Below are 141,708 nucleotides of genomic sequence, written 5' to 3' on the forward strand. Positions count from 1 at the left end.
TAATAATATTGTGTCGGTATCGGGAGCCAGTGGCGGGAGCGGAGCAGTGGAGTAGTGTGTGCGAGGGAAAGAGATTACCAGGCGAGCCGCAGAGTTCTGGATGAGCTGGAGCGGCGGGTAGTAATTGCAGGCAGGCCGGCCAGGAGGGAGTTGCAGTAGTCCAGGCGGGAGAGGACCAGTGACTGGACGAGCAGCTGAGTCAAGAAGTTGGTGCGGAAGGGACGGATTCGGCGTATGTTGCTCAGGAAGAATCTGCAGGTGCCTGTCAGTGTGGTGATGTGCTGGGTGTAGGAGAGCGCAGGATCAAGAATGACTCCTAGATTTTTAGCAGAAGAAGCAGGAGAAAGTGTGGTGGATTCCAAGGGGATTGAGATGGGGAGATCAGCAGAAGGTGAGGAAGAGTGGGGGAAAAAGAGGAGATCCGATTTAGAGAGGTTGAGCTTGAGGTGGTGTGACTGCATCCAGGCGGAGATAGCAGACAAACAGGAAGAGATGCGAGAAGGGATGAGAGGGTCAGAAGAGGGAAAAGACAGGAAGATCTGGGCATCATCTGCATAGAAGTGGTAGGAGAAACCATGGGATGCGATGAGGGGGCCCAGGGAGCGAGTGTAGAGAGAGAACAGGAGCGGGCCCAGGATGGAGCCTTGGGGTACGTCTATGAGGAGAGGTTGGGGGGTGGATGAGGAACCTTGCCATGTCACTTGGTAGGTCCAGTCGTTGAGGTAGGAGGAGATCCAGGTGAGAGCAGTTCCAGAGATACCGAGGTCAGCGAGGTAGGAGAGGAGGATGGAGTGATCGACAGTGTCAAATGCTGCAGAGAGATCAAGGAGGATGAGGACTGAGGAGAGGGAGGCCGCCCGAGCACACCGGGGGGAGTCAGTGACTGCCAGGAGAGCCGTCTCGGTGGTGATTCTGAGTCTGAGATGTCCAGGGGTGTCACGAAGAGTTGCGAAGGGGAACAGCCTCTAGACAAGATGAGGTCTAACTGGCAGCCTGCACTGTGAGTGGGTGGAGACGGAGAGAGAGAAGTTAAAGGAGTAAAAGAGAGGAAGAAATCCGGCAGAGTGGGAGGGTTTGGAGAGGATGGTAGGTGAGGACAGCGAGGGGAGGGAGGAGAGAAGAAAGTCGAGTTCATCCAGGAAGGTGGTGAGTGGACCAGGAGGACAGTAGAGAACTAGAAGAAAGAGGTGAGAGGGAATTCAAAGCTGTTGGAGGCGATAGAGGAGAGAGAGGGGGGTGGCACAGAGAATAGCAGAGAAGGGGAGAGCAGGAGCCCTATTCCCCCCCCACCCAGTAAGACAGGGGGAGTGGGACAGGACAAACACAGAGGATAAGGCAGCAGGGGTGGATGAGTTCTCCGGGGAGATCCATGTCTCAGTGAGAGCGAGGAAATCCAGAGAGTGGTGGGAGGCGAAGGCGGAGATGAAGTCGGCCTTGTTGGAAGCATACTTTACACATTTGGATGCCTGTGTGTATGTGTGTTTACTACATGTATGAATAAACTTTATTGCAAACTGCTATGCCCTGTACATGAAAAAGCAAAAGCCACAAGTGTTTTTCATTTATACTATCATTCATGCTTAGTTGGCGCTTTGTGTGCCTATTCAAATAATGGTTTGTGTGTACTGTATTGCATACGCAACCTATCGTTATCTTTCAAGTCGGAAGCACTGCCCAAGGGGGAGGGGTTGCTGTATAACAAAGCCGTCGCAGGGGCGGAGGCAGCGAGCTGATAAGGGAGCCTGCCACGAGGTGCACCGCAAGGGTGCCTAGGCAACACAACTCCAGACAGTTACCTCAGGGATCCCGTAGGGCCGCACCTGAGCCGTCCAGGAGCGAGGACCATAGTCACGCTCTACCGGGAGCTGTCTGCTATCAGCATATACAAAGCGGGGCTACAGAGGTTAACTCTTATGCCCTCCACTTACAAGAACAAGGCCGGCTGCTCTACTAGTGCAGCTAGGAGCGAGGCCGTAATCTACTTGCACAATGTCTGGTGTAGGCAATCAAGCACTTGTGCGGCCTCCGCGCAATATCATGGCAGTGGACCCCTGATCCAATAGGAGCGGGTCACAGACCCAATGAGAAAAATACAATATAATACATAGCTGGCTAATCAGAAAGAGTAGCCGAGCTGAACAATATACAATATAAACATATCGCATGACAGGAAGACAGGACAGGAAAACTTCAGAGGTTTCAGGAGAAGCATGCAATCTGCCTTAATGTTTCAAAATAGCCCTATTGTAAATATAAACCAAAGATATTAAATGTTGTAATTTCCAAAACAGGGCAGTTGCCATAATATCAGGTACTGTCAAATGTTCTCTAGCCGAAAACTGTTTTTTTCAGTTTGTTACGCCATGGCGTCCAACTCGTAACACCTTTTTTCACTATGTCACCATAGAGACATTTCAAGCCAGGCAGTTTATTAGGTTTACAAATAATAATAAATAATCTAACTGCTGTTTGACGTCTCCCATGTCAGCTTCTCCTTGTACTGCTTCGAGACAGGACAGAAGATTGCTTTAGTTTCTATGTCGCCACAGTTTCAATGAAGGCACTGTTCCTCGGAAGATGTCACAGAAAATATACAGTATCCTCTTGGACTGGGGCTGGTATTGCGAGACCATGACCGTGCAGGCCCCACACCCCCATCTCCACAGCCATACTTCGTCCCAGTCAGCCTCACTGCGGAGACAAAGGAGTCAAGGAAAAACATCCTTGGCAAGAATTCATGAGCTCGGCAGGATGACACAAAGAAGGAAATACTACAGAGTAACGAAACAATCACCAATCTAGATGTACACGTAATGTCACTTAAGGAAATATTGAAAGTTTAAAGTTCTTAAATACTGATTATCCCCCAGTCCATTATACTGTGGGTGCAAATATTATATTTCCTCATAGTTTACATTTGCTTACTATAGTATGTTTTTCCAAGGTTTTGCATGTAAACAATACATTAGCTGGTCTTCTCTTATAATATTATTATTGTTATACTGTTTAAAGTTATTGGATCCTATAGGGTATAAAGTTAAAAGTCACACATAAAAGAAAACAACAACATGCCAAAAAATGCAACGAAGTATCCCATAACCACAATATGTAATCTTTACATGCAAAAGTTAATAGAAACAAGAATATCGAAGTTGCCATGGTAAGAATACATAATGTCTCCGTATAGAATAGTATTTAAAGTTATACAGTATATCTAACCTTTAATTAGTTATTTTAAATCAAACTTATGTGTAATGATTGTAGGCTATTCATATTGCAGATATTAAACAACTAAAAACATGATCCTAAGTCAAACTCACTAACAAGCCATTCAGCGGTGGTTCTAGCCCCTTTCATCTCGGGGGGCATGGCTGGGGCCAGTTGTAATCGTAGCGGGGCCATCATCGGGGGGGTGTATTGTCCATGATGTTAGTGGTGGGGAGGGGTGCTGACAGTGTTTTGTCCACGGTGCCAGTTAGGGGGGCCACAGGGGGTATGTGCCAAATTTGAGGTATGTGCCTATCCTGCGTTTTCTTTTCTTTCTTATTTCTTTTTTTTTACATACCAAAGTAAAGCTGTGACCTTATTTGGCAAAGTAGGGTTCAGGATTTAAATTCACAGTGGCTACCTGAACTAACAGTAATGGGGCACACAACAAGTAAACAGAGAAAATAACTACACTATTCCTACCCTCCCAAATCTTACAGGACAGGTGAGATGCCCCTACTCCAAGATACTTATACAATAGAAAAACTATGGTAATAATAATATAGCCCAAGACAAAAAATATTAATCTTTCTAGACTGTATTAAAGTTCAGCACTTCGGAAAAATAGAATTATTTTGTATTTCAATAAAACAAAAATAATTACTGGTATCCACACACCCAACCAATGTAAATGTCACGGACGGTGTTAATTAGCTCCTTAATCACCATTACTTATTATATTTATATTTCACTTCACTTTATGCAATATGGCTTGTGTATTTTGTTTGGTTCTATATTGCCATTATTTTGTGTGTTGATTATCTTTCACTTTATTGTTTAATTTGTTATTCACTTAGTATTATTTTGATTGTTTGCACGCGTGCCTTATTATTTGTGTTTCTTTGAGCCAATCACCACCGCACAACTCACCTGGGTCCACCTGCACTCTTCACACGCGTCCCCACTTAATCACCCTGCCCTGGGAGAGGAGAGGAGGGAGCGTCTGATACGAGCCGCAGAGACCTCCCACATTGGAAAGTGGACTTCAGCAGACAGGAGGGGAGGTGGCAGACCTGGGAGCAGGACCCAGATCAACACGGCGCACAGGGACAGAATAGTGATGTCGTTCGCGAATGTGCCGGGTCCCGTCTGAGAAAGGATGTCTGTTCTTATGTTTTTATTTCTTATAAATGAATACAAGACAGAATAAAAGTATGAATGTTGTGTTGATGTGCTGCGTATGATGACATTGTCCCGGTGCTCCCGTTTGGTGCAGCACACACACCTCAACACAACATTCAGTCAGTGCGAGTGGTGCGGCCGAGCAGTGTGGCGAAAAGTTCATCTTTAATTACGGGTCAGAAAACAAGATGAGTGACAGGCACAAACGAAGTAGCATTTGGATGCATTTTGATAATATAAACAACAAAGGCAGAATGTAAAAATTGTAAAGTATCATATCAAGCAGGGTCTACTAACAACCTTCACAGACACATTAGAATTATAAATCCATCAATGCAGTTGGAAGAAAACAGGCAAGCTAGCATGCCTGCTACTGAAAATGAAAATACCTGTGCGATTACTGGAACCATTGCTGCTGCAGTGCTCACAGCCACCCCTCAGGCATCAGGTACTGCGACCTATTGCAACCCATAGTTCTATAAGCCAATTTATGCCGAAGGCCATGACCCCAGCAAGACCAAACACAATTGATGAGGTATTGGCTAAAATTATTGCAAGGGAATTCCAACCATTCTCAGTCGTGGAGGACAAGGGATTTAGAAGCTACACCCATGCTCTCAATCCAATGTATGTTCTTCCAAGCAGGAAAACACTCTCCCAAACAACTATTCCAAGACTGTATGACAGACAATGTGCTTCACTGCAAGAAAGGGTTAAAAAGGCTACAGCAGTTTGCCTGACAACTGACTGCTGGACATCCAGAGCCACCACTTCCTTCATGTCTGCTACATGTCACTTCATTGAAAATTATAAAAAATGGTGTCCAATCTTCTGGACTGTTTTGAGTTTAGTGGCAGACACACTTCAGATAACTTGGCAGAGGGACTGCTAAGAGTGCAAAAAAAGGGTGGCAAGTAGAAAACAAAGTGGATTGCTGTGTTACTGACAACGCAGCTAACATCACCAAAGCTTTTTAACATCTTGAAATGGACCCACCACCCATGTCTCGTGCACACAATCAACCTGGTTGTAAGAGATGCCCTGAAGGTGATGAAGCCCACTGTGAACAAAGTGAAGGCGATGCGGGAATTCTTCCATAAGAGCACACGAGCCACAGAGAAGCTGAAGTCTTCTCAACGCCAGATGGGTATGCCTGAGCTGAGGTCCAAACAAGAAGGTGGAATTCAACATTTCATATGCTGAAACGGGTTCTGGAGTCCAAGGATGCAATCATCTCTACCTTGGCCATTATCAATGCACCTGTTGATGCTCTGAGCCAAGAAGAGTGGGAGGAAGTGCAAGAGACATGCACTGTTCAGGAACCCTTTGAGCAGTCACTGTGGAGATCAGTGCAGACAGGTACAATGGACAACTGTTTTTACATTAGTATTACATAATTGCATATTTGAGGTGCATATTAGAGGGGAATGGCAGTAATAATAGACAAGAATAAACTGAACAAAGTCCATATACCACATAATAAAACAAAGCATAATTCTGAGTTTTCTCTTTTTTTTTCAGCTACGTGACAGCCTCCAAAATGCTACTCCTGTGCAAGGGTCTGCAGAGAATAACAGCCCACCACCAGACAGGAGGAACAGTAACCAAAGGGAAAGAGAGAGAGTTGGTGACTGCTCTCTGTGCATCTATGGAAAGAAAGTTCCACAGAATGGAATACAATACTGTTCTCTCAGAAACCACCATACTGGACCCAAGGTTCAAACAGCTGTCCTTCAATGACAACAGAGCTGTTGATGAGGCACCTCAAAGAGTAACAGCAGCAGCAAGATGCAGCCCCAGCAGCCAGCAGGCTACACCACTAGGAGGCCAAGAGGGAGAAGAGGGAGCAGGGGCACTAGAAGTGGAGCCACAAACGTCTGCTGTTTGGAGGTTCTTTGATGAAAGAGCAACAGGAGACACTGCAAGAAGGAATCCCACAGCAGATGCTATACTGGAAGTAAGATCCTATCTTGAAGAGCCCCTTATCCAAAGAGCCACAGACCCGCTGAGCTGGTGGGAGACCGAGGCTTCAGTCTACCCACGACTGGTCAAGGTGATGGCAGGGAGACTCTGCATCGTAGCAACATCAGTCCCTTCAGAAAGAATCTTCTCCAAAACAGGGCAGATAATAACAGAAACCGGATCAGCCCCTGTAAGATGAGGCACTTAGACTTTCTTAATGCCAGTCTGCACTAAAGACAAGGTCACTGGTAATATATACATCTAGAACTGTTGGATGCTGCCGTTATGCGCATTGTAATTCATTTTTTATTTGTTATATGGTTCCATTTTGAGTGTGGTTTGCTTGGAATGGTTTGTGTTTTGGATAGTTCAATATAAATAAAACGTTCAACACACATGTGTAATAGTGTTTGATGTTTTCACATGATTTACGTTTTTTTTTTTAATACAAAACATGTAAATTATGGTATTCTGGAAATTATAAGATTAAGTATAATTACATTGAATAAGTGATGTATGTGCACACATACCAATCATAGGTCCAAACATTGCTAAATTTGCCTGAATTATAAAAGCCAGAAGTGGTACTAAATGAAGAGCCATTTGGGAGCCGAAAGAGCCGGCTCTTATTGCTGAATTGAGCCAAATGGTCTGGCTCACTGAAACCAGCCGGAATTCCCATCACTAGGACAGAAGCAGAGAGAGATGGATTCCTCTGGAGGCTACAGTGAGTGCACCTTTGGTTTCGCTGATTTCCATGGAGTGTGGAAACGTAGAGAAGTTTAAGACGCCAAGCTGCGAGTGATTTCCTGCTGTGCCCACCCCTCTCCCCTCCTTGGATTATAAGCGATCGAGGAAAGACATTGAACATTACAGTGTCTGATTACATACTGGACCTACTAACCTGGGCGCTGTGTTGCTTGGGTATTCCTCCATGCAGTGGGCAGGGCAGCTGGAAACCGGCAAACAGGGAAACCGGCAAACAGAGAAAGCGAGAAGAGGGTTAACATTAACGTTAACGAGGCTGACCCGGCAGTCCACTGTCCACATTCCGCCCTGCAGTGAGATGGTGCTGTGGGCACAGGTGCCAGAGTTCCCCCACATAGCGGAATACTGTGTCCTGATCGAGGCTTGGGATGAGGAGCGAGAGCGGCAGGTGGCACGGACCATCACGTGGGTATGCCAGGGTAGGGTCCCGTTGCCAGTGTTAAATCTTTTCCCCTACCCTGTAGATGTGCCCCAGCGCTGCCCACTGGCTAGACTCTCCCGTATAGACCAGCAGGACATTATCACTGAGGATGAGGCGACATTCCAGTTCCGATATCCAGACATGGTAGAAGTGGGGGTCCGTCCGGTCCAGACACAGGGGGTGACAGGGACCGTGGACTGGACAGGGGGAGCCACCGACTTGTCCAGGGAGCAGTGAGGATGGTTAGGCCCTGTTGCAAAAGTGGTGTTGCGTCTAGTAATGTAACCATTCCTTATATCCCAGGACATTAGTTTATAGACACTGTTGCACCGTTTGTAGTAGAACACTTGCATTTACTCATAAGGCAGTTCCCTAATCTCAATCCCTTACACTGGTTTATTTATGGACTTCCTTCCTAATTGATAGGGTATTACTGTTTGTGAAAGAACTATTTCCATACAGTCAAAGTTTCATGACATTAGACTTTAAACTAACTCATATCTCATTCAATTATTTATTCATTTATTCTACATCAAGTTATATCTTCAGTAACGTCCGTATTTTCCCACGTTTCATTCAATCACCATCAGAAGCTCTCTGTGCTAAAAGTGGCAGCACATTTGTCTCACACACATCAAACTCGCCTTTTCCTGCTTCCCAAGCCTTATCAACTTACTCAGACCCTCGTCAACTTACTCAAACCCTCTTCAACTTTGGTCAACATTGCTCTGCATTCTAACAGCTATTCTTTCTCCTATTCTTAATTTCTTACAAGAAATGTATTCAGGTTTTTTTATCAATATGTTTTATTTATATTTATACAGATGTCACTCCATTATTCGTTTATTGAAGTCATATATGTACCTAACAAAATATTAGCCAATAGGCCATTGATCTCAATAATGATTCCCATAATCCTAGGACACCTTCTCTTTTACTCTTCCTTTCCATTCTTCCTTTTCTCCTGTAAAGCATTTTATATTACTTGAGCTTACTTATTCTATAGTTGTAATCTTATACTTCTGCGGTATCTTACCCTTTTCCTACATCACTCATCTTAAAACCATGGTCTACTTTGACTTTCATTTCAGGTATTATATGCTAGGCACCAATAACCAAACATTTTCTGAAAGACTGTAACATGTCACCAGACTGTTTACATTCTCCTGCTTTCACAGGCTGTCAGGGCTGCACCAGGCTCTCTTCTAGCCTTTCGTTTCCTTGAATTTGACTTTTGACAGAGCTTGTCCATAACATGATGTTTAACAAACAAATTCTGGTTCTTCTTGTGGAGACACCATGACTATTTATGTATTACTATTATTATCCATCTGTTTATTCAATGTATATTTTGGATTACTTTTCTTATAATAGTCTTTCTTTCTGATTTCTGATGCTTGAGGCACTCTGTATAGAGCCAAAGATCCTCATGAATATGATAAATCTGTTGTTACATTTTTAAATATAATTCTAAAATGATTGCCAAAACATAGACATTTACCTTATATCACCTTCAAACTATACATATACATAAACACACAAAGCACATACACATTGATATCTAAAGATAATTCAGATATCCGATCTGTGGCATGTTTTATTGACCCTGCAGTGTCTCAAACAGCCCTTATAACTTATTATTTAAGCTTATGATTATTTAGCATAAAATGTCAAATAATCCCACTCGATTATTTCATTATTTCACTATCTCAGTTTTCTTGATCCATTGTGAAAAAGTTCTGTTATTTCCTCCTCATCTGTAGAGGCTACATTAGCCCACTCCCCGGTCTGATATTCTCGTAGTAACTGTATCCAAATGTTGGGCGGACATTTAGCCTTCACGATGATGTGTACATCGTGCGGGTGAAGGAGGTGAATAACCATCTTTTCATCTAGAATATCCCAAAAAGTTGTGTTACCCTGGTTTGGTTTTAATTTTGGGAGGGACGCCCATATCATTTCTTTTTCTCCTGGGGAGAAGGGGACATGGGTTTTAGTCGTATAGACTATTGATTGACCTTCCTCTTTACTCTGTCTAGTTTTGACTTGCATGGGTGCAGCTGGGACCGTTTTCAGAGCGGTCAGATCTGGATACAATGTATTATTATAACCAAAATCAGTGATTGATTTATATTCCGGATTATATGGGGGAGGAGCGCTAGCAAAACCTCCTTTTTCATATTCCCATGCTTTGCGATCTAAATCATCCCAATCGGGCCTGTCGTCCTCGGAGTGATCTGTGTCGCGACGCGCTCCTAACACGGCAGCACATCGCGCACCTACACCTTCACCTTTTCTGACCACTTTTCTTGCCCTTCTAATTTGCCTTGTAGTTCTATTAATTCTATCGTATTTTTCACAACTTCTGCTCTCAATTCACATTACTGTTTATGATGATCTTCCATTTCTGTTATTTTCTTTTCTTGATTCTCACCAACCTGACACAATATCACAATTCCTTTCTCTGTCTTATCTGGTTGTTGTTGCTTCCACCAGTCCCGGTGCTCCTTCGAAGACCAGTCTTTCTCCCAACTTCCTTCCAACATTTTCTTCTCTACATTCTGTTTTTTTATTTCTCAAAAAACCAATAATGCTGGTGTCACTCACTGTGACGATTTATCTGAAATATTACATTATTATATATTATATATATATATATTATAATAAAAACAAACACTCTAGTAAGGTACGGACACCCGTACATGACACTGGCTAAGGTAAGGGAACCCATAAACAACCATAAGCACCCCCGGACCTAGGACAGCCTGTAACTTGCTAACTTGCTGTTTTGTTTGCTTCTCATCGTTTGCTGCTAGTTGCATGCCAAACGAGTTCGTTCTGTCCAAAATATAAGCTTTTTTTCTTCTAATAAACTCAATACAAATACAGTGCACTAGCAACTATTTCCCTTTCAAAAGTTGTAGTCCCGTTTCAGTTAAAACAAAATGTGTGCTTCAAAGAAAGAAAATACTATTGCTGCTGACTTGTGTTTCTTTTCCCTCTTTACCTGCTCTTATCACAAAGCTTCTCAACACAATCTCAGGTGCAGGTGCACTCTGCGCTATCCTTTGCCCGAGCTTTGTCCAGGAAAACTCACTGTAGCCATCTTAGTTCAACACGGGCTCTCCTTACCTGCGAGTCACACGGGTCCAGTTCACTTTGCAAGTGAACAGTCTCTTCTCAGAAACAATAAGGAAACTTGGAAAGAAACACAATCCCAGGTCGGTGTTAAAAAAAAGTTCTTTGTTTTCATATTAAAAGAAAACATTTGTATTTTCTCTGCACACTTCACAGCTCCAATTAGCACACTCAACTAATCCCTGCCCCCCTCAGAACCGTCACTAAAGAAAGGTACTCACAGTCATTTTAAATATGACATCCTGTAGTGTTTCATTTCAAAATATGATTTTATTATCACTTGAACCAAATAAATCCTTTGACCCACTAATACCAAATTACAGTTAGGGGGGCCACAGGTGTGATTTGAAAATACGATCTTCCATGTCTTTCTGTTGTGTTTTGACCTGGGGATCTGTAATTGTCCAAGTGGCTACTGCACATGTACTTATTTAATATTAAATGTTTAATTAGGCTTGGTTCTGGTGAGCATGTACAAGACGTCAGCTTTTTAAATAACTGTGTGTATTGGATTATACACATTTTAGAAATACTCTCTCAAACTTCCCGCATTGGTACCTCACCAGGGAGGTAGAAAACAGCAATAGCATTGAAAAAGTGTGATTGTAGTTCTGCTCTTCTGCAATATATTTCTACAAGATCTTTAACATCTTCTTTAACATTGTTTTAAAGGCTGGGACCAATATGGTGGAATATCTCCAACACACGGACATTGAGAGACTCGACCCCTTTGTGCTGCTGCTCAGAGACCAACTCTCAGTTGTCTCTGAGTAGGCTATGGATCAACTTCCTTTCCTAATATGAAGGAGACCATGGATACAAAACCTATGAAAAACAGGTGATTATTGTTATTCTTCTCATTATAAACTACTTAATACATCTCTCCCATAAAGTACAACAGGATAGTGGTGACGTCATTCAGGATTGGATTGCCATTGGTCAAAAGCCCTCTGAGAGAAATTGTGTGGCGACACTCCACACTCTTAGAAGAAATTGTTCTGCACAGAACCATAAAGGGTTCCTCGAGTAATCGCTCTGGTGGATCCCTTTATGGTTCTATGTAGAACCCCTTCAAAGGGGTTACATGAAGAACCCCCAAACATAGCGTTCTACACAGAACCATTCGTTTTAAAATGTTATATATAGAACCCATTCAAAAGGGGGACACGTGCTATACCTGAATTTGTTTTCCAAATACAATCTTTAAAAAATGTATGAGTTCATATATACAAACACACATACACAACGTAGAAATCGCACTACTAGTGAAGTAACTTCATTTACATTATATGCCACAACTCCTCAATTTGGAACGCAAAAACAAGACATCTGATGTAAAAGTGTAAACTAATTACGAACAGCACTTTTGATTTTTATCTTCAATTCAGGGGCTACTTATTCGCACAGTAAACTGTATTCTCTCTTCAGAGTGACTGGAATGTTTTTGCCTACATTCAACTTAAATATGAAAGTTTCCAAAAACGGCATAGTTTTCTTTAAGGCTATTCAATGCCAAACACAAAATTCTCTCTGCTTTCAGTGCTTGTCCTTCAGCACAATTACACAGGTTCATGATGTTCTCATTTCAATACATTGTTTTCTTATTTAAACTATTTGACTTTGAGCTTACATTGAGAATAAAATCACGTTTGCAAGTAAAACCTGGCCAAGAAAGGAAGCAGCACTACAATAAAACAATACACAGAATACAAAGCAGTTCCTTCAAAAGTGAAAGTGATAAAGAGTGATGTCTGTCAGTAAATTACGTTGAGATACATATTGGTTATTTTGAATTAGGAGTCCAACTTCAATATCTTCTATTAACAAGCCAAAATACAGATCAGAATTACGGGTAATTGAAAAGAATATGTAGCGCCTAGGTAAGCTTGGATGTGTTCAGAGAAACACTAAAAACGGATTGGCTTTATTTGTGGAATGCAATCCTGAAGAGTATTTGATATTTTGGGTAATAAGCTGACCGAAAATATTAGGAGAGCCATATGCACAAAATAGTATAGTCTCCTAGTGCACGTCACCGCCCTCTATTGCATAATCTACAACACCTTATACATCAAACCCAATTTACTAATATTATTGTTATGCATTCATTTGTCACATCTGCCTTTGCTGGTAAGGATAACAGTACAGGATCATCAAAATGTACTGTAACGAAACCTGTCCTAGTAAGGTCGTGTCCTAACTGGATTTGACAGAGGAGCGTGTAGCTGCCACCACCTTTGGTTTACCGGACGGTCTGGTCGAATAACCCTGGAAGCTAAAATTAGTGATGTTAAAGGGAGAGTGAAAAGCCAAGAGGAAGTATATAACCAAGTCTTTTTAATAACCAATTTAATACGCTGGGTACACAATGTGCAATTTAGGCAAATAGAATAACAATCACAGTATCACTAAACAATCCATAAAAAGTCAATATCCATTAAACAGTTAAGTTAATTTCTCCCTCAAATACATACGACCAATTAATATAATAAAACCGCAATTGACCTTCATTAAAGAAATACTAAAATAAACCATACAATAAACACCAATGTAAGTGAAAAGAAACCACAATATAAACATCAGATAAACCATACAATAAACACACCAATATACGTTACCACAATTACAACAGCAATTTCAACTATAAAAGCAAAATACAAACTCTTCAATGTAAAGCCAAAAAAAAACAAAAAACGGGTTAATTGTTGTTTTAGATCAATTGATTGGAATATAGCTAATAGGATCAGCACAATCCAATCAATCAATCACTCACTTGGCCCTGTTACACAGACTGATTAATAGCAGTATGTTTAAGTCTAACCATAAATTCATAAATTAGAGCAAAGAAACTGTTACTATGTTTAAACTTGGTTTTATACAAGTCCTTGCCCAATGAAAACATGTAATCAAATACACATAATCCCACAAACAAACACATATAGATTTAAAATAGAGTCAGAGAGCTCCCGTCAACTGAACAGCTCCCCAGCATTTGGCGCACACTGCACACTGCACACTGCACACTGCACACTGCACACTGCACACTGCACATGTAAAAACAAGCAGCCCCCTATTATCTGCACACAAACCAACACAAGCAATGCTAGCCGTAGAAAGAGTCTCTCTTGTGTCTTCTGAGCACTGCTTATATCCCCATCTGCTCCCGGTATGACATCCCGTGATTGGTCGCAATGCTCAGTCCAATTAGGGTTAATAAGAGCCAATTCAATCAGTGACAGAGCCGACTGGCTCATCACAGTACTACTATATTTACAGCATGACATAACAGCGCGGCGCTGGAGCGGGAAAGTGCGCTTCTTTTTGCACATCGTCTACATGCGCGAAAAGCCTGGACACTTGGGCTAAAAAAAAGACAAAAATAGAAAGTGTGAAATATGAACGTTAACATTGTAGCGCAAACATTGGGCTTCGAGCCACGTGTAACAGACAGTGCGATTCAGAACAAAGTCAAAAATAGCTTCTGCACAACAATACAACTCTTAGCTAGTAAATTCATGTGGAAAATGGACGCCCCGTCTACAGGGCTGCGGCAAGTCGTGGCCTATTTGTTGGGGAAGGATGTTGAGCTCGGTTTTCCAAACGAGCCGCTGCATATTGACCTATGTCTATTGTCTAAATGTCTATTTATTTATTGATGTATTCATTTATTTATTTCAACATGTATTGATTCATTGATGATTTTCTCTGTGTATTCATTTTTAATTCTGGCATGGATTATCCTGCATACAAAAGCAAAGGCCCGGGACAGTGCGAGCATGACTTATACAGCGCAGTGCAATCATGGTCGCTGCTTGACATCGTCCTGCAAATAAAAAAACATTGGCTGGATGTCAAGTCACACATTGCCGGGCCAGACCTCGAAGCCGGATCCTCCGGATCGTCACCCTGCTGCTCTCCAGCTGAGCTACTCCGGCAACGGAACATCGGCGCGGAAGGGCGCTATTAACTGTGCGCTGTTTCTGCCGTCACTCATCTCCTGCAATGCCGTGTTTATGTGAGAGCTGTGACGCGCTGTAGCAGCAACTACATGTTTACTACATCTCATCTCCTCTGGGGTTTCAGTGTTTGTGAGACGGTGACACTAAACGCTGAAGTATAATGTCGGCCAATAAGCGCACTGGACACCGCCCACTGGCTGTGATTGACACAGCGGGCTTGTATGACGTCATTCACTGCTACAATGATCGAGCGCAGAAATACACCGTGGTCGTGCAAAAATGCTTTTTCTACTCTTGCGGTTTTTATTTTACACTACAGGAATAAATAACTAAACCAATATTAAATACATAGATACATGTCCCTGCCGATTCCAATGTTGGCGATTCATTGAACATGTAGCACTATTTGCACATGCATGTATTTATTGTCTCACATTAGAGATGAGATGTAGAAAACATGTAGTTGCTGCTACAGCGCGTCACAGCTCTCACATAAACACGGCATTGCACATGCCTGTAGCCAAAGTCCGTTTTTTTGTCTTCATTAAAATGATCCTTTACAGGAGTACTACATGCGAAGCCAAGGCCGGCCCTATCGGAACAGGCAAATGCTAGGGGCGCCCGAAAGAGTGAACATTTGTACGGAGGTTTGTTGCACTCAGTGCTTGTTATTGTGTGGAACCAAGTCACAGCAATTCCTGGTTATTAGCCAATAGGATGTGAGTGTTAATATGGGATGTCCTGTATAGAGCTGCTGTTAGGGAGTCAGTCAGTGAGTTGACTGCGCGCAGATTCCCTGCTCTCTCTGCACTGGGCAACAGCGGCACTTTGTACTGTCAAAAACAACACAAACACAGCTATTGGGTTTTGCTGATTTCTATACATAAGCAGCTAAAATTGGACATTGTCAACCTCGCCTCTAAAATATAAAAGTGCGCACACGACCGGGGGTCACGGTGCCATAGCTTGTGTTCACCTAGAAACTCGTCCGGCAGCGGCGGACGCAGCGGATTTCAGTGCAGACGCGTTTCAGCAGCGACACGTTTCCATCACACCCACCGGCACCGCGTCCAGTTTGCATATATAATGTTGCTTGATATGGGATTTTCCGCTGCTGATGTGTGGTTGTGAAGCAAAGATATGTTTGAGTCCAAATCTGCCTGATTTCATGGAGATTTTGAGCTGTTTTTTGACTTGTCTCCAGTTGTTAACATCTTCCCCAGAACCCGCACCCTGAATTACTCAATCGTCTTCGCCCTCATTTTTCAACACTAATTTTGTGCAGTGCACAGTGGGACAAAGGGAAATGGTACAGACTTTAATCTAATAAGACACAAAATGCTTGAAAGTTTCTATTATGTTTATCTATATGACTACAATAATCTTTAACAAATTAAAATGTAAGTGGTCTGAAACCGTTTTAATACAAATATATACATTTATTTAACCAGTTGATTTTTGTACTTTGTGAAATGAATGTACTAAATATAAGCAACGGGGTAAATGACTAATTCACAGATTTAGTCCATGTCTGGACCTTGACTATACCTTGACCAAGAAATGTGGACCCTGACACAACATAATTGACTACCCCTGCTGTAGAACATTGCTACATTATGCATATTGCACTAAGGTGTCTGTAATATCGTTTTTTCGTGCAATACTTTTATAATACTGTATTTATAATTCATTTTATGTCACTTGTTTCTTTAATACTGTTTTTATACTGTTTGTGTGGGGGTTTTGTTTCTAAAATAAAGAAGATCTCAAAGACATAAAGCTATGCAGTCTGTGAGTGTATGAACACAATGACCCTGCGATGCAGGGGGCACCACTTAAAATCTTGCCTAGGGCACCAAATTGGCCCTGTGCGCAGCAACTGACGTTATGCAAACGACATCAAGCTGGATAGTGAGTATGGGGTGAAAAGAGCAGGAGAGACGGGAGAGAAAGCAGGCAGCAGCGTCATTGTCGCAGAATATTGAACATATGTTCAAAAACACTGCCAAACAGGGTAAGGTTGTTATATTTACTACCTAATCTAACAGTTGAGATAGATAACGCTAACTACGTGCTAGCAAACAGTCGTCAACTCCACGCAGAAGGTAGCTAATGTTTTTACTCGTGTGTGTCTGTGTCTGTCAGATTACACAAAAACTACAAGACCGATTTTCACGAAACTCAGTGGAGGGGTGTAGCATGGGTCAAGGAAGAACACAGTAAATTCTGACCATTATCCATCCAGTGGGACTAGCTAGCTACAGTGACCGATTCAGAAGATTTTTACCCTGAATATGTGTGATGTGTCGGCGCTCCATTCACGTGTGTGTGTGTGTGTGTGTGTGTGTGCGTGTGTCTGTGTGTCTGCGTGCGTGCATGCGTGTGTTTGGACTGAAAAAGGTGGTACATGATCTTGGTAAGCAATTTGACAACATTGTAGTAAATATTTTCGGTGCATCAAAAAGCGTCCTCGTTAAGATACCAGCAGACAAGCTAATCCAGCACAAATTAGTGCATAAAAAGTAACCAAAATGAAGTATTTAAACCTCATAATTGAATACAAAATGAGGGGAAAAACTGCAAAAAGGTCCACTTTTTGAAAAAAAGAACCCCCCTTCCACTAGGCTGGCTACGGGCCTGTTGCAGGAGATGAGTGACAGCAGAAACAGCGCACAGTTAATAGCGCTCTTCCGGGTCTTTCCGGAGTTGCCCGAGTAGCTCAGTCGGGAGCGCGTCAGACTGAAGGTATGAAGCCCCAGGTCCGATCCCTGGCTCTGGCAATGAGCTACACTGTTTCCACTTCCACACTTTTACTCTGCACAACAATCTGACGCAGAGCAACCATGATTTTACAGCGAAGTGAAATCATGGTCACTCTGCTTCAGATTGTTCTGCAAAGTAAAAGCTTTCATTTCATGTTGTGTAAAAAAAGTGCAAAAGTCCAAAAGTGTCTTGACAAGTGTTGAAATTAAAGCTAGACCCACGCTAACGCGATTCTTTAAATCCCAGACGATATTTAAAATGGTGGGCTGCTCACATTTAACGACAGGCAGGATTTCACGGAATTTAGGTCTTTTGCATCATGATGCCCCAAAACAACTATTGTTATTTGAGGTATTTGAATCAATACTTATGAAAGTCAAAATCAAAAACTCAAAATAATGTAACTTGTTTTCGTGGATGTGCTCGACTCTCATTGGCTGCTGTCGGTCTCGGACCCGAGTCGCATCTTTAATATGAATTGTGTTGGATCTACTCGCCTGCCTGGCGAGCTGCAGGTTTGAGCAGAGGGCAGCGGCTCATCGGTTAGGCCCCGACCTGCTGCTTTCTGTTCAACCGGACACTCAATGACTCCATTGAATGAACAACCGGCTTAGATTGTACTTTTCAAATTGTGTAAAAAATAGTTGGTTCTTTAATATGTTATTCATACAATTCTATGCTTAACTTAAACCCTCTACAGTTAAAAATAATGAAAATGCTCTGATTAAGGTTCAATTAAGCAATCGAGAGCTCTGTTGGAACAGATACCACAGGCAGTGCCCATCTTGCCCATCTTGCCAAAGACTATCAACATCAATATTATTAGCATTAGTAATGTAACTATTCTCAATTTCCCAGCTGAGCTCACAGACACTTTCACTGACCCCCCCTCCTTCCTGGGGGGTGAATCCCTTCCTAATTGATAGGGTATTTCTGTTAGTGAAAGGACTATTTCCATACAATATCATGCCTTTAGACTTTAAACTATATCTCATTCAATGATTTATTTATTTTACATTAAGTTATACCTTCAGTAACTTCCTTATTTTCCCTCATATTCCATTCAACCACCTTCACAACTCTCATGCTGAAAGTGGCAGCACATGTCTTTCACACATATCAAACTCCCTTTTTCCAGCTTCCCAAGCCTTATCAACTCTTAAACCCCTCGTCAACTTCCTCAAACCTTCCTCAACATCGCTCAGACCCACTAAATTGCTCTGTATCCTAAAAGCTGTTCTTTCTCCTTTTCCTAATTTCTTACAAGAAAATTCAAGTTATATTTATTGACATGTATTATTACTATTTATACACACATTTCACTCCATTATTTTAACTAAAATATTTACTTAACAAAATATCTTTTAGAAAATAAGCCTTTTAATTGATTTCAATAATGATTCCCAGGTACCTCAGGAAAACAAAGTTTCAAAAAATGTGTCCAGTCAATGATTTCCCCAATGAAGAGTTTGCGTGGGCACTAAGACTGTCCACCTGCGCGGCTCATATGTCCTTATTGTGTCAACTTCCTCCTATTGAAGTCCAATCTACACCGGTACATGTTCAGAAGAACTGTTCCCGAAACTAGGTTGAACTGATCAATAGTTAATTTCTTACCTACACATTGTATTTAGGGATCTTATATCTGGGAATTTCAAAAACTCTTCATTGTGGAACTCACAGCTACCAAACGACCATTTAATTTCCTGGAGTATCTGGTTATCTATTGAAGACTCTGTATAGGAAGTTGAAGAAAGTGTTTTGTGATAATTATATAATGTTTTATATTAATACTAGCATTAGAAGTAGTTTGTATACAGACTGAGCAGATTAGATTTAGCAGCACAAGTAAAGGGTCAACAAGGTTGGTTTGTTAGAAACTCCTGTCAGTAATGAAAGATCACACAGTGCCGAAATAGCCTACAGATGTCTGCTGAGAATTTGTTTATGACTTAATCGTTTCTCCAGATAGGCAGGAATTGTTTCTGTTAACGAGCGATTGACACTGTCACTGTCACTGTCACTGTCTGACTGATTGACCGTGGGATCGCATCTTCCTAGTGCACATCAAAGACGGACATCTGCTTTGGATCCATCACCTCTTCACGGGAGGACAGATCATAAAACGGACCCGGACCTGTATCTTCTGATTGGATGAACGGCCATAAGATGTTACGTCATTTTCCTATAAAGCTGCACTCATGTTGGTAAACATTAAGTTCTCACTGAAGGAATTATTCCTGACGTGGGGCTTCCGAGCGGCTTGATTAAAGTTCTATTTGCTTTATCTCCACGATTTCTCCACTTATTTGCGAGACGGTTCTACATCTATGTATTCATATCTTCACCATATTTTACTGTTTCCTCAGATTCCCATTTCAGAAATTAGCTCAAATTCAATTTTCAACATTTTATTTTGTATTTCTGGGTTGTAAAATAGTATTTTATTTTTATTTTCTCCTTTAAATGGTTCAATGTTAATTTAGCTCACTTCTTCAATGCTTGTCATTTTATATTTCTATAGTATCCTTCAAATTCGTACCCTTTGACTACTTCACTCATCTTAAATCCAAGGTCTAATTTATTTCAGGTATTTTATGCTGGCCCCAAACATTTTCTGAAAATAAGACTATAATATATCACTATTCTGTTTACATTCTCCTGCCTGGATTTTACATCAGGCTGTCAGGGCTGCACCAGAGTGCTGCTCCTGTGGATTTCAGCCTTTCATTTCCCTTTAATTTGACTTTATAGAATTTGTCCATAATATGATTTTTAACAAACAAATCCTTGTCCTTCTGGGTCTTAGACGACACCATTACTATTTATTTACTTTATTATTACTTTATTTTTATTATTTAGTGTATATTGTGTATTACTTTAACATTATTCTCATAATAGAATATATAATTTATTTATAATTTGTGATGCCTTATGCACTCTATATGCACTCTATATACAGTTAAATGTTTAGATCCAGCCTGGAGCTGAACCTCTGGAGCCACTGGGGAGCTGTTCAGTTGACGGGAGCTCTCTGACTCTATTTTAAATCTATATGTGTTTGTTTGTGGGATTATGTGTATTTGATTACATGTTTTCATTTTTTAAACTTGGTTTTATACAAGTCCTTGCCAATAGTAACAATGTCTTTGCTTTAATTTATGAATTTATGGTTAGACTTAAACATACTGCTATTAATCAGTCTGTGTAACAGGGCCAAGTGAGTGATTGATTGATTGGATTGTGCTGATCCTATTAGCTATATTCCAATCAATTGATCTAAAACAGCAATTAACCCGTTTTTTTTTTTTTTTTTGGCTTGTTGTGAATTTTGGCTTTACATTGAAGAGTTTGTATTGTGTGCTTTTATAGTTGAAATTGCTGTTGTAATTGTGGTAACTTATATTGGTGTGTTTATTGTATGGTTTATCTGATGTGTATATTGTGGTTTCTTTTCACTTACATTGGTGTTTATTGTATGGTTTATTTTAGTATTTCTTTAATGAAGGTCAATTGCGGTTTTATTATAATAATTGGTCGTATGTATTTGAGGGAGAAATTAACTTAACTGTTTAATGGATATTGACTTTTTATGGATTGTTTAGTGATACTGTGATTGTTATTCTATTTGCCTAAATTGCACATTGTGTACCCAGCGTATTAAATTGGTTATTAAAAAGACTTGGTTATATACTTCCTCTTGGCTTTTCACTCTCCCTTTAACATCACTAATTTTAGCTTCCAGGGTTATTCGACCGGACCGTCCGGTAAACCAAAGGTGGTGGCAGCTACACGCTCCTCTGTCAAATCCAGTTAGGACACGACCTTACTAGGACAGGTTTCGTTTCAGTACATATTGATGATCCTGTACTGTTATCCTAACCAACAAAGGCAGATGTGACAAATTAATGCATAACAATAATATTAGTAAATTGGGTTTGATGTATAAGGTGTTGTAGATTATGCAATAGATCTCAACGTAATTTACTGACAGACATCACTCTTTATCACTTTCACTTTTGAAGGAACTGCTTTGTATTCTGTGTATTGTTTTATTGTAGTGCTGCTTCCTTTCTTGGCCAGGTTTTATTTGCAAACGTGATTTTATTCTCAATGTAAGCTCAAAGTCAAATAGTTTAAATAAGAAAACAATGTATTGAAATGAGAACATCATGAACCTGTGTAATTGTGCTGAAGGACAAGCACTGAAAGCAGAGAGAATTTTGTGTTTGGCATTGAATAGCCTTAAAGAAAACTATGCCGTTTTTGGAAACTTTCATATTTAAGTTGAATGTAGGCAAAAACATTCCAGTCACTCTGAAGAGAGAATACAGTTTACTGTTCGAATAAGTAGCCCCTGAATTGAAGATAAAAATCAAAAGTGCTGTTCGTAATTAGTTTACACTTTTACATCAGATGTCTTGTTTTTGCGTTCCAAATTGAGGAGTTGTGGCATATAATGTAAATGAAGTTACTTCACTAGTAGTGCGATTTCTACGTTGTGTATGTGTGTTTGTATATATGAACTCATACATTTTTTAAAGATTGTATTTGGAAAACAAATTCAGGTATAGCACGTGTCCCCCTTTTGAATGGGTTCTATATATAACATTTTAAAACGAATGGTTCTGTGTAGAACGCTATGTTTGGGGGTTCTTCATGTAACCCCTTTGAAGGGGTTCTACATAGAACCATAAAGGGATCCACCAGAGCGATTACTCGAGGAACCCTTTATGGTTCTGTGCAGAACAATTTCTTCTAAGAGTGTGGAGTGTCGCCACACAATTTCTCTCAGAGGGCTTTTGACCAATGGCAATCCAATCCTGAATGACGTCACCACTATCCTGTTGTACTTTATGGGAGAGATGTATTAAGTAGTTTATAATGAGAAGAATAACAATAATCACCTGTTTTTCATAGTTGCCTATAGGTTTTGTATCCATTGTCTCCTTCATATTAGGAAAGGAAGTTGATCCATAGCCTACTCAGAGACAACTGAGAGTTGGTCTCTGAGCAGCAGCACAAAGGGGTCGAGTCTCTCAATGTCCGTGTGTTGGAGATATTCCACCATATTGGTCCCAGCCTTTAAAACAATGTTAATGAAAGGTATTCACAGTCATTTTAAATATTACATCCTGTAGTGTTTCCTTTCAAAATATAATCTTATTATGACTTGAACTAAATAAATCCTTTGACCCACTAATACCAAATTACAGTTAGGGGGGCCACAGGTGTGATTTGAAAATACGATCTTCCATGTCTTTCTGTTGTGTTTTGACCTGGGGATCTGTAATTGTCCAAGTGGCTACTGCACATGTACTTATTTAATATTAAATGTGTTATTTAATTAGGCTTGGTTCTGGTGAGCATGTACAAGACGTCAGCTTTTTAAATAACTGTGTGTATTGGATCATACACATTTTAGAAATACTCTCACAAACTTCCCGCATTGGTACCTCACCAGGGAGGTAGAAAACAGCAATAGCATTGAAAAAGTGTGATTGTAGTTCTGCTCTTCTGCAATATATTTCTACAAGATCAAGAACGGGCTCTGAAAACACTGAGGGTACAGGACGAGGACAGCGAAGCAATGAGCAACACTTGATACAGGATAAGAGCAACGGATACTTAGAATTTATAGGTGTAGGCCCCGTAGTAAAATATTCCCATCCGTTTTCATGGTACAATACTTTGATAATGACCCCCAATAGTCTTTCAAATGCCTGAATATCTGATAAACATTTTTTTTTCTGAATTGAAAACCCTAGCTGGCTATGCATTCGTTTGGCACCATATAACATTTCGGAATCTGTGCATTCTTTACCCTTCCACAGGCGGTACACACTGGCAGCAAAACATAAATTGTTACCTTGGTTTATGTCTATTATTTTACTAAATAAAATACCTTTTAAGCGCCTCCGCGCACCACCACCACCTTGCATATTTCTAATCACAGTGACCGTTATTCGCAAACTCACATGTGATAGAATTTTGTTGTGACTTTGTAGTAAATTAGCTATGCTCTCTAAGAAATCTGCAGCGTCCAGCTCCCCCACATTTCGCCTCCTCGATTAGAAAGGATTATTTAATGACCCCGAGCTCGGTCTCAGCTGTACAAAATCATTAGGACCCACATTGTGTGATATTTCATTTAGCAATCCTTGCACAGCTCCATGCACAATACGGACAGCATTCATATAAGATTGTACCAGATCCAGGTTCACAAACCTGAATTCTTCATAAAACTCCATAGCCCGAAACCTATTAATTTCTCGGTCATAGCAACGAATAATCTCCAAAAACCCCCGAGGAGGGTCCCCGCCAACGCCACCCTCAGCCATTTGTTCATCATTTTCATTATTCATCTCTAACATTGCAGCATCACCACCCCCGAACTGATTATCATTGTTATTAGCTACCGATGCTAGTTCCTTAGATACATCCTGATCTATATATTCCTGAATTTCCAAGTTTACCGGATGGCCTCCCGTCTGGAGAGTGTGCAACAGTGTCTGTGACCGTGCTAATTGTGACACATTTGTTCTAAATTTAAGCCTACGCAGCATTCTTTTCGCAGCATTAATTTTATTTCGCATTACCCCCCTAATTACACAAGCAGACTGACAGTTTTTGTGCTTCTCCTTTTTCATTGTTTGTCAATTGTTGTTTTCAGAATTGGTTGTTTTTTGTAACAACCCTTCTCGATCTTGCAGAGACTGATTGATTCACAGTGTGAATTACAGATTCATCAAACTCTCATCAGAAACGGGTCAATTCCCTATTTGTTTTAACAAATTTGTCAAAACATGTATTTTGCACTGAGCGGTGTTTAACGCCTCCACAAGCTGACTGCATATCTTGCTAAACACCAGGGCCCTACAATCACCAGGGGTCTGTATGTCAACACAGGGTGATTGATCACATTTCATCTCAGTATCCCCACTAGTGGTGGCTTTAACCGTGCTTTTACCCCGTTTACCTCTTTTTACAGTAGCGGAGCTCGGTCGGTTCACTTTCACACATTGCACCCCCACATCGGTGGTGTCGTGTGCCACCCGGTTTGTCTTACTCAGGGCTTTTCTGGGCGCTGTGTTTCCCCTTTGTGTGACTGGTGGCTGTCTCCCCCGCTGTAGAACGGACCTCCCTTTATCAGCACGATCGGATCTCTTCAGCTGTTTTCCACTTGACACGCCTCTCAAGCAGGGCAATGCAGGCTGTGCCGCATTTTTAGCTATAATAAAACAAACATGTCAATTACACTTTATACAGTGACTTTTCACTACATTTCGAACAAATACAAAATATATTATTATTATTATTATTATTATTAATAACATTGGTAAAAACGGTGAATGTTACACACCTCCATTCAAAGTTTGCTCTGTGACTTGGGGTGGGTGGGGGAGTGTGTAGTTATGTGGGTTAAACAACTGTCAAATCAAAAAACAAACATTGGTCACATAAATGTACACGATATTATGTTTTAGAAGATGTAATTAATTCATAATATGTAACAACTTGTTCTATGGCATACCATGAAATCTGAATAAAACTGGCCATTAAACACATTGCTTTGGCCCACCTTCAGAACACGTGTCTCCTGCGGTTTGGAAGGCGCTGTTCGGGACGTAGGCGTTGGGGGTTGTGAGTTCCACTCTCCGTGGTCCCCTGCGGGGTGCTCGGCCCGACAGTCTCGGCTCTGTTATTCTGTGCTGTAATATCTTGGTTCTCTCCAAGGCCGGTGTTTCACCTTAAATTATACAAACCATGAACTATGCATGATATACTAACACTTTTAAACCCAACTCTATTACTATAAAAAACATTCTTACCATCAATACATGATAACGCATTTACTAGCTCTTCCTCATCAAATGGACCCCAGTCAGATGCCATTATGAAGAGTGTGTCCCTTCATATATTATATTGGATGTGTAAAATTAACTGCTTGGAGCGGCTTATTTATGGGGGGGCAAAATGGTATTTCATAATTTTTCTAAGAATCACACAAAATTGTATTCCACATAACATACCAGGAAACCGCCAAAAATGTTGTTCTTATTACAGAATTCAGTTGGGGCGGTATGTTGGGGTGTCTATTTCACTCCGATAAAGTTGATCTCCAACAGACATCTGTATCTATGCGTGCTATGGTCATGGTCTCACGTTCAAAACAACGTGTACACACTGGGTGAGGTGACCATTTGGAGAGATAAATTGTTATCACATATTTGTTATGGACACGAGCCTAATGGGTACAAATGACTGTACCCACGTGGCACCCATACACGCACCCAACTCCGCCCACACTCCTCCTCCTCTGTAGAGCCACTGCCCCCCATTTACCCACGTGTCCCCACACACGCCCCCAACCCCACCCACACCCCGCCTCCTCTGTAGAGCCGCCGGCCACCATTTACAGTATAAAGAGCATGCTGGTAAACACAGAAAACATGTCACCCGTTCGGGACAGAACAGGTCTGCGGTAACTGGTGGAAACCCCCATAGCGCACTATGGCTACACCAGCTAAGAAGACACCCCCTAGCGACCACGCTGCTGATGAAGATGTGGGGGCACCTAACACAAAATTAAGATGGTCGGAAGACAGGGACCCAAAAGAGGTAACACTTTATTTTACTTTAAAAACGTGTTTAGAATATTATTATTAATTTTAAACGTATGCCGGTGTTTACATGCTGTTAGGCCGTATGTGTGTATATATAAATTTCAATGCAAAGTGAATTTAAATGCATGTTTTCTTCTTTGTATGTTTATCAAAAGAATAGTGTCAGCGCTCCTCCTCCGAGCCCCAGGGATGCTCTCCCAATGTATGATGAAGACGAAGGTGTCAACACTGGTGATGAGTCTGAAGATGATGACAAGGACCATGAACATGGCAGGGAGGATAAAACCTCAGACACTGATGATGGAGTTGGACCATCAATGGAAAGAGAGGTAAATATAGAGGTCCTACAACTGTGTATAGTTGTGTACTTCTTTACTGACCGACACACATTACAGTTTTAAGTGTTATTTTCTTTTCTCTTCATTAGAATAGTGGAGTACCAGACACCAGTGATATGGATTCCTCTGTCAACTCTTTAAGACCCCGAACAAGATTGAACATTGCATGCTTCTGTTCTTGCCTTGCTAGAACCCACAAGAGTTTTGATTCAGACAGGGAAGTTCCGAGATATAATTGTAAAAACTATGATGATCATGTAACACTAGTGATGACACACACCATAAAGGGCATTATTGCGCTAGTGTTACAACATTGTATTGGCCGTGAATTAGTTGATAAGTGTGAGGCCTGTCTGATAGGTGACTCCAGCCAAGCACAGCATCTCTGTCTAACTTTAGATCATGAGCAAGGGAGTGTCTGGAGTAGTGTCGCTCTTATATGTAACAAAATAAGTGTCACCCACTTTCTAAATGTTGTGTTATGTGTTGCACGTGCCCTATGTGGGCTATGCATCACCAGACAGACTGAGAAAGAAGTGAAATCTCTTTTGCATAGCTTAGAAACATGCACAACGGAATTAATGTTTAGTTCCCCCCCCCCGCTGTACCGAACCCATAACGAACCGAGACTTCAAAACCGAGGTACGTACCGAACTGTCAGTTTTGTGTACCGTAACGTTACACCCCTAACAAATGCTGTTAAACGGCATATTTGAAACAATACATTTTTGGGAAACAGTCGCGGCTATCTAAGTTTATTTATTCAACGTTGCAGAACCTGAAGGGGAGGGAGTCATATCTCAAAGGAGATCTGATAACACTTTATTTTAAGGGGCCAGAAGTATGCATTAGTTAAGCACAAACACACTCGTAATTAATTTTTAACTTTACATATTAGTCATTATTTATTAAACATTTGAAGGATCCACATTCATGCAATGAATAAACATAAACCTAGTAATTAATGATTAACCGAATGCACAGTAAATGCATTTTAGCAATTATTTACAACTTAGCAAACCATATATTATTGTAGTGTTATGTTGGGTGTATTTTGATAAGAGCATTTTAGCTCTGAGCTGAAGCACTGATCTAAAGAAGACTTCTCCCCCCACCAAAAGTTATCAGAGTTCCTTAACTCATCAGCTTGGAACTGGTTTACATCAAAGTGACAGTTTTGGGGAGGATGGCACCGAGAATAGGCCAAATAGTTTGGAATCCTGCTATGAGATAGGAGAAAGGGGCCTGTAGGTAATAAAAACTCTTTGAAGTGGACGAGAGCCGAAATCCCGACATAGAGCTACGAACCCGGGCCAACCGGCATTTCCAAAAGATGGCATGGATTGACATCAGTCATAAATCAAGCCCCCCTCCAATAGGACACTGGGGGCTGAAACCGAAATCCAATCTAAAAAAATCAAGAACCAATCACCTATTGATCTGACAGACTATAAAGAACAGCGCACGGTCTCTCTCTCTTAGAAACTCGCAACCTGTAGCTCTGTTGCCAGAACCGGAACCAGAAACCAACCAAGTCTTTGCCGGCAACAGAAGAATTAAACTGGGAGAAGGAGATTGAGCCGTACGAAGAATTCTTTTAAAGGACTTTATTTAATAAATAACTTTACAGACCCACCTGATCAGTGGAGTTTTACAGCTGGACAATTGACTAAGTCGACTGAATACGAAAGTGTCAGTCATTTAAATAGCTATTTGAGTCTTAAGAAACTTGACCCTTGGAACAAACAGGGCCCTGCTTTCCTCAAAGACTTTGTCTTCAAGTAACTACAGTGGAACCCTGCTTACAAAGAAGATTTTGTGCACAACCTTGGAGCCTTCAAACCAATGGAAAGTCTGTTTGGAAAAGACTCTACATTCGCGAAACCCCAACTTCCAGGTGCATCGACTGAGTGGAAGTTCTTGGACAAAGCCGAACCGGACTGCCTTTGTTCCAAACCACACGGACCTCGTGCCGTGTGCTGTTATCTGAGCCCGAAGCCAGAGAGGCCTCTCTGCGACGAAGTTCAGATAAGTTTAACAGTTTGGAGTTTGTGATTCATGACATTTAAGAAATCAATTAGAAATGTTAATCTGTGATTCATAACTCTAGAATGTGTAATATCATTTAGTTTTCTTAAATATAAATGTGTGTTGCATTCAACTGTTTTGTTGATAATTTTAGAAATAAAATCTGTCAACGCCGAGAAATATCTTCTCATTCCTGTTTAACTGTTTAGTCTGAAATTGACACAAGTTAATAGACACCAGATTATAGGTGGCCCTGCCTATCCTTAATCATTGAATAATAATCAGTTAAGGGAAATTGTGGTAACAAGTAATGATAGGATCTTTCTCTGTACCTAAACGTTAATGAGACTGATATATATATATATATAACGAGAAGTTACCTGACATAAATACTAACCTGCGTAGTTATTTAATGTCTGACTAACAATACTAACGAGAGACTCACCTTCGTCTTACTAACCGGTATTGTAGTCAATGTGTTTATAACCTTTTTTGTTTAAAGATTTGTGTGTTATCATATGCGATCCCATGGTCTTTGATTTGGTCACGGAAGTGATTTGTCTTTGATTTGTTGATCTAGAGTTGAATTTTAATTAGTTTTTCCCTTTTGTATAATTAGTGTAGTGCTACATTTAGTCTTTGTTTTTGAATAAATTTGACAATTTATATCTGTCTGCGTCCAATTATTACAGAAATTGAGTTCTACAAGACTCCAGGATTCGTGATAAGGTAATACTATAAATTCACTTCTTTAATTGAAATTTATAAGTGTACCTTATACATAATGTATCTATTAAATTAACTGAACAATATGAAGCTAGTAACTATGTTTAATTAGTGCTGGTTTTACAGTTATAAATTGCTCAAATATTGTAAGAAAGACAATTTGACCGCCTGTTCTAAAGTGAAAGTTATATTCACATTAATTATTGCACTAATTCAGTGATATTTATGTTTATTGGCCTAGAATAAGGCAATAATTATGGCTAAACTGCCAACAACACAGTACTAAAGAGAATTGGACTCCCTGTTGTAAAGATTTACACTAGGGGTGTCCCGAAGCACAATACCTTATTCGGAAAGGCACGGATAATGGCTTCAAAACCAATAACGAATAATTTTGCCGAATAATATGCGGCTAAGGCTGAGACAGTCACAGCTTGTGTTTGATGGATAACAGGTGAGCCAGGGGATCATATCACGAAACTTAAATGTCTGAAATCACTAGGCAATAATGTCCGTGTGAAATGAATGTGTGTAAACTTTAGGAATGAAATGAGCGCAAATCAAATAGCAGCTCTCTGCGCTTCTCTCTGAAATCAGAGCTTTAACGGGGTGCTTGAATATGATTTCACTTTTCTAACTTTAGTTAGTGTGTAATGTTGCTGTTTGAGCATAAACAACATCTGCAAAGTTACGAAGCTCAAAGTTCAAAGCAAAGGGAGATATTTGCTGTTAAAGAAATCGTTTTTTAAGGACTACAACAAACGGCTGGGTTAGTGACATCACTAACCCTAGAATTGACATAAACCCCGTCCCCTGAACACAATTCAGAGATTATCAAGACAGAATATGCTAATCAATGAGTAGAAGATAACTAAACATAGTCCAGTTAACATAATAGATGGTGAGGTACATTACTACACACAAATAATATGGTTTGCTAAGTTGTTAATATGAAAGAATGTTGATCCTTCAAATGTTTAATACAAGTTAAATAATGGGTAATATGTCCTTACTAATCAGAATTACTAGTGTACTTATGCTTAACTAATGCATCATTCTGGACTATTCAAATACAGTGTTATCACAGTTCTTAATGACATGCATATTTTGGACATAGTCAGGTGCAAAAACAAGAAGGTTACTTTGTTGTCGGTGTTTGCGCAGAGGTTGCGTATGTTTGCGCACAGATAGCGGATAATCGCTCGCACCTTGGAACCTATTTCCGGGAGCGCGTTGTTGAGCCACCAGGCTCTGTTTTGTGCGGATGGGCGGCCGGAGCGCGTTAAGGGTTTTCTGTTACAACGTTGTCGTTAATAACTAATGATCTTCGCATGCAAGTCAATCAATCAAAACTAACTTGAGCTGGACAATAACTTTATTCTAGAGCTGCTGTAAAGCCAAAACAATCTCTGTCACTTTCATTTCTTATCACTGGAAAGCTGCTTTCAAACAATTCATATTGTTAAAAGCGCTATATAAATGAAGGTGATTGACTTCCCTTGCATAGACTTTTTGTCACTGTTGGTTTTACTGTTCTAAATAACAGTAGGACTTAGCCTAGATTTAATACCAGATTTCTTTGTTTTTTAAGTTCAAATGTATTATTATGTGAATTGGTACTTAAGTAAATGGTGTGTGATTATATGCATGACATTCATTCGGTGACAGTGGAATACAAACAGTCTTACCGGTGTATTCTCAACATCAGTTTCATCTGAATCCGTATATCCGTGTATCATAACAGCTTCACATTATTTATTGGCCCCGACAGTGTAAAAACAAATTAAATGCATTAGATAGGTCTACTTACTGCTCACAAACTTGATAGAGGCAGCGTACACTGGCCAGCCATGTTTTGGCTTTTTCCCTTTCTGCCATCCCACAGCAGCTGAACAGTCAGTTTGCGGGTATCCATCGTCATCCATCTTGGTGTCATCATATTTACGTATGGCTTCGGTTTCCACCTCGCTATACATCCCAGCATCCTCCCCACTGACCCATTGGACCACTGCAAACTTTCTCATCACACCTTGGGCTTTAGAAGAGTTTGGCTTTTAGTGAATTTAGATCACGGCTGTTTCATCAGATCTCACATGGGAAGGTCACAGTTTTGTGTCTTGTGAGTCTGATTGTAGCGTCATGGGCATCATTTTTGCTTTGTAAGACCAGTTTGCCAGACACAGACATAATGCTAGGCCAGCTAAATGTCAGCTGCATGCAAGTTAGCTGCAGATCTGTGAAAGATTAGTACAATCGATAATGAGGGCTGTCGATTTAACGCGGTAATCTGATTCATTGACGTTAGTTGTGAGAAACTAACGCGATTCAAATATTTTAACTCAATTAAACCACCCGCCCCTGACCAACGTAGGTAGATTTGTGTAATGAAATAGATTCAAAACTGAATCGCTTGACAGTAAAAAAGTAAATGTAGTCTAATGTTAACGGTATAATACCCATTCAACATAAACCAACAAATACATGAATCCAGTTCACGTTACCTAAATACACGAAGCAAGGGCAATATCAAAGTTGTTGCTGGCTCAGTTAGCTCCTAGCAAGGTAACCTTAACTCTTGCAACTGTTGTCTTATTGAACAAACCAACTACTTTGCTTATAAATTACTAAATGAACCAACCTGAATCAACACAAATCCCTGAGTAATAATTACAACAAGATACAATTATTCTTTCCTTCGGGGTGACGTTAGAAATCCATGTTTAATCGATCTGAAACCTCTGTTGAAACTTAAAGCAACGGCCCGTGTTACCGCTGTCTGGCTGCTTCAATGAGTCAGTGATCTGGATTTCTATTGGATCCCGCGCAGCAGTTCAAACATCAACCAATCGGCATATTGTATGGTCTTATGGCCCTAATGCACTTGCCTACATGTAGCGATGTGTTTTCTATTATGCAAAATGGCGAAACGAAAATTGTGTTGCTTTAACAGTTGCCAAGAAGAAAGAATGATTCCTCGTCGTACTCGGACCAGGTGGAAAACAAGGCAAAACTTGTTTTTCCAGCAAAGTTTTGGTCATATTGATAATTTATAGGCCCTAGAAATGTGTGTATTAAATATGATAAACTATAATATATTCATAAATAGGCATTATACTTATTGTTGAACATAATTGTACAAATAATGTTTAGTTTAAGTTATGTTAAGTTTTAAGGTTTTAAAAATGTGTTTAAAATGTTGTAAAATGCATTGACAAACATATCTGAAGGCGAGTAGATTTCCCACTACAGCTGGTCATGTTGTTTTTAAATGCTGCCCGTGAACTGAACAATGAACGAAGTCACCATATCTAAATATTCACAACAAACACCCTTTCGACATGAAACCAAGAAATGAGAGCAATGCTTTCACTGCTCGCCATAGCGTCTCAATGTTAGTGTCCCTCAGCAGGATATGTCGCCCATTTTAGGTTTACAGACATTCTATAAATTAGCAGCCTGGCATTAGTACTGTCAGTAAAATATTATGCATGGCTAATAATTTTATGTCATAATAATATATTCATCTGTAGCCTATGGAGATGGCTTCCATCTCAAGACACCAATATAAATCTAAGCACAACAGCAATGCTAAAATGTAATGTATTATTGTGTCTGTAAAAGTGAAAGGAGCATACAGGTAGATGGTGGGGTGGGTTGTGAACACTAGCTTTAATCTTGATGAACATCCTGGGAATTAATAACAGTCAAAACAGCTTGCCATATTGTTGAACAAGAATATCAACATTTAGAGTAAAACAGGTTTCTTTTGGTACACACTTTGCTTATGATCACTCAAATTTGGATTCTTTCCCATTTGTTACAGAATACCAACCAATCAAACCTGGTGTCTTCAGGTCCCTCAAATGACCATGTCACAGATGCCAGTTGGCTGAACATCCTCGCATTTTCCATGAAGCACAATGTAACAGAGGCTTTAATGGAGGACCTACTGAAGCTGTTAAGGTTATGTAGTGGGGATGCTGCAAGCATCCCAAGTAGCAAGTACATGCTAGAGAAGGAGTTTAAAGATTATGTAGACAAATCAGAATACCATCTGTGAGACAAAGTTTAGAGCTGGGTCAATTTTTTATTTGTATACCTTTGAGGAATCAACTTCAAGCTCTTTTGGAGAATGAGCCTATTCCAAATATTTACAATGACCAAAACAGATGGAATAACAGATTTTTCAGATGGGAAGTTGTACAAATATCTGAAATCAGTTAGTGATTCATTCTTTTCCCTGTCTTTCAATTGTGATGGAGTGCCAGTGTTCCAGTCATCTAAATACAGCATATGGCCCTTACTATGCTCTGTTAATGAATTACCCCCAGAGGAAAGAGATACAAATGTCATACTATGTGCCTTGTGGTTTGGGTCATCAAAACCACAAATGACTAGCTTCCTCAAACCTTTTGTGGAGGAATGCAAAAGTCTTGGACAAACAGGTCTTCAGTGGCAGGATCCAGTAGATCACTCAATCAAAACGACAAAGGTCTATGCATTATGTGCCATATGTGATGCTGTTGCACGACCTTTACTGCAAAATTTCAAGCAGTTTAATGGAGAGTATGGGTGTGGGCACTGTCTTCATCCAGGTGTTCCTTAGAGATCATGACACAACTGTGCAAATAGGTGAGATTGCCAAAAATAATGAACAGAGCATTTTGGGCATAAAAGGGCCATCTCCAATTGTGGACTTGCCAGATTTTGACCTGATCAATGGCATGGTCCCTGATTACATGCATTGTGTGTTGCTGGGGGTTTGCCGGCAAATAGCCACTTTATGGTTTGATTCCAAAAGCTATAGTAAACCATGGTATGTTGGTTTGAACACTGTAACAGTGGATGTAAATCTTTTAGCAATCAAGCCTCTAAGCATTTTTTCCAGAATCCCATGGTCTATTGTTGAGCTAAGGTTTTGGAAAGCTCACGAATGACAGAACTGGCTTTTATATTACAGTTTGCCAGTCCTGGAGGGGATACTTCCAAACAGGTATCTTTGCCACTGGGCTCTACTTGTGGAGGGTGTGAGCATTTTGCTAGGTTCAGACATTAGCCAAGAGGATATTGACCATGCTCATGAGGCTCTTGAGCTTTATGTTAAATCAGTTCAGTCTTTGTATGGCGAAGATCAGGTGACCTACAATATGCATTCACTTCTGCATTTGACTAAGAGTGTTGAGAATTTGGGTCCTCTCTGGGCCCAGTCTGCTTTCATGTTTGAGAGCTATAATGGCTACTTGCTCAAGCAAGTCAAAAGCAGTAATGCAGTGCCTCAGCAGCTTTGCAAAAGAGTAGCATGGTCTCGGGCATTGCCACGCATAGCTAAGGCCTGCTCATCCATTGATGTTTCACCTGAAATTAAATCATTCTACACAGAAATGACCTCTGGTAAACGTCATGTAAAGAATTATACTAGATATGACTTGCACTTGGAGTGCCAAAGATTAGGCCAGTGTCTGAAAATAATATGAATGCATTGCATGCATTGCTAGATGTACCTGGGACCTCTATTGGCAGGTACTACAACAGAATAGTTATCAACGGAGAGGTCATTCAAAGCCAAACATACACAAAGACAAAGAAAAGGAACAACTCGGTTGTGATATTGAAAGATGGCAGTATTTTCACGGTTTCACACTTTCTCTGTGTCAGTGATGACCAATATCACTTATATGCAGTTGGCAAATTTGGAAATTGTACAGTGCAGAAACTGGTTCGAGGATCTGCTGTCAAAATATCACTGACCTTTATGCGGACTGTTCATTTTCCTACAGGATTTGAAAGAGCAGTTGATCTAAGGTTGATTATACAGTATATGACCATGTTTGATTATAGGCATAGGGCTCCACTTAGGACAAGGCAAGAGCATGAGTTAAGTACAGCCTTATACTGCTAAACTGCACTGTGTTTTATACATGTCTTCATATGCTGGACATTCATATTAAATTTGCACTATTTTCCTATGTTTTTACTTCATCAAAAACTATATGCCTTTAGTTGTATGTAGGACATATATGATTAAAAATACATTAATATTATGCAATTTATATATGTGTTTTTTGCAGCATATATGTCCCTTACAATATTCGGTTTGAACATATAAGAATCACAGGTTTTTTTAGGAAAAGGAAAGGATCCAAGTGCAGGCTTTAGAGTTGAAGCAGATAATCCAATAAGGGCAAAACGAGAGAGCATAAACAGGGACAGTCCAGGTCAAACGATCAAGCGAACAGGCTAGTAGAGAGATCCGAAAGGGGTAAACGAGAGAAGGAAGCAAGAGGTCAAAAATACACGGGAAGGCAATCAAGAAACAAGGCTTAGAATTGATTCAGGAGAGAATGCAAGACTTCGCGATGAATCTAGGAAACAGAGGGGTACTGTGTACTGTGAAGGAGAGAGGGATTGAACGAGGTGAATGAAGGATTGACCAATGATAGGAGAGGAGAACAGAACAGGTGCACCTGGTAGGGAAGAATGTGGAAAGACTGGTTTGACTGGACAAAGGACAAGAGAAGCACTAAACTAGTATTTGGGAGAGGGAGACCTCTGGTGGTGAACTAAGGTAGAAGCAGGGGAGACCGTGACAGTCTCCAAGGTTCTCATCGTAAATAACAAACAGAAATCAAACTACCTTCTGGCCTGACCTTCCAGCTTGACCTTATCTTTCTTAAGTATACAAGAGAGATTAACAGGTGTGAGAAAAGAATTTCTAACTTTCCTTCCACACATACATACATACATACATACATACATACGGAAAATAAATAATAGAATTTTGAATCACAATAAGATGTTATCAAGTACAGAAAAAGAAAATGTAATAAAATGTGATCTTAAATACATACAAATAAAGAAAATTGGTTTACTATTTCCAGATTCCTTTTTTGAAATACAATGACATGCATTACAAATGAGTATTTACATTATATTTACAGCCGGTGCTCGTGTGTCACTGTGTCCCTCAGGCTGTGGTAGGCGCTGACATATTGGGCAGCCAGGGTGGCTGTGTGTCCCTCCCCCAGGAGGACTGACCGTTTTTCTTTTTTCTAAGTTTTGTCACAGGTTGGGTGGGCATCCATTATGTTGTTACAGAATGGGTCCCTTATTTTGGGCTAAAGCTTTCCGTGGAGGGGAACGTGGATCAGTTTGTACCATTTTTGGGAAGATCTGCCTTGTTGGGGCGGAGCTGTGATCCAGGTGAACAGCAGATCGGGCATAGGTGGGCATGTGGGCAGAGGAGTAGGAAGGCCGGTCAAGCAAATAAGCTTGCTAAGGTACGCAGCAGCAGCAAGCAGCCCCCCCATCCAGCCAGCCAGCCAGTCTGGCTAGCAGTGACTGAGTGGTTGACAGACGGCAAGCAACGGAATGTACGTGCTCTGTGATGTCATAGCAGTCAGCTGAGAGAGGCTCGTGATGTCATCGCTGAGCTGTCTGTCTGTCTGTCTGTCTCTCTCTCTCTCTCTCTCTCTCTCTCTCTCTCTCTCTCTCTCTTCCTCTCAATTCAATTCATTTGTATTGTCAAAGCAATTGGACATACATACATACATCCATACATGCTAGAAAGTCATCACTATGTTATCTTAAAGGCTAACTAAGCAGAACATATATCATTATAGAACAGAGTTCATAGGTCAACACATGGTTTTAGGGAACAGGCACGTAGGTCAAACCGTTTGACATTGTCTCCAAGGTTCTCATCGTAAATAACAAACAGAAATCAAACTATCTTCTGGGCTGATCTTCTAGTTTGACCGTATCTTTCTTAAGTATACAAGAGAGAAAAACAGGTGTAAGAAAATAATTTCTAATTTTCCTTCTACACATATATACATACATACATACATATGTAGCGTTATGTTGGGTGTATTTGGATAAGAGCATTTGGGCTCTGAGCTGAAGCACGGATCTAAAGAAAACCTCTCCCCCCCCAAAGTTATCAGATTTCCTTAGCTCATCAGCTTGGAACTGGTTTGCATCAAAGTGACAGTTTTGGGGAGGATGGCACCGAGAAGAGGCCAAATAGTTTGGAATTCTGCTATGAGATGTCTGGAGAAAGGGGCCTGTAGGTGATAAAAACTCTTTGAAGTGGATGAGAGCCGAAATCCCGACATAGAGCTACGAACCCGGGCCAACCGGCATTTCCAAAAGATGGCATGGATTGACATCAGTCATAAATCAAGCCCCCCTCCAATAGGACACTGGGGGCTGAAACCGAAATCCAATCTCAAGAACTCAGGGACCAATCACCTACTGATCTGACAGACTTTAAGGAACAGTCTTTCTCTCTCTCTTTCTCTCACCTGAACCAGAAACTCGCTGCCACAGCTCAACCTGTAGCTCTGTTGCCAGAACCGGAATCAGAAACCAACCAAGTCTTTGCCGGCAACAGAAGAGTTAAACTGGGAGAAGGAGATTGAGCCGTACGAAGAATTCTTTTAAAGGACTTTATTAAATAAATAACTTTACAGACCCACCTGATCAGTGGAGTTTTACAGCTGGACAATTGACTAAGTCGACTGAATACGAAAGTGTCAGTCACTTAAATAGCTATTTGAGTCTTAAGAAACTTGACCCTTGGAACAAACAGGGCCCTGCTTTCCTCAAAGACTTCGTCTTCAAGTAACTACGGTGGAACCCTGCTTACAAAGAAGATTTTGTGCACAACCTTGGAGCATTCAAACCAGTGGAAAATCTGTTTGGAAAAGACTCTACATTCCCGAAACCCCAACTTCCAGGTGCATCGACTGAGTGGAAGTTCTTGGACAAAGCCGAACCGGACTGCCTTTGTTCCAAACCACACGGACCTCGTGCCGTGTGCTGTTATCTGAGCCCGAAGCCAGAGAGGCATCTCTGCGACGAAGTTCACATAAGTTTAACAGTTTGGAGTTTGTGATTCATGACATTTGAGAAATCAATTAGAAATGTTAATCTGTGATTCATAACTCTAGAATGTGTAATATCATTTAGTTTTCTTAAATATAAATGTGTGTTGCATTAAACTGTTTTGTTGATAATTTTAGAAATAAAATCTGTCAACGCCGAGAAATATCTTCTCATTCCTGTTTAACTGTTTAGTCTGAAATTGACACAAGTTAATAGACATTAGATTATTGGTGGCCCTGCCTATCCTTAATCATTGAATAATAATCAGTTAAGGGAAATTGTGGTAACAAATAGGATCTTTCTCGGCACCTAAACGTAAATGAGACTGATATATATATAACGAGAAGTTACCTGACATAAATACTAACCTGCGTAGTTATTTAATGTCTGACTAATAATACTAACGAGAGACTCACCTTCGTCTTACTAACCGGTATTGTAGTCAATGTGTTTATAACCTTTTTTGTTTAACGATTTGTTAAACGGAATGTACGTGCTCTGTGCTGTCATAGCAGTAAGCTGAGAGAGGCTCGTCATGTCATCACTGAGCTGGCTGGCTGGCTGGCTGGCTCTCTGTGTGTGTGTGTGTGTGTGTGTGTGTGTATGTGTGTCTCTCTGTCTGTCTGTCTGTCTGTCTCTCTCTCTCTCTCTCTCCCTCTCAATTCAATTCATTTGTATTGTCAAAGCAATTGGACATGCATACATACATACATACATATATATGGAAAATAAACAATATGTGTACATCTCTTTCGGCATTAGTGGTGCCCTCACAGATGTGCAAGTTACATGACAGACAGACAGACACACACAGACACACTTTCACACACAGACAGACAGACAGACACAGACACACACAGACACACACACACATACTTTGACAGACAGACAGACAGACAGACAGACAGACACACGCATATTATGGGTCTTTGTTGGGTAGTGAAATGGGTAGCATCAGTCGCAGTGTGGGTAATGTCAGGGAGCCAATCATAGTCCCCGTTATTTGCATATCGTGGCGCAAAGCATTCTGGGAAAAGCAACTAAACACGTTTAGTCATGTATTTGTCCATAGTTTACACATGAGATGAAAGAGACAGTATGACGTGTTGAGCACCTGGGATTCCTCATGTGTATGTGAGGGGCAGAGGAACCGGATCCCAAGTGTGCGTCCCAGGTGCTATAGGTTTCAAAGCATGCAGGGGAATAGGCACCCCACCCTGACACATATAGAAGACTGGATAGGGAGATATAAATAGCAATGGGGAGACTCTTGTACTTGGTGTGGCTCTATCCATATAGTGGGGCCAGCAGCCACTTAGCAGGTGCAGCAATAGAAGCTCAGCCTGGGGAGACTGGATTTAGCATTTCCTCTCCATTTTGATAACTATTCATAATCATTTCTGCAAAATACTTCTATGATACCTATGTATGTTTTTTACTTGTACTATATTATACTATCAAGTATCAGTGTACACATACAATGTGACCTGTTACATTAATACAGAGGCCACGGAAGGCCAGATCACTAATAGCCACTGTCCCCTGATATTACACTTTTTTACAATCACTTTGGCACTCATTTCAGAACCTTGATGTCATTTTTCAAAACTCTAGACACTAAACTCACACCCGATGATCAAAATGCACATTTTTCAAAACTCTAACACTTTTTTACAATTGCTTGGATACAATACACATCAACCTCAGATCATTTGTTCATTGAACTAAAATGACACAACTTACATCAAAGTATTACCATTTCAAAATGCAATTCACACATTACATCTGAGATCACTGTCTATTCATTTCATTACAAAGATCTAACTATCAATTGATACAGCTGCTCAAAATGATAAGTGACTGTTGCATTACTCTTAATGCATAATTTTATGGAAACTGACAAACAATATTCCATGTTTCGATCATGAAAGTTTCAGGATAATGAGATCCATTGACACCAATAACCGAGGAGCATGAACCAGTTGGACTACATTATCTATGGATGTAATATTTCATCATCATTCATCATCATGTAGCACTTTTCCACACCATGTTTTCAGTGTGGAAGGAAAGTTAGAAATTCTTTCTCTAATACCTGTTTTTCTCTCTTGTATACTTAAGAAAGATAAGGTCAAGCTAGAAGGTCAGGCCAGAAGGTAGTTTGATTTCTGCTTGTTATTTACGATGAGAATCTTGGAGACAATGTCAAACAGTATGATTGAAGTGCCTGCTCCCTAATCCATGTGTTGATCTATGAACTCTGTCCTATAATGATATAAATTCTGCTTAGCTAACTTTTAAGATAACATAGTAATGACTTTCTGATTATAACCAGCTCTTTGATTTTTGTGTATAAAAGCTCTGACTGTTAAAATGAAGGCAGAGCGACTTTGGGATCTACTTGAGTCACTGTTCCTCTCCACGCTGCGTGTATTAAAGGCATTGCAACTAACGCTCCAACCTGGTTGAAGATGATTGTTCTTCCACATCAGATTTGACATTACTGTATGTATGCAGGCCCTTGTAATTGCTTTTCCAATACTGCCAACTGGTTATTGATGATTGATTTCACATTGTGGTACGAGTATCGAGTGAAATGAGTGCTATCCACCCCAGCAACACAGTGATAACATGGAGCCGGCAAGTCATCCAGGTCACAATAGAGGTCAAGCAGTGGGAGGAGGAAGACGTGGTGGTCAAAGGAATGGAAGGGGACATGCACCCCTTCTGAGAGGTGGTCGTGGGCCTCGTCATAGAGGAGGGCTTAGGCCTCACCAGAGAGGCAGCCATGGGCCTCATTTGAGAGGTGTTGGGGGAACGTGGTAGAGGACAAGGCCACGGACCAGACAGCGGCAGCAACAGCAAATAGTGTCCAGTGAAATCCGAGAAATAGTTGTACAGCATGTTGTAAATCATGGCATGACCATGACTGAGGCAGCTACAATGATTCAATCAAACCTCAGAATCAACTCAGGATCAACTGTGGCCTCAATCATCAGAAATTTCCGTACTGAGAAGCGGCAAGTCTTCAGCATGCACTAAACATTAGGCTACTCTCAATTGTCAAATGACTGTATACTGCATACCAATGTGTAGCACAGAGTATAGTGTGCCTTTTGAAAGAAATGCAGACAGAGTGAAGCAGCTGATGACTGAGTATGTTCAGGTATGTTCAGTTTCAAGATGCCTCTTGTGAAAAATGGTTGTGAGAACCTGAACCTGAACACAGGGCTGATGGAAATTTAGAAGTACAGTAATCAATCCTTTGTTTTGCTTTTTACACTAAGCCAGGTGAGGAACACTGCAGTTGACATTTTACTGTAGTTTTGTTCTTTTTTGTAGCTAATTATTGTTGCATGGATTCAAAGAAACCTATGGTGTGATTTGATTGTATTGCATCAATACATTTCAGATTTTGTTCAATGATTCCACTGTGTCTGTAGTATTCTCTCTACTAGTCCTTTTACAGTGATGTATTTATGTGTAGTACCATAATGAAACATGTATCACATATTTTGTACTACAATATTTAATGATTGTACGAACAACTACACAGTGAAACTATCGGTATCTTCTGTGTTACTATGTTACTATGGTATTTCATGATAAATGAGTTATTTGAACCAACAAGTCTGCAAGTGCAAGGTTTCTTTAAAGATATGAAAGGCTGTCCAATGTTCAAAACATTGTATTGTGCAGTGTTACAAGTGATGACCGTTTTGAGTTTTGTGTCTAGTTTTGAAAAATGACATCAAGGTTCTGAAATTAGTGACAAAGTGATTGTAAAAAACTGTATATTCATCCTATTTAATGTGCTCTTTTAAAATGTACTTTTCTTTTTTATGTTGCCATTTCTGTTCTACCAATGTTTCAGTTGTTAGCCAAAGATTGACAGAGTACATCTCATACACACAGGCCAGACAGCAAGGATTTCTTTTTGAAATTCAATTACAAATGCTGCATGAATTCATCAATACGATTAGAGCTCCTGAAAACTCACTCTACAGCATCTCATTAGTAGTGAAAAGAAACCAAGAAAGTTGGGACAGTCGACTGTTTACCACTATGTAACATCACCTTTTCTTTTAATAACACTTATTAAGCACTTGGGCACTGAAGACACCACTTGGTTAAGTTTAGCAAGTGGGATTTCCCCCCATTCATCCATTATGCATTTCCTCAGCTGCGCAACTGCACAGGGCCTTCGTTGTCTTAATTTGCACTTCATAGTGCGCCACACATTCTCAATTCGGAGACAGGTCAGGACTGCAGGCAGGCCATGCTAGCACCCGCACTCTCTGCCTACGCAACCATGCGCTTGTAATCTGGGCAGAATGTGGTTTGGCGTTATCCTGCTGAAAAATGCAGGGACGTCCCTGGAAAAGATGATGTCTCGATGGCAGCATATGTTGCTCCAAAATGTGTACATCTCTTTCTGCAAAAATGGTGCCCTCACAGATGTGCGAGTTACATGACAGACAGACACTCATACACACTGTCACACCCACACACACACACACACTTTCACAGACAGACACACGCACACACACACACACTTTCACAGACACACACACACACACACACACTTTCACACAGAGACAGACACACACACACTTACATACATACATACATACATACATACAGTGAGGGAAAAAAGTATTTGATCCCCTGCTGATTTTGTGCGTTTTCCCACTCACAAAGAAATGATCAGTCTATAATTTTAATGGTAGGTGTATTTTAACAGTGAGAGACAGAATAACAGCCAAATAATCCAGAAAAACGCATTTCAAAAAAGTTATAAATTGATTTGCATGTTAATGAGGGAAATAAGTATTTGATCCCCTATCAATCAGCAAGATTTCTGGCTCCCAGGTGTCTTTCATACAGGTAACGAGCTGAGATTAGGTGCACTCTCTTAAAGGGAGTGCTCCTAATCTCAGCTCGTTACCTGTATAAAAGACACCTGTCCACAGAAGCAATCAATCAATCAGATTCCAAACTCTCCACCATGGCCAAGACCAAAGAGCTGTCCAAGGATGTCAGGGACAAGATTGTAGACCTACACAAGGCTGGAATGGGCTACAAGACCATCACCAAGCAGCTTGGTGAGAAGGTGACAACAGTTGGTGCGATTATTCGCAAATGGAAGAAACACAAAATAACTGTCAGTCTCCCTCAGTCTGGGGCTCCATGCAAGATCTCACCTCGTGGAGTTTCAATGATCATGAGAACGGTGAGGAATCAGCCCAGAACTACATGGGAGGATCTTGTTAATGATCTCAAGGTAGCTGGGACCATAGTCACCAAGAAAACAATTGGTAACACACTACGCCATGAAGGACTGAAATCCTGCAGCGCCCGCAAGGTCCCCCTGCTCAAGAAAGCACATGTACAGGCCCGTCTGAAGTTTGCCAATGAACATCTGAATGATTCAGAGGAGAACTGGGTGAAAGTGGTCTCAGATGAGACCAAAATCAAGCTCTTTGCCATCAACTCAACTCGCCGTGTTTGGAGGAGGAGGAATGACCCCAAGAACACCATTCCCACCATCAAACAAGGAGGTGGAAACATTATGCTTTGGGGCTGTTTTTCTGCTAAGGGGACAGGACAACTGCACCGCATCAAAGGGACGATGGACGGGGCCATGTACCATCAAATCATGGGTGAGAACCTCCTTCCCTAAGCCAGGGCATTGAAAATGGGTCAAATACTTATTTCCCTCATTAACATGCAAATCAATTTATAACTTTTTTGAAATGCATTTTTCTGGATTTTGTGGCTGTTATTCTGTCTCTCACTGTTAAAATACACCTACCATTAAAATTATAGACTGATCATTTCTTTGTCAGTGGGCAAACGTACAAAATCAGCAGGGGATCAAATACTTTTTTCCCCCACTGTACATACATATATATGGAAAAGAAACCTTACAAGTATAAATCACAATAAGATGTAATAAAGTACAGATAAACAAAATGTAATAAAATGTGATCTTTTTGAAAATGCAGGGACGTCACTGGAAAAGATGATGTCTGGATGGCAGCATATGTTGCTCCAAAATGTGTACATCTCTTCTGCAAAAATGGTGCCCTCACAGATGTGCGAGTTACATGACAGACAGACAGACAGACACTCACACCCACACACACACACTTTCACACAGAGACAGGCACACACACACACACACATACATACATACATACATATGGAAAAGAAACAATACATTTATAAATCACAATAAGATGTAATAAAGTACAGAAAAACTAAATGTAAGAAAATGTGATCTTTAATACACACAAATATGTATGGCTGGTCGGATGCGTCTTGGACTCGGGTTCCTCTTCATTACGTATAACGCTTTTGCCTTTTGCTAAAGCTTTCCGTGGAGGGGATCGTGGGTGAGTTTGTACCATTTTTGGGAGGATCTGCCTTGTTGGGGCGGAGCTGTGATCCAGGTGAACAGCAGATCGGGCATAGGTGGGCATGTGGGCAGAGGAGTAGGAAGGCCGGTCAAGCAAATAAGCTTGCTAAGGTACGCAGCAGCAGCAAGCAGCCCCCCCATCCAGCCAGCCAGCCAGTCTGGCTGGCAGTGACTGAGTGGTTGACAGACAGCAAGCAACGGAATGTACGTGCTCTGTGATGTCATAGCAGTCAGCTGAGAGAGGCTCGTGATGTCATCGCTGAGCTGGCTGGCTGGCTGGCTCTGTGTGTGTGTGTGTGTGTGTGTGTGTGTCTATGTCTGTCTGTTTTTCTGTTTGTCAGTCTGTCTGTCTGTCTCTCTCTCTCTCTCCCTCTCAATTCTATTCATTTGTATTGTCAAAGCAATTGGACATACATACATACATATATATATGTAGCGTAAGGTACACTTTTAAATTTCAATTAAAGAAGTGAATTCATAGTATCACCTTATCACGAATCCTGGAGTCTTGTAGAACTCAATTTCTGTAATCATTGGACGCAGACACCAATTCCAAAGATATAAATTGTCAAATTTATTTAAAAACAAAGACTAAATGTAGCACTACACTAATTATACAAAAGGGAAAAACTAATTAAAATTCAACTCTAGATCAACAAATCAAAGACAAATCACTTCCGTGACCAAATCAAAGACCATGGGATCACATAGGATAACACACAAATCGTTAAACAAAAAAGGTTATAAACACATTGACTACAATACCGGTTAGTAATTCTAGGAATCACTAAGAAACAGTTGAAAGTGCTAAATTGCAGTTTCAGAAGATGAAAAAAAACTGTAACTGATGGGATAATTACTGCAAATATTAAATAAATGTATTGCAGGATTGTTTTTTTTTAAATCATTTTCATATATATATATATATATATATATATATTCATTTTAAACTCTTTTTCTCTCTGAATACAGCACAAAATAAGAAAGAAAACCGATGGAGCTTCAAGAATTAGATCCCGTCATATTCTACAGACATTTAAAGAGTCCAGTGAAGTTGAGCTACAGCAAAACGTTAAGCAGCTCGAAAAGGAAAACACAAGACTTAAAAATGAAAACCAATGTCTTCGAAACCGTATGGTTGATGGTAAGTTTTTTTATTTATAGCAAATAATTCCTTACCTTGATAAATGTTATTCTTCAGTAATTTAGATTCCAGAGTAATGTATTATAGTTGATCATACTGAAGTAATCTAGAACCACAATACAGACTCTTAATGTGCACTGTCTAATAGTTTAATAATACTGATTATTAAATAAAGTTTTTCAACATAACTTCATAATCCTACATTAATGACTATATGCATTACATTAGACCTGGTAATTCTTGTATTTTATCTCTTCTATTTTTTTCGTAGCTAATGTTAATGACCCACAAAAAGGTCAGTTTGCCAATAACATAGAGCAAGTCTCTCAAGTATAATTGCAGGCATTGATGGTTTTGTTTTCACTTTGTATTAAATATATTACTAGAAATGATTATCATTTAATACTAAGGTTTTTTTCTCCAGAGATTCCAGACCTTTTGGACAATCTGAAAAAAATTGTAACAAAAGCCACATTTATCAGCAATGAAGACAAAAGTGTGTCACCATCAAGTGGTTCTGACAGCCCCACAGCAAATTGTTCTGAATCTGACAAAAAATCACCAAAACAGGTATAACACTCTTGGTCTACAATATTACAAAGACAAGGTAAAAATATATATATTGAAAACAAATATTGGTTGTAAACAATCTAATGATGCTACATTATCAGTTATATTCATAGTTATAGTTGATAATAAGAATGTAATTGAATTATGGGTGTCACAGATTCACTGACTTTATTATGTCTGTAAATTAATAAACTTAGAATTGAGACATACTGTGGTCTTTAATAACACATTTCTGTAACAAAATCACAGCCTTACTGATAATGTATTCCACTTAACATAATATAAGAATAGTTTGGGGATAAACTTGTTTTTTATTTACCATTGTCTTTTAGGTGGAAATATTCCCAGGCACTGGAGTTTACATTGACAAACTGTCCTGGATCCTTGCAGAGAGGTGCAGCACGAATACGTCATATGCAAGAACCCTGACGGTTGCTGTAAAAACTCTCCTTTTTAACTGTATAGAACACAAAGGGTTAGCATTTGAAATGTTCTTTTGGCCTTTGTTTTAGTTTCAGAGACTAGAGTTAATTTATTAATAAATAATAATACCTTACATGTAGCAGCTGGAAAGATCCCAAAGTGCTCTACAGACTCACTTCACCCACCACCCTCTGGGGTGCAGCCATTTTGTACCAGCAGATTACTACACAGCAGTAAAGGTGGAGTCATAACAAATTTGTTAGACCTGATTGAGGGAAGCCTGACTTAGAATTCAGCCACGTCACTCTTTCAACAACACCTTGTAAATCACCTTGGATTAATGCTTCAGACATATTAATACATAATAATAATGAATAGTGCCATGGGATCCTTGACAATATAAACTTTCATGTCTCATTTAAATTTGACTTTTGAGCAAATACTTCACATTTCAGTCCAGTTGTGCCACATCAATGTAATGCTTAAGCAAGGTATTAATGGAGAAAAGACTGCCTTTGCATAGCTGCTTCGCCAAGTACAGATTTTACTATGAACTAGTGTAAGACAAGTTTAAGAGCATACACCAAAACGTTTAAATACACCCACACACAAAAATGTTGATTTACTGTGGCAATATGTAACTAATGAACCCTTCTCAAAGATATGTGGTATGTTTATTAAAAGATTTTTATATATCTATGTGCAAGTCATTAAATCTATGTGATACATGTTTTTTAGGGGCTACCTTGAAAAAATTGCCCAGTACCCCAAAGAGTGTAATTGGTGGTGCAATTAACAGCAAGATAAATGAACTACGACACAGAATGAAACCAGAGTGAAGATTTGAAGAACCAGATCTGTATTTTTTGTTTTGTTTTCAACAGGGTTGGGGTCAATTCCAATTCAATTTTTAATTCCCTTTTCAATTCAATTCCAATAAAGAATATTCTGTGAATGCAAAAAGTAATTGCAATTTTGAATTGATTTGTAGGAGGAATTGGAATTGAAAAACAGGAATTGACCCCAACCATGGTTTTCAGTGAGTGTTGTACAAATTGATAGGTCAGGGTTTCTGTAAAAACTTAATAGAGGCCAGCAGGCGTGCACGATCTGGGAAAAACTGCTCCACTACAACAGACCTCTTTCCCTTCGTTTTCTCTAAAAACCTCCTGATATCCTTCACTGCAGCTCTGACTCACCGAGGACGAGGAGGCGAGAGAGGAATCCGTGAAGCCGCCCTCACTGTCACTCCGAGCCGCGATGCTCCAGCGTGTAGCCGGACCTTTCCCCACCAAGCCGCTCGCTACCCCAGCTTCACTACTGTGCCACCACTTCTTTTACTGCCACTATTTACCAACACCGTCCGTGCTCCCTCCCAGCACCTTCTTAGTGCGTTTTTTCCACCCGGCGCCTCGGCTTGTACCGCCGAGCCTGGCCCTGCCTCCTCCTCGGCTACACCCTGTGTGTCTGTCCGCCCGTCTGCTGGCTGCTGAGGTTGTTCCTCGTCACTAACCAGCGCCCCGTGCACCGCCTCAACACCATCTCCCCCCGGCGTCTCGGTCGTCACTATCCCCCGCTGCCTCGACCCCGTCCCCCAGCTGTGCGTCATCGCCTCCGGGCAGCTCTTCCCCCGTCACGGCATCAGTGGTACCATCGGTCCGACCGGCGACTGTCTCCTCCGCCGGGGCTCGATCTCTGTCTGCCCGCTGCATCTGTGGCTGCGGGCCGGTGTCTCTATTCCTCCCCGCGTCGCCCCGCTCCTCCTCCCGCTCCCTGTCCTGCTCGGGACAGTTCCTCACGACATGCCCCTCGCTCCCACACCTGAAACACTTCATGGACTCCGAAGTAGCGAACACGACGTAGTCGGTATTGTCGATCTTAAATTTAAAAATGACATTAAGATCCTCATTGATGTTATTGAGGATCATATACAGCTGCCTTCGGAAGGACACGACGTGTTTCAGTTGCGGGGCTTTGCAGCCCAGCGGGACCCTCTTAATGCCGGACATCAGCTGCCCGAGCCGGTGCGGATGAACGGAGGGACGTTAGACAGCGTTACCTTCCGGGCAGGAGCAGCGAGCGGCAACACCGGGGTGAAAGTGTCGTCTAACACTGTGCCATTAGCCACTAGCTGATTGAGCAGATCAGTGGTTTTTAAGAAGATAACAATGGCAGCAGACTTGATATTTTCACACCCTGCTACCTCCCCAACCGCTAACACACACTGCTCTAGGGGGCAGAACTGCACCGGAGCGATCTTGACTCCATGGCGTCGGGTCAGTTTTTCAAAAGACGCATTCAGGGGGTCCGACCCCCCGACCCGGGAAGAACTACCGGTACTCCCCCCTCCCCTCCCCTGTTCCCCCACAATAAGAAAAGCACTGAAAACAGAAGACAAAATAAACAAACTGAAAACAGTAAAGCAACAAAAAAACGCAGCCAAAGGACAGAGCTCTCAGCAGCACTCCCGCTCACTGCAGACCCCTCCAACACACTCCCAGCTGAGAGAGAGAGAGAGAGAGAGAGAGAGAGAGAGTTAGTGTCTGTCTGTCTCTCTCTCTCTGTAGATGCATCATAGGGAACATATGTAACAATCTCTCTTTTTGTTTACCAAAAATGAGAATGAACGTATTTCAAGTGGGTGTTGCCTTGGTTGGAAACGTTTTAAGATTATTTATGAAGTGTAAAGTGGATTTGTCTCAGTTCTCCGTAGTTTTCAATGTATGTGCCATTCAGTAGCGTTCATGTTACAGATGTGCCCTATGCAGTGGTAGGGTCAATAAAATGTCAGTAAAACTTTATTTTAGCAATTATGGAGGGGAAGAACTGCAAATAGAGGGTCCCCACTAATTATCTAACTTACCAACAACGTTTAAAATTAGGTCTTGCGAAGCTGCCAAATAATGCTGTATAATCGTATGTGTCTTCATACACCGGCTGCTATAGTCTGATAGCTTTGATTATATATATATATATTTTCTCGTGAACCACAAATGCTATTTGCTTGATTTTTACAGAGTATGTTATAAATACCATTCTTATGAAGCCTGACAAATTGTATGCTGTAATTATGAATATTTTCAAATCATTTGTTTGTTTTTCCTAACATGTTACAAATGTTCCCTATGTGAAAGATGCATTATATCTTAATAACGTCTAAACAATTAAAGATATACAGATTATTATTTTTGGTAAAGTTATAATACATTGCTATTAACTATGTGTGTCAGTAAAAGTTTAAATTTCCTAAAGGATTTTTATTGATCTTGCAAAATAAGTGTTTAGGGAACATTTGTAACATAGAGGTGGGTTAGCCACCGGCTAAGGGCAGCGGCTCCGGCTCCAGCACCGGCACCATGTCGCTGGAAAAGCGCTAAGTGAGCTCACAGTGAGCTCAGTGTAATGTCTGCTCTGGTGAGCTCACAGTGTGACCTAGTCGTGAGTTCACGTCTTCACTGGGTAGTCCTTGACAACTTAATTGACTCAAATCTTGGGCTTAATTGGTCAAAATGACCATTGGTTGAAGGTACTCAGGGACTGATGTGTAGAGAGACTTATTAAACCTGCAGGATTGTGGTTTTCCCAGATCAGAATTAACCAGATCACCACAAAGGAACATGGTAGGTGCTATTGCAACACAGATTACACAAATACATTGAAATCCAAGTTTGCAGTGGTCCTTGGGCCATTGTGTGGTGATCCAGATCACTTCAGCAGGAATTTTGCAGTGGTCTGGACTACAACTCTCTCTCTCTCTCTCTCTCTCTCAATTCAGTGCATTTGAATTGTCAAAGCAATTGGACATGCATACATGCATACATACATATACACTCACGTAAAGGATTATTAGGAACACCTGTTCAATTTCTCATTAATGCAATTATCTAACCAACCAATCACATGGCAGTTGCTTCAATGCATTTAGGGGTGTGGTCCTGGTCAAGACAATCTCCTGAACTCCAAACTGAATGTCTGAATGGGAATGAAAGGTGATTTAAGCAATTTTGAGCGTGGCATGGTTGTTGGTGCCAGACGGGCCGGTCTGAGTATTTCACAATCTGCTCAATTACTGGGATTTTCACGCACAACCATTTCTAGGGTTTACAAAGAATGGTGTGAAAAGGGAAAAACATCCAGTATGCGGCAGTCCTGTGGGCGAAAATGCCTTGTTGATGCTAGAGCTCAGAGGAGAATGGGCCGACTCGATTCAAGCTGATAGAAGAGCAACTTTGACTGAAATAACCACTCGCTACAACCGAGGTATGCAGCAAGGCATTTGTGATGCCACAACACGTACAACCTTGAGGCGGATGGGCTACAACAGCAGAAGACCCCACTGGGTACCACTCATCTCCACTACAAATAGGAAAAAGAGGCTACAATTTGCACAAGCTCACCAAAATTGGACAGTTGAAGACTGGAAAAATGTTGCCTGGTCTGATGAGTCTCGATTTCAGAGTCAGAATTTGGCGTAAACAGAATGAGAACATGGATCCATCATGCCTTGTTACCACTGTGCAGGCTGGTGGTGGTGGTGTAATGGTGTGGGGGATGTTTTCTTGGCACACTTTAGGCCCCTTAGTGCCAATTGGGCATCGTTTAAATGCCACGGCCCGTTGTTTCTGACCATGTCCATCCCTTTATGACCACCATGTTCCCATCCTCTGATGGCTACTTCCAGCAGGATAATGCACCATGTCACAAAGGTCGAATCATTTCAAATTGGTTTCTTGAACATGACAATGAGTTCACTGTACTAAACTGGCCCCCACAGTCACCAGATCTCAACCCAATAGAGCATCTTTGGGATGTGGTGTGTAACGTTATGTTGGGTGTATTTGGATAAGAGTATTTGGGCTCTGAGCTGAAGCACGGATCTAAAGAAGACCTCTCCCCCCCAAAGTTATCAGATTTCCTTAGCTCATCAGCTTGGAACTGGTTTGCATCAAAGTGACAGTTTTGGGGAGGATGGCACCGAGAAGAGGCCAAATAGTTTGTTATTCTGCTATGAGATGTCTGGAGAAAGGGGCCTGTGGGTGATAAAAACTCTTTGAAGTGGATGAGAGCCGAAATCCCGACATAGAGCTACGAACCCAGGCCAACCGGCATTTCCAAAAGATGGCATGGATTGACATCAGTCATAAATCCAAAGTCACAAAAGATTAAGTCTGTTTTAGTTACTTGTGATAAATTGTTGATATCCTAAGCGTTGGCATTAGAGTCATTAGGTGATTAATCGAGTACTGTTCTGTTGGGTTGTTACTGAATAGCCAAAACAATGATTACCCAAATGTCCCCATGTGAAGCATTGATTGTTAAGGTACCAGGAACAGAGATTCCTGAATTCCTTGGACGCCTAGGCAGTTTGGACTTTGAAGTAGAGTCGCGTCGAACTCAGTTGGTAAACGACACTACGACGCAACTCGAAAAAGAGTCGATAGAGGTGATGAAAGTTATGGCTAGCTTAGCACTTGCGAGCTCAAGGGTAGTGAACTGGATCATAAGCAAGTTTGAAAAACTGAAAAAGCTAGGAGAAAAGTATGCTAAAGCGAAAGAAGAAAGAGCCAAACGGCATGGAATGGTTTTAGAATTTGAAGGAAAGCTAGATACTTGTGGAAAACAAGTCATTGTGTTGAATGCTGAAAAAGAGGACTTAATTGAACAGAGAGAGCAATTAGGAAATGATTTAAGACAATGTCAAGTTGAATTGGAAACAACTCTGATCCAAGTAAAAGGTCTGCAAAATGACAGATGTAAAGCGGTTGAAAATGAAAGGATAGTTTTGAAGGACCGGGATGTTTTGGAAATGCGTCTTTGCAAAACAGTCAGGGAGAAAGATTTGGGCACTGTAAAAATGGAGATACTCGAAGGCGAGGTCATACATTTAAAAAGGGACAGTGAAGAAATGAGGAGAGTAAATCAGGTGCTTAGGGGAGAACTCAAATCAACTGAAGTTGAAAATGAGCGTCTCAAGCAACAAATAGGGGCCCTGAAAGCTGCCTCTTGGTGGGCTGCAAAGCTGACACCTGACAGCATAAAGGAACAGCCGGAACCGGCCAATGCACGGAGTCGCACACCGTCTCCACATTTAGGCCCCGGGTTGCCTCGTCCTGATCGTACCCCTCCCTGTAGTCTTTCTCCACCCAGGGTAAGAAGCTCGTCGCACAGACGAACTTCCTCTCCCGAGAGTCCAGACCGAAAGGTTAACATGCGCCAGTTGAGAGAACTGGCTAAAGATTGTGAAACCTTTAACCCAGCAGACAAGGAAGGAAATGTGGAAGCGTATATTAAGGACATTAAGTATGCTTTGAGTTTCTATCCTGAGGCTACGGAGAAGGAAAAGGTTCTCCTAATCCGCAAAACTACCTCTCGCCAAGTCCATTCTTGGATGGAGAGGCAAGGGTCCATGGTCTGCGATAGGTTTCAACGCTTGTGCAGAGCATTAGTTAGGGACTATTCCAGGTTCATTGATCCAGTGGCAGCAGTGACTGCCGCACACCAGATCAAACAGGGTAAGCATGAGTCCCCCCGTGATTACTATGAAAAGCTTAGGAAAACCTATTTTGCGGGTCAAGATCGACCCGGGGCCGAGGAAGAGGTGAGCTTTAAAGGGTTGTTTGTTGCTAATTTGTTCCCAACGATTAAGGAAATGATCATATTACATGCAGACGCAATGTATATGAACATAGCTGAAATTCGAAAAAATGGCACAGAAAGCTTGTGAAAGCAAGTACAATAGCACTTCTGATCGTAAAGATTCAAGCACCCAAGTACTGGCAAGGCGCTCTGAGAGCCCTATTTCTCCACTGGAGTTAGAGGGGACAGAGATTCAAAGAAGGAAAGAACCTCCCAAGGATGGAATCCAAGACACCCAGGCTTACAATAAAAAAAAGAAATCTGCTCCTAGCCTAGGTGGGTTAACTCAGTCTCTGAGCAATGTTGCAGTTTCTGAGCTACTGCTACGCTTAGCTCTGCTCCCTTTGCCCCCTCTTCCCAAACTGGAAGTTAGTAGCCAGGGTAAAGGGCCGGACTCGCCACCTAAGGAATGACTAGCTCTGGAACCACCCCCTGTCCCCGCCTCTGTGTTTTTGATTGGATGTGAGGAACAGCAGGGGGGTTTCTCTGACACATCAGCCCACTGGGACCTCCCAGTGGGGGAAGTTGCCTGCAGGCAAGCTGAACCTTTGGTGATGTTACTGGGTGATCTGACACAGAGAGGCAGAGCCAAGCAAGTTTACATAGAAGTGACCATTGAGAATGTGTGGGAGTGAGGAGCCTTGTTGGACACTGGGGCTGAAATTTGTTTAATGTCTGCCACCACAATGGGCAACCTGAAACAAATTATGGAAACCTCAGACCAACGACTGAAAGTGGAAGCTTGTAGTGTGAACATTACAAGTTACACAGAGACTAAGGCACAGCTCACTCAAAAGGCATTGTTAGAGTTCACCTTTGGGAAGATTAAGTTGGTTCATCCAGTTTATATTTCCAAATTTGAAACAGAGAAGTTGATCATTGGTCAGGATCTATTGAACAGGTTGTGGGCTCAAGTTGAATCACCAAAGCCGGTGGAATTGAATGACAGATATGATACAGCCACCAAGGTACAACTTCCCAATGAGACCATTTTTTGTGCATGTCCCTAAAGGGGGCACCGGCTTACCATGTAAGCCAACCATTCGAACCCAGGTCCCTACCAACTATTATAGACATAGTGAAGGTCAGGTGCCTGAATAACACCTGAATTCCCAGTCACCTCCCTCTGTTAATCAACTTCCACCTATTGGTTACCGTCAGTAACCATACTCAATACTGAGTAATACCAATTGTTTTTTTGTTTTAATGTACTTGTGTTATAATATGTAACCTGTATATGTGCTAGTATAGGATTGTCAATTTGATTGGAATACATTCTGCTTAAATAATGAACTATTAGTTTGTTTTCTTTGATTTCTCGGGGTCATGAATGGTGAAGTCCACTGTTGAATTCTGTTACATAACTTTGAGGTAAATGCTTAACGTCTTATTTTGTCTTGAAGGGGATAACGTCCTAGTCGACCTCAGTCCCATTCAAGAAAGGGGGTATGTAGCGTTATGTTGGGTGTATTTGGATAAGAGTATTTGGGCTCTGAGCTGAAGCACGGATCTAAAGAAGACCTCTCCCCCCCAAAGTTATCAGATTTCCTTAGCTCATCAGCTTGGAACTGGTTTGCATCAAAGTGACAGTTTTGGGGAGGATGGCACCGAGAAGAGGCCAAATAGTTTGTTATTCTGCTATGAGATGTCTGGAGAAAGGGGCCTGTAGGTGATAAAAACTCTTTGAAGTGGATGAGAGCCGAAATCCCGACATAGAGCTACGAACCCAGGCCAACCGGCATTTCCAAAAGATGGCATGGATTGACATCAGTCATAAATCAAGCCCCCCTCCAATAGGACACTGGGGGCTGAAACCGAAATCCAATCTCAAGAACTCAGGAACCAATCACCTATTGATCTGACAGACTATAAAGGACAAACACGGCCTTTCTTTCTCTCTCTCTCTCACCTGAACCAGTAACTCGCTGCCACAGCTCAACCTGTAGCTCTGTTGCCCGAACCGGAACCAGAAACCAACCAAGTCTTTGCCGGCAACAGAAGAGTTAAACTGGGAGAAGGAGATTGAGCCGTACAAAGAATTCTTTTAAAGGACTTTATTAAATAAAGAACTTTACAGACTGCGCTGCCCGCCTGTGCCCACCTGATCAGTGGAGTTTTACAGCTGGACAAATGACTAAGTCGACTGAATACGAAAGTGTCAGTCATTTAAATAGCTATTTGAGTTTTAAGAAACTTGACCCTTGGAACAAACAGGGCCCTGCTTTCCTCAAAGACTTTGTCTTCAAGTAACTACGGTGGAAACCTGCTTACAAAGAAGATTTTGTGCACAACCTTGGAGCCTTCAAACCAGTGGAAAATCTGTTTGGAAACAACTCTACTTTCGCGAAACCCCAACTTCCAGGTGCATCGACTGAGTGGAAGTTCTTGGACAAAGCCGAACCGGACTGCCTTTGTTCCAAACCACACAGACCTCGTGCCGTGTGCTGTTATCTGAGCCCGAAGGCAGAGAGGCCTCTCTGCGACGAAGTTCAGATAAGTTTAACAGTTTGGAGTTCATGATTCATGACATTTGAGAAATCAATTAGAAATGTTAATCTGTGATTCATAACTCTAGAATGTGTAATATCATTTAGTTTTCTTAAATATAAATGTGTGTTGCATTAAACTGTTTTGTTGATAATTTTAGAAATAAAATCTGTCAACGCCGAGAAATATCTTCTCATTCCTGTTTAACTGTTTAGTCTGAAATTGACACAAGTTAATAGACATTAGATTATTGGTGGCCCTGCCTATCCTTAATCATTGAATAATAATCAGTTAAGGGAAATTGTGGTAACAAGTAATGATAGGATCTTTCTCTGTACCTAAACGTTAATGAGACTGATATATATATAACGAGAAGTTACCTGACATAAATACTAACCTGCGTAGTTATTTAATGTCTGACTAATAATACTAACAAGAGACTCACCTTCATCTTACTAACTGGTATTGTAGTCAATGTGTTTATAACCTCTTTTGTTTAAGATTTGTGTTATCATATGCGATCCCATGGTCTTTGATTTGGTCACGGAAGTGATTTGTCTTTGATTTGTTGATCTAGAGTTGAATTTTAATTAGTTTTTCCCTTTTGTATAATTAGTGTAGTGCTACATTTAGTCTTTGTTTTGAATAAATTTGACAATTTATATCTTTGGAATTGGTGTCTGCGTCCAATTATTACAGAAATTGAGTTCTACAAGATTCCAGGATTCGTGATAAGGTGATACTATAAATTCACTTCTTTAATTGAAATTTATAAGTGTACCTTACGCTACAGGTGGAACGGGAGCTTCGTGCCCTGGATGTGCATCCCACAAATCTCCATCAACTGCAAGATGCTATCCTATCAATATGGGCCAACATTTCTAAAGAATGCTTTCAGCACCTTGTTGAATCAATGCCACGTAGAATTAAGGCAGTTCTGAAGGCGAAAGGGGGTCAAACACAGTATTAGTATGGTGTTCCTAATAATCCTTTAGGTGAGTGTATATGGAAAAGGAACAATATGTGTACATCTCTGCATATGGTGCCCTAACAGATGTGCAAGTTACATGACAGACAGACACTCACACACACTTTCAAAGACAGACAGACAGACAGACACTCACACACACTTTCACACACTCACTTTCACACACAGACAGACAGACAGACAGACAGACACACGCATATTATGGGTCTTTGTTGGGTAGTGAAATGGGTAGCATCAGTCGCAGTGTGGGTAATGTCAGGGAGCCAATCATAGTCCCCGTTATTTGCATATCGTGGCGCAAAGCATTCTGGGAAAAGCAACTAAACACGTTTAGTCATGTATTTGTCCATAGTTTACACATGAGATGAAAGAGACAGTATGACGTATTGAGCACCTAGGATTCCTCATGTGTATGTGAGGGGCAGAGGAACCGGATCCCAAGTGTGCGTCCCAGGTGCTATAGGTTTCAAAGCATGCAGGGGAATAGGCACCCCACCCTGACACATATAGAAGACTGGATAGGGAGATATAAATAGCAATGGGGAGACTCTTGTACTTGGTGTGGCTCTATCCATATAGTGGGGCCAGCAGGTGCAGCAATAGAAGCTCAGCCTGGGGAGACTGGATTTAGCATTTCCTCTCCATTTTGATAACTATCCATAATCATTTCTGCAAAATACTTCTATGATACCTATGTATGTTTTTTACTTGTACTATATTATACTATCAAGTATCAGTGTACACATACAATGTGACCTGTTACATTAATACAGAGGCCACGGAAGGCCAGATCACTAATAGCCACTGTCCCCTGATATTACACTTTTTTACAATCACTTTGGCACTCATTTCAGAACCTTGATGTCATTTTTCAAAACTCTAGACACTAAACTCACACCCGATGATCAAAATGCACATTTTTCAAAACTCTAACACTTTTTTACAATTGCTTGGATACAATACACATCAACCTCAGATCATTTGTTCATTGAACTAAAATGACACAACTTAACATCAAAGTATTACCATTTCAAAATGCAATTCACACATTACATCTGAGATCACTGTCTATTCATTTCATTACAAAGATCTAACTATCAATTGATACAGCTGCTCAAAATGATAAGTGACTGTTGCATTACTCTTAATGCATAGTTTTATGGAAACTGACAAACAGTATTCCATGTTTCGATCATGAAAGTTTCAGGATAATGAGATCCATTGACACCAATAACCGAGGAGCATGGTTTCTTAGGGTTACCATAGACTTGACTGTGTCTTCTTGTTTGTGAAGGAACAGGACTGTGTTTTCCTGTCTGGGTTCCCGCAGGCTTAAGTGGGTTTGACCTACTATTAGAAAAAAAAAAAAAAAGGAGCGCTAATTAATTGTTCAATATCTGATACGCCGGTGATAATATAAAATAACGTGTTTATAGTTTATAGAAGTTTATAGTGTTTATGGTAAATGAAGAAAAGTCATTAAGTTATATACAAGTTCTATAAATGCAAACATTGAAAAGCATGTTTGTTGTTATTCCTATATAGGATTTAGTATTATTTGTGTTTTCTTGTTTTTTGCTATGTTTTCTCCCCTGTCGTTTATTGTTATTTTGCGGGCTTGCACGCCTTGGTTGTTGTGTACAAAACGATACATAGAAAATGGGAAAACGTGTTACTGTGTGGGAACAGCTCTAGTAAGACGGGCGACCCGCCACTTAAAGGTACACATGTAAGGTACATGTATGATAACTATGGAGTGAAGCGGTGCGTTTGACTGGACAATAGGTGACAGAAAATTAAGGTTTCCAGAAGATGGGACTTTTGATTCAGATAGACTTGAGCACCTAAAAACGGTTTTGCAAAATAGGAATACAAAGCATTAAGAAATGAGAAACCAAAGCTAGCTATCTTAAAACATTTGTTAGAGAAAAGAAAGAAAAGACAACAGGCATAATTCAATCTGAATGCCCCGAAGACAAATTAAAAATATATATATATATGTTTTTCAGTATAAATGACAGTCCTCAAGATACTGAAGGAAAATTACTAGATAAGTAATAAATAAGGGTAGTTTGAGACACTGCAGGTCAATATAACATGCCAACCAAAACCATGGTATATGAATTTACTATGGATATAAATTAATATGTGTCTCTTTGTATGTTTGTACGTTTTCAGTTTGCGCAAGGTAAATGTCCATATTTTGACTTTTTCATGTACTGTATAGTCCAGAATATGACTAAGAGAGTCATAAGTCACAAATAGTTACAGAATGATAGCTAGAAAACGCCAGTTAAATATGTTGTAATAACAGACCTACAAGAAAGTCAGCATTTAACTGTACACAGAATGCTATTGCAAACAGAAATAATAATACAAAATTAAGTTATTTAAATAGGTCTTACGAATACAGAAGTTAAAAGTAACATGTTAGAAATGGAATTAGAGCCAAATTTAGAAATAGGAATCCGAGGCAACCACAAACATTCGGTGAAGGTTTCTTACATATTGATAAATAGATAACCAGATACTCCAGGAAATTAACGATGTGCTCATTTGGAAGCTATGAGTTCCACAATGAAGAGTTTTTAAATCCCTAGAAATAGATCCCTAAATACAATGTGTAGGTAAGAAATTAACTATTGATCAGTTCAATCTGGATTCGGGAACAGTTCTTCTGAACCTGTACTGGTGTAGATTGGACTTCAATAGGAGGAAGTGACACAATAAAGACATGAGCCGCGCAGGAGGACAGTCTTAGTGCCCACGCAGGTTCTTAGTTGGGGAAATCATTGACTGGACACATTTTTTGAAAATGTGCTTTCCTGAAGTACCTGGACATCATTATTGAGATCAATGAAAAGGCTTATTTTCCAAAGATTAAATACATTCATTAACTACAATAATGTAGTGAAATGTATATAAATAGTAATAATACAAATCGATCAAATATAACTTGCATTTTCTTGTAAGAAATTAGGAATAGGAGAAAGAACAGCTGTTGGGATGCAGTGCGATGTTATCCAAAATTGAAAGCGGTTGAGAAAGGAGAGTTTGTTCTGTGTGAGACAAATGTACTGCCACGAGAGACTCTGATGGTGATTGACTGGAATATGAGGGAAAATAATGAAGTTACTACAGGTATAACTAAAGGTGTAACATAACTAATTTAATGAAACATAGTCATGGCAAGTTATAAAACTGTTTGGAAATAGTCCTTTCACAAACAGAAATACCCTATCAATTAGGAAGAGGGGGGCAGGGGGCAAGGGCCGTATGTGCTCCTCTGCTCCCCCTGTTCGCCTGAGCAGACAAGCAGCCTGAGATGAGAGAGAGAGAGAGAGAGAGAGAGAGAGAGAGAGAGAGAGAGAGAGAGAGAGAGAGAGAGAGAGAGAGAGAGAGAGAGAGAGAGAGACAAGGCAGAGACTGTAAGTACGTGTAATGGTTCATAACTTATTACAAACAGAGCAAGAGTGTAATGAATTGTAATTTACACTGCTTGTATTAATAATGATAATAATATTGATGTTGATACAGACGAATACATCACATACTAGATGACAACCGCATAAAACTAATAATAATGAAAATAGGAATAATAGGAGTATGAAAATAATTTCAAATTATGGTTTATTGGTAAAAAATGAATTGAGAAACAAAGATTAATAACTGCCATCATTTACCCAACTACTATTAACTATGGTGTTGAAGGAGCTGCTGTAATAGTTATTGTAATGTTCTCAGGTATTTAAGTTAGATAAAAGGACAAAGATAAGCACATTGTTTTGAAACTTTGACAACTCCACACAAAAAGAGTATCTACACTAGGAAGTAAAGCTGATTCAATAAACACAGGAGATATGATGCTGCTGACGACAGCTGAGTGCTGTACTGAAATAATTTGATAAATGAGATAAATTGGAATCAAGATTATTATTATTTTGAATTGTCCCTTTACTAGAAACCTTATAGATTGTGCGAATGTCAACTAATGTGATAGAGATGCCTTTTATAAGGACGATCTCTGATGTTGTGTGAACCACACATTGTGTCTTCAGACTGATTTATTCCACATGGCAGATATGCATATTATGAATCGTGTCCTGAAGGAACCGATGTCTGACCCATATGGAGAAGATGCTGGTGTTCTTGTTGAGACACAGTAGGCCGAGGGCGCGGCTTTAAAGACAGCCTCACAGCAACTTGAACAGACCAATGCTGAGGTCCACTACGCTGAAGTGATGCTTGACTCAGTGGAGAAATAAGTTAAAATACTATAATTAAAGGTTTTCCAGATTATAGGAATCTACAATATATTGTGAAACTGCTCAGATGACGTCCGCAGTAGCACATATTCTTCTATTGATAGTTTAATTTATAATGTACTATTAGTGGAGATGTCACATTATTCAAATGAATAGAATGACAGCCATGAAGTCAGAATCAGTCCATTGCCCTTCACTTAAGATTTGTACAATGTATAATGTTTATAAATCAAAACGCAACAAATATATGTACAATACAGTTTACAAACTGAATTTGTAAAAAAGAATGTTTTGCTGACTTTTGTATTCTCTTTGAAGCAACAAAATGTATGTGTTATGTATGTCGTAACTAGGGTTTGACTTTTATGACCTGGGGCTGGATGAAATTTAATTTGAGATGCACTGTAAAAGCTCCAGGAAATTGCAACTGGCCACTGCACCTTCCATAAGAGAGCTCAAACATTTGCTAATGCATTGGTTGCCTCACAGGCACTCTTTCCCTGGTTTGCCCATGTGGCGCATGGTGTTGGCCACACGGGCAAAGGGGGGATGTGTGCATCAGTCTTTTAAATTGGTTTGCCCCAGGTTTTATAGTAACAGCTTAGCAATATTGTAGAACTTGCCACATTTGTCAAGCTCATAATCCTGCAATATGCAAATAGATTGTGTTCAAAAGCTTAAATGTTGTGGATATGAATATATACTTGTAATAATATATAGGTGTTCTAAATGGGTTGAAGCCTATCCCGTAGGAAGGCTGAAGTAGTAAAAGTAGCAAAAATACAGTTAAGGGATGTTATATGTAGATTTCGCATTCCAGGGAAATTTCCAGTGATAGGAACACTCACTTCACTGGGACAATAGTGCAGGAACTATGCAAAGCCCTGCGAGGTAAACAACATTTTCACTGCCCCATCAGGCTCAGTCAGCTGGAGCAGTGGAGAAACAAAATGGGATATTAAAGAATAAGCTGTCTAATATATGCAAACAAACAGGACTCAAACGTCCAGATCCCCTTCCTATAGTCCTAATGACAATGAAATCGTCAGCAAATTGAGAAAAACAGGTCTTTCTCCGTGTGAGATTATTATGGGATGACTTATGAGACTCTCCATCACTCCTCCATTGTCTGTAAGGGAAATGGACATCCACTTGATGGATGATGCTATGTTGTCTTTTTGTATGGGACTAACACGTGCTTTCGAAGCTGTCCATTCACAGATGAAAGCCGCCCAGACTGAACCATCCCAGCAGGTTTACCACCCCTTCCAGCAAGGTGACTGTGTATATCAAAGCACACAAGAGAAAGTCCTCCCAACAGCCCAGGTGGACAGGGCCCTACCAGGTGCTCCTGACCACCCACACAGCTGTGAAGTGCCTAGGAACGACGACATGGATCCACTCCTCACACTGCAAACTTGCCAATCGAGGCGAACAGCACAACCCTGGTGGAGAACAGAGGGATAAAGGAATTGTTCTTCCACATCAGATTTGACATTACTGTATGTATGCAGGCCCTTGTAATTGCTTTTCCAATACTGTCAACTGGTTATTGATGATTGATTTCACATTGTGGTACGAGTATCGAGTGAAATGAGTGCTATCCACCTTAACAACACAGCGATAACATGGAGCCGGCAGGTGATCCAGGTCACAATAGAGGTCAAGCAGTGGGAGGAGGAAGACGTGGTGGTCAAAGGTGTAGCGTAAGGTACACTTATAAAATTCAATTAAAGAAGTGAATTTATAGTATCACCTTATCACGAATCCTGGAATCTTGTAGAACTCAATTTCTGTAATAATTGGACGCAGACACCAATTCCAAAGATATAAATTGTCAAATTTATTCAAAAACGAAGACTAAATGTAGCACTACATTAATTATACAAAAGGGAAAAACTAATTAAAATTCAACTCTAGATCAACAAATCAAAGACAAATCACTTCCGTGACCAAATCAAAGACCATGGGATCGCATATGATAACACACAAATCATTAAACAAAAAAGGTTATAAACACATTGACTACAATACCGGTTAGTAAGACGAAGGTGAGTCTCTCATTAGTATTGTTAGTCAGACATTCAATAACTATGCAGGTTAGTATTTATGTCAGGTAACTTCTCGTTATATATATATCAGTCTCATTAACGTTTAGGTGGAGAGAAAGATCCTATCATTACTTGTTACCACAATTTCCCTTAACTGATTATTATTCAATGATTAAGGATAGGCAGGGCCACCTATAATCTGGTGTCTATTAACTTGTGTCAATTTCAGACTAAACAGTTAAACAGGAATGAGAAGATATTTCTCGGCGTTGACAGATTTTATTTCTAAAATTATCAACAAAACAGTTGAATGCAACACACATTTATATTTAAGAAAACTAAATGATATAACACATTCTAGAGTTATGAATCACAGATTAACATTTCTAATTGATTTCTCAAATGTCATGAATCACAAACTCCAAACTGTTAAACTTATGTGAACTTCGTCACAGAGAGGCCTCTCTGGCTTCGGGCTCAGATAACAGCACACGGCACGAGGTCCGTGTGGTTTGGAACAAAGGCAGTCCGGTTCGGCTTTGTCCAAGAACTTCCACTCAGTCGATGCACCTGGAAGTTGGGGTTTCGCGAATGTAGAGTCTTTTCCAAACAGATTTTCCACTGGTTTGAAGGCTCCAAGGTTGTGCACAAAATCTTCTTTGTAAGCAGGGTTCCACCGTAGTTACTTGAAGACAAAGTCTTTGAGGAAAGCAGGGCCCTGTTCGTTCCAAGGGTCAAGTTTCTTAAGACTCAAATAGCTATTTAAATGACTTTCGTATTCAGTCGACTTAGTCAATTGTCCAGCTGGATGGCTGGGCACAGGCGGGCAGCGCAGTCTGTAAATTTCTTTATTTAATAAAGTCCTTTAAAAGAATTATTCGTACGGCTCAATCTCCTTCTCCCAGTTTAACCCTTCTGTTGCTGGTAAAGACTTAGTTGGTCTCTGGTTCCGGTTCTGGCAACAGAGATACAAGTTGAGCTGTGGCAGCGAGTTACTGGTTTAGGTGAGAGAGAGAGAGAGATGCCGTGCGTTACCCTTTATACGCCTGTCAGATCAATAGGTGATTGGTTCTTTAGTTTGTGAGATTGGATTTCGGCTTCAGCCCCCAGTGTCCTATTGGAGGGGGGCTTGATTTATGACTGATGTCAATCCATGCCATCTATTGGAAATGCCGGTTGGCACGGGTTCGTAGCTCTGTGTCGGGATTTCGGCTCTCGTCCATTTCAAAGAGTTTTTATTTCCTACAGGCCCCCTTCCCCAGACATCTCACAGCAGGGATTCCAAGCTATTTGGCCCATTCTTGGTGCCATCCTCCCAAGACTGTCACTTTGATGTAAACCAGTTCACATGCTGATGAGTTAAGGAAATCTGATAAATTTGGGGGGGAGAGGTCTTCTTTAGATCAGTGCTTCAGCTCAGAGCTAAAATGCTCTTATCAGAATACACCCAACATAACGCTACACTGGTTAATTCTGTTCTGGGAAAACCACAATCCTGCAGGTTTAATAAGTCTCTCTACACATCAGTCCCTGAGTACCTTCAACCAATGGTCATTTTGACCAATTAAGCCCAAGAATTGAGTCAATTAAGTTGTCATGGACTACCCAGTGAAGACGTGAACTAACGACTAGGTCACACTGTGAGCTCACCAGAGCAGACATTACACTGAGCTCACTGTGAGCTCACTTAGCGCTTTTCCAGCGACATGGTGCCGGTGCTGGAGCCGGAGCTGCTGCTCGGCCTGGGATCCAGCTGATCTTTTTTGAACCGGCCCGCTTTTCCAACGGTTTTGACGTCACTGGATGTGGGCATTCCCAAGCATGGAGTAGAAGTGGAGAAACACAGCAATAGTAATCAGCACCGAGGCGACTGCGTCTTTAAACCCCATTTAACATCACAATCAAACTCATTCCGCGTCTATGGCAAATCGTAACCCTAATGTTACAAATGTTCCCTAAACACCTATTTTGCAGGATCAATAAAAAATTATTAGGATTTTTTAAACTTTTACTGACACACATAGTTAATAGCAATGTGTTATAACTTTACCGAAAATAATAATCTGTATATCTTTAATTGTTTAGACGTTATTAAGATATAATGCATCTTTCACATAGGGAACATTTGTAACATGTTAGGAAAAACAAACAAATGATTTGAAAATATTCATAATTACAGCATACAATTTGTCAGGCTTCATAACAATGGTATTTATAACATACTCTGTAAAAATCAAGCAAATAGCATTTGTGGTTCACGAGAAAATATGTATATATAATCAAAGCTATCAGACTATAGCAGCCGGTGTATGAAGACACATACGATTATACAGCATTATTTGGCAGCTTCGCAAGACCTAATTTTAAACGTTGTTGGTAAGTTAGATAATTAGTGGGGACCCGCTATTTGCAGTTCTTCCCCTCCATAATTGCTAAAATAAAGTTTTACTGACATTTTATTGACCCTACCACTGCATAGGGCACATCTGTAACATGAACGCTACTGAATGGCACATACATTGAAAACTACGGAGAACTGAGACAAATCCACTTTACACTTCATAAATAATCTTAAAACGTTTCCAACCAAGGCAACACCCACTTGAAATACGTTCATTCTCATTTTTGGTAAACAAAAAGAGAGATTGTTACATATGTTCCCTATGATGCATCTACAGAGAGAGAGAGACAGACAGACACTAACACTCTCTCTCTCTCTCTCTCTCTCTCTCTCTCTCTCAGCTGGGAGTGTGTGGGAGGGGTCTGCAGTGAGCGGGAGTGCTGCTGAGAGCTCTGTCCTTTGGCTGCGTTTTTTTGTTGCTTTACTTTTTTCAGTTTGTTTATTTTGTCTTCTGTTTTCAGTGCTTTTCTTATTGTGGGGGAACAGGGGAGGGGAGGGGGGAGTACCGGTAGTTCTTCCCGGGTCGGGGGGTCGGACCCCCTGAATGCGTCTTTTGAAAAACTGACCCGACGCCATGGAGTCAAGATCGCTCCGGTGCAGTTCTGCCCCCTAGAGCAGTGTGTGTTAGCGGTTGGGGAGGTAGCAGGGTGTGAAAATATCAAGTCTGCTGCCATTGTTATCTTCTTAAAAACCACTGATCTGCTCAATCAGCTAGTGGCTAATGGCACAGTGTTAGACGACACTTTCACCCCGGTGTTGCCGCTCGCTGCTCCTGCCCGGAAGGTAACGCTGTCTAACGTCCCTCCGTTCATCCGCACCGGCTCGGGCAGCTGATGTCCGGCATTAAGAGGGTCCCGCTGGGCTGCAAAGCCCCGCAACTGAAACACGTCGTGTCCTTCCGAAGGCAGCTGTATATGATCCTCAATAACATCAATGAGGATCTTAATGTCTCCGAAGTTGGATCTCTCTTGCTGCCACCACCACGAAGATTGCTCTTTAGTAATGTTGGAAAGTCAAAGACAGCAACCGTCAGGGTTCTTGCATATGACGTATTCGTGCTGCACCTCTCTGCAAGGATCCAGGACAGTTTGTCAATGTAAACTCCAGTGCCTGGGAATATTTCCACCTAAAAGACAATGGTAAATAAAAAACAAGTTTATCCCCAAACTATTCTTATATTATGTTAAGTGGAATACATTATCAGTAAGGCTGTGATTTTGTTACAGAAATGTGTTATTAAAGACCACAGTATGTCTCAATTCTAAGTTTATTAATTTACAGACATAATAAAGTCAGTGAATCTGTGACACCCATAATTCAATTACATTCTTATTATCAACTATAACTATGAATATAACTGATAATGTAGCATCATTAGATTGTTTACAACCAATATTTGTTTTCAATATATATATTTTTACCTTGTCTTTGTAATATTGTAGACCAAGAGTGTTATACCTGTTTTGGTGATTCTTTGTCAGATTCAGAACAATTTGCTGTGGGGCTGTCAGAACCACTTGATGGTGACAGACTTTTGTCTTCATTGCTGATAAATGTGGCTTTTGTTACAATTTTTTTCAGATTGTCCAAAAGGTCTGGAATCTCTGGAGAAAAAAACCTTAGTATTAAATGATAATCATTTCTAGTAATATATTTAATGCAAAGTGAAAACAAAACCATCAATGCCTGCAATTATACTTGAGAGACTTGCTCTATGTTATTGGCAAACTGACCTTTTTGTGGGTCATTAACATTAGCTACAAAAAAAATAAAAAAGATAAAATACAAGAATTACCAGGTCTAATGTAATGCATATAGTCATTAATGTAGGATTATGAAGTTATGTTGAAAAACTTTATTTAATAATCAGTATTATTAAACTATTAGACAGTGCACATTAAGAGTCTGTATTGTGGTTCTAGATTACTTCAGTATGATCAACTATAATACATTACTCTGGAATCTAAATTACTGAAGAATAACATTTATCAAGGTAAGGAATTATTTGCTATAAATAAAAAAACTTACCATCAACCATACGGTTTCGAAGACATTGGTTTTCATTTTTAAGTCTTGTGTTTTCCTTTTCGAGCTGCTTAACTTTTTGCTGTAGCTCAACTTCACTGGACTCTTTAAATGTCTGTAGAATATGACGGGATCTAATTCTTGAAGCTCCATCGGTTTTCTTTCTTATTTTGTGCTGTATTCAGAGAGGAAAAGAGTTTAAAATGAAAATATATATATATATATATATGAATATGATTAAAAAAAAACAATCCTGCAATACATTTATTTAATATTTGCAGTAATTATCTCACCGGTAACTGTGGTTCATCAAGGTCACTATCATCTGAAATTTGAAGTTTTTTGTTTGGTTTAGGTACTCTCTTCATTTTAGGACAGGGCATTTTTGTTAGGTCATTAAGTTTTCTTCTTAGTTCGCCTTCTTTTCCTAAAATAAAAATAAAATAAATAAAACCCTGCATTATGTCCACAGATATTTGGGGATTATATTTATTTGTCATAAAAATACTGTGCTTTGACCATACAAATTAAGATGAACAGCCAACACTGAATCAAAACTGAAGTTAAATTATATCTGGTTTAATTTATTTTGTGATTTGGGGGATTTTATTGTAAAGCACAACACACAATAAATCGTTCTTACAAATGCCAGTCAAGTATGACGAGTTTTTAGCGCCCTCACCACCACCTACCATGTTATAAGAGTATGTTAGACGTACAACACATTAATAACTTAAACATTCATTTCAAATATACTGTGATTGTATATATCAAATAGCATGTAAAGACTTTAATGTTTTTTTTTTTTTAAATAAACATTGTTACCAGTCATAATGATCTGCGCTTCATGGACAGGCCATCCACCTTTTGGAGGTTTGTTCGTGTCTCTCCACTCTGCTCTGAAGTTTCGAGTCGTCTCTTCGTCATCATCAGCAATGCTGAATAAATCAAAATTGCGAAAGCAAGCAGTGGGAATCACGCTGTAAGAGTCTTTGTCGACCCCGCTTTCCCACTTCACCAACGCGTGCATCACCGCCATACTACCTTCACCTTCTCGTCCGTTTTTTCTGCGCCTTTTTCCCCCGACAAGTCACGGCACAAAAAACAGTCCCGCTCTGCATTCTGGTACTTGGCGTTCTTAATAACACCAACAGGGTGTAATCGCATAGACCACTCGAGTATAAAGTACTACATATCCCATCTGTTACAGTTTTTTTTCTTCTTCTGAAACTGCAAGCGCACTACATAAAGTTTGGCAAATGAAGAAATTTGGATGATGACTTTACAATCTTATAAACAGTATTTAAGTAAACCTAGATATGCAATTCCAAAAAGAACAGCATCGAGATGGAGAAACAGGATACAAAAATAATAATACAATGTTTATACTTTTTGTATTTTAATTACAGTATGTAATTATTGCCTTTTGATTTACATTTACAGAAAAAGAACGGCGGCAAACGTGGACTACCCAACAAGAAGCAACAAAGTTACTAAAATATCAGATTCTCAGGTAAGCTTCATGCAGCCATACATGTATAATTATAAAATCAATCCAAAAAATAGACCTTGTTTACCCTACAACTGATTTGAGTGTTAATTCTATTTAAGATATAAAAAAACATTTTATTTTCTGAACTAATAATCTGTGAACATTCTATTATCTCTATAATTTTAATTAATACATTTATTTTATTATTGGTGGAACATTATATTTTTCAGCTCAGATGATTTCACGTACCATAAATTTTTCTGTTAATAAATGTGCAAAAACAAATCAGATGGATAGGCCCCTACATATGAACATTAAGTTAAAGGCCTAGAGTGAGTGTTCTTCACTTCCAGTCATGGCGGGCCACAATCCAGCTCTTTGTAACTCATCAACAACCAAAGACCTGGGAAAAGGGTTAAATGGCTTCAGTTAAGCCAATTAGGTAATTAAGAGCTCAACTGGAAAAAAAACAGCAGGCATAGGGGTACTTTAGGACCACAGTCACTGATATAACCTACAATGTTGTTGTAATGAAAATCAGCAGACAGTGGGCCTCCTCCAGGACTAAGGTTGAGAAGCACTGGTCTTGAAGACCACAATAACAATCGACCTCAAGGGCTAGGGATATTCGAGGTGATGCTAAACCAGTCCTGAATGTTTAAATATAATGTTATTTTCTTGTAGTGTGCCGTTGCTGTTAATGCAACCAGTTATATTGAGCCATCAAATACAGAAGCTGACGAAAGACATCAACATGTAAATTTAGTTGTAAATTTAAAGTGTGTGTGAAAAGTATTTTGTATATGGAGATTAACCCATAGTTTCACAGATAAATTGTGGACCAGTGATATTCAGGATCTTCAAAACAAGTCCTGAATGCTCAAACTTAACACTTCTTTTTTTAGAGTGTCGTTGCTGTCAATCCAGCCAGTGATGTGGAGCCATCAGATACAGAAGCTGATGAAAAACAACATGTAAATTTCCTAAATTAATATGGTGCATCAAAATACTTATTTAGCACTTTCAACTGTTTCTTTGTGATTCCTAAAATTACTTTACAGGCTGGGGCTGGGGGAAGACACTGCGCCTGCCTGGAGAAGCCTGTACAAGCCCCCCTCAATAAGAGAGCTGGCAATCTGCAGTGGAGGGTGTTACACACCATTATTGCTGTCAATTCTTTTATTACTGTTCTTAACCCTGCTGTGTCCGACGCCTGCCCATTCTGTGCTCAGAGAGAGACCGTGTTTCACTGTTTCAGCACTTGCTCTCGGTTGTCACCCATTTTTAGTCTTTTAACTCGTCTTTTTACTGATCTTAACCTGATTTTTAACACAAAGGTTTTTATTTTAGGGGCGCGATACACCAGAAAGACCAAACATGTGGACCAGCTGGTAAACTTCTTGCTGGGCCAGGCTAAAATGGCCGTCTATAAGACTAGGAAGAACAGAGTGTGTGGGGAGGGCAGTGAGGATGCAGTGAGAGTGTTTGCCATGCTGGTCAAGTGCAGAGTCAGACTAGAGTTTAACTATTACAGGCTGATGAATGATTTGGAGAGTTTTGAACAGGTCTGGTGTATTAATGATGCCCTTTGTGAATTGTATGACGGGGAGTTGGTTTTTATTATGTAATTCATTTATAGGGTTTAGTATTTGATGGTTGTTTTGTTGTGTGTATTGGGTTGCTTTCTTTAAAAGTGTACAGATCAGTGGCGGAGTTAATGCTTGTTGGGGGGAGACAAACAAAGGGGAACACTATTTTTTATTTATTTATTTATTTTCTTTTGTATGAATTATTGCGTGTTGCAAACAGGCAATGAAGTCTGATAAAAGTCAAAAAGTCTCTCTCTCTCTCACACACACACACACAGCCAGCAAGACACACAGAGCCAGCCAGCTCAGCGATGACATCACAAACATCTCTCTCAGGTGACTCCTATGACATCACAGAGCACGTACATTCCGTTGCTTGCCGTCTGTCAACCACTCAGTCACTGCCAGCCAGACTGGCTGGCTGACTGGATGGTGGGGCTGCTTGCTGCTGCTGCGTACCTTAGCAAGCTTATTTGCTTGACCGGCCTTCCTCCTCCGCCCACATGCCCACCTATGTCCGATCTGCTGTTCACCTGGATCACAGCTCCGCCCCAACAAGGCAGAGCCTCCCAAGAATGGTACAAACTCACCCACGATCCCCTCCACGGAAAGCTATAGCAAAAGGCAAAAGCATTATACGTAATGAAGAGGAACCCGAGTCCAAGACGCATCCGACCAGCCATACATATTTGTGTGTATTAAAGATCACATTTTATTACATTTAGATTTTCTGTACTTTATTACATATTTTTGTGATTTTTAAATGTATTGTTTCTTTTCCTTATATATGTATGTATGTATGTATGTATGTGTGTGTGTGTCTGTGTGAAAGTGAGTGTGTGTGTGTCTGTCTCTGTGTTTGTGTGTCTGTCTCTGTGTGAAAGTGAGTGTGTGTGCGTGTGTCTGTCTGTGAAAGTGTGTGTGTGTGTGTGTGGGTGTGACAGTGTGTATGAGTGTCTGTCTGTCATGTAACTCGCACATCTGTGAGGGCACCATTTTTGCAGAAAGAGATGTACACATTTTGGAGCAACATATGCTGCCATCCAGACATCGTCTTTTCCAGGGACATCCCTGCATTTTTCAGCAGGATAACGCCAAACCACATTCTGCCCAGATTACAAGCGCATGGTTGCGTAGGCAGAGAGTGCGGGTGCTAGCATGGCCTGCCTGCAGTCCTGACCTGTCTCCGAATTGAGAATGTGTGGCGCACTATGAAGTGCAAATTAAGACAACGAAGGCCCTGTGCAGTTGCGCAGCTGAGGAAATGCATAATGGATGAATGGGGGGAAATCCCACTTGCTAAACTTAACCAAGTGGTGTCTTCAGTGCCCAAGTGCTTAATAAGTGTTATTAAAAGAAAAGGTGATGTTACATAGTGGTAAACAGTCGACTGTCCCAACTTTCTTGGTTTCTTTTCACTGCTAATGAGATGCTGTAGAGTGAGTTAGTTATATTGCTTTCAGGAGCTCTAATCGTATTGATGAGTTCATGCAGCATTTGTAATTGAATTTCAAAAAGAAATCCTTGCTGTCTGGCCTGTGTGTATGAGATGTACTCTGTCAATCTTTGGCTAACAACTGAAACATTGGTAGAACAGAAATGGCAACATAAAAAAGAAAAGTACATTTTAAAAGAGCACATTAAATAGGATGAATATACAGTTTTTTACAATCACTTTGTCACTAATTTCAGAACCTTGATGTCATTTTTCAAAACTAGACACAAAACTCAAAACGGTCATCACTTGTAACACTGCACAATACAATGTTTTGAACATTGGACAGCCTTTCATATCTTTAAAGAAACCTTGCACTTGCAGACTTGTTGGTTCAAATAACTCATTTATCATGAAATACCATAGTAACATAGTAACACAGAAGATACCGATAGTTTCACTGTGTAGTTGTTCGTACAATCATTAAATATTGTAGTACAAAATATGTGATACATGTTTCATTATGGTACTACACATAAATACATCACTGTAAAAGGACTAGTAGAGAGAATACTACAGACACAGTGGAATCATTGAACAAAATCTGAAATGTATTGATGCAATACAATCAAATCACACCATAGGTTTCTTTGAAGCCATGCAACAATAATTAGCTACAAAAAAGAACAAAACTACAGTAAAATGTCAACTGCAGTGTTCCTCAACTGGCTTAGTGTAAAACAAAGGATTGATTACTGTACTTCTGAATTTCCATCAGCCCTGTGTTCAGGTTCAGGTTCTCACAACCATTTTTCACAAGAGGCATCTTGAAACTGAACATACCTGAACATACTCAGTCATCAGCTGCTTCACTCTGTCTGCATTTCTTTCAAAAGGCACACTATACTCTGTGCTACACATTGGTATGCAGTATACAGTCATTTGACAATTGAGAGTAGCCTAATGTTTAGTGCATGCTGAAGACTTGCCGCTTCTCAGTACGGAAATTTCTGATGATTGAGGCTACAGTTGATCCTGAGTTGATTCTGAGGTTTGATTGAATCATTGTAGCTGCCTCAGTCATGGTCATGCCATGATTTACAACATGCTCTACAACTATTTCTCGGATTTCACTGGACACTATTTGCTGTTGCTGCCGCTGTCTGGTCCGTGGCCTTGTCCTCTACCACGTTCCCCCAACACCTCTCAAATGAGGCCCATGGCTGCCTCTCTGGTGAGGCCTAAGCCCTCCTCTATGACGAGGCCCACGACCACCTCTCAGAAGGGGTGCATGTCCCCTTCCATTCCTTTGACCACCACGTCTTCCTCCTCCCACTGCTTGACCTCTATTGTGACCTGGATGACTTGCCGGCTCCATGTTATCACTGTGTTGCTGGGGTGGATAGCACTCATTTCACTCGATACTCGTACCACAATGTGAAATCAATCATCAATAACCAGTTGGCAGTATTGGAAAAGCAATTACAAGGGCCTGCATACATACAGTAATGTCAAATCTGATGTGGAAGAACAATCATCTTCAACCAGGTTGGAGCGTTAGTTGCAATGCCTTTAATACACGCAGCGTGGAGAGGAACAGTGACTCAAGTAGATCCCAAAGTCGCTCTGCCTTCATTTTAACAGTCAGAGCTTTTATACACAAAAATCAAAGAGCTGGTTATAATCAGAAAGTCATTACTATGTTATCTTAAAAGTTAGCTAAGCAGAATTCATATCATTATAGGACAGAGTTCATAGATCAACACATGGATTAGGGAGCAGGCACTTCAATCATACTGTTTGACATTGTCTCCAAGATTCTCATCGTAAATAACAAACAGAAATCAAACTACCTTCTGGCCTGACCTTCTAGCTTGACCTTATCTTTCTTAAGTATACAAGAGAGAAAAACAGGTATTAGAGAAAAAATTTCTAACTTTCCTTCCACACTGCAAACATGGTGTGGAAAAGTGCTACATGATGATGAATGATGATGAAATATTACATCCATAGATAATGTAGTCCAACTGGTTCATGCTCCTCGTTTATTGATGTCAATGGATCTCATTATCCTGAAACTTTCATGATCGAAACATGGAATATTGTTTGTCAGTTTCCATAAAATTATGCATTAAGAGTAATGCAACAGTCACTTATCATTTTGAGCAGCTGTATCAATTGATAGTTAGATCTTTGTAATGAAATGAATAGACAGTGATCTCAGATGTAATGTGTGAATTGCATTTTGAAATGGTAATACTTTGATGTTAAGTTGTGTCATTTTAGTTCAATGAACAAATGATCTGAGGTTGATGTGTATTGTATCCAAGCAATTGTAAAAAAGTGTTAGAGTTTTGAAAAATGTGCATTTTGATCATCGGGTGTGAGTTTAGTGTCTAGAGTTTTGAAAAATGACATCAAGATTCTGAAATGAGTGCCAAAGTGATTGTAAAAAAGTGTAATATCAGGGGACAGTGGCTATTAGTGATCTGGCCTTCCGTGGCCTCTGTATTAATGTAACAGGTCACATTGTATGTGTACACTGATACTTGATAGTATAATATAGTACAAGTAAAAAACATACATAGGTATCATAGAAGTATTTTGCAGAAATGATTATGGATAGTTATCAAAATGGAGAGGAAATGCTAAATCCAGTCTCCCCAGGCTGAGCTTCTATTGCTGCACCTGCTGGCCCCACTATATGGATAGAGCCACACCAAGTACAAGAGTCTCCCCATTGCTATTTATATCTCCCTATCCAGTCTTCTATAGGTGTCAGGGTGGGGTGCCTATTCCCCTGCATGCTTTGAAACCTATAGCACCTGGGACGCACACTTGGGATCCGGTTCCTCTGCCCCTCACATACACATGAGGAATCCTAGGTGCTCAACACGTCATACTGTCTCTTTCATCTCATGTGTAAACTATGGACAAATACATGACTAAACGTGTTTAGTTGCTTTTCCCAGAATGCTTTGCGCAATATGCAAATAACGGGGACTATGATTGGCTCCCTGACATTACCCACACTGCGACTGATGCTACCCATTTCACTACCCAACAAAGACCCATAATATGCGTGTGTCTGTCTGTCTGTCTGTCAAAGTATGTGTGTGTGTGTCTGTGTGTGTCTGTGTCTGTCTGTCTGTGTGTGAAAGTGTGTGTGTGTCTGTCTGTCTGTCTGTCATGTAACTTGCACATCTGTGAGGGCACCACTAATGCAGAAAGAGATGTACACATATTGTTTATTTTCCATATATATGTATGTATGTATGTATGCATGTCCAATTGCTTTGACAATACAAATGAATTGAATTGAGAGGGAGAGAGAGAGAGTAAGAGAGAGAGAGAGAGACAGACAGACAGAGACACACACACACACACACACACACACACACACAGAGAGCCAGCCAGCCAGCTCAGCGATGACATGACGAGCCTCTCTCAGCTTACTGCTATGACATCACAGAGCACGTACATTCCGTTTAACAAATCGTTAAACAAAAAAGGTTATAAACACATTGACTACAATACCGGTTAGTAAGACGAAGGTGAGTCTCTCGTTAGTATTATTAGTCAGACATTAAATAACTACGCAGGTTAGTATTTATGTCAGGTAACTTCTCGTTATATATATATCAGTCTCATTTACGTTTAGGTGCCAAGAAAGATCCTATTTGTTACCACAATTTCCCTTAACTGATTATTATTCAATGATTAAGGATAGGCAGGGCCACCAATAATCTAATGTCTATTAACTTGTGTCAATTTCAGACTAAACAGTTAAACAGGAATGAGAAGATATTTCTCGGCGTTGACAGATTTTATTTCTAAAATTATCAACAAAACAGTTTAATGCAACTCACATTTATATTTAAGAAAACTAAATGATATTACACATTCTAGAGTTATGAATCACAGATTAACATTTCTAATTGATTTCTCAAATGTCATGAATCACAAACTCCAAACTGTTAAACTTATGTGAACTTCGTCGCAGAGAGGCCTCTCTGGCTTCGGGCTCAGATAACAGCACACGGCACGAGGTCCGTGTGGTTTGGAACAAAGGCAGTCCGGTTCGGCTTTGTGCAAGAACTTCCACTCAGTCGATGCACCTGGAAGTTGGGGTTTCGCGAATGTAGAGTCTTTTCCAAACAGATTTTCCATTGGTTTGAAGGCTCCAAGGTTGTGCACAAAATCTTCTTTGTAAGCATGGTTCCACCGTAGTTACTTGAAGACGAAGTCTTTGAGGAAAGCAGGGCCCTGTTTGTTCCAAGGGTCAAGTTTCTTAAAACTCAAATAGCTATTTAAGTGACTGACACTTTCGTATTCAGTCGACTTAGTCAATTGTCCAGCTGTAAAACTCCACTGATCAGGTGGGTCTGTGAAGTTATTTATTTAATAAAGTCCTTTAAAAGAATTCTTCGTACGGCTCAATCTCCTTCTCCCAGTTTAACTCTTCTGTTGCCGGCAAAGACTTGGTTGGTTTCTGATTCTGGTTCTGGCAACAGAGCTACAGGTTGAGCTGTGGCAGCGAGTTTCTGGTTCAGGTGAGAGAGAGAGAGAGAGAAAGACTGTCCGCTGTTCCTTATAGTCTGTCAGATCAGTAGGTGATTGGTCCCTGAGTTCTTGAGATTGGATTTCGGTTTCAGCCCCCAGTGTCCTATTGGAGGGAGGCTTTATTTATGACTGATGTCAATCCATGCCATCTTTTGGAAATGCCGGTTGGCCTGGGTTCGTAGCTCTATGTCGGGATTTCGGCTCTCATCCACTTCAAAGAGTTTTTATCACCTACAGGCCCCTTTCTCCAGACATCTCATAGCAGAATTCCAAACTATTTGGCCTCTTCTCGGTGCCATCCTCCCCAAAACTGTCACTTTGATGCAAACCAGTTCCAAGCTGATGAGCTAAGGAAATCTGATAACTTTGGGGGGGGAGAGGTCTTCTTTAGATCAGTGCTTCAGCTCAGAGCCCAAATGCTCTTATCCAAATACACCCAACATAACGCTACATATGTATGTATGTATGTATATATGTGTAGAAGGAAAATTAGAAATTATTTTCTTACACCTGTTTTTCTCTCTTGTATACTTAAGAAAGATACGGTCAAGCTAGAAGGTCAGCCCAGAAGATAGTTTGATTTCTGTTTGTTATTTATGATGAGAACCTTGGAGACATTGTCAAACGGTATGACCTATGAACTCTGTTCTATAATGATATATGTTCTGCTTAGTTAGCCTTTAAGATAACATAGTAATGACTTTCTAGCATGTATGGATGTATGTATGTATGTATATATATATATATATATATATATATGTATGTATGTATGTCCAATTGCTTTGACAATACAAATGAATTGAATTGAGAGGAAGAGAGAGAGAGAGAGAGAGAGAGAAAGAGAGAGAGAGAGACAGACAGACAGACAGCTCAGCGATGACATCACGAGCCTCTCTCAGCTGACTGCTATGACATCACAGAGCACGTACATTCCGTTGCTTGTCGTCTGTCAACCACTCAGTCACTGCTAGCCAGACTGTCCCTAAGACAAAGTGTACAATACTTCAATTATATCTCCTCCAGACAGATAAAGAGTATTAAGAGCTACGATGAAGTTACCAAGGAGACGTAAAAAGCTTGCATCACCTGGTATTTCCTGGAGGTCACCAATCCAAGTACTAACCAGGCCCTGGCCCGTTTAGTTTCCAAGGTCTGACGAGATCGGGCACGTTCAGGACGGTGTGGCCGCAAGCCGAGATGCCTGGCTGCATGATGTCTCTTAAAGGCTGGCGGGTATTGACGGAACTGCCAGCAGAAAAAAAAGAAAAATAAAGGGAAATATACCAGTGCAGCAAAGGGTGTTGAAAGTAGCCGGGTACGTGTACAATTCTTCAATTATATCTCCTGGAGACAGAAAGAGAGTATTAAGAGCTACGATTAAGTTACCCAGGAGACGTAAAAAGCTTGCAGCACCTGGTATTTCTAGGAGGTCTCCCATCCAAGTACTGACCAGGCCCTGCCCCGTTTAGCTTCCGAGATCTGACGAGATCGGGCGCGTTCAGGATGGTGTGGCCGCAAGCCGAAAGGCCTGGCTGCATGATGTCTCTTAAAGGTTGGCGGGTATTGACGGAACTTCCAGCAAAAAAAAAAAAAGAAAAATGGATGGAAAAATATCAGTGCAGCAAAGGGTGTTGAAAGTAGCCGGGTACGTGTACAATTCTTCAATTATATCTCCTCCAGACAGAAAGAGAGTATTAAGAGCTACGATAAAGTTACCCAGGAGACGTAAAAAGCTTGCAGCACCTGGTATTTCTAGGAGGTCTCCCATCCAAGTACTAACCAGGCCCTGCCCCGTTTAGCTTCCGGGATCTGATGAGATCGGTCGCGCTCTGGACGGTGTGGTCGCAAGCAAGAGGCCTGGCTGCATGATGTCTCTTAAAGGCTGGAGGGTATTGACGGAACTTCCAGCAAAATAAAAAAGAAAAAAGAAGAATGGAGGGAAAAATATCAGTGCAGCAAAGGATGTTGAAAGTAGCCGGGTACGTGTACAATTCTTCAATAATATCTCCTACAGACTGAAAGAGAGTATTAAGAGCTATGATAAAGTTACTTAGGAGACGTAAAAAGCTTGCAGCACCTGGTATTTCCAGGAGGTCACCCATCCAAGTACTGACCAGGCCCTGCCTCATTAGCTTCCTAGATCTGATGAGATCGGGCGCGTTCAGGACGGTGTGGCCGCAAGCCAAGACACCTGGCTGCATGATGTCTCTTAAAGGCTGGCGGGTATTGACGGAACTTCCAGCAAAAAATAAAAAATAAATAAATAGAAAAATGGAGGGAAAAATATCAGTGCAGGACAGGGTGTTGAAAGTAGCCGGGTACATGTACAATTCTTCAATTATATCTCCTGGAGACAGAAAGAGAGTATTAAGAGCTACGATGAAGTTACCCAGGAGACGTAAAAAGCTTGCAGCACCTGGTTTTTCTAGGAGGTCTCCCATCCAAGTACTGACCAGGCCCTGCCCCGTTTAGCTTCCGAGATCTGACGAGATCGAGCGCATTCAGGACGGTGTGGCCACAAGCCGAAAGGCCTGGCTGGATGATGTCTCTTAAAGGTTGGCGGGTATTGACGGAACTTCCAGCAAAAAAAAAAAAAAAAAATGGATGGAAAAATATCAGTGCAGCAAAGGGTGTTGACAGTAGCTGGGTACGTGTACAATACTTCAATTAAATCTCCTCCAGACAGATAGAGAGTATTAAGAGCTACGATAAAGTTACCCAGGAGACGTAAAAGCTTGCAGCACCAGGTATTTCCAGGAGGTCTCACATTCATGTACTGACCAGGTCCTGCCCCGTTTAGCTTCCGAGATCTGACGAGATCGGGCGCGTTCAGGATGGTGTGGCCGCAAGCCGAGATGCCTGGCTGCATGATGTCTCTTAAAGGCTGGCGGGTATTGACGGAACTGCCAGCAGAAAAAAAAGAAAAATAAAGGGAAATATACCAGTGCAGCAAAGGGTGTTGAAAGTAGCCGGGTACGTGTACAATTCTTCAATTATATCTCCTGGAGACAGAAAGAGAGTATTAAGAGCTACGATGAAGTTACCCAGGAGACGTAAAAAGCTTGCACCACCTGGTATTTCTAGGAGGTCTCCCATCCAAGTACTGACCAGGCCCTGCCCCGATTAGCTTCCGAGATCTGACGAGATCGGGCGCGTTCAGGATGGTGTGGCCGCAAGCCGAGATGTCTGGCTGCATGATGTCTCTTAAAGGCTAGCGGGTATTGACGGAATTTCCAGCAAAAAAAAAAAAAAAAAAAAGAAAAATGGAGGGAAAAATATCAGTGCAGGAAAAGGTGTTGAAAGTAGCCGGGTACGTGTACAATTCTTCAATTATATCTCCTGGAGACAGAAAGAGAGTATTAAGAGCTACGATGAAGTTACCCAGGAGACGTAAAAAGCTTACAGCACCTGGTATTTCTAGGAGGTCTCCCATCTAAGTACTGACCAGGCCCTGCCCCGTTTAGCTTCCGAGATCTGACGAGATCGGGCGCATTCAGGACGGTGTGGCCACAAGTCAAAAGGCCTGGCTGCATGATGTCTCTTAAAGGTTGGCGGGTATTGACGGAACTTCCAGCAAAAAAAAAAAAAAAAAGAAAAATGGATGGAAAAATATCAGTGCAGCAAAGGGTGTTGACAGTAGCTGGGTACGTGTACAATACTTCAATTATATCTCCTCCAGACAGAGAGAGAGTATTAAGAGCTACGATAAAGTTACCCAGGAGACGAAAAAGCTTGCAGCACTAGGTATTTCCAGGAGGTCTCACTTTCATGTACTGACCAGGTCCTACCCCGTTTAGCTTCCGAGATCTGACGAGATCGGGCGTGTTCAGGATGGTGTGGCCGCAAGCCGAGATGCCTGGCTGCATGATGTCTCTTAAAGGCTGGCGGGTATTGACGGAACTGCCAGCAAAAAAAAAAAAGAAAAATAGAGGGAAATATACCAGTGCAGCAAAGGGTGTTGAAAGTAGCCGGGTACGTGTACAATTCTTCAATTATATCTCCTGCAGACTGAAAGAGAGTATTAAGAGCTACGATAAAGTTACCCAGGAGACGTAAAAGCTTGCAGCACCTGGTATTTCCAGGAGGTCTCACATTCAAGTACTGACAAGGTCCTGCCCCGTTTAGCTTCCGAGATCTGACGATATCATGCGCATTCAGGACGGTGTGGCCGAAAGCCGAGAGGCCCGGCTGCATGATGTCTCTTTAAGGCTGGCGGGTATTGACGGAACTTCCAGCCAAAAAAAAAAGAAAAAAGAAAAATGGAGGGAAAAATATCAGTGCAGCAAAGGGTTTTGAAAGTAGCCGGGTACGTGTACAATTCTTCAATGATATCTCCTACAGACTGAAAGAGAGTATTAAGACCTATGATAAAGTTACTTAGGAGACGTAAAAAGCTTGCAGCACCTGGTATTTCCAGGAGGTCACCCATCCAAGTACTGACCAGGCCCTGCCTCGTTAGCTTCCTAGATCTGATGAGATCGGGCGCGTTCAGGACGGTGTGGCCGCAAGCCAAGAGACCTGGCTGCATGATGTCTCTTAAAGGCTGGCGGGTATTGACGGAACTTCCAGCAAAAAATAAAAAATAAATAAATAGAAAAATGAAGGGAAAAATATCAGTGCAGCACAGGGTGTTGAAAGTAGCCGGGTACATGTACAATTCTTCAATTATATCTCCTGGAGACAGAAAGAGAGTATTAAGAGCTACGATGAAGTTACCCAGGAGACGTAAAAAGCTTGCAGCACCTGGTATTTCTAGGAGGTCTCCCATCCAAGTACTGACCAGGCCCTGCCCCGTTTAGCTTCCGAGATCTGACGAGATCGGGCGCATTCAGGACGGTGTGGCCACAAGCCAAAAGGCCTGGCTGCATGATGTCTCTTAAAGGTTGGCGGGTATTGACGGAACTTCCAGCAAAAAATAAAAATAAAAAAAAGAAAAAAGAAAAATGGATGGAAAAATATCAGTGCAGCAAAGGGTGTTGACAGTAGCCGGGTACGTGTACAATTCTTCAATTATATCTCCTGGAGACAGAAAGAGAGTATTAAGAGCTACGATGAAGTTACCCAGGAGTCATAAAAAGCTTGCAGCACCTGGTATTTCTAGGAGGTCTCCCATCCAAGTACTGACCAGGCCCTGCCCCGTTTAGCTTCCGAGATCTGACGAGATCGGGCGCGTTCAGGATGGTGTGGCCACAAGCCGAAAGGCCTGGCTGCATGATGTCTCTTAAAGGTTGGCGGGTATTGACGGAACTTCCAGCAAAAAAAAAAAAGAAAAAAAGAAAAAAGAAAAATGGATGGAAAAATATCAGTGCAGCAAAGGGTGTTGACAATAGCTGGATACGTGTACAATACTTCAATTATATCTCCTCCAGACAGAGAGAGAGTATTAAGAGCTACGATAAAGTTACCCAGGAGACGTAAAAGCTTGCAGCACTAGGTATTTCCAGGAGGTCTCACTTTCATGTACAGACCAGGTCCTGCCCCGTTTAGCTTCCGAGATCTGACGAGATCGGGCGCGTTTAGGATGGTGTGGCCGCAAGCCGAGAGGCCTGGCTGCATGATGTCTCTTAAAGGTTGGCGGGTATTGACGGAACTTCCAGCAAAAAAAAAAAAAAAAAGAAAAATGGATGGAAAAATATCAGTGCAGCAAATGGTGTTGACAGTAGCTGGGTACGTGTACAATACTTCAATTATATCTCCTCCAGACAGATAGAGAGTATTAAGAGCTACGATAAAGTTACCCAGGAGACGTAAAAGCTTGCAGCACCAGGAATTTCCAGGAGGTGTCACATTCATGTACTGACCAGGTCCTGCCCCGTTTAGCTTCCGAGATCTGACGATATCATGCGCGTTTAGGACGGTGTGGCCGAAAGCCGAGAGGCCCGGCTGCATGATGTCTCTTTAAGGCTGGCGGGTATTGACGGAACTTCCAGCAAAAAAAAAAAGAAAAAAGAAAAATGGAGGGAAAAATATCAGTGCAGCAAAGGGTTTTGAAAGTAGCCGGGTACGTGTACAATTCTTCAATAATATCTCCTACAGACTGAAAGAGAGTATTAAGAGCTATGATGAAGTTACCCAGGAGACGTAAAAAGCTTGCAGCACCTGGTATTTCCAGGAGGTCACCCATCCAAGTACTGACCAGGCCCTGCCCCGTTAGCTTCCGAGATCTGACGAGATCGGGCGCGTTCAGGACGGTGTGGCCGCAAGCCAAGAGGCCTGGCTGCATGATGTCTCTTAAAGGCTGGCGGGTATTGACGGAACTTCCAGCAAAAAAAAAAAAAAAAAAAAAAGGAAAATGGAGGGAAAAATATCAGTGCAGCAAAGGCTGTTGAAAGTAGCCGGGTACGTGTACAATCCTTCAATTATATCTCCTCCAGACAGATAGAGAGTATTAAGAGCTACGATGAAGTTTCCCAGGAGACGTAAAAAGCTTGTAGCACCTGGTATTTCCAGGAGGTCTCCCATCCAAGTACTGACCAGGCCCTGCCCCGTTTAGCTTCCGAGATCTGACGAGATCGGGCGTGTTCAGGACGGTGCGGCCGGAAGCCAAGAGGCCTGGCTGCATGATGTCTCTTAAAGGCTGGCGGGTATTGACGGAACTTCCAGCAAAAAATAAAAAATAAATAAATAGAAAAATGGAGGGAAAAATATCAGTGCAGGACAGGGTGTTGAAAGTAGCCGGGTACGTGTACAATTCTTCAATTATATCTCCTGGAGACAGAAAGAGAGTATTAAGAGCTACGATGAAGTTACCCAGGAGACGTAAAAAGCTTGCAGCACCTGGTATTTCTAGGAGGTCTCCCATCCAAGTACTGACCAGGCCCTGCCCCGTTTAGCTTCCGAGATCTGACGAGATCGGGCGCGTTCAGGATGGTGTGGCCGCAAGCCGAAAGGCCTGGCTGCATGATGTCTCTTAAAGGTTGGCGGGTATTGACGGAACTTCCAGCAAAAAAAAAAAAGAAAAAAACAAAAAAGAAAAATGGATGGAAAAATATCAGTGCAGCAAAGGGTGTTGACAGTAGCTGGATACGTGTACAATACTTCAATTATATCTCCTCCAGACAGAGAGAGAGTATTAAAAGCTACGATAAAGTTACCCAGGAGACGAAAAAGCTTGCAGCACTAGGTATTTCCAGGAGGTCTCACTTTCATGTACTGACCAGGTCCTACCCCGTTTAGCTTCCGAGATCTGACAAGATCGGGCGCGTTCAGGACGGTGTGGCCGCAAGCCAAGAGGCCTGGCTGCATGATGTCTCTTAAAGGCCGGCGGGTATTGACGGAACTTCCAGCAAAAAAAAAAAAAAAAAAAAATGGAAAATGGAGGGAAAAATATCAGTGCAGCAAAGGCTGTTGAAAGTAGCCGGGTACGTGTACAATACTTCAATTATATCTCCTCCAGACAGATAGAGAGTATTAAGAGCTACGATGAAGTTTCCCAGGAGACGTAAAAAGCTTGTAGCACCTGGTATTTCCAGGAGGTCTCCCATCCAAGTACTGACCAGGCCCTGCCCCGTTTAGCTTCCGAGATCTGACGAGATCGGGCGTGTTCAGGACGGTGCGGCCGCAAGCCAAGAGGCCTGGCTGCATGATGTCTCTTAAAGGCTGGCGGGTATTGACGGAACTTCCAGCAAAAAATAAAAAATAAATAAATAGAAAAATGGAGGGAAAAATATCAGTGCAGGACAGGGTGTTGAAAGTAGCCGGGTACGTGTACAATTTTTCAATTATATCTCCTGGAGACAGAAAGAGAGTATTAAGAGCTACGATGAAGTTACCCAGGAGACGTAAAAAGCTTGCAGCACCTGGTATTTCTAGGAGGTCTCCCATCCAAGTACTGACCAGGCCCTGCCCCGTTTAGCTTCCGAGATCTGACGAGATCGGGCGCGTTCAGGATGGTGTGGCCGCAAGCCGAAAGGCCTGGCTGCATGATGTCTCTTAAAGGTTGGCGGGTATTGACGGAACTTCCAGCAAAAAAAAAAAAGAAAAAAACAAAAAAGAAAAATGGATGGAAAAATATCAGTGCAGCAAAGGGTGTTGACAGTAGCTGGATACGTGTACAATACTTCAATTATATCTCCTCCAGACAGAGAGAGAGTATTAAGAGCTACGATAAAGTTACCCAGGAGACGAAAAAGCTTGCAGCACTAGGTATTTCCAGGAGGTCTCACTTTCATGTACTGACCAGGTCCTACCCCGTTTAGCTTCCGAGATCTGACGAGATCGGGCGCGTTCAGGATGGTGTGGCCGCAAGCCGAGATGCCTGGCTGCATGATGTCTCTTAAAGGCTGGCGGGTATTGACGGAACTGCCAGCAAAAAAAAAAAAGAAAAATAGAGGGAAATATACCAGTGCAGCAAAGGGTGTTGAAAGTAGCCGGGTACGTGTACAATTCTTCAATTATATCTCCTGGAGACAGAAAGAGAGTATTAAGAGCTACGATGAAGTTACCCAGGAGTCGTAAAAAGCTTGCAGCACCTGGTATTTCTAGGAGGTCTCCCATGCAAGTACTGACCAGGCCCTGCCCCATATAGCTTCCGAGATCTGACGAGATCGGGGGCGTTCAGGATGGTGTGGCCGCAAGCCGAGATGCCTGGCTGCATAATGTCTCTTAAAGGCTGGCGGGTATTGACGGAACTGCCAGCAAAAAAAAAAAGAAAAATAGAGGGAAATATACCAATGCAGCAAAGGGTGTTGAAAGTAGCCGGGTACGTGTACAATTCTTCAATTATATCTCCTGGAGACAGAAAGAGAGTATTAAGAGCTACGATGAAGTTACCCAGGAGACGTAAAAAGCTTGCAGCACCTGGTATTTCTAGGAGGTCTCCCATCCAAGTACTGACCAGGCCCTGCCCCTTTTAGCTTCCGAGATCTGACGAGATCGGGCGCATTCAGGATGGTGTGGCCACAAGCCGAAAGGCCTGGCTGCATGATGTCTCTTAAAGGTTGGCGGGTATTGACGGAACTTCCAGCAAAAAAAAAAAAGAAAAAAAGAAAAAAGAAAAATGGATGGAAAAATATCAGTGCAGCAAAGGGTGTTGACAGTAGCTGGATACGTGTACAATACTTCAATTATATCTCCTCCAGACAGAGAGAGAGTAATAAGAGCTACGATAAAGTTACCCAGGAGACGTAAAAGCTTGCAGCACTAGGTATTTCCAGGAGGTCTCACTTTCATGTACTGACCAGGTCCTGCCACGTTTAGCTTCCGAGATCTGACGAGATCGGGCGCGTTCAGGATGGTGTGGCCGCAAGCCGAGATGCCTGGCTGCATGATGTCTCTTAAAGGCTGGCGGGTATTGACGGAACTGCCAGCAAAAAAAAAAGAAAAATAGAGGGAAATATACCAGTGCAGCAAAGGGTGTTGAAAGTAGCCGGGTACGTGTACAATTCTTCAATTATATCTCCTGGAGACAGAAAGAGAGTATTAAGAGCTACGATGAAGTTACCCAGGAGACGTAAAAAGCTTGCAGCACCTGGTATTTCTAGGAGGTCTCCCATCCAAGTACTGACCAGGCCCTGCCCCGTTTAGCTTCCGAGATCTGACGAGATCGGGCGCATTCAGGACGGTGTGGCCACAAGCCGAAAGGCCTGGCTGCATGATGTCTCTTAAAGGTTGGCGGGTATTGACGGAACTTCCAGCAAAAAAAAAAATAAAAAAAAGAAAAAAGAAAAATGGATGGAAAAATATCAGTGCAGCAAAGGGTGTTGACAGTAGCCGGGTATGTGTACAATTCTTCAATTATATCTCCTGGAGACAGAAAGAGAGTATTAAGAGCTACGATGAAGTTACCCAGGAGTCGTAAAAAGCTTGCAGCACCTGGTATTTCTAGGAGGTCTCCCATCCAAGTACTGACCAGGCCCTGCCCCGTTTAGCTTCCGAGATCTGACGAGATCGGGCGCGTTCAGGATGGTGTGGCCACAAGCCGAAAGGCCTTGCTGCATGATGTCTCTTAAAGGTTGGCGGGTATTGACGGAACTTCCAGCAAAAAAAAAAAAGAAAAAAAGAAAAAAGAAAAATGGATGGAAAAATATCAGTGCAGCAAAGGGTGTTGACAATAGCTGGATACGTGTACAATACTTCAATTATATCTCCTCCAGACAGAGAGAGAGTATTAAGAGCTACGATAAAGTTACCCAGGAGACGTAAAAGCTTGCAGCACTAGGTATTTCCAGGAGGTCTCACTTTCATGTACAGACCAGGTCCTGCCCCGTTTAGCTTCCGAGATCTGACGAGATCGGGCGCGTTCAGGATGGTGTGGCCGCAAGCCGAGATGCCTGGCTGCATGATGTCTCTTAAAGGCTGGCGGGTATTGACGGAACTGCCAGCAAAAAAAAAAGAAAAATAGAGGGAAATATACCAGTGCAGCAAAGGGTGTTGAAAGTAGCCGGGTACGTGTACAATTCTTCAATTATATCTCCTGGAGACAGAAAGAGAGTATTAAGAGCTACGATGAAGTTACCCAGGAGACGTAAAAAGCTTGCAGCACCTGGTATTTCTAGGAGGTCTCCCATCCAAGTACTGACCAGGCCCTGCCCCGTTTAGCTTCCGAGATCTGACGAGATCGGGCGCATTCAGGACGGTGTGGCCACAAGCCGAAAGGCCTGGCTGCATGATGTCTCTTAAAGGTTGGCGGGTATTGACGGAACTTCCAGCAAAAAAAAAAAGAAAAAAAAGAAAAAAGAAAAATGGATGGAAAAATATCAGTGCAGCAAAGGGTGTTGACAGTAGCCGGGTACGTGTACAATTCTTCAATTATATCTCCTGGAGACAGAAAGAGAGTATTAAGAGCTACGATGAAGTTACCCAGGAGTCGTAAAAAGCTTGCAGCACTAGGTATTTCCAGGAGGTCTCACTTTCATGTACAGACCAGGCCCTGCCCCGTTTAGCTTCCGAGATCTGACGAGATCGGGCGCGTTCAGGATGGTGTGGCCGCAAGCCGAGATGTCTGGCTGCATGATGTCTCTTAAAGGCTAGCGGGTATTGACGGAATTTCCAGCAAAAAAAAAAAAAAAAAAAAGAAAAATGGAGGGAAAAATATCAGTGCAGGACAGGGTGTTGAAAGTAGCCGGGTACGTGTACAATTCTTCAATTATATCTCCTGGAGACAGAAAGAGAGTATTAAGAGCTACGATGAAGTTACCCAGGAGACGTAAAAAGCTTGCAGCACCTGGTATTTCTAGGAGGTCTCCCATCCAAGTACTGACCAGGCCCTGCCCCGTTTAGCTTCCGAGATCTGACGAGATCGGGCGCGTTCAGGATGGTGTGGCCGCAAGCCGAAAGGCCTGGCTGCATGATGTCTCTTAAAGGTTGGCGGGTATTGACGGAACTTCCAGCAAAAAAAAAAAAGAAAAAAACAAAAAAGAAAAATGGATGGAAAAATATCAGTGCAGCAAAGGGTGTTGACAGTAGCTGGATACGTGTACAATACTTCAATTATATCTCCTCCAGACAGAGAGAGAGTATTAAAAGCTACGATAAAGTTACCCAGGAGACGAAAAAGCTTGCAGCACTAGGTATTTCCAGGAGGTCTCACTTTCATGTACTGACCAGGTCCTACCCCGTTTAGCTTCCGAGATCTGACAAGATCGGGCGCGTTCAGGACGGTGTGGCCGCAAGCCAAGAGGCCTGGCTGCATGATGTCTCTTAAAGGCCGGCGGGTATTGACGGAACTTCCAGCAAAAAAAAAAAAAAAAAAAAATGGAAAATGGAGGGAAAAATATCAGTGCAGCAAAGGCTGTTGAAAGTAGCCGGGTACGTGTACAATACTTCAATTATATCTCCTCCAGACAGATAGAGAGTATTAAGAGCTACGATGAAGTTTCCCAGGAGACGTAAAAAGCTTGTAGCACCTGGTATTTCCAGGAGGTCTCCCATCCAAGTACTGACCAGGCCCTGCCCCGTTTAGCTTCCGAGATCTGACGAGATCGGGCGTGTTCAGGACGGTGCGGCCGCAAGCCAAGAGGCCTGGCTGCATGATGTCTCTTAAAGGCTGGCGGGTATTGACGGAACTTCCAGCAAAAAATAAAAAATAAATAAATAGAAAAATGGAGGGAAAAATATCAGTGCAGGACAGGGTGTTGAAAGTAGCCGGGTACGTGTACAATTTTTCAATTATATCTCCTGGAGACAGAAAGAGAGTATTAAGAGCTACGATGAAGTTACCCAGGAGACGTAAAAAGCTTGCAGCACCTGGTATTTCTAGGAGGTCTCCCATCCAAGTACTGACCAGGCCCTGCCCCGTTTAGCTTCCGAGATCTGACGAGATCGGGCGCGTTCAGGATGGTGTGGCCGCAAGCCGAAAGGCCTGGCTGCATGATGTCTCTTAAAGGTTGGCGGGTATTGACGGAACTTCCAGCAAAAAAAAAAAAGAAAAAAACAAAAAAGAAAAATGGATGGAAAAATATCAGTGCAGCAAAGGGTGTTGACAGTAGCTGGATACGTGTACAATACTTCAATTATATCTCCTCCAGACAGAGAGAGAGTATTAAGAGCTACGATAAAGTTACCCAGGAGACGAAAAAGCTTGCAGCACTAGGTATTTCCAGGAGGTCTCACTTTCATGTACTGACCAGGTCCTACCCCGTTTAGCTTCCGAGATCTGACGAGATCGGGCGCGTTCAGGATGGTGTGGCCGCAAGCCGAGATGCCTGGCTGCATGATGTCTCTTAAAGGCTGGCGGGTATTGACGGAACTGCCAGCAAAAAAAAAAAAGAAAAATAGAGGGAAATATACCAGTGCAGCAAAGGGTGTTGAAAGTAGCCGGGTACGTGTACAATTCTTCAATTATATCTCCTGGAGACAGAAAGAGAGTATTAAGAGCTACGATGAAGTTACCCAGGAGTCGTAAAAAGCTTGCAGCACCTGGTATTTCTAGGAGGTCTCCCATGCAAGTACTGACCAGGCCCTGCCCCATATAGCTTCCGAGATCTGACGAGATCGGGGGCGTTCAGGATGGTGTGGCCGCAAGCCGAGATGCCTGGCTGCATAATGTCTCTTAAAGGCTGGCGGGTATTGACGGAACTGCCAGCAAAAAAAAAAAGAAAAATAGAGGGAAATATACCAATGCAGCAAAGGGTGTTGAAAGTAGCCGGGTACGTGTACAATTCTTCAATTATATCTCCTGGAGACAGAAAGAGAGTATTAAGAGCTACGATGAAGTTACCCAGGAGACGTAAAAAGCTTGCAGCACCTGGTATTTCTAGGAGGTCTCCCATCCAAGTACTGACCAGGCCCTGCCCCTTTTAGCTTCCGAGATCTGACGAGATCGGGCGCATTCAGGATGGTGTGGCCACAAGCCGAAAGGCCTGGCTGCATGATGTCTCTTAAAGGTTGGCGGGTATTGACGGAACTTCCAGCAAAAAAAAAAAAGAAAAAAAGAAAAAAGAAAAATGGATGGAAAAATATCAGTGCAGCAAAGGGTGTTGACAGTAGCTGGATACGTGTACAATACTTCAATTATATCTCCTCCAGACAGAGAGAGAGTAATAAGAGCTACGATAAAGTTACCCAGGAGACGTAAAAGCTTGCAGCACTAGGTATTTCCAGGAGGTCTCACTTTCATGTACTGACCAGGTCCTGCCACGTTTAGCTTCCGAGATCTGACGAGATCGGGCGCGTTCAGGATGGTGTGGCCGCAAGCCGAGATGCCTGGCTGCATGATGTCTCTTAAAGGCTGGCGGGTATTGACGGAACTGCCAGCAAAAAAAAAAGAAAAATAGAGGGAAATATACCAGTGCAGCAAAGGGTGTTGAAAGTAGCCGGGTACGTGTACAATTCTTCAATTATATCTCCTGGAGACAGAAAGAGAGTATTAAGAGCTACGATGAAGTTACCCAGGAGACGTAAAAAGCTTGCAGCACCTGGTATTTCTAGGAGGTCTCCCATCCAAGTACTGACCAGGCCCTGCCCCGTTTAGCTTCCGAGATCTGACGAGATCGGGCGCATTCAGGACGGTGTGGCCACAAGCCGAAAGGCCTGGCTGCATGATGTCTCTTAAAGGTTGGCGGGTATTGACGGAACTTCCAGCAAAAAAAAAAATAAAAAAAAGAAAAAAGAAAAATGGATGGAAAAATATCAGTGCAGCAAAGGGTGTTGACAGTAGCCGGGTATGTGTACAATTCTTCAATTATATCTCCTGGAGACAGAAAGAGAGTATTAAGAGCTACGATGAAGTTACCCAGGAGTCGTAAAAAGCTTGCAGCACCTGGTATTTCTAGGAGGTCTCCCATCCAAGTACTGACCAGGCCCTGCCCCGTTTAGCTTCCGAGATCTGACGAGATCGGGCGCGTTCAGGATGGTGTGGCCACAAGCCGAAAGGCCTTGCTGCATGATGTCTCTTAAAGGTTGGCGGGTATTGACGGAACTTCCAGCAAAAAAAAAAAAGAAAAAAAGAAAAAAGAAAAATGGATGGAAAAATATCAGTGCAGCAAAGGGTGTTGACAATAGCTGGATACGTGTACAATACTTCAATTATATCTCCTCCAGACAGAGAGAGAGTATTAAGAGCTACGATAAAGTTACCCAGGAGACGTAAAAGCTTGCAGCACTAGGTATTTCCAGGAGGTCTCACTTTCATGTACAGACCAGGTCCTGCCCCGTTTAGCTTCCGAGATCTGACGAGATCGGGCGCGTTCAGGATGGTGTGGCCGCAAGCCGAGATGCCTGGCTGCATGATGTCTCTTAAAGGCTGGCGGGTATTGACGGAACTGCCAGCAAAAAAAAAAGAAAAATAGAGGGAAATATACCAGTGCAGCAAAGGGTGTTGAAAGTAGCCGGGTACGTGTACAATTCTTCAATTATATCTCCTGGAGACAGAAAGAGAGTATTAAGAGCTACGATGAAGTTACCCAGGAGACGTAAAAAGCTTGCAGCACCTGGTATTTCTAGGAGGTCTCCCATCCAAGTACTGACCAGGCCCTGCCCCGTTTAGCTTCCGAGATCTGACGAGATCGGGCGCATTCAGGACGGTGTGGCCACAAGCCGAAAGGCCTGGCTGCATGATGTCTCTTAAAGGTTGGCGGGTATTGACGGAACTTCCAGCAAAAAAAAAAAGAAAAAAAAGAAAAAAGAAAAATGGATGGAAAAATATCAGTGCAGCAAAGGGTGTTGACAGTAGCCGGGTACGTGTACAATTCTTCAATTATATCTCCTGGAGACAGAAAGAGAGTATTAAGAGCTACGATGAAGTTACCCAGGAGTCGTAAAAAGCTTGCAGCACTAGGTATTTCCAGGAGGTCTCACTTTCATGTACAGACCAGGCCCTGCCCCGTTTAGCTTCCGAGATCTGACGAGATCGGGCGCGTTCAGGATGGTGTGGCCGCAAGCCGAGATGTCTGGCTGCATGATGTCTCTTAAAGGCTAGCGGGTATTGACGGAATTTCCAGCAAAAAAAAAAAAAAAAAAAGAAAAATGGAGGGAAAAATATCAGTGCAGGAAAAGGTGTTGAAAGTAGCCGGATACGTGTACAATTCTTCAATTATATCTCCTGGAGACAGAAAAAGAGTATTAAGAGCTACGATGAAGTTACCCAGGAGACGTAAAAAGCTGGCAGCACCTGGTATTTCCAGGAGGTCTCACATTTAAGTACTGACCAGGTCCTGCCCCGTTTAGCTTCCGAGATCTGACAAGATCGGGCGCGTTCAGGACGGTGTGGCCGCAAGCCGAGATGTCTGGCTGCATGATGTCTCTTAAAGGCTGGCGGGTATTGACGGAACTGCCAGCAAAAAAAAAAAAGAAAAATAGAGGGAAATATACCAGTGCAGCAAAGGGTGTTGAAAGTAGCCGGGTACGTGTACAATTCTTCAATTATATCTCCTGGAGACAGAAAAAGAGTATTAAGAGCTACGATGAAGTTACCCAGGAGACGTAAAAACCTTGCAGCACCTGGTATTTCTAGGAGGTCTCCCATCCAAGTACTGACCAGGCCCTGCCCTGTTTAGCTTCCGAGATCTGACGAGATCGGGCGCATTCAGGACGGTGTGTCCACAAGCCGAAAGAACTGGCTGCATGATGTCTCTTAAAGGTTGGCGGGTATTGACAGAACTTCCAGCAAAAAAAAAAAGAAAAAAGAAAAAAGAAAAATGGATGGAAAAATATCAGTGCAGCAAAGGGTGTTGACAGTAGCTGGATACGTGTACAATACTTCAATTATATCTTCTCCAGACAGAAAGAGAGTATTAAGAGCTACGATGAAGTTACCCAGGAGACGTAAAAGCTTGTAGCACGAGGTATTTCCAGGAGGTCTCACATTCATGTACTGACCAGGTCCTGCCCCGTTTAGCATCCGAGATCTGACGAGATCGGGCGCGTTCAGGATGGTGTGGCCGCAAGCCGAGAGGCCTGGCTGCATGATGTCTCTTAAAGGCTGGCGGGTATTGACGGAACTGCCAGCAAAAAAAAAAAAGAAAAAAGAGGGAAAAATACCAGTGCAGCAAAGGGTGTTGAAAGTAGCCGGGTACGTGTACAATTCTTCAATTATATCTTCTCCAGACAGAAAGAGAGTATTAAGAGCTACGATGAAGTTCCCCAGGAGACGTAAAAAGCTGGCAGCACCTGGTATTTCCTGGAGGTCACCCATCCAAGTACTGACCAGGCCCTGCCCCGTTTAGATTCCGAGATCTGACAAGATCGGGCGCGTTCAGGATGGTGTGGCCGCAAGCCGAGATGTCTGGCTGCATGATGTCTCTTAAAGGCTGGCGGGTATTGACGGAATTTCCAGCAAGAAAAAAAAAAAAAAAAAGAAAAATGGAGGGAAAAATATCAGTGCTGGAAAGGGTGTTGACAGTAGCCGGGTACGTGTACAATTCTTCAATTATATCTCCTGGAGACAGAAAGAGAGTATTAAGAGCTACGATGAAGTTACCCAGGAGACGTAAAAAGCTTGCAGCACCTGGTATTTCTAGGAGGTCTCCCATCCAAGTACTGAACAGGCCCTGCCTCGTTCAGCTTCCGAGATCTGACGTGATCAGGCGCGTTCAGGATGGTGTGGCCGCAAGCCGAGATACCTGGCTGCATGATGTCTCTTAAAGGCTGGCGGGTATTGACGGAACTGCCAGCAAAAAAAAAAAAGAAAAATAGATGGAAAAATACCAGTGCAGCAAAGGGTGTTGAAAGTAGCCGGGTACGTGTACAATTCTTCAATTATATCTTCTCCAGACAGAAAGAGAGTATTAAGAGCTACGATGAAGTTCCCCAGGAGATGTAAAAAGCTGGCAGCACCTGGTATTTCCTGGAGGTCTCACATTTAAGTACTGACCAGGTCCTGCCCCGTTTAGCTTCTGAGATCTGACAAGATCGGGCGCGTTCAGGATGGTGTGGCCACAAGCCGAGACGCCTGGCTGCATGATGTCTCTTAAAGGTTGGCGGGTATTGACAGAACTTCAAGCAAAAAAAAAAAAAAAAAAAAAAAAAAAAAAATGGATGGAAAAATATCAGTGCAGCAAAGGGTGTTGACAGTAGCTGGGTACGTGTACAATACTTCAATTATATCTCCTCCGGACAGATAGAGAGTATTAAGAGCTACGATGAAGTTACCCAGGACATGTAAAAAGCTTGCAGTACCTGGTATTTCTAGGAGGTCTCCCATCCAAGTACTGACCAGGCCCTGCCCCGTTTAGCTTCCGAGATCTGACGAGATGGGGCGCGTTCAGGATGGTGTGGCCGCAAGCCGAGACACCTGGCTGCATGATGTCTCTTAAAGGCTGGCGGGTGTTGACGGAACTGCCAGCAAAAAAAAAAAAGAAAAATAGAGGGAAAAATACCAGTGCAGCAAAGGGTGTTGAAAGTAGCCGGGTACGTGTACAATTCTTCAATTATATCTCCTGCAGACAGATAGAGAGTATTAAGAGCTACGATGAAGTTTCCCAGGAGACGTTAAAAGCTTGCAGCACCTGGTATTTCCTGGAGGTCTCCCATCCAAGTACTGACCAGGCCCTGCCCCGTTTAGCTTCCGAGATCTGACGAGATCGGGCGCATTCAGGACGGTGTGGCCGCAAGCCGAGAGGCCTGGCTGCATTATGTCTCTTAAAGGTTGGCGGGTATTGACGGAACTTCCAGCAAAAAAAAAAAAAAAAAAGAAAAATGGATGGAAAAATATCAGTGCAGCAAAGGGTGTTGACAGTAGCTGGGTATGTGTACAATACTTCAATTATATCTCCTCCAGACAGATAGAGAGTATTAAGAGCTACGATAAAGTTACCCAGGAGACGTAAAAGCTTGCAGCACCAGGTATTTCCAGGAGGTCTCACATTCATGTACCGACCAGGTCCTGCCCCGTTTAGCTTCCAAGATCTGACGAGATCGGTCGAGTTCAGGATGGTGTGGCCACAAGCCGAGACGCCTGGCTGCATGATGTCTCTTAAAGGTTGGCGGGTATTGACAGAACTTCAAGCAAAAAAAAAAAAAAAAAAAAAAAAAAAAAAAATGGATGGAAAAATATCAGTGCAGCAAAGGGTGTTGACAGTAGCCGGGTACGTGTACAATTCTTCAATTATATCTTCTCCAGACAGAAAGAGAGTATTAAGAGCTACGATGAAGTTCCCCAGGAGACGTAAAAAGCTGGCAGCACCTGGTATTTCCAGGAGGTCTCACATTTAAGTACTGACCAGGTCCTGCCCCCTTTAGCTTCCGAGATCTGACAAGATCGGGCGCGTTCAGGACGGTGTGGCCGTAAGCCGAGATGTCTGGCTGCATGATGTCTCTTAAAGGCTGGCGGGTATTGACGGAACTGCCAGCAAAAAAAAAAAAGAAAAATAGAGGGAAATATACCAGTGCAGCAAAGGGTGTTGAAAGTAGCCGGGTACGTGTACAATTCTTCAATTATATCTCCTGGAGAGAGACAGAGAGTATTAAGAGCTACGATAAAGTTACCCAGGAGACGTAAAAGCTTGCAGCACCAGGTATTTCCAGGAGGTCTCACATTCATGTACCGACCAGGTCCTGCCCCGTTTAGCTTCCAAGATCTGACGAGATCGGGCGCGTTCAGGATGGTGTGGCCGCAAGCCGAGACGCCTGGCTGCATGATGTCTCTTAAAGGTTGGCGGGTATTGACAGAACTTCAAGCAAAAAAAAAAAAAAAAAAAAAATGGATGGAAAAATATCAGTGCAGCAAAGGGTGTTGACAGTAGCCGGGTACGTGTACAATTCTTCAATTATATCTTCTCCAGACAGAAAGAGAGTATTAAGAGCTACGATGAAGTTCCCCAGGAGACGTAAAAAGCTGGCAGCACCTGGTATTTCCAGGAGGTCTCACATTTAAGTACTGACCAGGTCCTGCCCCGTTTAGCTTCCGAGATCTGACAAGATCGGGCGCGTTCAGGACGGTGTGGCCGCAAGCCGAGATGTCTGGCTGCATGATGTCTCTTAAAGGCTGGCGGGTATTGACGGAACTGCCAGCAAAAAAAAAAAAGAAAAATAGAGGGAAATATACCAGTGCAGCAAAGGGTGTTGAAAGTAGACGGGTACGTGTACAATTCTTCAATTATATCTCCTGGAGACAGAAAGAGAGAATTAAGAGCTACGATGAAGTTACCCAGGAGACGTAAAAGGCTTGCAGCACCTGGTATTTCTAGGAGGTCTCCCATCCAAGTACTGACCAGGTCCTGCACCGTTTAGCTTCCGAGATCTGACGAGATCGGGCGCATTCAGGACGGTGTGTCCACAAGCCAAAAGCCCTGGCTGCATGATGTCTCTTAAAGGTTGGCGGGTATTGACGGAACTTCCAGCAAAAAAATAAAATAAAAAAAGAAAAAAGAAAAATGGATGGAAAAATATCAGTGCAGCAAAGGGTGTTGACAGTAGCTGGATACGTGTACAATACTTCAATTATATCTCCTCCAGACAGAGAGAGAGTATTAAGAGCTACGATAAAGTTACCCAGGAGACGTAAAAGCTTGCAGCACTAGGTATTTCCAGGAGGTCACACATTCATGTACTGACCAGGTCCTGCCCCGTTTAGCTTCCGAGATATGACGAGATCGGGCGCGTTCAGGATGGTGTGGCTGCAAGCCGAGATGCCTGGCTGCATGATGTCTCTTAAAGGCTGGCGGGTATTGACGGAACTGCCAGCAAAAAAAAAAAAGAAAAATAGAGGGAAATATACCAGTGCAGCAAAGGGTGTTGAAAGTAGCCTGGTACGTGTACAATTCTTCAATTATATCTCCTGGAGACAGAAAGAGAGTATTAAGAGCTACGATGAAGTTACCCAGGAGACGTAAAAAGCTTGCAGCACCTGGTATTTCTAGGAGGTCTCCCATCCAAGTACTGACCAGGCCCTGCCCCGTTTAGCTTCCAAGATCTGACGAGATCGGGCGCATTCAGGACGGTGTGGCCGCAAGCCAAGAGGCCGGGCTGCATGATGTCTCTTAAAGGCTGGCGGGTATTGACGGAACTTCCAGCAAAAAATAAAAAATAAATAAATAGAAAAATGGAGGGAAAAATATCAGTGCAGAACAGGGTGTTGAAAGTAGCCGGGTACATGTACAATTCTTCAATTATATCTCCTCCAGACTGAATGAGAGTATTAAGAGCTACGCTGAAGTTACCCAGGAGATGTAAAAAGCTTTCAGCACCTGGTATTTCCAGGAGGTCACCCATCCAATTACTGACCAGACCCTGCCCAGTTTTTCTTCCGAGATCTGACGAGATCTTGCGTCTTCAGGACGGTGTGGCCTCAAGCCAAGAGGCCTGGCTGCATGATGTCTCTTAAAGGCTGGAGGGTATTGATGGAACTTCCAGCAAGAAACAATAGAAAAAAGAAAAATGGAGGGAAAAATATCAGTGCAGCAAAGCGTGTTGAAGGTAGCCGGGTAGGTGTACAATTCTTCAATTATATCTCCTCCAGATAGATAGAGAGTATTAAGAGCTACGATAAAGTTACCCAGGAGACGTAAAAGCTTGCAGCACCAGGTATTTCCAGGAGGTCTCACATTCATGTACTGACCAGGTCCTGCCCCGTTTAGCTTCCAAGATCTGACGAGATCGGGCGAGTTCAGGATGGTGTGGCCGCAAGCCGAGATGCCTGGCTGCATGATGTCTCTTAAAGGCTGGCGGGTATTGAGGGAATTTCCAGCAAAAAAAAATAAAAAAAAATAGAAAAATGGAGGGAAAAATATCAGTGCAGGAAAGGGTGTTGAAAGTAGCCGGGTACGTGTACAATTCTTCAATTATATCTCCTGGAGACAAAAAGAGAGTATTAAGAGCTACGATGAAGTTACCCAGGAGACGTAAAAAGCTTGCAGCACCTGGTATTTCTAGGAGGTCTCCCATCCAAGTACTGACCAGGCCCTGCCCCGTTTAACTTCTGAGATCTGACGAGATCGGGCGCATTCAGGACGGTGTGGCCACAAGCCGAAAGGCCTGGCTGCATGATGTCTCTTAAAGGTTGGCGGGTATTGACGGAACTTCCAGCAAAAAAAAAAAAAAAAAAGAAAAATGGATGGAAAAATATCAGTGCAGCAAATGGTGTTGACAGTAGCTGGGTACGTGTACAATACTTCAATTATATCTCCTCCAGACAGATAGAGAGTATTAAGAGCTACGATAAAGTTACCCAGGAGACGTAAAAGCTTGCAGCACCAGGTATTTCCAGGAGGTCTCACATTCATGTACTGACCAGGTCCTGCCACGTTTAGCTTCCGAGATCTGACGAGATCGGGCGCGTTCAGGATGGTGTGGCCGCAAGCCGAGATGCCTGGCTGCATGATGTCTCTTAAAGGCTGGCGGGTATTGACGGAATTTCCAGCAAAAAAAAAAAAAAAAAAATAGAAAAATGGAGGGAAAAATATCAGTGCAGGAAAGGGTGTTGAAAGTAGCCGGGTACGTGTACAATTCTTCAATTATATCTCCTGCAGACTGAAAGAGAGTATTAAGAGCTACGATAAAGTTACCCAGGAGACGTAAAAGCTTGCAGCACCTGGTATTTCCAGGAGGTCTCACATTCAAGTACTGACCAGGTCCTGCCCCGTTAGCTTCCGAGATCTGATGAGATCGGGCGCGTTCAGGACGGTGTGGCCGCAAGCCAAGAGGCCTGGCTGCATGATGTCTCTTAAAGGCTGGCGGGTATTGACAATACTTTCAGCAAAAAAAAAAAAAAAAAAAATGGAAAATGGAGGGAAAAATATCAGTGCAGCAAAGGGTGTTGAAAGTAGCCGGGTACGTGTAGAATCCTTCAATAATATCTCCTCCAGACTGAAAGAGAGTATTTAGAGCTACGATAAAGTTACCCAGGAGACGAAATAACTTGCAGCACCTGATATCTCCAGGAGGTCACCCATCCAAGTACTGACGAGCCCTTGCCCCGTTTAGCTTCCGAGATCTGATGAGATTGGGCGCGTTCAGGACGGTGTGGCCGCAAGCCAAGAGGCCTGGCTGCATGATGTCTCTTAAAGGCTGACGGCTATTGACGGAACTTCCTGCAAAAAAAAAATGGATAAAGAAAAATGGAGGGAAAAATATCAGTGCAGCAATGGGTGTTGAAAGTAGCCGGGTAAGTGTACAATACTTCAATTATATCTCCTCCAGACAGAAAGAGAGTATTAAGAGCTACGATGAACTCACGTAAAGGATTATTAGGAACACCATACTAATACTGTGTTTGACCCCCTTTCGCCTTCAGAACTGCTTTAATTCTACGTGGCATTGCTTCAACAAGGTGCTGAAAGCATTCTTTAGAAATGTTGGCCCATATTGATAGGATAGCATCTTGCAGTTGATGGAGATTTGTGGGATGCACATCCAGGGCACGAAGCTCCCGTTCCACCACATCCCAAAGATGCTCTATTGGGTTGAGATCTGGTGACTGTGGGGGCCAGTTTAGTACAGTGAACTCATTGTCATGTTCATGAAACCAATTTGAAATGATTCGACCTTTGTGACATGGTGCATTATCCTGCTGGAAGTAGCCATCAGAGGATGGGTACATGGTGGTCAAAAAGGGATGGACATGGTCAGAAACAATGCTCAGGTAGGCCGTAGCATTTAAACAATGCCCAATTGGTACTAAGGGGCCTAAAGTGTGCCAAGAAGACATCCCCCACACCATTACACCACCACCACCAGCCTGCACAGTGGTAACAAGACATGATGGATCCATGTTCTCATTCTGTTTACGCCAAATTCTGACTCTACCATCTGAATGTCTCACCTCTTTTTCCTATTTGTAGTGGAGATGAGTGGTACCCGGTGGGGTCTTCTGCTGTTGTAGCCCATCCGCCTCAAGGTTGTACGTGTTGTGGCTTCACAAATGCTTTGCTGCATACCTCGTTTGTAACGAGTGGTTATTTCAGTCAAAGTTGCTCTTCTATCAGCTTGAATCAGTCGGCCCATTCTCCTCTGACCTCTAGCATCAACAAGGCATTTTCGCCCACAGGACTGCCGCATACTGGATGTTTTTCCCTTTTCACACCATTCTTTGTAAACCCTAGAAATGGTTGTGCGTGAAAATCCCAGTAACTGAGCAGATTGTGAAATACTCAGACCGGCCCGTCTGGCACCAACAAGCATGCCACGCTCAAAATTGCTTAAATCACCTTTCATTCCCATTCAGACATTCAGTTTGGAGTTCAGGAGATTGTCTTGACCAGGACCACACCCCTAAATGCATTGAAGCAACTGCCATGTGATTGGTTGATTAGATAATTGCATTAATGAGAAATTGAACAGGTGTTCCTAATAATCCTTTAGGTGAGTGTATATGTATGTATGTGTATGTATGTCCAATTGCTTTGACAATACAAATGAAATGAATTAGAGAGAGAGAGAGAGAGAGAGAGAGAGAGAGAGAGAGAGAGAGAGAGAGAGAGAGAGAGAGAATATGAGCTCCTAAAAAACATTTGTTTTTATACATAAGCGGATTTAATTTGTGATTTACAAATGAATATATAGCACTATAAACATACACAGAAGACATGGAATAGAAATTCAGAAGAAAAAGTATTCAAAAAATAATAATTTTAAGAGAAACACAAAAAGAAGAAAGCAGAGAGACAGTTCAGGAAGAAAAGTCAGAAAAGAAAAGCTGAAGACAAGAATTGGAGGTAAGAGACAAATAATTAAACAAAAAAATATGTATTAATAAAATAAATAAGCATTCTCAGTAGTTGACTCAGCCAATGAAAATGCAGAGCTCCGATTTGAATAGAGTGACAGTAGGAGAGAGCCCAACTGCCACTGAGACTGATAGAAATCTATCGAACAGCAGTCTGACTGCAGAGCTGCCTTTTGAAATCCGATACCCTGAAGACATTCGCTCTGCACAGGCTAAGAAGGACTACAAACAAGCTGTGATGAGAGCATCTCCTGAGACCCTCATCCTAGACTACACCGGTAAAGGAGAAAACAGGGTCAAGAACAATCTACTGTTCTACACCGCCTTTCACAAAACCCTGTGCCAGACATACCCCAATAACAACAAGAGGGGCATTAGCAGAGGCAGGCAGATCTCAGTGCTGGTAGAGAAAGACACAGACAGTGTGATGCTCACTTTTAATGTATACCACAATGGGACCATCATGGTGCAGGGCAGCGAGAGCAGCCTGGACCAATTAGCTCTCGGCTTCCACACCTCAAAGCAGCAGACTGAGGTAGAGAAACAAGAGCCAGAGCCGGCCACCCTGCAGTCTGCCCCCAGCCACACGGAGCCAGACAGTGCCCCATCTCCCACAGACTGCCCCCCTGTCTCCCCAAAACTCTCCAGCAACATTAAAACACTAAAGGAATGCCTATCAGTGCTGGAGCTGGAGTTTGCGGAGTTCAGGGAGCAGACCTTGAGCACCCTGGCCCAGACCTCCTTGTGTGATCAGCTCCGGGATGAGATGCACAGACTAAAGATGCAGCACAAGGCTGAGATCCATGAGCTGAGAGCAGCAGTGAGAGACCTGGAGGAGCAGAGCCAAACCCTGAGGACGGAGCTGCGCAGAGCGAGGGAGGAGCTGACCTGGACACCCCAGCACAGCTAGCTGAGGAGCCTGCAGAGCCAGCTGGAGGAGCTAAGAGAGGAGCTACACATCACTGGAGCACAGAGACTGCACTGCACTGACCCCACAACACCTCCAACCCCTGACGCACCCACTGATCCACCCACACTCCCCACCACTCCTGACACACCCACTATCACCAGACCTGCCACTAATACACAACCCCCTGAAACGCCACTCCCCCAAAACACACCCGCTGCCCCCACCACTCCCGACGCAAACCCGGAGTGGCAGGTCAACGCAGAGGTGGTCATTCTGAGCGAATCCAATGGGAAGTTCCTGGTTGAGAGGCGCCTCTTCCCTAGGCGAAAAGTGAAAAAGCTTTGGTGCTCCACAGCACAGAGAGCCCTGGAGCTGCTCTCCAAGAGGAGGCTTTGCCAAGTCAAACACATCCTCATCCACACCGGCACTAACGACCTGAGTGCCCGCAGGGGCGATGTGGCCTCAGCCCTGAGACAGGTAGCAACGAAAGCCACAGAGGAATTCCCAACTGCCAAAATTTCCATCTCCACACTGCTGCCCCGCACAGACGTGCCCCTGCACATCATCCAGCAATTTATGGAATTTATATGCCACCCGCAGACTCCCCCTACTATAATGAGGAAGGCTTTCATGAGCTTCAAAACGAAATCTGCCACTTCCAGACCCTGGGCTCTGTACTGCTGTGTGGCGATCTCAATGCCAGGACTGGCAGAGAGATGGACTACATCAATACAGAGGGGAACACACACCTGTTCGGAGACTCCCCGCTGTGCCACACACACACCTCCACACTGACACAGCCACGACAGCGTGGTAAACAAGAGCAGGAAGCAGGTAGTGCGCCTATGTAAAAGCCTGGGTCTATATATCATCAATGGCAGGACCAGGGGGTACTCTCTGGGGAGATTCACATACTGCTCGGCTCTGGGCAGCAGTGTGGTGGACTACGCCATAACTGACCTGGACCCACAAGCCAACAATGCGTTTATAGTCAGACAACAATCTCCACTATCAGACCACAGCCAAATAACACTTTACCTAAAAAGATCAGCGCAGCCACAAGTCAGAGCCAAACTTCCCACAAAACTGGTCTCCCTGCCACCCAGTTAGAGATGGTCCGAGCCCAGCACAGAGAACTACACAAGAGCCCTGAATAGTGATGAGATTGAAAACATGTTAGACAGATATCAATCCTCACACTATCAAATAAACCAAAACGGAATAAACTCAGCCACCAAAACACTGAATGAAATATTTGAGAGACTGGCTTTAAAATCAAACATTAAAACAATTAAAAACCAAAATATGAAATCGTCTAAAAGAAAAAAAGAACAGTGGTGTGACCAGGAGTGTGAAACTTCTAGGAAACACCTGAGACATCTCTCCAACACTAAACACAGAGAGCCCGACAACCAGGAGGCTCGCCTCAGCTACTGCCAGGCCCTGCGGCACTACAAGCAACTCCTCAGTAAGAAAAAAGACCACTATATGGGCAGAATAAATACCCCAAAAACAAAAAATGAAATACCAATTCAAAATGGAGAAATCTGGAAAACACACTTTGAAAAACTTTACCAAAATGTTGAAAACAATCCAAAGCCAGAACAGGTTAAAATATTAAAAAACCTAAATAAATTGGAAGAAATCATTAAGAATAACCAAAATCCCTTAGATAACCCATTTACAATACAGGAACTAAAACATCAACTCAAAATCCTCAAACCCAGGAAAGCCAGCGGCCCCGACAGCATCAGCCCTGAGATGCTGAAGCACAGCAGCCCGCAGCTGCAGGAGGCTCTGCTCAAACTCTTTAACCTGGTGCTGAGAGCCGGGTGTTTCCCTGAGGTCGGGAATCAAGGATTGATCACCCCGATTTTTAAAAGTGGAGACAAATTAGACCCCAATAACTACTGGGGCAGCTGTGTGAGCAGTAACCTGGGGAAGGTGTTCTGCAGTATCATCAACGCCCAGATACTGGCCATCCTTACCAAGCACAGTGTCCTGAATAAGAGTCAGATTGGCTTCCTACCAAAACACAGCACAACCGATCATATTTACACTCTACACACCCTCATAAATAAATATACCCAAAACAATAAAGGAAAAATATTTGCCTGTTTTGTAGACTTTAGAAAGGCATTTGACTCAATCTGGCACAAGGGATTATTTTATAAACTTCTACAGAGTGGTGTAGGGGGTAAAGTTTATGACATCATTAAATCAATGTATTCTGAAAACAAATGCGGAGTTCAAATTGGCAACTCAAGAACAGAGTTCTTCACTCAGGGGCGGGGAGTGAGACAGGGCTGCAGTCTGAGTCCAACACTGTTCAACATCTACATCATCGAGTTGGCCACAGTGTTGGAGCAGTCTGACGCCCGCAGCCTAACTCTCCATGACACAGAGATCAAGTTCCTGCTCTATGCAGACGACCTGGTGCTGCTGTCGCCCACAGAGCAGGGGCTTCAGCAGAACCTGGCACTGCTAGAGCAGTACTGTCAGAAATGGGCCCTGGCAGTCAATCTGGACAAGACCAGAGTTATGGTTTTCCAGAAAAAAGCCCCATCTCAGGGAAACAGGTACCGCTTCACTCTGGGCAGCACTGGATTAGAGCACTGCACCAGATACAACTACCTTGGCCTGACCATCAGTGCGTCAGGGAGCTTCAGCCTGGCTATAAACGCATTAAAAGACAAGGCACGCCGGGCATTTTATGCCATAAAGACACAATTTGGGAAAACAACAATACCAATAACTATTTGGATTAAAATATTAAACTCCATCATCCAACCAATCCTGCTATATGGGAGCGAAGTGTGGGGTCCCCTCATGAACCTCAATAACAACAATTGGGACAAAAGCCCCATGGAAATATTCCACCTAGAATTTAATAAAAACATCTTACACGTACACAGAAACGCCCCCACGGCTCTGAGGCTCACAGAGCCCGAACACACAATGACCAAAACAACAACAATTGGGAAAATTGACATGTACCTGAAAAGCAAATACACAAAAAATTAGAGACACGAATTAGAATTACAAAACAAATTGGAATGCTACCGGGCCCTGAATAGAAACATTACATTGGCTGAATACTTAAAAATCCAAAATATAAAAGAGAGACAAAATCTAACTAAATACAGGCTCAGTGACCACAGCCTCGCCATTGAAAAAGGCCGCTACAGAAAATTCTGGGTTGCCAGAGAAGAGCGGCTGTGCAGCCAGTGTGACCTAGGGGAGGTCGAAACACAGGCGCATTTCCTGCTGTCCTGCCCTAAATACACAAAAATCAGGGAGACATACTTTAAAATATTAAAAATGCATATCCCTGAGTTCAGCATGATCCCCGATTGCTGCAAACTCCCCGTCCTGCTGGGAGAGGAGGAGCGCACTGCCTTCTTAGCAGCGCAATATGTATCCACCTGCCACAGCCTGCGAGACAGTGTGTAGACACCAGCCTGTGGCACTCCATTTGCAAAACAAAATAAAAACAGTGATTTTTCTGATGTCATGACACAAATTTTGATACAAACAACAAATATGGTTTATATCCTACTTAATTTTATTTCAATGTGTACTATATTTGTTCCACTGAATCTTGTATTGCAATGTTTTGTCTTGATTGATAGAACATTTGTATCTGCTTTGGCAATATTGTGATAGATCATGCCAATAAAGCACCTTTGAATTGAATTGAAATGAATTGACAGACAGACAGACACACGCACACACACACACACACACACACACACACAGAGCCAGCCAGCCAGACAGCCAGCCAGCTCAGCCATGACATCACGAGCCTCTCTCAGCTGACTGCTATGACATCACAGAGCACGTACATTCCGTTGCTTGCCGTCTGTCAACCACTCAGTCACTGCCAGCCAGACTGGCTGGCTGGCTGGATGGGGGGGCTGCTTGCTGCTGCTGCGTATCTTAGCAAGCTAATTTGCCTGACCGGCCTTCCTACTCCTATGCCCAAATGCCCACCTAAGCCCGATCTGCTGTTCACCTGGATCACAGCTCCGCCCCAACAAGGCAGATCCTCCCAAAAATGGTACAAACTGATCCACGTTCCCCTCCACGGAAAGCTTTAGCCCAAAATAAGGGACACATTCTGTAACAACATAACGAATGCCCACCCAACCTGTGACAAAACTGAGAAAAAAGAAAAACGCTCAGTCCTCCTGGTGGAGGGACACACAGCCACCCTGGCTGCCCAATATGTCAGCGCCTACAACAGCCTGAGGGACACAGTGACACACGAGCACCGGCTGTAAATATAATGTAAATACTTGTTTGTAATGCATGTCATTGTATTTCAAAAAGGAATCTGGAAATAGTAAACCTATTTTCTTTATTTGAATGTATTAAAGATCACATTTTATTACATTTTCTTTTTCTGTACTTCATTACATTATATTGAGATTCATAATTCTATTATTTATTTTCCGTATGTATGTATGTATGTATTATTGTATGGAAGGAAAGTTAGAAATGATTTTCTTAAACCTGTTTTTCTCTCTTGTATACTTAAGAAAGATAAGGTCAAGCTAGAAGGTCAGGAGGCCATAAGGTAGTTTGATTTCTGTTTGTTATTTACGATGAGAACCTTGGAGACAATGTCAAACGGTATGACCTACGTGCCTGTTCCTTAAAACCATGTGTAGATCTATGAACTCTGTTCTATAATGAAATATGTTCTGCTTAGTTAGCCTTTAAGATAACATAGTAATGATTTTCTAGCATGTATGTATGTATGTATGTATGTATGTCCAATTGCTTTGACAATACAAATGAATTGAATTGAGAGGGAGAGAGAGAGAGAGAGAGAGAGAGAGAGAGACAGACAGACAGACAGACTGACAAACACAAACAGACACACACACACACACACACACACACACACACAGCCAGCCAGCCAGCCAGCCAGCCAGCTCAGCGATGACATCACAAGCCTCTCTCAGCTGACTGCTATGACATCACAGAGCATGAACATTCCGTTGCTTGCCGTCTGTCAACCACTCAGTCACTGCCAGCCAGACTGGCTGGCTGGCTGGATGGGGGGGCTGCTTGCTGCTGCTGTGTACCTTAGCAAGCTTATTTGCTTGACCGGCCTTCCTACTCCTCTGCCCACATGCCCACCTATGCCCGATCTGCTGTTCACCTGGATCACAGCTCCGCCCCAACAAGGCAGATCCTCCCAAAAATGGTACAAACTGATCCACGTTCCCCTCCACAGAAAGCTTTAGCCCAAAATAAGGGACACATTCTGCCCAATATGTCAGCGCCAACCACAGCCTGAGGGACACAGTGACACACGAGCACCGGCTGTAAATATAATGTAAATACTCGTTTGTAATGCATGTCATTGTATTTCAAAAAAGGAATCTGGAAATGGTATACCTATTTTCTTTATTTGTATGTATTAAAGATCACATTTTATTACATTTTCTTTTTCTGTACTTCATTACATCTTATTGTGATTCATAATTCTATTATTTATTTTCCGTGTATATGTATGTATGTATGTAATGTGACAAACCAAGGGGCAGGGTCATACATGGCAGATATGTCAGGCCAGGTCTGCTGCAAGGTGTGTACTCTAGGGTAGAATACCGACCCTAGGCAACTACACTCCCCAGAAACCCTCAGGCAGCCATTCTAGCACCTAATGTGGTCACTTGGTGTTACTTCCTCAATTATTCACCAGGTATATAAGGCGGGCCTGAGAGAGAGAGAAGTGAGAGACAATAGGGTGAGTTATCTGGAAAACAGAGGTAGCTCATAAGGAGAAAGCCAAGACTTATTTATTCCAGACTTTGTTTAAAATAGAATGATTATGTAAGATTAGTTACAACTCCAGTGTGAGTTAGGTTTTGTTTTCAGATTTGTTTTGTTTGAAGTAAACATACAGGCACAGCCCTGTATTTGCAACCTCCTCCCTGGGTCATGACTGGTTTTTACTCCTAAGAAGATCACAGAGAAGACCCACACATGTGTACAGCCAAGGCGTTTTGTCACATTTGGTGTAGAATGCGGGCAGCACCTCATGAAACCCAGACTGGCTGAGTGAATTTTTTTATCCAAAAAAAAAAAAACTACAGGCTGTAATAGCCCAACAGGAAGCGACCAGGGTGCAGCAGGTGGCTCACCAGGATGCTATGCGGATGCATCAGGAAGCACTGCAGGTCCAGCATGATACAAATAAAATGTTTAGAGAAGAGCAGGAAAAGGTGACTAAAGAGCTGAAAGAGAGTGTTGAAGCACTTGCAACCAGGATTGGGCCACAGGGGGCTGCAACCCATTCCACTCCCCGCACCAATCACTTTCTGCAGAAAATGACAAAACAGGACGATGTTGAGGCCTTCCTTATGACCTTTGAGAGGACAGCGGAGAGAGGGATGGCCAAAAGATTCCTGGGCAGGGCTTGTGGCACCTTATCTGGCAGGGGATGCACAGAAAGCGTACTTTGATCTGGAGCTGAAGGACGCCCAGGACTATGATAAATTGAAAGCGGAGATAATGACCCGATTGGGCGTGACCACCGCAGTGAGGGCACATCGGTTTCAGCAGTGGGCCTACCAACCAGGACAACCAATCCGAACGCAGATGTTTGATCTGATCCATCTGGCCAGGAAATGGCTACAGCCAGAGGTCCATTCATCAGCCGAGGTGGTGGAGGCCATAGTCCTTGACAACTACCAACGCTGTTTGCCCAAGGATGTTCGACGCTGGGTTGGCCAGAATGAGGTGCTGTCCGCTGACACCTTGGTGGCCATTGTAGAGCGGTTCTATACAGCCGGAGCAGCAGAGCATGTACCGGAGGTTAAAAACTCGTTCCCCAGGCCATGACGAACCAGCGGACCGGGTAAGATGGTTCCAAAGTACTCTGGGAAACATGACGCGCTGGGTTGGAAGAAAAGAGCAAGACTGGGGGGGGCAAAGGTGGGGCCTAAAGCCGAGACTAAGGGTTATAGGGGGTCACCATCACAACCAATTGTCTGCTACAATTGTGACAAAGTAGGACATATTGCGGCCCACTGCCCAGGTAGAGAGGAACCAATGCAATGTAATGTGTGTGATATGGGGAAAGAGAAACCGGTATTTTATGCCTGCCCTGTTGGGACGGATGTTTTCATAGGCGGAGTACCTAATCCAAAACACATGTGTACAGTGATAGTCGATGAGAAAGAAGTGGCTGCTCTACTCGACTCTGGCAGTATGGTTACACTGGTCACAGAAAAACTAGTAGCGACCAACAAGCTGGATAGACATCAGGAGCTCAGTATCACATGCACACATGGTGACACACGCCCCTATCCCACAGCCCTTGTAAACATACAGACAGAGGCCGGGAAACTAGATTACGAAGTCGGTGTGGTACCCAACATGCCATATGATGTGATACTGGGACGATATTTTCCTAATTTTGGAAAACTAGATAGAAAACATAGTAAATTGGAAATGCACACTGAAAACTGTAAGCCAGAAGTTGCCTCGATCCCACAACTAGAGCTAAAAGTAGACCTGGTTCCAGTTGAGTCGACAGTGAAGGTTTTGGTTGGGGAAAATTAAACTGAAAACATAGGGGTGGAATGTAGTGACGTAGATGACCCTATGGAGGGTGAGGAACCCAGCACTAGCAGGGTGGGTGAGAATCCATTCATAGAGACCCCTGAAGCTGACAATGTAGAAGTGTCAGTGTTAGAGGGACTCCCCACTGATTTTGGCAGCGCACAGGTGCGAGATCTCACTCTACACTATGCTAAAGAAAATGTGAAGGTAGTAAATGGGACCCCTATGACTACTGCAGACCCGCCAACAGCTTATCCTTATTTTATGGTAAAAAATGACCTATTGTACCGTGTAAATAAGATAGGGGTGGACATTGTGGAGCAATTGCTAGTTCCCACCCCATTCAGACGAACAGTTCTCAATCTGGCACATGGGCATATCCTGGGGGGACATCTGGGGATGGACAAAACCAAGGATAGACTCCTGAGGAGGTTTTACTGGCCAGGCGTACATGCAGACGTGACAGAACATTGTAGCTCATGTCCTGAATGTCAACTACATGCTCCTAAACCAGCCTTCAGAAGCCCACTGGTCCCTTTGCCCATCATAGAGACCCCCTTTGCTAGGATAGCTATGGATGTGGTGGGACCTCTCCCGAAATCAGCCAGAGGGCATCAGTATATACTGGTTATTTTGGATTATGCCACCAGGTACCCAGAAGCCATTCCACTGCGGACCATGGCTTCAAAAGGTATTGCAAAAGAGCTAATGTTGATGTGTAGTAGGGTGGGGATACCGAGGGAGATATTAACAGATCAGGGCACACCCTTTATGTCTAAGGTTATGACCGATCTGTGTAAATTGTTGCAGGTTAAGCAGTTGAGAACATCAGTCTACCACCCACAAACAGATGGGTTGGTTGAGAGATTTAATAGGACCCTGAAGTCCATGCTAAGAAAGGTAATCGATAAGGATGGGAAAAATTGGGAATTCATGCTGCCCTACTTGATGTCTGCCATTAGGGAAGTCCCACAGGCTTCCCTGGGCTTTTCGCCTTTTGAACTGTTATATGGGAGGCACCCCAGGGGGATATTAGACATAGCCCGTGAAACGTGGGAACACGAGTCCACTCCTTTCCGGAGTGTAGTCGAGCACATCAATGCTATGCAAGAGAGAATAGCCACAGTCACTCCCATTGTGAGAGAGCACCTAAGGCAGGCACAGGAACACCAACAATTCGCCTATAATCGTCAGGCTACACTGAGGGTGTTCCAGCCTGGTGATAGGGTGTTGGTGTTGGTTCCCACTGTAGAATGTAAATTTCTGGCTACGTGGATGGGACCTTATGAGATTATAGAGCGAATACGGGAAGTGAACTATAAGGTTCAGCAACCCGGCCGCCGACCCCCAGAACAAATATATCATGTCAACTTAATAAAAGCCTGGAAGGACAGGGAAGTGTTGATGTTGACTTACCCCCCTCAGCCACTAGGGACACCGAAGGTGAATATTGCAGCTGCCTTGTCACCTGACCAGTTGAAGGAGGTGAACGACTTGATAATACGTAATAGGGAAGTTTTCTCAGGCATACCGGGGCGTACCCATTTAGTCTCTCACAACATTGTGTCTCTCCCAGGAAAGAAGGTAAATATGAGGCCTTACAGGGTACCAGAAGCTCGCAGGAACACTATTAGAAATGAGGTTAAGGAAATGCTGGAGGCAGGGGTTATTGAAGAATCCCACAGTGAGTGGTCCAGCCCTATAGTCATGGTTTCCAAACCTGATGGCTCCTGGAGATTCTGTAATGATTTTAGAAAGGTTAATGAAATTTCAAAGTTTGATGCATACCCAATGCCCCGAGTAGATGAATTGTTAGAGAATATTGGGAATGCTCACTATATTTCAACTATTGACTTAGCCAAAGGCTACTGGCAGATTCCCTTGACCCCGGGTGCCAAAGAAAAAACAGCCTTTGCAACCCCAGATGGTCTGTTTCACTACACAGTGATGCCCTTTGGCCTGCATGGTGCTCCTGCCACCTTTCAAAGGTTGATGGACCACATACTTAGACCACACAGGACGTATGCGGCAGCATATTTAGATGATGTGGTCATTCACAGTCCAGATTGGGAATCACATTTGTCTCAGCTCCAAGCGGTATTGGATTCAATACATGCAGCAGGCCTGATGACTAATCCAACCAAATACAATTTGGGGTTGGAAGAGGCCAAATACTTGGGCTATAAAGTAGGGAGGGGTATGGTGAAACCCCAAATATCCAAGGTTGAAGCCATAAACTCTTGGCCTAGGCCTGTCAATAAAAAGCAGGTTAGGGCATTTTTAGGGTTAACTGGGTATTACCCGAGGTTTATTCCCAACTATGCTACCTTAGCGGCACCTCTGACTGATATGACTAAGGCTACAGAACCCAATATGGTTAGATGGGGTGATACAGCAAACCGGCTTTCCGGAGCCTACAGGAGGCGCTCTGCCGCAACCCCGTTTTAATGGTACCAGACGTTCAGAAAGAATTTATAGTCCAGACAGACGCCTCTGAGGTGGGGATCGGAGTGGTTTTGTCCCAAAGAATGGGTGATCACGAACACCCGGTGTTGTTCCTTAGCAGAAAGTTGGAATCCAATGAAATAAATTATTTGGTAGTTGAAGAAGAATGTTTGGCAGTGAAGTGGGCTTTGGACAGTCTTCGATACTATTTGTTGGGCAGGCACTTCACCCTGATCACTGACCATGCCCCCCTCACTTGGATGCATCGTTCGAAAGACAGGAATGCCCGTGTGATGAGGTGGTTTTTGAGTCTCCAACATTTTCATTTCACCCTGCAGCACAGGCCAGGGAAGGCCATGGGGAATGTTGATGGGCTGTCCCGGGTGCATGCTTTTTTGCGGCTGTCGCTCGACCTATGGGGTCGCAGCTGGGGGGGAGGATGTGGGACAAACCAAGGGGCAGGGTCATACATGGCAGACATGTCAGGCCAGGTCTGCTGCAAGGTCTGCACTCTAGGGAAGAAAACCGACCCTAGACAACTACACTCCCCAGAAACCCTCAGGCAGCCTAATGTGGTCACTTGGTGCTACTTCCTCAATTATTCACCAAGTATATAAGGCGGAAAGATAGAGTCAAGCTAGAAGGTCAGGCCAGAAGCTAGTTTGATTTCTGTTTGTTATTTACGATGAGAACCTTGGAAACAATGTCAAACGGTATGACCTACGTGCCTGTTCCCTAAAACCATGTGTAGACCTATGGACTCTGTTCTATAATGATATATGTTCTGCTTAGTTAGCCTTTAAGATAACATAGTAATGACTTTCTAGCATGTATGCATGTATGTATGTATATATATATATATATATATATATATATATATATATATATGTATGTATGAATGTATGTATGTCCAATTGCTTTGACAATACAAATGAATTGAATTGAGAGGGAGAGAGAGAGAGAGAGAGAGAGAGAGACAGACAGACTGAAAAACAGACAAACAGACACACACACACACACACAGACATACACACACACACACAGAGCCAGCCAGCCAGCCAGCTCAGCGATGACATCACGAGCCTCTCTCAGCTGACTGCTATGACATCACAGAGCACGTACATTCCGTTGCTTGCCGTCTGACAACCACTCAGTCACTGCCAGCCAGACTGGCTGGCTGGCTGGATGTGGGGGATGCTTGCTGCTGCTGCGTACCTTAGCAAGCTTATTTGCTTGACCGGCCTTCCAACTCCTCTGCCCACATGCCCACCTATGCCCGATCTACTGTTCACCTGGTCACAGCTCCGCCCCAACAAGGCAGATTCTCCCAAAAATGGTACAAACTGATCCACGTTCCCCTCCACGGAAAGCTTTAGCCCAAAATAAGGGACAAATTCTGTAACAACATAATGGATGCCCACCCAACCTGTGACAAAACTGAGAAAAAAGAAAAACGCCAGTCCTCCTGGGGGAGGGACACACAGCCACCCTGGCTGCCCAATATGTCAGCGCCTACCACAGCCTGAGGGACACAGTGACACACGAGCACCGGCTGTAAATATAATGTAAATACTTGTTTGTTATGCATGTCATTGTATTTCAAAAAAGGAATCTGGAAATAGTAAACCTATTTTCTTTATTTGTATGTATTAAAGATCACATTTTTTTACATTTTCATTTTCTGTACTTCATTACATCTTATTGTGATTCATAATTCTATTATTTATTTTCCGTGTAGATGTATGTATGTATGTATGTATGTATGTATGTATGTATATGTATGTATGTCCAATTGCTTTGACAATACAAATGAATTGAATTGAGAGGGAGAGAGAGAAAGAGAGAGAGAGAGAGAGAGAGAGAGAGAGAGAGAGAGAGAGAGAGAGGAATATGAGCTCCTAAAAAACATTTGTTTTTATACATAAGCGGATTTAATTTGTGATTTACAAATGAATATATAGCACTATAAACATACACAGAAGACATGGAATAGAAATTCAGAAGAAAAAGTATTCAAAAAATAATAATTTTAAGAGAAACACAAAAAGAAGAAAGCAGAGAGACAGTTCAGGAAGAAAAGTCAGAAAAGAAAAGCTGAAGACAAGAATTGGAGGTAAGAGACAAATAATTAAACAAAAAAATATGTATTAATAAAATAAATAAGCATTCTCAGTAGTTGACTCAGCCAATGAAAATGCAGAGCTCCGATTTGAATAGAGTGACAGTAGGAGAGAGCCCAACTGCCACTGAGACTGATAGAAATCTATCGAACAGCAGTCTGACTGCAGAGCTGCCTTTTGAAATCCGATACCCTGAAGACATTCGCTCTGCACAGGCTAAGAAGGACTACAAACAAGCTGTGATGAGAGCATCTCCTGAGACCCTCATCCTAGACTACACTGGTAAAGGAGAAAACAGGGTCAAGAACAATCTACTGTTCTACACCGCCTTTCACAAAACCCTGTGCCAGACATACCCCAATAACAACAAGAGGGGCATTAGCAGAGGCAGGCAGATCTCAGTGCTGGTAGAGAAAGACACAGACAGTGTGATGCTCACTTTTAATGTATACCACAACGGGACCATCATGGTGCAGGGCAGCGAGAGCAGCCTGGACCAATTAGCTCTCGGCTTCCACACCTCAAAGCAGCAGACTGAGGTAGAGAAACAAGAGCCAGAGCCGGCCACCCTGCAGTCTGCCCCCAGCCACACGGAGCCAGACAGTGCCCCATCTCCCACAGACTGCCCCCCTGTCTCCCCAAAACTCTCCAGCAACATTAAAACACTAAAGGAATGCCTATCAGTGCTGGAGCTGGAGTTTGCGGAGTTCAGGGAGCAGACCTTGAGCACCCTGGCCCAGACCTCCTTGTGTGATCAGCTGCGGGATGAGACGCACAGACTAAAGATGCAGCACAAGGCTGAGATCCATGAGCTGAGAGCAGCAGTGAGAGACCTGGAGGAGCAGAGCCAAACCCTGAGGACGGAGCTGCGCAGAGCGAGGGAGGAGCTGACCTGGACACCCCAGCACAGCTAGCTGAGGAGCCTGCAGAGCCAGCTGGAGGAGCTAAGAGAGGAGCTACACATCACTGGAGCACAGAGACTGCACTGCACTGACCTCACAACACCTCCAACCCCTGACGCACCCACTGATCCACCCACACTCCCCACCACTCCTGACACACCCACTATCACCAGACCTGCCACTAATACACAACCCCCTGAAACGCCACTCCCCCAAAACACACCCGCTGCCCCCACCACTCCCGACGCAAACCCGGAGTGGCAGGTCAACGCAGAGGTGGTCATTCTGAGCGAATCCAATGGGAAGTTCGTGGTTGAGAGGCGCCTCTTCCCTGGGCGAAAAGTGAAAAAGCTTTGGTGCTCCACAGCACAGAGAGCCCTGGAGCTGCTCTCCAAGAGGAGGCTTTGCCAAGTCAAACACATCCTCATCCACACCGGCACTAACGACCTGAGTGCCCGCAGGGGCGATGTGGCCTCAGCCCTGAGACAGGTAGCAACGAAAGCCACAGAGGAATTCCCAACTGCCAAAATTTCCATCTCCACACTGCTGCCCCGCACAGACGTGCCCCTGCACATCATCCAGGCCATCAACGCAGAAGTGTCCCGAAGATGTGCCCTCCTCCCCAACGTCCACCTGGCACACCACTGAGACGTCCAGCCACATCACCTGTATGACCACGTCCACCTCAACAAGACGGGTGTGAGGATCATCTCAAAGGTCCTCAAGGACACAACCCTGGGCCGAAACCCCACACACCCCCACCTCGAGACCAGGAGCAAACCCCCCAGCCCCCGGCCACATCCCCAGCCACCGGCTCCACCCCAGCCCCAGCCCCTGAGACCCCGCGGCCCCATTCCCCACCCCCCCATCCCCAGAGGGCCCGTCCAGCACAGCAGAGCGGACAGCCGGGGACCAGCACAGCCACACAGCCACGCAGCAGCGGCTTCCAGAGCCTGGAGGCCCGATGCTGCCCAGCTGGCCCAGATAAGGCAACTCCTCAGTGTCATCTGTTCCACACTGCTGAGTTAACTGAGCCTCAACACACATATATATGGTTGTGGAGATGGAGAGTAAGAAAAAATGTGATTTAATTATTCTGATATTTTGATGCAAACATAAAATCTTTGAGTGATTATTATGTATATCCATATATAATTATTAATAGTAATATAATATCAGTTGTAGACCACAAATTAAACTTTCTTATGTAGAAGAGACAAGTATAATAAAATATATTAACATGTCCTTTAAAATAAGCAGTTGGAATATGCAGGGTTTACGCTCCTCAACTTTTGGAATGAAGAGCACAGGCCCTGAACTGATCAACACTGTAAATAGTTCAGATGTTTTCATTCTTGTAGAGACTTGGTGCTGTGCAGATATGTCTATACACTGGATGGATACAATGGATACAGGGAGCTGATTGTGCCCTCCTATAAAAAACCCAAAGTCAGGTGTGGCAGGGCCTCGTGGGGGATTATCGTGTGGTACAGGGAGGAGCTCCGAGCAGCCCTATGCCCAGTACAGAGAGGAGACACACACCTGTGGATGAAAATCAGAAAAGACACCCTACAAAATAACACAGATATATACCTATGTGCAATTTATATGCCACCCGCAGACTCCCCCTACTATAATGAGGAAGGCTTTCATGAGCTTCAAAACGAAATCTGCCACTTCCAGACCCTGGGCTCTGTACTGCTGTGTGGCGATCTCAATGCCAGGACTGGCAGAGAGATGGACTACATCAATACAGAGGGGAACACACACCTGTTCGGAGACTCCCCGCTGTGCCACACACACACCTCCACACTGACACAGCCACGACAGCGTGGTAAACAAGAGCAGGAAGCAGGTAGTGCGCCTATGTAAAAGCCTGGGTCTATATATCATCAATGGCAGGACCAGGGGGTACTCTCTGGGGAGATTCACATACTGCTCGGCTCTGGGCAGCAGTGTGGTGGACTATGCCATAACTGACCTGGACCCACAAGCCAACAATGCGTTTATAGTCAGACAACAATCTCCACTATCAGACCACAGCCAAATAACACTTTACCTAAAAAGATCAGCGCAGCCACAAGTCAGAGCCAAACTTCCCACAAAACTGGTCTCCCTGCCACCCAGTTAGAGATGGTCAGAGCCCAGCACAGAGAACTACACAAGAGCCCTGAATAGTGATGAGATTGAAAACATGTTAGACAGATATCAATCCTCACACTATCAAATAAACCAAAACGGAATAAACTCAGCCACCAAAACACTGAATGAAATATTTGAGAGACTGGCTTTAAAATCAAACATTAAAACAATTAAAAACCAAAATATGAAATCGTCTAAAAGAAAAAAAGAACAGTGGTGTGACCAGGAGTGTGAAACTTCTAGGAAACACCTGAGACATCTCTCCAACACTAAACACAGAGAGCCCGACAACCAGGAGGCTCGCCTCAGCTACTGCCAGGCCCTGCGGCACTACAAGCAACTCCTCAGTAAGAAAAAAGACCACTATATGGGCAGAATAAATACCCCAAAAACAAAAAATGAAATACCAATTCAAAATGGAGAAATCTGGAAAACACACTTTGAAAAACTTTACCAAAATGTTGAAAACAATCCAAAGCCAGAACAGGTTAAAATATTAAAAAACCTAAATAAATTGGAAGAAATCATTAAGAATAACCAAAATCCCTTAGATAACCCATTTACAATACAGGAACTAAAACATCAACTCAAAATCCTCAAACCCAGGAAAGCCAGCGGCCCCGACAGCATCAGCCCTGAGATGCTGAAGCACAGCAGCCCGCAGCTGCAGGAGGCTCTGCTCAAACTCTTTAACCTGGTGCTGAGAGCCGGGTGTTTCCCTGAGGTCGGGAATCAAGGATTGATCACCCCGATTTTTAAAAGTGGAGACAAATTAGACCCCAATAACTACTGGGGCAGCTGTGTGAGCAGTAACCTGGGGAAGGTGTTCTGCAGTATCATCAACGCCCAGATACTGGCCTTCCTTACCAAGCACAGTGTCCTGAATAAGAGTCAGATTGGCTTCCTACCAAAACACCGCACAACCGATCATATTTACACTCTACACACCCTCATAAATAAATATACCCAAAACAATAAAGGAAAAATATTTGCCTGTTTTGTAGACTTTAGAAAGGCATTTGACTCAATCTGGCACAAGGGATTATTTTATAAACTTCTACAGAGTGGTGTAGGGGGTAAAGTTTATGACATCATTAAACCAATGTATTCTGAAAACAAATGCGGAGTTCAAATTGGCAACTCAAGAACAGAGTTCTTCACTCAGGGGCGGGGAGTGAGACAGGGCTGCAGTCTGAGTCCAACACTGTTCAACATCTACATCATCGAGTTGGCCACAGTGTTGGAGCAGTCTGACGCCCGCAGCCTAACTCTCCATGACACAGAGATCAAGTTCCTGCTCTACGCAGACGACCTGGTGCTGCTGTCGCCCACAGAGCAGGGGCTTCAGCAGAACCTGGCGCTGCTAGAGCAGTACTGTCAGAAATGGGCCCTGGCAGTCAATCTGGACAAGACCAGAGTTATGGTTTTCCAGAAAAAAGCCCCATCTCAGGGAAACAGGTACCGCTTCACTCTGGGCAGCACTGGATTAGAGCACTGCACCAGATACAACTACCTTGGCCTGACCATCAGTGCGTCAGGGAGCTTCAGCCTGGCTATAAACGCATTAAAAGACAAGGCACGCCAGGCATTTTATGCCATAAAGACACAATTTGGGAAAACAACAATACCAATAACTATTTGGATTAAAATATTAAACTCCATCATCCAACCAATCCTGCTATATGGGAGCGAAGTGTGGGGTCCCCTCATGAACCTCAATAACAACAATTGGGACAAAAGCCCCATGGAAATATTCCACCTAGAATTTAATAAAAACATCTTACACGTACACAGAAACGCCCCCACGGCTCTGAGGCTCACAGAGCCCGAACACACAATGACCAAAACAACAACAATTGGGAAAATTGACATGTACCTGAAAAGCAAATACACAAAAGATTAGAGACACGAATTAGAATTACAAAACAAATTGGAATGCTACCGGGCCCTGAATAGAAACATTACATTGGCTGAATACTTAAAAATCCAAAATATAAAAGAGAGACAAAATCTAACTAAATACAGGCTCAGTGACCACAGCCTCGCCATTGAAAAAGGCCGCTACAGAAAATTCTGGGTTGCCAGAGAAGAGCGGCTGTGCAGCCAGTGTGACCTAGGGGAGGTCGAAACACAGGCGCATTTCCTGCTGTCCTGCCCTAAATACACAAAAATCAGGGAGACATACTTTAAAATATTAAAAATGCATATCCCTGAGTTCAGCATGATCCCCGATTGCTGCAAACTCCCCGTCCTGCTGGGAGAGGAGGAGCGCACTGCCTTCTTAGCAGCGCAATATGTATCCACCTGCCACAGCCTGCGAGACAGTGTGTAGACACCAGCCTGTGGCACTCCATTTGCAAAACAAAATAAAAACAGTGATTTTTCTGATGTCATGACACACATTTTGATACAAACAACAAATATGGTTTATATCCTACTTAATTTTATTTCAATGTGTACTATATTTGTTCCACTGAATCTTGTATTGCAATGTTTTGTCTTGATTGATAGAACATTTGTATCTGCTTTGGCAATATTGTTATAGATCATGCCAATAAAGCACCTTTGAATTGAATTGAAATGAATTGACAGACAGACAGACACACGCACACACACACACACACACACACACACACACACACAGAGCCAGCCAGCCAGACAGCCAGCCAGCTCAGCCATGACATCACGAGCCTCTCTCAGCTGACTACTATGACATCACAGAGCACGTACATTCCGTTGCTTGCCGTCTGTCAACCACTCAGTCACTGCCAGCCAGACTGGCTGGCTGGCTGGATGGGGGGGCTGCTTGCTGCTGCTGCGTATCTTAGCAAGCTAATTTGCCTGACCGGCCTTCCTACTCCTATGCCCAAATGCCCACCTAAGCCCGATCTGCTGTTCACCTGGATCACAGCTCCGCCCCAACAAGGCAGATCCTCCCAAAAATGGTACAAACTGATCCACGTTCCCCTCCACGGAAAGCTTTAGCCCAAAATAAGGGACACATTCTGTAACAACATAACGAATGCCCACCCAACCTGTGACAAAACTGAGAAAAAAGAAAAACGCTCAGTCCTCCTGGTGGAGGGACACACAGCCACCCTGGCTGCCCAATATGTCAGCGCCTACCACAGCCTGAGGGACACAGTGACACACGAGCACCGGCTGTAAATATAATGTAAATACTCGTTTGTAATGCATGTCATTGTATTTCAAAAAGGAATCTGGAAATAGTAAAACTATTTTCTTTATTTGAATGTATTAAAGATCACATTTTATTACATTTTCTTTTTCTGTACTTCATTACATTATATTGAGATTCATAATTCTATTATTTATTTTCCGTATGTATGTATGTATGTATGTATTATTGTATGGAAGGAAAGTTAGAAATGATTTTCTCAAACCTGTTTTTCTCTCTTGTATACTTAAGAAAGATAAGGTCAAGCTAGAAGGTCAGGAGGCCATAAGGTAGTTTGATTTCTGTTTGTTATTTACGATGAGAACCTTGGAGACAATGTCAAACGGTATGACCTACGTGCCTGTTCCTTAAAACCATGTGAAGATCTATGAACTCTGTTCTATAATGAAATATGTTCTGCTTAGTTAGCCTTTAAGATAACATAGTAATGATTTTCTAGCATGTATGTATGTATGTATGTATGTCCAATTGCTTTGACAATACAAATGAATTGAATTGAGAGGGAGAGAGAGAGAGAGAGAGAGAGAGAGAGAGAGAGAGAGACAGACAGACAGACAGACTGACAAACACAAACAGACACACACACACACACACACACACACACACACACACACAGACATACACACAGCCAGCCAGCCAGCCAGCCAGCCAGCTCAGCGATGACATCACAAGCCTCTCTCAGCTGACTGCTATGACATCACAGAGCATGAACATTCCGTTGCTTGCCGTCTGTCAACCACTCAGTCACTGCTAGCCAGACTGGCTGGCTGGCTGGATGGGGGGGCTGCTTGCTGCTGCTGTGTACCTTAGCAAGCTTATTTGCTTGACCGGCCTTCCTACTCCTCTGCCCACATGCCCACCTATGCCCGATCTGCTGTTCACCTGGATCACAGCTCCGCCCCAACAAGGCAGATCCTCCCAAAAATGGTACAAACTGATCCACGTTCCCCTCCACAGAAAGCTTTAGCCCAAAATAAGGGACACATTCTGCCCAATATGTCAGCGCCAACCACAGCCTGAGGGACACAGTGACACACGAGCACCGGCTGTAAATATAATGTAAATACTCGTTTGTAATGCATGTCATTGTATTTCAAAAAAGGAATCTGGAAATGGTATACCTATTTTCTTTATTTGTATGTATTAAAGATCACATTTTATTACATTTTCTTTTTCTGTACTTCATTACATCTTATTGTGATTCATAATTCTATTATTTATTTTCCGTGTATATGTATGTATGTATGTAATGTGACAAACCAAGGGGCAGGGTCATACATGGCAGATATGTCAGGCCAGGTCTGCTGCAAGGTGTGTACTCTAGGGTAGAATACCGACCCTAGGCAACTACACTCCCCAGAAACCCTCAGGCAGCCATTCTAGCACCTAATGTGGTCACTTGGTGTTACTTCCTCAATTATTCACCAGGTATATAAGGCGGGCCTGAGAGAGAGAGAAGTGAGAGACAATAGGGTGAGTTATCTGGAAAACAGAGGTAGCTCATAAGGAGAAAGCCAAGACTTATTTATTCCAGACTTTGTTTAAAATAGAATGATTATGTAAGATTAGTTACAACTCCAGTGTGAGTTAGGTTTTGTTTTCAGATTTGTTTTGTTTGAAGTAAACATACAGGCACAGCCCTGTATTTGCAACCTCCTCCCTGGGTCATGACTGGTTTTTACTCCTAAGAAGATCACAGAGAAGACCCGCACATGTGTACAGCCAAGGCGTTTTGTCACATTTGGTGTAGAATGCGGGCAGCACCTCATGAAACCCAGACTGGCTGAGTGAATTTTTTTATCCAAAAAAAAAAAAACTACAGGCTGTAATAGCCCAACAGGAAGCGACCAGGGTGCAGCAGGTGGCTCACCAGGATGCTATGCGGATGCATCAGGAAGCACTGCAGGTCCAGCATGATACAAATAAAATGTTTAGAGAAGAGCAGGAAAAGGTGACTAAAGAGCTGAAAGAGAGTGTTGAAGCACTTGCAACCAGGATTGGGCCACAGGGGGCTGCAACCCATTCCACTCCCCGCACCAATCACTTTCTGCAGAAAATGACAAAACAGGACGATGTTGAGGCCTTCCTTATGACCTTTGAGAGGACAGCAGAGAGAGGGATGGCCAAAAGATTCCTGGGCAGGGCTTGTGGCACCTTATCTGGCAGGGGATGCACAGAAAGCGTACTTTGATCTGGAGCTGAAGGACGCCCAGGACTATGATAAATTGAAAGCGGAGATAATGACCCGATTGGGCGTGACCACCGCAGTGAGGGCACATCGGTTTCAGCAGTGGGCCTACCAACCAGGACAACCAATCCGAACGCAGATGTTTGATCTGATCCATCTGGCCAGGAAATGGCTACAGCCAGAGGTCCATTCATCAGCCGAGGTGGTGGAGGCCATAGTCCTTGACAACTACCAACGCTGTTTGCCCAAGGACGTTCGACGCTGGGTTGGCCAGAATGAGGTGCTGTCCGCTGACACCTTGGTGGCCATTGTAGAGCGGTTCTATACAGCCGGAGCAGCAGAGCATGTACCGGAGGTTAAAAACTCGTTCCCCAGGCCATGACGAACCAGCGGACCGGGTAAGATGGTTCCAAAGTACTCTGGGAAACATGACGCGCTGGATTGGAAGAAAAGAGCAAGACTGGGGGGGGCAAAGGTGGGGCCTAAAGCCGAGACTAAGGGTTATAGGGGGTCACCATCACAACCAATTGTCTGCTACAATTGTGACAAAGTAGGACATATTGCGGCCCACTGCCCAGGTAGAGAGGAACCAATGCAATGTAATGTGTGTGATATGGGGAAAGAGAAACCGGTATTTTATGCCTGCCCTGTTGGGACGGATGTTTTCATAGGCGGAGTACCTAATCCAAAACACATGTGTACAGTGATAGTCGATGAGAAAGAAGTGGCTGCTCTACTCGACTCTGGCAGTATGGTTACACTGGTCACAGAAAAATTAGTAGCGACCAACAAGCTGGATAGACATCAGGAGCTCAGTATCACATGCACACATGGTGACACACGCCCCTATCCCACAGCCCTTGTAAACATACAGACAGAGGCCGGGAAACTAGATTACGAAGTCGGTGTGGTACCCAACATGCCATATGATGTGATACTGGGACGATATTTTCCTAATTTTGGAAAACTAGATAGAAAACATAGTAAATTGGAAATGCACACTGAAAACTGTAAGCCAGAAGTTGCCTCGATCCCACAACTAGAGCTAAAAGTAGACCTGGTTCCAGTTGAGTCGACAGTGAAGGTTTTGGTTGGGGAAAATTAAACTGAAAACATAGGGGTGGAATGTAGTGACGTAGATGACCCTATGGAGGGTGAGGAACCCAGCACTAGCAGGGTGGGTGAGAATCCATTCATAGAGACCCCTGAAGCTGACAATGTAGAAGTGTCAGTGTTAGAGGGACTCCCCACTGATTTTGGCAGCGCACAGGTGCGAGATCTCACTCTACACTATGCTAAAGAAAATGTGAAGGTAGTAAATGGGACCCCTATGACTACTGCAGACCCGCCAACAGCTTATCCTTATTTTATGGTAAAAAATGACCTATTGTACCGTGTAAATAAGATAGGGGTGGACATTGTGGAGCAATTGCTAGTTCCCACCCCATTCAGACGAACAGTTCTCAATCTGGCACATGGGCATATCCTGGGGGGACATCTGGGGATGGACAAAACCAAGGATAGACTCCTGAGGAGGTTTTACTGGCCAGGCGTACATGCAGACGTGACAGAACATTGTAGCTCATGTCCTGAATGTCAACTACATGCTCCTAAACCAGCCTTCAGAAGCCCACTGGTCCCTTTGCCCATCATAGAGACCCCCTTTGCTAGGATAGCTATGGATGTGGTGGGACCTCTCCCGAAATCAGCCAGAGGGCATCAGTATATACTGGTTATTTTGGATTATGCCACCAGGCACCCAGAAGCCATTCCACTGCGGACCATGGCTTCAAAAGGTATTGCAAAAGAGCTAATGTTGATGTGTAGTAGGGTGGGGATACCGAGGGAGATATTAACAGATCAGGGCACACCCTTTATGTCTAAGGTTATGACCGATCTGTGTAAATTGTTGCAGGTTAAGCAGTTGAGAACATCAGTCTACCACCCACAAACAGATGGGTTGGTTGAGAGATTTAATAGGACCCTGAAGTCCATGCTAAGAAAGGTAATCGATAAGGATGGGAAAAATTGGGAATTCATGCTGCCCTACTTGATGTCTGCCATTAGGGAAGTCCCACAGGCTTCCCTGGGCTTTTCGCCTTTTGAACTGTTATATGGGAGGCACCCCAGGGGGATATTAGACATAGCCCGTGAAACGTGGGAACACGAGTCCACTCCTTTCCGGAGTGTAGTCGAGCACATCAATGCTATGCAAGAGAGAATAGCCACAGTCACTCCCATTGTGAGAGAGCACCTAAGGCAGGCACAGGAACACCAACAATTCGCCTATAATCGTCAGGCTACACTGAGGGTGTTCCAGCCTGGTGATAGGGTGTTGGTGTTGGTTCCCACTGTAGAATGTAAATTTCTGGCTACGTGGATGGGACCTTATGAGATTATAGAGCGAATACGGGAAGTGAACTATAAGGTTCAGCAACCCGGCCGCCGACCCCCAGAACAAATATATCATGTCAACTTAATAAAAGCCTGGAAGGACAGGGAAGTGTTGATGTTGACTTACCCCCCTCAGCCACTAGGGACACCGAAGGTGAATATTGCAGCTGCCTTGTCACCTGACCAGTTGAAGGAGGTGAACGACTTGATAATACGTAATAGGGAAGTTTTCTCAGGCATACCGGGGCGTACCCATTTAGTCTCTCACAACATTGTGTCTCTCCCAGGAAAGAAGGTAAATATGAGGCCTTACAGGGTACCAGAAGCTCGCAGGAACACTATTAGAAATGAGGTTAAGGAAATGCTGGAGGCAGGGGTTATTGAAGAATCCCACAGTGAGTGGTCCAGCCCTATAGTCATGGTTTCCAAACCTGATGGCTCCTGGAGATTCTGTAATGATTTTAGAAAGGTTAATGAAATTTCAAAGTTTGATGCATACCCAATGCCCCGAGTAGATGAATTGTTAGAGAATATTGGGAATGCTCGCTATATTTCAACTATTGACTTAGCCAAGGGCTACTGGCAGATTCCCTTGACCCCGGGTGCCAAAGAAAAAACAGCCTTTGCAACCCCAGATGGTCTGTTTCACTACACAGTGATGCCCTTTGGCCTGCATGGTGCTCCTGCCACCTTTCAAAGGTTGATGGACCACATACTTAGACCACACAGGACGTATGCGGCAGCATATTTAGATGATGTGGTCATTCACAGTCCAGATTGGGAATCACATTTGTCTCAGCTCCAAGCGGTATTGGATTCAATACATGCAGCAGGCCTGATGGCTAATCCAACCAAATGCAATTTGGGGTTGGAAGAGGCCAAATACTTGGGCTATACAGTAGGGAGGGGTATGGTGAAACCCCAAATATCCAAGGTTGAAGCCATAAACTCTTGGCCTAGGCCTGTCAATAAAAAGCAGGTTAGGGCATTTTTAGGGTTAACTGGGTATTACCGGAGGTTTATTCCCAACTATGCTACCTTAGTGGCCCCTCTGACTGATATGACTAAGGCTACAGAACCCAATATGGTTAGATGGGGTGATACAGCAAACCGGGCTTTCCGGAGCCTACAGGAGGCGCTCTGCCGCAACCCCGTTTTAATGGTACCTGACTTTCAGAAAGAATTTATAGTCCAGACGGACGCCTCTGAGGTGGGGATCGGAGTGGTTTTGTCCCAAAGAATGGGTGATCACGAACACCCGGTGTTGTTCCTTAGCAGAAAGTTGGAATCCAATGAAATAAATTATTTGGTAGTTGAAGAAGAATGTTTGGCAGTGAAGTGGGCTTTGGACAGTCTTCGATACTATTTGTTGGGCAGGCACTTCACCCTGATCACTGACCATGCCCCCCTCACTTGGATGCATCGTTCGAAAGACAGGAATGCCCGTGTGATGAGGTGGTTTTTGAGTCTCCAACATTTTCATTTCACCCTGCAGCACAGGCCAGGGAAGGCCATGGGGAATGTTGATGGGCTGTCCCGGGTGCATGCTTTTTTGCGGCTGTCGCTCGACCTATGGGGTCGCAGCTGGGGGGGAGGATGTGGGACAAACCAAGGGGCAGGGTCATACATGGCAGACATGTCAGGCCAGGTCTGCTGCAAGGTCTGCACTCTAGGGTAGAAAACCGACCCTAGACAACTACACTCCCCAGAAACCCTCAGGCAGCCTAATGTGGTCACTTGGTGCTACTTCCTCAATTATTCACCAAGTATATAAGGCGGAAAGATAGAGTCAAGCTAGAAGGTCAGGCCAGAAGCTAGTTTGATTTCTGTTTGTTATTTACGATGAGAACCTTGGAAACAATGTCAAACGGTATGACCTACGTGCCTGTTCCCTAAAACCATGTGTAGACCTATGGACTCTGTTCTATAATGATATATGTTCTGCTTAGTTAGCCTTTAAGATAACATAGTAATGACTTTCTAGCATGTATGCATGTATGTATGTCCAATTGCTTTGACAATACAAATGAATTGAATTGAGAGGGAGAGAGAGAGAGAGAGAGAGAGAGAGAGAGAGAGGAATATGAGCTCCTAAAAAACATTTGTTTTTATACATAAGCGGATTTAATTTGTCATTTACAAATGAATATATAGCACTATAAACATACACAGAAGACATGGAATAGAAATTCAGAAGAAAAAGTATTCAAAAAATAATAATTTTAAGAGAAACACAAAAAGAAGAAAGCAGAGAGACAGTTCAGGAAGAAAAGTCAGAAAAGAAAAGCTGAAGACAAGAATTGGAGGTAAGACCTTTCACCTATAGAGACAAATAATTAAACAAAAAAATATGTATTAATAAAATAAATAAGCATTCTCAGTAGTTGACTCAGCCAATGAAAATGCAGAGCTCCGATTTGAATAGAGTGACAGTAGGAGAGAGCCCAACTGCCACTGAGACTGATACAAATCTATCGAACAGCAGTCTGACTGCAGAGCTGCCTTTTGAAATCCGATACCCTGAAGACATTCGCTCTGCACAGGCTAAGAAGGACTACAAACAAGCTGTGATGAGAGCATCTCCTGAGACCCTCATCCTAGACTACACCGGTAAAGGAGAAAACAGGGTCAAGAACAATCTACTGTTCTACACTCAGTACCCCACCGCCTTTCACAAAACCCTGTGCCAGACATACCCCAATAACAACAAGAGGGGCATTAGCAGAGGCAGGCAGATCTCAGTGCTGGTAGAGAAAGACACAGACAGTGTGATGCTCACTTTTAATGTATACCACAACGGGACCATCATGGTGCAGGACAGCGAGAGCAGCCTGGACCAATTATCTCTCGGCTTCCACACCTCAAAGCAGCAGACTGAGGTAGAGAAACACGAGCCAGAGCCGGCCACCCTGCAGTCTGCCCCCAGCCACACGGAGCCAGACAGTGCCCCATCTCCCACAGACTGCCCCCCTGTCTCCCCAAAACTCTCCAGCAACATTAAAACACTAAAGGAATGCCTATCAGTGCTGGAGCTGAAGTTTGCGGAGTTCAGGGACTAAAGATGCACCACAAGGCTGAGATCCATAAGCTGAGAGCAGCAGTGAGAGACCAGGAGGAGCAGAGCCAAACCCTGAGGACGGAGCTGCACAGAGCGAGGGAGGAGCTGACCAGGACACCCCAGCACAGCCAGCTGAGGAGCCTGCAGAGCCAGCTGGAGAAGCTAAGAGAGGAGCACAGAGACTGCACTGCACTGACCCCACAACACCTACAACCCCTGATGCACCCACTGACGCACCCACTGATCCACCCACACTCCCCACCACTCCTGACACCCCCACTATCACCAGACCTGCCACTAATACACAAACCCCTGAAACGCCACTCCCCTAAAACACACCCGCTGCCCCCACCACTCCCGACGCAAAACCCGGAGTGGCAGGTCAACACAGAGGTGGTCATTCTGAGCGACTCCAATGGGAAGTTCCTGGATGAGAGGCGCCTCTTCCCTGGGCGAAAAGTGAAAAAGCTTTGGTGCCCGACAGCACAGAGAGCCCTGGAGCTGCTCTCCAAGAGGAGGCTGTGCCAGGTCAAACACATCCTCATCCACACCGGCACTAACGACCTGAGTGCCCGCAGGGGCGATGTGGCCTCAGCCCTGAGACAGGTGGCAAAGAAAGCCACAGAGGAATTCCAAACTGCCAAAATCACCATCTCCACACTGCTGCCCCGCACAGACGTGCCCCTGCACATCATCCAGGCCATCAACGCAGAAGTATCCCGAAGATGTGCCCTCCTCCCCAACGTCCACCTGGCACACACTGAGACATCCAGCCACATCACCTGTATGACCACGTCCACCTCAACAAGACGGGTGTGAGGAAGGTCCGTTTTTAGTGTTTCTCTGAACACATCCAAGCTTACCTAGGCGCTACATATTATTTTCAATTACCCGTAATTCTGATCTGTATTTTGGCTTGTTAATAGAAGTTATTGAAGTTGGACTCCTAATTCAAAATAACCAATATGTATCTCAACGTAATTTACTGACAGACATCACTCTTTATCACTTTCACTTTTGAAGGAACTGCTTTGTATTCTGTGTATTGTTTTATTGTAGTGCTGCTTCCTTTCTTGGCCAGGTTTTACTTGCAAAAGTGATTTTATTCTCAATGTAAGCTCAAAGTCAAATAGTTTAAATAAGAAAACAATGTATTGAAATGAGAACATCATGAACCTGTGTAATTGTGCTGAAGGACAAGCACTGAAAGCAGAGAGAATTTTGTGTTTGGCATTGAATAGCCTTAAAGAAAACTATGCCGTTTTTGGAAACTTTCATATTTAAGTTGAATGTAGGCAAAAACATTCCAGTCACTCTGAAGAGAGAATACAGTTTACTGTTCGAATAAGTAGCCCCTGAATTGAAGATAAAAATCAAAAGTGCTGTTCGTAATTAGTTTACACTTTTACATCAGATGTCTTGTTTTTGCGTTCCAAATTGAGGAGTTGTGGCATATAATGTAAATGAAGTTACTTCACTAGTAGTGCGATTTCTACGTTGTGTATGTGTGTTTGTATATATGAAATCATACATTTTTTAAAGATTGTATTTGGAAAACAAATTCAGGTATAGCACGTGTCCCCCTTTTGAATGGGTTCTATATATAACATTTTAAAACGAATGGTTCTGTGTAGAACGCTATGTTTGGGGGTTCTTCATGTAACCCCTTTGAAGGGGTTCTACATAGAACCATAAAGGGATCCACCAGAGCGATTACTCGAGGAACCCTTTATGGTTCTGTGCAGAACAATTTCTTCTAAGAGTGTGGAGTGTCGCCACACAATTTCTCTCAGAGGGCTTTTGACCAATGGCAATCCAATCCTGAATGACGTCACCACTATCCTGTTGTACTTTATGGGAGAGATGTATTAAGTAGTTTATAATGAGAAGAATAACAATAATCACCTGTTTTTCATAGGTTTTGTATCCATGGTCTCCTTCATATTAGGAAAGGAAGTTGATCCATAGCCTACTCAGAGACAACTGAGAGTTGGTCTCTGAGCAGCAGCACAAAGGGGTCGAGTCTCTCAATGTCCGTGTGTTGGAGATATTCCACCATATTGGTCCCAGCCTTTAAAACAATGTTAAAGAAGATGTTAAAGATATTGTAGAAATATATTGCAGAAGAGCAGAACTACAATCACACTTTTTCAATGCTATTGCTGTTTTCAACCTCCCTGGTGAGGTACCAATGCGGGAAGTTTGAGAGAGTATTTCTAAAATGTGTATGATCCAATACACACAGTTATTTAAAAAGCTGACGTCTTGTACATGCTCACCAGAACCAAGCCTAATTAAATAACACATTTAATATTAAATAAGTACATGTGCAGTAGCCACTTGGACAATTACAGATCCCCAGGTCAAAACACAACAGAAAGACATGGAAGATCGTATTTTCAAATCACATCTGTGGCCCCCATAACTGTAATTTGGTATTAGTGGGTCAAAGGATTTATTTGGTTCAAGTGATAATAAGATCATATTTTGAAAACAAACACTACAGGATGTCATATTTAAAATGACTGTGAGTACCTTTCTTTAGTGACGGTTCTGAGGGGGGCAGGGATTAGTTGTGCTAATTGGAGCTGTGAAGTGTGCAGAGAAAATACAAATGTTTTCTTTTAATATGAAAACAAAGAACTTTTTTTTAACACCGACCTGGGATTGTGTTTCTTTCCAAGTTTCCTTATTGTTTCTGAGAAGAGACTGTTCACTTGCAAAGTGAACTGGACCCGTGTGACTCGCAGGTAAGGAGAGCCCGTGTTGAACTAAGATGGCTACAGTGAGTTTTCCTGGACAAAGCTCGGGCAAAGGATAGCGCAGAGTGCACCTGCACCTGAGATTGTGTTGAGAAGCTTTGTGATAAGAGCAGGTAAAGAGGGAAAAGAAACACAAGTATTTTCTTTGTTTGAAGAACACATTTTGTTTTAACTGAAACGGGACTACAACTTTTGAAAGGGAAATAGTTGCTAGTGCACTGTATTTTTATTGAGTTTATTAGAAGAAAAAAGCTTATATTTTGGACAGAACGAACTCGTTTGGCATGCAACTAGCAGCAAACGATGTGAAGCAAACAAAACAGTTAGCAAGTTAGCAAGTTAGCAAGTTACAGTCTGTCCTAGGTCCGGGGGTGCTTATGGTTGTTTATGGGTTCCCTTACCTTAGCCAGTGTCATGTACGGGTGTCCGTACCTTACTAGAGTGTTTGTTTTTATTATAATATATATATATATATATATATATATATATATATATATATATATATATATATATATATAATATATAATAATGTAATATTTCAGATAAATCGTCACAGTGAGTGACACCAGCATTATTGGTTTTTTGAGAAATAAAAAAACAGAATGTAGAGAAGAAAATGTTGGAAGGAAGTTGGGAGAAAGACTGGTCTCCGAAGGAGCACCGGGACTGGTGGAAGCAACAACAACCAGATAAGACAGAGAAAGGAATTGTGATATTGTGTCAGGTTGGTGAGAATCAAGAAAAGAAAATAACAGAAATGGAAGATCATCATAAACAGTAATGTGAATTGAGAGAAGAAGTTGTGAAAAATACGATAGAATTAATAGAACTACAAGGCAAATTAGAAGGGCAAGAAAAGTGGTCAGAAAAGGTGAAGGTGTAGGTGCGCGATGTGCTGCCGTGTTAGGAGCGCGTCGCGACACAGATCACTCCGAGGACGACAGGCCCGATTGGGATGATTTAGATCGCAAAGCATGGGAATATGAAAAAGGAGGTTTTGCTAGCGCTCCTCTCCCATATAATCCGGAATATAAATCAATCACTGATTTTGGTTATAATAATACATTGTATCCAGATCTGACCGCTCTGAAAACGGTCCCAGCTGCACCCATGCAAGTCAAAACTAGACAGAGTAAAGAGGAAGGTCAATCAATAGTCTATACGACTAAAACCCATGTCCCCTTCTCCCCAGGAGAAAAAGAAATGATATGGGCGTCCCTCCCAAAATTAAAACCAAACCAGGGTAACACAACTTTTTGGGATATTCTAGATGAAAAGATGGTTATTCACCTCCTTCACCCGCACGATGTACACATCATGGTGAAGGCTAAATGTCCGCCCAACATTTGGATACAGTTACTACGAGAATATCAGACCGGGGAGTGGGCTAATGTAGCCTCTACAGATGAGGAGGAAATAACAGAACTTTTTCACAATGGATCAAGAAAACTGAGATAGTGAAATAATGAAATAATCGAGTGGGATTATTTGACATTTTATTCTAAATAATCATAAGCTTAAATAATAAGTTATAAGGGCTGTTTGAGACACTGCAGGGTCAATAAAACATGCCACAGATCGGATATCTGAATTATCTTTAGATATCAATGTGTATGTGCTTTGTGTGTTTATGAATATGTATAGTTTGAAGGTGATATAAGGTAAATGTCTATGTTTTGGCAATCATTTTAGAATTATATTTAAAAATGTAACAACAGATTTATCATATTCATGAGGATCTTTGGCTCTATACAGAGTGCCTCAAGCATCAGAAATCAGAAAGAAAGACTATTATAAGAAAAGTAATCCAAAATATACATTGAATAAACAGATGGATAATAATAGTAATACATAAATAGTCATGGTGTCTCCACAAGAAGAACCAGAATTTGTTTGTTAAACATCATGTTATGGACAAGCTCTGTCAAAAGTCAAATTCAAGGAAACGAAAGGCTAGAAGAGAGCCTGGTGCAGCCCTGACAGCCTGTGAAAGCAGGAGAATGTAAACAGTCTGGTGACATGTTACAGTCTTTCAGAAAATGTTTGGTTATTGGTGCCTAGCATATAATACCTGAAATGAAAGTCAAAGTAGACCATGGTTTTAAGATGAGTGATGTAGGAAAAGGGTAAGATACCGCAGAAGTATAAGATTACAACTATAGAATAAGTAAGCTCAAGTAATATAAAATGCTTTACAGGAGAAAAGTAAGAATGGAAAGGAAGAGTAAAAGAGAAGGTGTCCTAGGATTATGGGAATCATTATTGAGATCAATGGCCTATTGGCTAATATTTTGTTAGGTACATATATGACTTCAATAAACGAATAATGGAGTGACATCTGTATAAATATAAATAAAACATATTGATAAAAAAACCTGAATACATTTCTTGTAAGAAATTAAGAATAGGAGAAAGAATAGCTGTTAGAATGCAGAGCAATGTTAACCAAAGTTGAAGAGGGTTTGAGTAAGTTGACGAGGGTCTGAGTAAGTTGATAAGGCTTGGGAAGCAGGAAAAGGTGAGTTTGATGTGTGTGAGACAAATGTGCTGCCACTTTTAGCACAGAGAGCTTCTGATGGTGATTGAATGAAACGTGGGAAAATAAATAAACTTGATGTAGGATAAATGAATAAATAATTGAATGAGATATGAGCCGCAGAGACCTCCCACATTGGAAAGTGGACTACAGCAGATAATCCTCTCCTCTCCCAGGGCAGGGTGATTAAGTGGGGACGCGTGTGAAGAGTGCAGGTGGACCCAGGTGAGTTGTGAAAGAAAGAAGAAACAAAAATAATAAGGCACGCGTGCAAACAATCAAAATAATACTAAGTGAATAACAAATTAAACAATAAAGTGAAAGATAATCAACACACAAAATAATGGCAATATAGAACCAAACAAAATACACAAGCCATATTGCATAAAGTGAAGTGAAATATAAATATAATAAGTAATGGTGATTAAGGAGCTAATTAACACCGTCCGTGACATTTACATTGGTTGGGTGTGTGGATACCAGTAATAATTTTTGTTTTATTGAAATACAAAATAATTCTATTTTTCCGAAGTGCTGAACTTTAATACAGTCTAGAAAGATTAATATTTTTTGTCTTGGGCTATATTATTATTACCATAGTTTTTCTATTGTATAAGTATCTTGGAGTAGAGGCATAGGTGGGCATGTGGGCAGAGGAGTAGGAAGGCCGGTCAAGCAAATAAGCTTGCTAAGGTACGCAGCAGCAGCAAGCAGCCCCCACATCCAGCCAGCCAGCCAGTCTGGCTGGCAGTGACTGAGTGGTTGACAGACGGCAAGCAACGGAATGTACGTGCTCTGTGATGTCATAGCAGTCAGCTGAGAGAGGCTCGTGATGTCATCGCTGAGCTGGCTGGCTGGCTGGCTGGCTGGCGGGCTGGCTGGCTCTGTGTGTGTGTGTGTTTGTGTGTGTGTCTGTTTTTCTGTTTGTCAGTCTGTCTGTCTGTCTCTCTCTCTCTCTCTCTCCCTCTCAATTCATTTGTATTGTCAAAAGCAATTGGACATACATACATTCATACATATATATATATATATATATATATATATATATATATATACATACATACATACATGCTAGAAAGTCATTACTATGTTATCTTAAAGGCTAACTAAGCAGAACATATATCATTATCGAACAGAGTTCATAGGTCTATACATGGTATTAGGGAACAGGCACGTAGGTCATTCTGTTTGACATTGTCTCCAAGGTTCTCATTGTAAATAACAAAGAGAAATCAAACTACCTTATGGCCTCCTGACCTTCTAGCTTGACCTTATCTTTCTTAAGTATACAAGAGAGAAAAACAGTTGTGAGAAAAGAATTTCTAACTTTCCTTCCACACATACATACATACATACATACATACATACATACATACATACATACATACATACAAACCAGAGGCATGCAAAAAAATATAAAGAGGAAGAAAATGTTGTATAGCACATACAAAAGGGATGGTGATGAAACAAAATACATAGAATATGTTGAGCTGCAAAGAGATCTTAAGAAAGGGATCAGGAAAGCAAAGAGGGAAATAGAAAGAAACATAGCTCTTGGAGCTACAACCAATGCAATGAGCTTTTTTCAAAATTACAACAGCAAGCGGTCAATTAAGGAGGAGGTGAAACAGATAAAGGGCAAAAATGGAGGTATCTTGGAAAACGAACAAGATGTGGCAAATATTCTATATGAGTATTTCACAGAGGTTTTTACAAAAGAAAAAACAGATGACATGCCACAGGTTGACAATCAATCCAGTCAAACCCTAAGAGAGATCAGGATAAATGAGGAGGAGGTACTAAAGGGACTAGCAGAATTAAAATCAAACAAATCACCTGGGCCAGATGGGATATTTCCAACAGTACTTAAAGAAATGAGGGAAATTATGTATAGGCCGTTAACTCGATTATTTCAAATGACACTTAGAACAGGGGATGTTCCCACTGACTGGAAGACAGCAAATTTCATACCAATCCACAAGAAAGGGGACAAAACTGAGCCAGGAAATTACAGACCAATCAGTCTCACCTGCATCACCTGTAAAATGTTGGAAAAAATGATTAGACAGAAAATAGAGGAGCATCTCAATGAAAACCATATTCTTGGAGATAGTCAACATGGGTTTAGACGAGGCAGATCATGTCTTACTAACTTAATACATTTTTTTGAACATGCAACTGCAGCTGTAGATCACGTGAAAGCATATGATATGATATACTTAGATTTCCAAAAAGCTTTTGATAAGGTTCCACACCAAAGACTGATCCTCAAATTGGAAGCTGTAGGCATTCAGGGTCATGTAAGTAGATGGATTATGAACTGGTTGATGTATAGGAAACAGATTAGAGGAGTCACTTCTAACTGGAGTGAGGTTGTTAGTGGAGTTCCACAGGGATCAGTACTAGGGCCTTTGCTTTTTCTAATCTATATTAATGATCTGGACTCTGGGATACTTAGCAACCTTGTCAAATTTGCAGATGATACTAAAATAGGTGGCTTAGCAGATACAATCTTGGCAGCACATGCTATTCAGAGGAACTTAGATAAATTCAGTTGTGGGCTGACACCTGGCAAATGAAATTCAATGTGGACAAGTGCAAGGTAATACATGCAGTAAAACAAAAATGTCCACTATAATTACACTATGGGAGGTACAGATCTAGATGAAGTAATGCATGAGAAAGACCTAGGAATCTATGTGGATTCACTTTCTCCATCCAAACAATGTGGGGAAGCAATACAAAAGGCATACAGAATGCTAGGGTATATCGTCAAAAGTGTAGAATTTAAGTAATGTTAAGACAGTACAATGCGCTAGACCTCATCTGGAATACTGTGTACAGTTCTGGGCACCACACTTCAAGAAGGATATTGCTGCTTTAGAGACAGTTCAGAGGAGAGCAACCAGACTTATTCCAGGTCTGAAGGGAAAGTCCTACTCGGAGAGACTGAGGGAACTGAACCTTTTCACCCTGGAACAGAGGAGATTACGTGGGTACTTGATCCAAGTCTTCAAAATCATGAAAGGTTCCTCAAACCAGAGGAGCTTTTCCAGATCAGCAGGGACACACGCACCAGGGGACAACAAATGGAAATTGGGCTTCAAGGCATTCAAGATGGAAAGTGGTAGAAGCTGAAAGTTTGGGAACATTTCAAAATAGACTGGATAGGATCCATGGATCACTTAGATATTAATGGACACCAAACGAGCATGATGGGTCGAATGGCCTCCTCTCGTTTGTAAACTTTCTTATGTTCTTATGTTCTTATGTTCTTATGAATGTTCCCTAAGCATGTTTCAAATGTTCCCTAATTTATGTTACAAATGTGCCTTAGCACCTCTCTCTCTCTCTCTCTCTCTCTCTCTGTCTCAATTCAGTGCATTTGTATTGTCAAAGCAATTGGACATGCATACATACATACATACATATATATGGAAAATAAACAATATGTGTACATCTCTGCATTAATGGTGCCCTAACAGATGTGCAAGTTACATGACAGACAGACAGACAGACACTCACACACACTTTCACACACACACACACACACACACACTTTCACAGACAGACAGACAGACAGACACACACACACACACACACACACACACTTGTATACCTGACACGTATAGAAGACTGGATAGGGAGATATAAATAGCAATGGGGAGACTCTTGTACTTGGTGTGGCTCTATCCATATAGTGGGGCCAGCAGCCACTTAGCAGGTGTAGCAATAGAAGCTCAGCCTGGGGAGACTGGATTTAGCATTTCCTCTCCATTTTGATAAGTATCCTTAATCATTTCTGCAAAATACTTCTATGATACCTATGTATGTTTTTTACTTGTACTATATTATACTATCAAGTATCAGTGTACACATACAATGTGACCTGTTACATTAATACAGAGGCCACGGAAGGCCAGATCACTAATAGCCACTGTCCCCTGATATTACACTTTTTTACAATCACTTTGGCACTCATTTCAGAACCTTGATGTCATTTTTCAAAACTCTAGACACTAAACTCACACCCGATGATCAAAATGCACATTTTTCAATTGCTTGGATACAATACACATCAACCTCAGATCATTTGTTCATTGAACTAAAATGATACAACTTAACGTCAAAGTATTACCATTTCAAAATGCAATTCACACATTACATCTGAGATCACTGTCTATTCATTTCATTACAAAGATCTAACTATCAATTGATACAGCTGCTCAAAATGATAAGTGACTGTTGCATTACTCTTAATTCATAGTTTTATGGAAACTGACGAACAGTATTCCATGTTTCGATCATGAAAGTTTCAGGATAATGAGATCCATTGACACCAATAACCGAGGAGCATGAACCAGTTGGACTACATTATCTATGGATGTAATATTTCATCATCATTCATCATCATGTAGCACTTTTCCACACCATGTTTTCAGTGTGGAAGGAAAGTTAGAAATTCTTTCTCTAATACCTGTTTTTCTCTCTTGTATACTTAAGAAAGATAAGGTCAAGCTAGAAGGTCAGGCCAGAAGGTAGTTTGATTTCTGCTTGTTATTTACGATGAGAATCTTGGAGACAATGTCAAACAGTATGATTGAAGTGCCTGCTCCCTAATCCATGTGTTGATCTATGAACTCTGTCCTATAATGATATAAATTCTGCTTAGCTAACTTTTAAGATAACATAGTAATGACTTTCTGATTATAACCAGCTCTTTGATTTTTGTGTATAAAAGCTCTGACTGTTAAAATGAAGGCAGAGCGACTTTGGGATCTTCTTGAGTCACTGTTCCTCTCCACGCTGCGTGTATTAAAGGCATTGCAACTAACGCTCCAACCTGGTTGAAGATGATTGTTCTTCCACATCAGATTTGACATTACTGTATGTATGCAGGCCCTTGTAATTGCTTTTCCAATACTGCCAACTGGTTATTGATGATTGATTTCACATTGTGGTACGAGTATCGAGTGAAATGAGTGCTATCCACCCGAGCAACACAGTGATAACATGGAGCCGGCAGGTCATCCAGGTCACAATAGAGGTCAAGCAGTGGGAGGAGGAAGACGTGGTGGTCAAAAGAATGGAAGGGGACATGCACCCCTTCTGAGAGGTGGTCGTGGGCCTCGTCATAGAGGAGGGCTTAGGCCTCACCAGAGAGGCAGCCATGGGCCTCATTTGAGAGGTGTTGGGGGAACGTGGTAGAGGACAAGGCCACGGACCAGACAGCGGCAGCAACAGCAAATAGTGTCCAGTGAAATCCGAGAAATAGTTGTAGAACATGTTGTAAATCATGGCATGACCATGACTGAGGCAGCTACAATGATTCAATCAAACCTCAGAATCAACTCAGGATCAACTGTGGCCTCAATCATCAGAAACGTCCGTACTGAGAAGCGGCAAGTCTTCAGCATGCACTAAACATTAGGCTACTCTCAATTGTCAAATGACTGTATACTGCATACCAATGTGTAGCACAGAGTATAGTGTGCCTTTTGAAAGAAATGCAGACAGAGTGAAGCAGCTGATGACTGAGTATGTTCAGGTATGTTCAGTTTCAAGATGCCTCTTGTGAAAAATGGTTGTGAGAACCTGAACCTGAACACAGGGCTGATGGAAATTTAGAAGTACAGTAATCAATCCTTTGTTTTGCTTTTTACACTAAGCCAAGTGAGGAACACTGCAGTTGACATTTTACTGTAGTTTTGTTCTTTTTTGTAGCTAATTATTGTTGCATGGATTCAAAGAAACCTATGGTGTGATTTGATTGTATTGCATCAATACATTTCAGATTTTGTTCAATGATTCCACTGTGTCTGTAGTATTCTCTCTACTAGTCCTTTTACAGTGATGTATTTATGTGTAGTACCATAATGAAACATGTATCACATATTTTGTACTACAATATTTAATGATTGTACGAACAACTACACAGTGAAACTATCGGTATCTTCTGTGTTACTATGTTACTATGGTATTTCATGATAAATGAGTTATTTGAACCAACAAGTCTGCAAGTGCTAGGTTTCTTTAAAGATATGAATGCACAATGCAATGTTTTGAACATTGGACAGCCTGTGTTACAAGTGATGACCGTTTTGAGTTTTGTGTCTAGAGTTTTGAAAAATGACATCAAGGTTCTGAAATTAGTGACAAAGTGATTGTAAAAAACTGTATATTCATCCTATTTAATGTGCTCTTTTAAAATGTACTTTTCTTTTTTATGTTGCCATTTCTGTTCTACCAATGTTTCAGTTGTTAGCCAAAGATTGACAGAGTACATCTCATACACACAGGCCAGACAGCAAAGATTTCTTTTTGAAATTCAATTACAAATGCTGCATGAACTCATCAATACGATTAGAGCTCCTGAAAGCAATATAACTAACTCACTCTACAGCATCTCATTAGCAGTGAAAAGAAACCAAGAAAGTTGGGACAGTCGACTGTTTACCACTATGTAACATCACCTTTTCTTTTAATAACACTTATTAAGCACTTGGGCACTGAAGACACCACTTGGTTAAGTTTAGCAAGCGGGATTTTCCCCCATTCATCCATTATGCATTTCCTCAGCTGCGCAACTGCACAGGGCCTTCGTTGTCTTAATTTGCACTTCATAGTGCGCCACACATTCTCAATTCGGAGACAGGTCAGGACTGCAGGCAGGCCATGCTAGCACCCGCACTCTCTGCCTATGCAACCATGCGCTTGAAATCTGGGCAGAATGTGGTTTGGCGTTATCCTGCTGAAAAATGCAGGTACGTCCCTGGAAAAGACGATGTCTGGATGGCAGCATATGTTGCTCCAAAATGTGTAAATCTCTTTCTGCAAAAATGGTGCCCTCACAGATGTGCGAGTTACATGACAGACACTCATACACACTGTCACACCCATACACACACAAACACACACTTTCACAGACAGACACACGCACACACACACACACACACACACACTTTCACAGACAGACAGACAGACACACACACTTTCACACACAATCACTTTCACAGACAGACACACACACACACTTTCACACAGAGACAGACACACACACACTTACATACATACATACATACATACATACATACAGTGAGGGAAAAAGTATTTGATCCCCTGCTGATTTTGTACGTTTGCCCACTGACAAAGAAATGATCAGTCTATAATTTTAATGGTAGGTGTATTTTAGCAGTGAGAGACAGAATAACAACAAGAAAATCCAGAAAAACGCATTTCAAAAAAGTTATAAATTGATTTGCATGTTAATGAGGGAAATAAGTATTTGATCCCCTATCAATCAGCAAGATTTCTGGCTCCCAGGTGTCTTTCATACAGGTAACGAGCTGAGATTAGGAGCACTCTCTTAAAGGGAGTGCTCCTAATCTCAGCTCGTTACCTGTATAAAAGACACTTGTCCACAGAAGCAATCAATCAATCAGATTCCAAACTCTCCACCATGGCCAAAGAGCTGTCCAAGGATGTCAGGGACAAGATTGTAGACCTACACAAGGCTGGAATGGGCTACAAGACCATCACCAAGCAGCTTGGTGAGAAGGTGACAACAGTTGGTGCGATTATTCGCAAATGGAAGAAACACAAAATAACTGTCAGTCTCCCTCAGTCTGGGGCTCCATGCAAGATCTCACCTCGTGGAGTTTCAATGATCATGAGAACGGTGAGGAATCAGCCCAGAACTACATGGGAGGATCTTGTTAATGATCTCAAGGTAGCTGGGACCATAGTCACCAAGAAAACAATTGGTAACACACTATGCCGTGAAGGACTGAAATCCTGCAGCGCCCGCAAGGTCCCCCTGCTCAAGAAAGCACATGTACAGACCCGTCTGAAGTTTGCCAATGAACATCTGAATGATTCAGAGGAGAACTGGGTGAAAGTGGTCTCAGATGAGACCAAAATCAAGCTCTTTGCCATCAACTCAACTCGCCGTGTTTGGAGGAGGAGGAATGACCCCAAGAACACCATTCCCACCATCAAACATGGAGGTGGAAACATTATGCTTTGGGGCTGTTTTTCTGCTAAGGGGACAGGACAACTGCACCGCATCAAAGGGACGATGGACGGGGCCATGTACCGTCAAATCATGGGTGAGAACCTCCTTCCCTAAGCCAGGGCATTGAAAATGGGTCAAATACTTATTTCCCTCATTAACATGCAAATCAATTTATAACTTTTTTGAAATGCATTTTTCTGGATTTTCTTGTTGTTATTCTGTCTCTCACTGCTAAAATACACCTACCATTAAAATTATAGACTGATCATTTCTTTGTCAGTGGGCAAACGTACAAAATCAGCAGGGGATCAATTACTTTTTTCCCCCACTGTACATACATATATATGGAAAAGAAACATTACAAGTATAAATCACAATAAGATGTAATAAAGTACAGATAAACAAAGTGTAATAAAATGTGATCTGTTTGAAAATGCAGGGACGTCACTGGAAAAGATGATGTCTGGATGGCAGCATATGTTGCTCCAAAATGTGTACATCTCTTCTGCAAAAATGGTGCCCTCACAGATGTGCGAATTACATGACAGACAGACAGACAGACACTCACACACACTGTCACACCCACACACACACTTTCACAGAGAGACATATACACACACACACACACACACACACACACACACTTTCACACAGAGACAGGCACACACACGTACAGACACACACACTAACTTTCACACAGAGACAGACACACACACACACACACACACACACACACATACATACATACATATGGAAAAGAAACAATACTTTTATAAATCACAATAAGATGTAATAAAGTACAGAAAAACTAAATGTAAGAAAATGTGATCTTTAATACACAGAAATATGTATGGCTGGTCGGATGCGTCTTGGACTCGGGTTCCTCTTCATTACGTATAACGCTTTTGCCTTTTGCTAAAGC

At 42.4% G+C, this 141,708-nt stretch overlaps 25 non-coding genes and 40 pseudogenes across 25 annotated transcripts in view; 2 read left to right on the plus strand and 63 right to left on the minus strand.

Moving 5' to 3' along the window:
- Positions 1 to 44,331: 44,331 nt before the first annotated feature.
- LOC136732145 (U5 spliceosomal RNA) lies at positions 44,332 to 44,446 on the plus strand. The gene has a single exon (XR_010809783.1). It is a non-coding gene; the product is annotated as a U5 spliceosomal RNA (small nuclear RNA).
- A 26,598-nt stretch (positions 44,447 to 71,044) lies between these two features.
- On the minus strand, positions 71,045 to 71,159 carry LOC136732150 (U5 spliceosomal RNA). The gene has a single exon (XR_010809788.1). It is a non-coding gene; the product is annotated as a U5 spliceosomal RNA (small nuclear RNA).
- A 6,410-nt stretch (positions 71,160 to 77,569) lies between these two features.
- LOC136732510 (uncharacterized) lies at positions 77,570 to 77,688 on the minus strand (annotated as a pseudogene).
- Positions 77,689 to 77,896: 208 nt separating this feature from the next.
- On the minus strand, positions 77,897 to 78,015 carry LOC136732278 (5S ribosomal RNA). The gene has a single exon (XR_010809919.1). It is a non-coding gene; the product is annotated as a 5S ribosomal RNA (ribosomal RNA).
- A 211-nt stretch (positions 78,016 to 78,226) lies between these two features.
- On the minus strand, positions 78,227 to 78,345 carry LOC136732469 (uncharacterized; annotated as a pseudogene).
- A 215-nt stretch (positions 78,346 to 78,560) lies between these two features.
- On the minus strand, positions 78,561 to 78,678 carry LOC136732438 (uncharacterized; annotated as a pseudogene).
- Positions 78,679 to 78,899: 221 nt separating this feature from the next.
- LOC136732218 (5S ribosomal RNA) lies at positions 78,900 to 79,018 on the minus strand. The gene has a single exon (XR_010809862.1). It is a non-coding gene; the product is annotated as a 5S ribosomal RNA (ribosomal RNA).
- Positions 79,019 to 79,227: 209 nt separating this feature from the next.
- Positions 79,228 to 79,346, minus strand: LOC136732398 (uncharacterized; annotated as a pseudogene).
- Positions 79,347 to 79,554: 208 nt separating this feature from the next.
- Positions 79,555 to 79,673, minus strand: LOC136732277 (uncharacterized; annotated as a pseudogene).
- Positions 79,674 to 79,891: 218 nt separating this feature from the next.
- Positions 79,892 to 80,010, minus strand: LOC136732342 (uncharacterized; annotated as a pseudogene).
- A 214-nt stretch (positions 80,011 to 80,224) lies between these two features.
- LOC136732553 (uncharacterized) lies at positions 80,225 to 80,343 on the minus strand (annotated as a pseudogene).
- A 544-nt stretch (positions 80,344 to 80,887) lies between these two features.
- Positions 80,888 to 81,005, minus strand: LOC136732408 (uncharacterized; annotated as a pseudogene).
- Positions 81,006 to 81,226: 221 nt separating this feature from the next.
- LOC136732500 (5S ribosomal RNA) lies at positions 81,227 to 81,345 on the minus strand. The gene has a single exon (XR_010809940.1). It is a non-coding gene; the product is annotated as a 5S ribosomal RNA (ribosomal RNA).
- Positions 81,346 to 81,571: 226 nt separating this feature from the next.
- On the minus strand, positions 81,572 to 81,690 carry LOC136732169 (5S ribosomal RNA). Its single transcript, XR_010809806.1, has one exon. It is a non-coding gene; the product is annotated as a 5S ribosomal RNA (ribosomal RNA).
- A 224-nt stretch (positions 81,691 to 81,914) lies between these two features.
- On the minus strand, positions 81,915 to 82,033 carry LOC136732665 (uncharacterized; annotated as a pseudogene).
- A 549-nt stretch (positions 82,034 to 82,582) lies between these two features.
- On the minus strand, positions 82,583 to 82,700 carry LOC136732196 (5S ribosomal RNA). The gene has a single exon (XR_010809836.1). It is a non-coding gene; the product is annotated as a 5S ribosomal RNA (ribosomal RNA).
- Positions 82,701 to 82,920: 220 nt separating this feature from the next.
- Positions 82,921 to 83,039, minus strand: LOC136732387 (uncharacterized; annotated as a pseudogene).
- Positions 83,040 to 83,260: 221 nt separating this feature from the next.
- Positions 83,261 to 83,379, minus strand: LOC136732290 (5S ribosomal RNA). The gene has a single exon (XR_010809920.1). It is a non-coding gene; the product is annotated as a 5S ribosomal RNA (ribosomal RNA).
- A 224-nt stretch (positions 83,380 to 83,603) lies between these two features.
- On the minus strand, positions 83,604 to 83,722 carry LOC136732629 (uncharacterized; annotated as a pseudogene).
- A 220-nt stretch (positions 83,723 to 83,942) lies between these two features.
- Positions 83,943 to 84,061, minus strand: LOC136732250 (5S ribosomal RNA). Its single transcript, XR_010809896.1, has one exon. It is a non-coding gene; the product is annotated as a 5S ribosomal RNA (ribosomal RNA).
- A 221-nt stretch (positions 84,062 to 84,282) lies between these two features.
- LOC136732301 (5S ribosomal RNA) lies at positions 84,283 to 84,401 on the minus strand. Its single transcript, XR_010809921.1, has one exon. It is a non-coding gene; the product is annotated as a 5S ribosomal RNA (ribosomal RNA).
- Positions 84,402 to 84,625: 224 nt separating this feature from the next.
- Positions 84,626 to 84,744, minus strand: LOC136732541 (uncharacterized; annotated as a pseudogene).
- Positions 84,745 to 84,954: 210 nt separating this feature from the next.
- Positions 84,955 to 85,073, minus strand: LOC136732404 (uncharacterized; annotated as a pseudogene).
- Positions 85,074 to 85,282: 209 nt separating this feature from the next.
- Positions 85,283 to 85,401, minus strand: LOC136732257 (5S ribosomal RNA). The gene has a single exon (XR_010809902.1). It is a non-coding gene; the product is annotated as a 5S ribosomal RNA (ribosomal RNA).
- A 224-nt stretch (positions 85,402 to 85,625) lies between these two features.
- Positions 85,626 to 85,744, minus strand: LOC136732637 (uncharacterized; annotated as a pseudogene).
- A 208-nt stretch (positions 85,745 to 85,952) lies between these two features.
- LOC136732511 (5S ribosomal RNA) lies at positions 85,953 to 86,071 on the minus strand. Its single transcript, XR_010809941.1, has one exon. It is a non-coding gene; the product is annotated as a 5S ribosomal RNA (ribosomal RNA).
- Positions 86,072 to 86,296: 225 nt separating this feature from the next.
- On the minus strand, positions 86,297 to 86,415 carry LOC136732170 (5S ribosomal RNA). Its single transcript, XR_010809807.1, has one exon. It is a non-coding gene; the product is annotated as a 5S ribosomal RNA (ribosomal RNA).
- A 224-nt stretch (positions 86,416 to 86,639) lies between these two features.
- Positions 86,640 to 86,758, minus strand: LOC136732616 (uncharacterized; annotated as a pseudogene).
- Positions 86,759 to 86,966: 208 nt separating this feature from the next.
- LOC136732523 (5S ribosomal RNA) lies at positions 86,967 to 87,085 on the minus strand. Its single transcript, XR_010809942.1, has one exon. It is a non-coding gene; the product is annotated as a 5S ribosomal RNA (ribosomal RNA).
- A 225-nt stretch (positions 87,086 to 87,310) lies between these two features.
- On the minus strand, positions 87,311 to 87,429 carry LOC136732567 (uncharacterized; annotated as a pseudogene).
- A 218-nt stretch (positions 87,430 to 87,647) lies between these two features.
- Positions 87,648 to 87,766, minus strand: LOC136732313 (5S ribosomal RNA). The gene has a single exon (XR_010809922.1). It is a non-coding gene; the product is annotated as a 5S ribosomal RNA (ribosomal RNA).
- A 224-nt stretch (positions 87,767 to 87,990) lies between these two features.
- On the minus strand, positions 87,991 to 88,109 carry LOC136732630 (uncharacterized; annotated as a pseudogene).
- A 220-nt stretch (positions 88,110 to 88,329) lies between these two features.
- LOC136732252 (5S ribosomal RNA) lies at positions 88,330 to 88,448 on the minus strand. Its single transcript, XR_010809897.1, has one exon. It is a non-coding gene; the product is annotated as a 5S ribosomal RNA (ribosomal RNA).
- Positions 88,449 to 88,669: 221 nt separating this feature from the next.
- Positions 88,670 to 88,788, minus strand: LOC136732325 (5S ribosomal RNA). Its single transcript, XR_010809923.1, has one exon. It is a non-coding gene; the product is annotated as a 5S ribosomal RNA (ribosomal RNA).
- Positions 88,789 to 89,012: 224 nt separating this feature from the next.
- Positions 89,013 to 89,131, minus strand: LOC136732542 (uncharacterized; annotated as a pseudogene).
- A 210-nt stretch (positions 89,132 to 89,341) lies between these two features.
- On the minus strand, positions 89,342 to 89,460 carry LOC136732405 (uncharacterized; annotated as a pseudogene).
- A 209-nt stretch (positions 89,461 to 89,669) lies between these two features.
- LOC136732258 (5S ribosomal RNA) lies at positions 89,670 to 89,788 on the minus strand. The gene has a single exon (XR_010809903.1). It is a non-coding gene; the product is annotated as a 5S ribosomal RNA (ribosomal RNA).
- Positions 89,789 to 90,012: 224 nt separating this feature from the next.
- On the minus strand, positions 90,013 to 90,131 carry LOC136732638 (uncharacterized; annotated as a pseudogene).
- Positions 90,132 to 90,339: 208 nt separating this feature from the next.
- On the minus strand, positions 90,340 to 90,458 carry LOC136732534 (5S ribosomal RNA). The gene has a single exon (XR_010809943.1). It is a non-coding gene; the product is annotated as a 5S ribosomal RNA (ribosomal RNA).
- Positions 90,459 to 90,683: 225 nt separating this feature from the next.
- On the minus strand, positions 90,684 to 90,802 carry LOC136732171 (5S ribosomal RNA). The gene has a single exon (XR_010809808.1). It is a non-coding gene; the product is annotated as a 5S ribosomal RNA (ribosomal RNA).
- Positions 90,803 to 91,026: 224 nt separating this feature from the next.
- Positions 91,027 to 91,145, minus strand: LOC136732617 (uncharacterized; annotated as a pseudogene).
- A 208-nt stretch (positions 91,146 to 91,353) lies between these two features.
- Positions 91,354 to 91,472, minus strand: LOC136732545 (5S ribosomal RNA). The gene has a single exon (XR_010809944.1). It is a non-coding gene; the product is annotated as a 5S ribosomal RNA (ribosomal RNA).
- Positions 91,473 to 91,697: 225 nt separating this feature from the next.
- On the minus strand, positions 91,698 to 91,816 carry LOC136732568 (uncharacterized; annotated as a pseudogene).
- Positions 91,817 to 92,033: 217 nt separating this feature from the next.
- Positions 92,034 to 92,152, minus strand: LOC136732503 (uncharacterized; annotated as a pseudogene).
- Positions 92,153 to 92,362: 210 nt separating this feature from the next.
- LOC136732346 (uncharacterized) lies at positions 92,363 to 92,481 on the minus strand (annotated as a pseudogene).
- A 222-nt stretch (positions 92,482 to 92,703) lies between these two features.
- Positions 92,704 to 92,822, minus strand: LOC136732655 (uncharacterized; annotated as a pseudogene).
- Positions 92,823 to 93,031: 209 nt separating this feature from the next.
- LOC136732397 (uncharacterized) lies at positions 93,032 to 93,150 on the minus strand (annotated as a pseudogene).
- Positions 93,151 to 93,368: 218 nt separating this feature from the next.
- Positions 93,369 to 93,487, minus strand: LOC136732471 (uncharacterized; annotated as a pseudogene).
- A 210-nt stretch (positions 93,488 to 93,697) lies between these two features.
- Positions 93,698 to 93,816, minus strand: LOC136732652 (uncharacterized; annotated as a pseudogene).
- A 223-nt stretch (positions 93,817 to 94,039) lies between these two features.
- On the minus strand, positions 94,040 to 94,158 carry LOC136732372 (uncharacterized; annotated as a pseudogene).
- Positions 94,159 to 94,368: 210 nt separating this feature from the next.
- Positions 94,369 to 94,487, minus strand: LOC136732241 (5S ribosomal RNA). The gene has a single exon (XR_010809888.1). It is a non-coding gene; the product is annotated as a 5S ribosomal RNA (ribosomal RNA).
- A 215-nt stretch (positions 94,488 to 94,702) lies between these two features.
- LOC136732098 (uncharacterized) lies at positions 94,703 to 94,821 on the minus strand (annotated as a pseudogene).
- Positions 94,822 to 95,045: 224 nt separating this feature from the next.
- Positions 95,046 to 95,164, minus strand: LOC136732102 (uncharacterized; annotated as a pseudogene).
- Positions 95,165 to 95,373: 209 nt separating this feature from the next.
- Positions 95,374 to 95,492, minus strand: LOC136732538 (uncharacterized; annotated as a pseudogene).
- Positions 95,493 to 95,706: 214 nt separating this feature from the next.
- Positions 95,707 to 95,825, minus strand: LOC136732504 (uncharacterized; annotated as a pseudogene).
- Positions 95,826 to 96,035: 210 nt separating this feature from the next.
- Positions 96,036 to 96,154, minus strand: LOC136732414 (uncharacterized; annotated as a pseudogene).
- Positions 96,155 to 96,378: 224 nt separating this feature from the next.
- Positions 96,379 to 96,497, minus strand: LOC136732636 (uncharacterized; annotated as a pseudogene).
- A 210-nt stretch (positions 96,498 to 96,707) lies between these two features.
- On the minus strand, positions 96,708 to 96,826 carry LOC136732205 (5S ribosomal RNA). Its single transcript, XR_010809847.1, has one exon. It is a non-coding gene; the product is annotated as a 5S ribosomal RNA (ribosomal RNA).
- A 221-nt stretch (positions 96,827 to 97,047) lies between these two features.
- On the minus strand, positions 97,048 to 97,166 carry LOC136732130 (uncharacterized; annotated as a pseudogene).
- Positions 97,167 to 97,381: 215 nt separating this feature from the next.
- LOC136732530 (uncharacterized) lies at positions 97,382 to 97,500 on the minus strand (annotated as a pseudogene).
- Positions 97,501 to 97,719: 219 nt separating this feature from the next.
- LOC136732238 (5S ribosomal RNA) lies at positions 97,720 to 97,838 on the minus strand. Its single transcript, XR_010809885.1, has one exon. It is a non-coding gene; the product is annotated as a 5S ribosomal RNA (ribosomal RNA).
- A 215-nt stretch (positions 97,839 to 98,053) lies between these two features.
- Positions 98,054 to 98,172, minus strand: LOC136732479 (uncharacterized; annotated as a pseudogene).
- Positions 98,173 to 98,390: 218 nt separating this feature from the next.
- On the minus strand, positions 98,391 to 98,508 carry LOC136732420 (uncharacterized; annotated as a pseudogene).
- A 218-nt stretch (positions 98,509 to 98,726) lies between these two features.
- Positions 98,727 to 98,845, minus strand: LOC136732632 (uncharacterized; annotated as a pseudogene).
- A 42,812-nt stretch (positions 98,846 to 141,657) lies between these two features.
- Positions 141,658 to 141,708, plus strand: part of LOC136732140 (U5 spliceosomal RNA) — a 115-nt gene continuing 64 nt past the window's right edge. Inside the window, exon 1 of the small nuclear RNA XR_010809778.1 lies at positions 141,658 to 141,708. This exon is cut by the window's right edge and continues 64 nt beyond it. This is a non-coding gene — a small nuclear RNA (U5 spliceosomal RNA).

This window comes from Amia ocellicauda, unplaced genomic scaffold (genome assembly GCF_036373705.1).
Source record: "Amia ocellicauda isolate fAmiCal2 unplaced genomic scaffold, fAmiCal2.hap1 HAP1_SCAFFOLD_34, whole genome shotgun sequence".
NCBI lineage: Eukaryota > Metazoa > Chordata > Actinopteri > Amiiformes > Amiidae > Amia > Amia ocellicauda.